Genomic DNA, 135,517 nt, shown 5'->3' on the forward strand with positions numbered 1-135,517 from the left:
CTACAAAACTACAACTAAATCTACAAAACTACAACTAAAGCTACAAAACTACAACTAAAGCTACAAAACTTCAACTAAAGCTACAAAACTACAACTAAAGCTACAAAACTACAACTAAAGCTACAAAACTATTACTAAAATCTACAAAACTACAACTAAATCTACAAAACTACAACTAAATCTACAAAACTACAACTAAAGCTACAAAACTACAACTAAAGCTACAAAACTACAACTAAAGCTACAAAACTATTACTAAATCTACAAAACTACAACTAAAGCTACAAAACTAAAACTAAAGCTACAAAACTACAACTAAATCTAATAAACTACAACTAAAGCTACAAAACTACAACGAAATCTACAAAACTACTACTAAATCTACAAAACTACAACTAAAGCTACAAAACTACAACTAAAGCTACAATACTACAACTAAATCTACAAAACTACAACTAAATCTACAAAACTACAACTAAAGCTACAAAACTACAACTAAAGCTACAAAACTACAACTAAAGCTACAAAACTACAACTAAAGCTACAAAACTACAACTAAAGCTACAAAACTATTACTAAAATCTACAAAACTACAACTAAAGCTACAAAACTACAACTAAAGCTACAAAACTACAACTAAAGCTACAAAACTACAACTAAAGCTACAAAACTACAACTAAAGCTACAAAACTACAACTAAATCTACAAAACTACAACTAAAGCTACAAAACTACTACTAAATCTACAAAACTACAACTAAAGCTACAAAACTACAACTAAATCTACAAAACTACAACTAAAGCTACAAAACTACAACTAAAGCTACAATACTACAACTAAATCTACAAAACTACAACTAAATCTACAAAACTACAACTAAAGCTACAAAACTACAACTAAAGCTACAAAACTACAACTAAAGCTACAAAACTACAACTAAAGCTACAAAACTACAACTAAAGCTACAAAACTACAACTAAAGCTACAAAACTATTACTAAAATCTACAAAACTACAACTAAAGCTACAAAACTACAACTAAAGCTACAATACTACAACTAAATCTACAAAACTACAACTAAATCTACAAAACTACAACTAAAGCTACAAAACTACAACTAAAGCTACAATACTACAACTAAATCTACAAAACTACAACTAAATCTACAAAACTACCACTAAATCTACAAAACTACCACTATAACTAAATCTACAAAACTTTAACTAAATCTACAAAACTACCACTAAATCTACAAAACTACCACTATAACTAAATCTACAAAACTTTAACTAAATCTACAAAACTACAACTAAAGCTACAAAACTATAACTAAATCTAATCTAAAATTTAAACTAAAACTATATCTACAACTAAAGCTACAAAACTACAACTAAAGCTATAAAACTACAACTAAAGCTAAAACTAGAACTAAGAAACTACAACTAAATCTAAAACTACAGCTACACAACTAAAGCTACATCTAAAACTACAACTAAATGGTGCGATGTCTGTTTTTTCCTAGTGTCGTGTTTGTGGATGTTTGTTATGCAAGCATGCAGTGTCTGTGGCAGGATTCTGTTCAGCTTATTGTTGGGCAAGATAATTGTAATAGTTTTTATGTGGTGCATGTAAAATATTCCCCTTTCCCCCCTATCAAATTAGCGTTTTGACTTGTCTAAATTTAATCCGCGCGAACGTATTGGAAATCATATTTAACTAAGGTTTTAAATACAATTTAAAAATAAATTTTATTAGCCAGATACCCATTTTAAAACTATTTATAGAGCGATTGTATTTTACTTTTATAATTGAACAAGTTACACATTTAAAATACTTTTTTCTAAACGACAATACAGCCGTCTAAATAACTAATACATGTTAAAATAAAAAGCAAAGGTCTTAAGTACTGCTCCTTTTTTTGAAAGGCAATGGATGCGCCAAGATGAGTTACTGGTTTCTGCTTCGTCTTGAAATTGGGCAAAATCTAGTGTGCCAAATAAAGCCAATTCTAGAGCGGCAGACTGTTTTTTAGCGGCCCCCGTAAGGGGAAAAAGCCGCTATTAGGTTTGTGCAAAATGTCCGTCTGTCCGTCTGTCCGTCTGTCCGTCTGTCCGTCTTTCCGTCTGTCACACTCAGATCTCGAAAACTAGAAGAGATATGAAAAATATTATTTCATCATTAAATCCGGCTTGAAAAGTTTAGGTGCAACGGCTACTTTTGGTTTTCTAAAAGCAAACCGTTTAATTTATAAAATTAATTATGCAAGCGATTTTTTCATAAAAATACACCAATTCTAAAACAATTACGTAAATGTAAGGGAGGCAATGTTACAATATGCTAACAAAGATGGACAATTTTTGTGTATTTTCAGTATCACTAAGTCAAATATATTTTTAAAATGTACAGGAAATGTTTACAACAAATACAAATAATAGTTAAAGACGTTTTTTCTGGTCAACTAGCTGCTAAAATTAAAAGAAAACATTTCTGTTTGTTTATAAAGGCTAATAATGCACTTTGTATGTAAATATCACGCACATTTTTTTAAATGGACTTTTTATGCAGCGATTTTCGTGCAGTAGCGTAACGTCGCAACATGATCAGGTGCTAAACCAATTCCTTAAACTTTTTTTAAAAATCAGATTTTATTTATTTTTTGTTTAGTGCCCCCATCCGAATAAAAGAAGCTTATTTTTGTGCGTTTTGTCTGTTGGTCGGTCTGTCCGTCATGATTAGATTTAAAAAACTAGAACTCTAAAAGCTATTGAAAATCTGATTTACCCTTTAATGTTCCTCCCATAACATCTCAATAGTTTTAAGTATCTAAAATTGATTGTTCCGGATTTTTTTGTGCAAAACTAATCAACGCCAACAAATGTTTGTTTGCTCTTCTAACTTATATTACATTCCATTTCCATGTTTAAACGTTGCAAAAACACATTATCAATAATATGTTGTTCCGTTTTTTATGTAAATAGCATATTAATGCTAAATCATAATCTCTATACTGACTTATATTTCATTAAGTGTAAAAATGTTCCGGATATTGTTTTATAAAACATGAATTATGCCTAATGATTGTTTGAAATCGCTTAAGGCTTTTAAAAAAAGTAATTTACTAGAATTGATTACTGAAAATTACTTTTTTAGACATTTAATTTTCTTGTAAAACATAACATAGAAGTTTTGTAATCGATAAAGAAAGTTCCGGATTTTGTTTCTTACAAATCGTCGCCAGAAATTTCCGAATTTATTTAAAAATCTACTAACGCCAAATAATTGTTTGAACTCCCTCTTCTAATTAATAAACAAATAATCTTCTCATTTACCAAAAAATTTTTTTTTACGGATTTTTATGAAAAATATTTTAACTCACTACTCTCTTACAGTACATTTAACTTTCTACCTAAAACATTAAAAAATCTAATTATCGTTAATATTATGTTCCGATTTTTAAGGAAAACAGAATCCAAACACCAAAGTAAGGTATGAAAATCTCTCCACGTGGCTGTAGTACATCTAATTTTTATACGAGACAATCCAAAAAATGTAATTAACGGTATTACATTTATCTGAAATTCTCTTTTTCTTTTACTATTTATACAAACATCCGGAACAATCTATTATATAAACTTTTCAATTGTGTTCATACCTAAAAATTATTGCGATGTTTTGAAACGTAAAATAAAGGTTAATCAATTTTTAATAACTTTTAGTTGTTTTTTTTATATCAAGATAACGGACAGACCGACTGACAGACAAAACGCAAAAACAATGTGGCTTTGATCCTTTTTAAATAAAATCTATTAGAACTCAGTGCACCAATGTCTATGAACCCTCGTTAAATATCTCGTGTAAATAAAGACATTTTTTTTTTATGGTACCGGTACTAGCCTATTGTGAGGTAATGGAATTTTTTTTCTTTGACGTCATATGAATGGACTCTTTAAATGTAATGTTAAAAGAACGCACTCGGTGCACCAATGTCTATTAACCCTCGAAAAAATTGCTTGTATTAATGAAAACATATTTTAGTCTAACTAAGCCGTGTGACGTAGTGTTTTTTTTTCCTTTGACGTCACATGGAATGAATTCTTTAAATGAAATGCTAAAAGAACGCACTCGGTGCACCAATGTCTATGAACACTCGAGAAATGGCTCGTGTTGATAAAGGTGATTTTTAGTCTAGCTAGGCCTTGTGACGTAGTGTTTTTTTTTCCTTTGACGTCATATGGAATGAATTCTTTAAATAAAATGCTAAAAGAACGCACTCGGTGCACCAATGTCTATGAACACTCGATAAAACGCTCGTAATGATGAAGGCGATTTTTATTCTAGCTAGGCCGTGTGACGTAGTGTTTTTTTTTCCCTCTGACGTCATATGGAATGAATTCTTTAAATGAAATGCTTAAAGAACGCACTCGGTGCACCAAAGTCTATGAACACTCGATAAATGGCTCTTATAGATGAAGGCGATTTTTATTCTAGCTAGGCCGTGTGACGTAGTGTTTTTTTTTCCCTCTGACGTTATATGGAATTAATTCTTCAAATGAAATGAAAAAAGAACTCGGTATAGTAATGTTTATTAAGCCTCGTTATGTGACTCGCGTTTAAAAAAGGAATGATATCTTGATTTAGATCTAATCTAGATTTTTTAAACTAGATCTAGATTTTTATTACAGTATATCTAGATCTGGATTTATATTCTAATTAAAATTATTTTAGAGTCTAGATCTAGAATTTCTAGATCTAGTTTAGACTAAAAAAGACTAGATTAAGATGTAGAATTTCAATTTCTAAACTTAAAGTGTAAAAAAAAAGTGTAGATTTTCATTTCCAAACGTTTTGATCAATATTGTAATGTTTTAATATACTAAAACTAATCTACTATTTTTTTATTAAATTTAATTTTAAATTTACGGCAAATGAATCTTTGAAACATTATTACTTTTGACCATCGGATGGCTGCCTGGTCGTGCGGTTTGCGCGCTGGACTGTCGTTAAGATTTATGGATGGCCCAGGGTTCAAACCCTGCCCGCTCCCATCCCCCGTCGTCCTGCGGGAGGTTTGGACTAGGAAGTAATTATCTTCAACTCTGAAGGAACATCCGAAACGTGTAAAACATTTTACATCAAAATTAAATCACCTCTTGAATATTATTTGCGAATATGCAGATCCGACAGGGATCCGACTTCGACGAGGGCCGCCTCTGAGTTTGTGTAACACAAACTCTCTTTGTAATCTTGTTTTTTTTTATTTAATGAAAATCTCAAAATTTGCGCCATTCAATTTTAGCTGTATCATCATAAGAATCCTTGGGCCTTAGGCCTTTTTTCTTTGCCTCTTTTATAAGTTTGCTTTTTTTTTTTAAATTTTATTTGTAAGTTCTTATAATTCACAAGTATTAAATCATAAACAATTGAAAAATGATTAACCTATACTTAATTAATTACCTTACCCATAATTCGTGCTCTTTTTTGGGCGCATCCATTTCCTTCCGAGACATAAGGTGCCTAAGTCAATCCTTTGGGTTTTTTAATCTAACGTAAAAGTGGACTATTGCGTTCAGAAAATACCAATTTTTTTAATTTTTTTTTTAGTTTTGAGCCAGCTATAGAAATATGAAGTTCTACCTAAACCTCTGAGAGAACCAGTTATTCCATGTGTTAAGTATGCTGAAACAAAAATCGAAATATACTTTAGGAACTATTATCATGATTAAAAACAAATGCGCACCAATCACAACAGTGAAGAGACCACTGAAATAATGTTATAGCCTTGCCATGCACACCACCATCCAAGATAGTGCAGAAAGAAGGTGTGCACTATCTGTGACTAGAGACTGGAAGGATGTTGACATGAGAGAGAGAACGATTTCCGCCCAAGTCTAGAGCTAATGAAGATGTTGTACTCAAGACATGTTGTTCTACATGTATTTGTGATGTCCTTTTAAAAAAGATCTATGTCTCGTTGAGTTTGCCTCCCTTCAGTTATTACATTGGTGTCAGAAGTGGGATTTGGGTAGCTCAACGACAGGAAAGAATGACAACGCTTAGGAAGCTGCCTCGCTTCTTGCCATGAGACTGCCCTCGGTGGTGAATAAGAGAAAGGCCAGACAACGAAAACGACGTCCTCTTAACCAAAGGCAGATCAATTGGAGCAGAAGGACAAAGCGGCACCTGCAGAGAGCAGTGTGGATTGCTTTGTGGGGAGCACGATCCATGCAATCTGTGATTCCCACCGACAGACCACCACCTGCACTGATCAACCGTGAACATGTTTCTTTTCAGGACGAATAGACTAAGGTGGGGGTAGTGTTGAAACCCTGCCTTGCACCAGTGCTTGAGGTGCGCACTAGTGAACGAAAACAGGAATTCACTAGAATGGATAGAATAACAGTGAATCAGGGTTGTGAAGAGTCTGAATGTGTCTGAAACTAAGAAGCCAGCTTTTGGACAATTTTCAGTATTGTTGTTGGAACAACGTACCCTGGACCTAGCTGGGGAAGCTCAAGGCGCTCCACCAGTGGTATACACTAACTTTCCACTAATTCAAAGGAGAAACTAGTCTAGTTTAAAAAAAACGCTCGAAAGAATGAATGTATTCCAGAAATGGGGTTGGCGACATGGGCGTAGCCAGGGAGGAATGCTTTGAGTTTAAACCCCCTACCAGGGGGGTTTTAAGTTTTAACCCCCATACCAGGAGATTCGAGTTTAAAAAACCCCTACCAGGGGGGCTTGAGTTTAAAACCCCCCTACCATGGGGTTTTCGCAGTTAAAATCCCGAGAGGCCAAGTGCGCTTGAACTTGGCTTGGCTTGGCTACCTAGAAGGGGGCTCGAGGTTTGTCACCCGACCATTAATAAACTGCATTTACGTAATTGTTTTAGAATTGGTGTATTTTTATGAAAAAATCGCTTGCATAATTAATTTTATAAATTAAACCGTTTGCTTTTAGAAAACCAAAAGTAGCCGTTGCACCTAAACTTTTCAAGCCGCATTTAAGGATGAAATAATATTTTTCATATCTCTTCTAGTTTTCGAGATCTGAGTGTGACAGACGGACATTTTGCACAAACCTAATAGAGGCTTTTTCCCCTTACGGGTGCCGCTAAAAAACTAAAACTAAATCTACAAAACTAAAACTAAATCTACAAAACTAAAACTAAAGCTACAAAACTACAACTAAAGCTACAAAACTACAACTAAAGCTACAAAACTACCACTATAACTAAATCTACAAAACTATAACTAAATCTACAAAACTATAACTAAATCTACAAAACTACAACTAAAACGACAACTATAAGAGTACAACTACAAAAGTACTACTACAGCACTAGTGACGCCACTGTCTTTAGATGAGCCACAAGAAGAACTAAGTGTCATGGGATGCGTGCGCGTATTGAAAAGTATTACTACAACTACACTTACAACTAATACAATTAAAACTACAATGTTAACTACAACTAAGCTACAAAACTAAAACTAAAGTTACAAAACTACAACTAAAGTTACAAAACTACAACTAAAAAAACTACAACTAAATCTAAAACTACAACTAAATCTAAAACTACAACTAAATCTAAAACTAAAACTTAATCTGAAATTACAACTAAATTACAATCTAAGACTACAACTAAATCTAAAAGTACAACTAAAACTAAAGCTACAAAACTACCACTACAACTAAATCTACAAAACTACAACTAAATCTACAAAACTACAACTAAAGCTACAAAACTACCGCTATAACTAAAGCTACAAAACTACAACTAAAGCTACAAAACTAAAACTAAATCTACAAAACTACAACTAAAGCTACAAAACTACAACATAATCTACAAAACTACAACTAAATCTACAAAACTACAACTAAATCTACAAAACTACAACTAAAGCTACAAAACTACAACTAAAGCTACAAAACTACAACTAAAGCTACAAAACTATTACTAAATCTACAAAACTACAACTAAAGCTACAAAACTAAAACTAAAGCTACAAAACTACAACTAAATCTAATAAACTACAACTAAAGCTACAAAACTACAACGAAATCTACAAAACTACTACTAAATCTACAAAACTACAACTAAAGCTACAAAACTACAACTATAGCTACAAAACTACAACTAAATCTACAAAACTACTACTAAATCTACAAAACTACAAGTAAAGCTACAAAACTACAACTAAATCTACAAAACTACAACTAAAGCTACAAAACTACAACTAAAGCTACAATACTACAACTAAATCTACAAAACTACAACTAAATCTACAAAACTACAACTAAAGCTACAAAACTACAACTAAAGCTACAAAACTACAACTAAAGCTACAAAACTATTACTAAAATCTACAAAACTACAACTAAAGCTACAAAACTACAACTAAAGCTACAAAACTACAACTAAAGCTACAATACTACAACTAAATCTACAAAACTACAACTAAATCTACAAAACTACAACTAAAGCTACAAAACTACAACTAAAGCTACAATACTACAACTAAATCTACAAAACTACAACTAAATCTACAAAACTACCACTAAATCTACAAAACTACCACTATAACTAAATCTACAAAACTTTAACTAAATCTACAAAACTACCACTAAATCTACAAAACTACCACTATAACTAAATCTACAAAACTTTAACTAAATCTACAAAACTACAACTAAAGCTACAAAACTATAACTAAATCTAATCTAAAACTTAAACTAAAACTATATCTACAACTAAAGCTACAAAACTACAACTAAAGCTATAAAACTACAACTAAAGCTAAAACTAGAACTAAGAAACTACAACTAAATCTAAAACTACAGCTACACAACTAAAGCTACATCTAAAACTACAACTAAATGGTGCGATGTCTGTTTTTTCCTAGTGTCGTGTATGTGGATGTTTGTTTTGCAAGCATGCAGTGTCTGTGGCAGGATTCTGTTCAGCTTATTGTTGGGCAAGATAAGTGTAATAGTTTTTATGTGGTGCATGTAAAATATTCCCCTTTCCCCCCTATCAAATTAGCGTTTTGACTTGTCTAAATTTAATCCGCGCGAACGTATTGGAAATCATATTTAACTAAGGTTTTAAATACAATTTAAAAAATAAATTTTATTAGCCAGATACCCATTTTAAAACTATTTATAGAGCGATTGTATTTTACTTTTATAATTGAACAAGTTAAAACATTTAAAATACTTTTTTCTAAACGACAATACAGCCGTCTAAATAACTAATACATGTTAAAATAAAAAGCAAAGGTCTTAAGTACTGCTCCTTTTTTTGAAAGGCAATGGATGCGCCAAGATGAGTTACTGGTTTCTGCTTCGTCTTGAAATTGGGCAAAATCTAGTGTGCCAAATAAAGCCAATTCTAGAGCGGCAGACTGTTTTTTTTTTTTATTTAATGAAAATCTCAAAATTTGCGCCATTCAATTTTAGCTGTATCATCATAAGAATCCTTGGGCCTTAGGCCTTTTTTCTTTGCCTCTTTTATAAGTTTGCTTTTTTTTTTTAAATTTTATTTGTAAGTTCTTATAATTCACAAGTATTAAATCATAAACAATTGAAAAATGATTAACCTATACTTAATTAATTACCTTACCCATAATTCGTGCTCTTTTTTGGGCGCATCCATTGCCTTCCGAGACATAAGGTGCCTAAGTCAATCCTTTGGGTTTTTTAATCTAACGTAAAAGTGGACTATTGCGTTCAGAAAATACCAATTTTTTTAATTTTTTTTTTAGTTTTGAGCCAGCTATAGAAATATGAAGTTCTACCTAAACCTCTGAGAGAACCAGTTATTCCATGTGTTAAGTATGCTGAAACAAAAATCGAAATATACTTTAGGAACTATTATCATGATTAAAAACAAATGCGCACCAATCACAACAGTGAAGAGACCACTGAAATAATGTTATAGCCTTGCCATGCACACCACCATCCAAGATAGTGCAGAAAGAAGGTGTGCACTATCTGTGACTAGAGACTGGAAGGATGTTGACATGAGAGAGAGAACGATTTCCGCCCAAGTCTAGAGCTAATGAAGATGTTGTACTCAAGACATGTTGTTCTACATGTATTTGTGATGTCCTTTTAAAAAAGATCTATGTCTCGTTGAGTTTGCCTCCCTTCAGTTATTACATTGGTGTCAGAAGTGGGATTTGGGTAGCTCAACGACAGGAAAGAATGACAACGCTTAGGAAGCTGCCTCGCTTCTTGCCATGAGACTGCCCTCGGTGGTGAATAAGAGAAAGGCCAGACAACGAAAACGACGTCCTCTTAACTAAAGGCAGATCAATTGGAGCAGAAGGACAAAGCGGCACCTGCAGAGAGCAGTGTGGATTGCTTTGTGGGGAGCACGATCCATGCAATCTGTGATTCCCACCGACAGACCACCACATGCACTGATCAACCGTGAACATGTTTCTTTTCAGGACGAATAGACTAAGGTGGGGGTAGTGTTGAAACCCTGCCTTGCACCAGTGCTTGAGGTGCGCACTAGTGAACGAAAACAGGAATTCACTAGAATGGATAGAATAACAGTGAATCAGGGTTGTGAAGAGTCTGAATGTGTCTGAAACTAAGAAGCCAGCTTTTGGACAATTTTCAGTATTGTTGTTGGAACAACGTACCCTGGACCTAGCTGGGGAAGCTCAAGGCGCTCCACCAGTGGTATACACTAACTTTCCACTAATTCAAAGGAGAAACTAGTCTAGTTTTAAAAAAACGCTCGAAAGAATGAATGTATTCCAGAAATGGGGTTGGCGACATGGGCGTAGCCAGGGAGGAATGCTTTGAGTTTAAACCCCCTACCAGGGGGGTTTTAAGTTTTAACCCCCATACCAGGAGATTCGAGTTTAAAAAACCCCTACCAGGGGGGCTTGAGTTTAAAACCCCCCTACCATGGGGTTTTCGCAGTTAAAATCCCGAGAGGCCAAGTGCGCTTGAACTTGGCTTGGCTACCTAGAAGGGGGCTCGAGGTTTGTCACCCGACCATTAATAAACTGCAGTGAATAGTCATCTACCGAAATCGAAAAACACTAAATGTAGCTCAACAAAGATGGCTAAGACAGATTTTAGGAGTCAGTTATAGAGATCGGGTAAAAAAATTCGACCCCCAAACCATCTCCCGAAAAAAAATCCTGGCTACGCCCATGCTATTAGAGCATGGAATGGGTTGCCTAAGCTAGCCAGGAAAACCAGTGACTTGGCAGAATTTAAGTCATTGGTTTATATGCACGACTAAATGCATGACGCGTAGCACGTAATCATCTTCTTTTTTGAAGTAACGTCTGTATTTTATAAGATAAGATATAAGAACTACAACCACAACTACAAAACTACCACTACAACTAAATAACTACAATTACAAAACTACAACTAAATCTAAAACTACAAAACTACAACTAAAACTACAAAACTACAACTAAAACTACCACTACAACTAAATAACTACAACTACAAAACTACAACTAAAGCTAAAACTACAAAACTACAACTAAATCTACAAAACTACAACTAAAACTACGACTATGAGAGTACAACTACAAAGGTACTACTACAGCACTAGTGACTAGTGTCTTTAGATGAGCCACGAGAAGAACTTAGTGTCATGGGATGCGTGCGCGTATTGAAAAGTATTACTACAACTACACTTACAACTAATACAACTAAAACTACAATGTTAACTACAACTAAGCTACAAAACTAAAACTAAAGTTACAAAACTACAATTAAAAAAAGTACAACTAATTCTAAAACTACAACTAAATCTAAAACTACAACTAAATCTGAAATTACAACTAAATTACAATCTAAGACTACAACTAAATCTAAAAGTACAACTACAACTAAAGCTACAAAACTACCACTTCAATTAAAGCTACAAAACTACAACTAAATCTACAAAACTACCACTTCAATTAAAGCTACAAAACTACAACTAAATCTACAAAACTACCACTATAACTAAATCTACAAAACTACAACTAAAGCTACAAAACTACAACTAAACCTACAAAACTACAACTATAGCTACAAAACTACAACGAAATTCTACAAAACTACAACGAAAGCTTCAAAATTACAACTAAATCTACAAAACTAAAACTAAAGCTATAAAACTACAACTAAAGCTACAAAACTACAACTACAGTTACAAATCTACAACTAAAGCTACAAAACTACAACTAAAGCTACAAAACTACAACTAAAGCTACAAAGCTAAAACTTAAGCTACAAAACTACAACGAAATGTACAAAACTACAACGAAATGTACAAAACTACAACTAAGGCTATAAAACTTCCACTATAACTAAATCTACAAAACTACAACTAAAGCTACAAAACTACAACTAAAGCTACAAAACTATAACTAAATCTACAAAACTACAACTAAATCTAATAAACTACAACTAAAGCTACAAAACTACAACTAAGGCTATAAAACTACCACTATAACTAAATCTACAAAACTACAACTAAAGCTACAAAACTACAATAAATCTACAAAACTACAACTAAAGCTACAAAACTAACACTATAACTAAATCTACAAAACTACAACTAAAACTAAAAAAACTAAAACTAAATCTAACAAGATTACAAAGAGAGTTTGTGTTACACAAACTCAGAGGTGGCCCCCGTCGAAGTCGGATCCCTGTCGGATCTGCATATTCGCAAATAATATTCAAGAGGTGATTTAATTTTGATGGTCAAAAGTAATAATGTTTCAAAGATTCATTTGCCGTAAATTTAAATTTAAATTAAATAAAAAATAGTAGATTAGTTTTAGTATATTAAAACATTTCAATATTGATTAAAACGTTTGGAAATGAAAATCTACACTTTTTTTTTACACTTTAAGTTTAGAAATTGAAATTCTACATCTTAATCTAGTCTATTTTAGTCTAAACTAGATTTAGAAATTCTAGATCTAGAATCTAGAATAATTTTAATTAGAATATAAATCCAGATCTAGATATACTGTACTAAAAATCTAGATCTAGTTTAAAAAATCTAGATTAGATCTAAATCAAGATATCATTCCTTTTTTAAACGCGAGTCCCATAACGAGGCTTAATAAACATTAGGCCTACTATACCGAGTTCTTTTTTCATTTCATTTGAAGAATTAATTCCATATAACGTCAGAGGGAAAAAAAACACTACGTCACACGGCCTAGCTAGACTAAAAATCGCCTTCATCTATAAGAGCCATTTATCGAGTGATCATAGACTTTGGTGCACCGAGTGCGTTCTTTAAGCATTTCATTTAAAGAATTTATTCCATATGACGTCAAAGGAAAAAAAAAACACTACGTCACACGGCCTAGCTAGACTAAAAATCGCCTTCATCATTACGAGCCATTTATCGAGTGTTCATATACATTGGTGCACCAAGTGCGTTCTTTTAGCATTTCTTTTAAAGAATTCATTCCATATGACGTCAAAAGAAAAAAAAAACACTACGTCACACGGCCTTACTAGACTAAAAATCGCCTTTATCATTACGAGCCATTTATAGAGTGTTCATAGACATTGGTGCACCGAGTGCTTTCTTTTAACATTACATTTAAAGAGTCCATTCATATGACGTCAAAGAAAAAAAAGTCCATTACCTCACAATAGGCTATTACCGGTACCATAAAAAATGTCTTTATTTACACGAGATATTTAACGAGGGTTCATAGACATTGGTGCACTGAGTTCTAATAGAATTTATTTAAAAAGGATCAAAGCCGCATTGTTTTTGCGTTTTGTCTGTCAGTCGGTCTGTCCGTCATCCTGATATAAAAAAAAAACAACAACTAAAAGATATTAAAAATTGATTAACCTTTATTTTACGTTTCAAAACATCGCAATAATTTTTAGGTATGAACACAATTGAAAAGTTTATATAATAGATTGTTCCGGATGTTTGTATAAATAGTAAAAGAAAAAGAGAATTTCAGTTAAATGTAATACCGTTAATTAAATTTTTTGGATGGCCTCGTATAAAAATTAGATGTACTACAGCCATGTGGAGAGATTTTCATACCTTACTTTGGTGTTTGGATTCTGTTTTCCTTAAAAATCGGAACATAATATTAACGATAATTAGATTTTATAATGTTTTAGGTAGAAAGTTAAATGTACTGTAAGAGAGTAGTGAGTTAAAATATTTTTCATAAAAATCCGTAAAAACATTATTTCGTAAATGAGAAGATTATTTGTTAATTAATTAGAAGAGGGAGTTCAAACAATTATTTGGCGTTAGTAGATTTTTAAATAAATTCTGAAATTTCTGGCGACGATTTGTAAGAAACAAAATCCGGAACTTTCTTTATCGATTACAAAACTTCTATGTTATGTTTTAGCAAGAAAAAAAAATGTCTTAAAAGTAATTTTCAGTAATCAATTCTAGTAAATTACTTTTTTTTAAAGCCCTGAACAACCTATTGTCGATATTTTTAAAATTTGTTTAAAGATGAAAATACGGAACAATTTGATATTGATAACCAAATTATAGTGACGCATTGTCAAATAATATAATTGTAATATTAGTAAATTATGCGATTTCAAACAATCATTAGGCATAATTCATGCTTTATAAAACAATATCCGGAACATTTTTACACTTAATGAAATATAAGTCAGTATAGAGATTTTGATTTAGCATTAATATGCAATTTACATAAAAAACGGAACAACATATTATTGATAATGTGTTTTTGCAACGTTTAAGCATGGAAATTGAATGTAATATAAATTAGAAGAGCAAACAAACATTTGTTGGGGTTGATTAATTTTGCACACAAAAAAAAATCCGGAACAATCAATTTTTAGATACTTAAAACTATTGAGATGTTACGGGAGGAACATTAAAGTGTAAACAGGTTTTCAATAGCTTTTAGAGGTCTAGTTTTTTTAATCTAATCGTGACGGACAGACCGACCAACAGACAAAACGCACAAAAATAATCTTCTTTTATTTGGATGGGGGCACTAAACAAAAAATAAATAAAATCTGATTTTTTTAAAAAGTTTAAGGAATTGGTTTGGCACCTGGCCATGTAGCGACGTTACGCTACTGCACGAAAATCGCTGCATAAAAATCCATTAAAAAAATGTGCGTGATATTTACATACAAAATGCATTATTAGCCTTTATAAACAAACAGAAATGTTTTCTTTTAATTTTAGCAGCTAGTTGACCAGAAAAAACATCTTTAACTATTATTTATATTTGTTGTAAACATTTCGTGTACATTTTTAAGATATATTTGACTTAGTGAAACTAAAAATACACAAAAATTGTCCATCTTTGTTAGCATATTGTAACATTGCCTCCCTTACATTTACGTAATTGTTTTAGAATTGGTGTATTTTTATGAAAAAATCGCTTGCATAATTAATTTTATAAATTAAACCGTTTGCTTTTAGAAAACCAAAAGTAGCCGTTGCACCTAAACTTTTCAAGCCGCATTTAAGGATGAAATAATATTTTTCATATCTCTTCTAGTTTTCGAGATCTGAGTGTGACAGACGGACATTTTGCACAAACCTAATAGCGGCTTTTTCCCCTTACGGGGGCCGCTAAAAATGATAATAATACCGTGCTGATTAGCAGGACCCTATATAAACTAACCTCGAACGCGAAAGCAAGTATCGCTGGTTATTTAATAAACAATGGAAGAAAACTAGTGCTAAGCAAAATGAGTACGACCGAGGAGTAACAAAGAAAAAAGAAAAACAAGATTACAAAGAGAGTTTGTGTTACACAAACTCAGAGGCGGCCCCCTTCGAAGTCGGATCCCTGTCGGATCTGCATATTCGCAAATAATATTCAAGAGGTGATTTAATTTTGATGTAAAATGTTTTACACGTTTTGGATATTCCTTCAGAGTTAAAGATAATTACTTCCTAGTCCAAACCTCCCGCAGGACGACGGGGGATGGGAGCGGGCAGGGTTTGAACCCTGGGCCATCAATAAATCTGAACGACAGTCCAGCGCGAAAACCGCACGACCAGGCAGCCATCCGATGGTCAAAAGTAATAATGTTTCAAAGATTCATTTGCCGTAAATTTAAATTTAAATTTAATAAAAAAATAGTAGATTAGTTTTAGTATATTAAAACATTACAATATTGATCAAAACGTTTGGAAATGAAAATCTACACTTTTTTTTTACACTTTAAGTTTAGTAATTGAAATTCTACATCTTAATCTAGTCTATTTTAGTCTAAACTAGATCTAGAAATTCTAGATCTAGACTCTAAAATAATTTTTATTAGAATATAAATCCAGATCTAGATATACTGTAATAAAAATCTAGATCTAGTTTTAAAAATCTAGATTAGATCTAAATCAAGATATCATTCCTTTTTTAAACGCGAGTCACATAACGAGGCGTAATAAACATTACTATACCGAGTTCTTTTTTCATTTCATTTGAAGAATTAATTCCATATAACGTCAGAGGAAAAAAAAACACTACGTCACACGGCCTAGCTAGACTAAAAATCGCCTTCATCTATAAGAGCCATTTATCGAGTGTTCATAGACATTGGTGCACCGAGTGCGTTCTTTTAGCATTTCATGTAAAGAATTCATTCCATATGACGTCAAAGGAAAAAAAAACACTACGTCACAAGGCCTAGCTAGACTAAAAATCACCTTTATCAACACGAGCCATTTCTCGAGTGTTCATAGACATTGGTGCACCGAGTGCGTTCTTTTAGCATTTCATTTAAAGAATTCATTCCATATGACGTCAAAGGGAAAAAAAAAACACTACGTCACACGGCTTAGTTAGACTAAAATATGTTTTCATTAATACAAGCAATTTTTTCGAGGGTTAATAGACATTGGTGCACCGAGTGCGTTCTTTTAACATTACATTTAAAGAGTCCATTCATATGACGTCAAAGAAAAAAAATTCCATTACCTCACAATAGGCTAGTACCGGTACCATAAAAAAAAATGTCTTTATTTACACGAGATATTTAACGAGGGTTCATAGACATTGGTGCACTGAGTTCTAATAGATATTATTTAAAAAGGATCAAAGCCACATTGTTTTTGCGTTTTGTCTGTCAGTCGGTCTGTCCGTTATCTTGATATAAAAAAAAACAACTAAAAGTTATTAAAAATTGATTAACCTTTATTTTACGTTTCAAAACATCGCAATAATTTTTAGGTATGAACACAATTGAAAAGTTTATATAATAGATTGTTCCGGATGTTTGTATAAATAGTAAAAGAAAAAGAGAATTTCAGATAAATGTAATACCGTTAATTAAATTTTTTGGATGGTCTCGTATAAAAATTAGATGTACTACAGCCACGTGGAGAGATTTTCATACCTTACTTTGGTGTTTGGATTCTGTTTTCCTTAAAAATCGGAACATAATATTAACGATAATTAGATTTTTTAATGTTTTAGGTAGAAAGTTAAATGTACTGTAAGAGAGTAGTGAGTTAAAATATTTTTCATAAAAATCCGTAAAAACATTATTTCGTAAATGAGAAGATTATTTGTTTATTAATTAGAAGAGGGAGTTCAAACAATTATTTGGCGTTAGTAGATTTTTAAATAAATTCGGAAATTTCTGGCGACGATTTGTAAGAAACAAAATCCGGAACTTTCTTTATCGATTACAAAACTTCTATGGTATGTTTTACAAGAAAATTAAATGTCCAAAAAGTAATTTTTAGTAATCAATTCTAGTAAATTACCTTTTTTAAAAGCCTTATGCGATTTCAAACAATCATTAGGCATAATTCATGTTTTATAAAACAATATCCGGAACATTTTTACACTTAATGAAATATAAGTCAGTATAGAGATAATGATTTAGCATTAATATGCTATTTACATAAAAAACGGAACAACATATTATTGATAATGTGTTTTTGCAACGTTTAAGCATGGAAATTGAATGTAATATAAGTTAGAGGAGCAAACAAACATTTTTTGGCGTTGATTAGTTTTGCACACAAAAATCCGGAACAATCAATTTTAGATACTTAAAACTATTGAGATGTTATGGGAGGAACATTAAAGGGTAAATCAGATTTTCAATAGCTTTTAGAGTTCTAGTTTTTTAAATCTAATCGTGACGGACAGACCGACCAACAGACAAAACGCACAAAAATAAGCTTCTTTTATTCGGATGGGGGCACTAAACAAAAAATAAATAAAATCTGATTTTTAAAAAAAGTTTAAGGAATTGGTTTAGCACCTGATCATGTAGCGACGTTACGCTACTGCACGAAAATCGCTGCATAAAAAGTCCATTTAAAAAAATGTGCGTGATATTTACATACAAAGTGCATTATTAGCCTTTATAAACAAACAGAAATGTTTTCTTTTAATTTTAGCAGCTAGTTGACCAGAAAAAACGTCTTTAACTATTATTTGTATTTGTTGTAAACATTTCCTGTACATTTTAAAAATATATTTGACTTAGTGATACTGAAAATACACAAAAATTGTCCATCTTTGTTAGCATATTGTAACATTGCCTCCCTTACATTTACGTAATTGTTTTAGAATTGGTGTATTTTATGAAAAAATCGCTTGCATAATTAATTTTATAAATTAAACGGTTTGCTTTTAGAAAACCAAAAGTAGCCGTTGCACCTAAACTTTTCAAGCTGGATTTAATGATGAAATAATATTTTTCATATCTCTTCTAGTTTTCGAGATCTGAGTGTGACAGACGGACAGACGGACAGACGGACAGACGGATATTTTGCACAAACCTAATAGCGGCTTTTTCCCCTTACGGGGGCCGCTAAAAAACCAAGACGATCGCTTATCACCAAAGAGCTGCAGTGTATATAAAAAAGTAAAGTTCCTCTTTCAGACCTAGTGGTCTATAGGGCAGATTATGTAAAGGTCATCTATTTCTGAGGCATACGATTAACGAGGGTGTCATGTGGCCAGCACAACGACTTTACTTTTCCCCAACTGACGGCAGGTGGACTCAGAGGCGCCCGAAGAATCTGAAATTAAAAATCCCAGTCTTCAGCAGTATTTGATAAGTATATAATAAAAAAAAGGATATAAAACTCATAGAAAGTTTAATAAACAAGACATATAACTATATATAATCAAAAATTTTAAAGTCTAACATCTGTTTAATAAAAAATGCATATAAATGTATTATCAAAAATAAAAAAGGATATACAATGTTAAAGAGAGTTTAATTAAAAAAAAAGGCAATGGTCAGAAAACAATCCAAGGTTAAATATTTTAGAAACTCTATTAAAAAAGAAACCTATAATCTTAAATAAGAGAAGAACACACATTTACTGCACCATTTCTCTCAATATTTCATGATTTATGATCCTATTTAACTATTAAACAAAATTTATTAATAAAGACTAATTGGTTTATTTTGTGATAGATTCATGTGTTTAACATCGAAAGAAAGAAAAATAAAAACAAAGACATAACTATTAACACCATAAAAAAAAACTTACTAGTTTTTGAAATCTAAACGTGACAGACGGTCAGACAAACAAAGCAGACAACACAAAACTAATGCTTTTTCTTCCACCCCCTTACTCGAGCCATTTAGCATAAGGGCGGAGAGAGGAAGGACACCTTTTTAGGAGTAGTGTGAACTTCATTTTATCTGAATTAATTCTCTCAGTTATTTTGTTTGCCTTTACTCCTTCTCAAAACGTTTCTTGTTTTTCTACCTTCGTTTCCACCCGTGGCGCCACTTTGAGGCAGGGTAGCAAGCCTGGGTTTCTTTTGCCTGAACAACTCTCCAGGCCAGGGACCTCATTGTTGTCTCAAGTCTGGGCAAGACGTTATTTCTAGCATTTTCTTAAAAATCAGAACAAGTACAATAATCAGGACAAAGTTATTTTTATTTTTTATGTCACTTTAGGCATTTTTCTTACACCGAATAGAAAACAAGGGGTGTTAATTAAAATGTCCCTTTTTTTTATAAATAGTCGTTCCGTCATAAAAATTGAAAAAAAAATGTATCAAAATCACATGTAAAGTAATATCTAATGTTATTTGAAAAAGGAGATTTATGGGAGATGTTTCTATATTTTAGTCAAACAGATTCGTTTTACGCAGTATATGTCACTAGACCTATATCGAGAACCACTGATTTTCGAGAATCAGACTCGATACCCCATAGTTTAATAGCCAATCGGTCTAGACCACTTAGGAACACATACTGTTTGACACGTTAATCGGCTTAGAGAGAGAGAGAAAGAGAGAGAGACAGACAGACAGACAGAGAGATATAAAGAGAAAAGAGAGAAAAGAAAAGAGATTAGAACGAAATAGAACTAGCAAGGAAACTTTGAACGAATTTAAATATAATTAGGCATGGTTTGAGAATCACTGATGTAGATTTGTAGAAATGTCCGCTACGGCACACTACTGAATGATACACGTCCTTCTTCAGCTAGTTAACACATCGCTATACTATGTGGCATATTTAATTTTCCGTTGTCAATCTGTAAACTAGAGTAAAACGGAGTAAAACCAAAATTGCGGGAGTCATGAAAAGTTTATACGAGGATCATTTACCTTCCATTGGGATATCATTAAAATTACAACTAAGCTCATTTTTAATTTTAGTAGTTAACATAGACATTTTGATTCACCGTCCTGACATAACAAGAAAGATAAAGCTACCACTTTAAGCCATAGGTGGCAACTTGCACCCCCCTCCCTGCAAAAAATATTTTAGGCGCTCCTGATATCTATATATTGTTATAAACCTGGTGGTGGCACAGATAGGGGTAGTGGTATGTGTGTAGTCAGCCGACGCAAATCGCCCCAGGCCAGCGCTAGACGAGCGGTCAACCGTGACGAGTTACGACGGTCAGCCGAGACGAGTGTCAACAAGACTGTTCGGGAAGGATCGACGTCGTGAACAGAGCTCAGGAGCGTCACGAGGGATGTAGTCATGTGACGAAACTAGAAACGTTCCGTCCGGTTCTAGAAGGCCAGTAGGGACCTTATATAAAGAGCGGAGGTGTCGCAGTCAAGATGGTTCACGGCAGGGGTTCAGAACACGGTCGACTACAGCACAGTTCAACGGTGGAGTCCTGTACGGAGCATTATGACGGTTCAGTGAGGAGTACTGTCAAGTACAGTTGAGACGATGGCGTCTTGATCTTGGTCTGCGATCGAGTCCGACACAACGAGCCTAGTGTGGGAAGTCAGTCCTGAACTGTTGAACCCAGTGCAAGCCCGGAACGAGACGGAGAGGCCAGTGCAAAGTTGATACGGCGGTACGGTGTTACCGGAGAGATATTTGAACTGTGTACATTTTGCCAATTGTACAGTATTGACTGTTATTTATCGGACATTAAACTGTTACGTTACTTTGGAGACCTGAGTTATCAAGTTCTTTAAGTTGGGGGTGTATGGTTTGGAGAGAGCCTGGATAGTAAGAATTGTAACAATATGTATGTATGCATCTATCTATCTATCTATCTATCTATCTATCTATCTATCTATCTATCTATCTATCTATCTATCTATCTATCTATCTATCTATCTATCTATCTATCTATCTATCTCTATCTGTCTGTCTGTCTGTCAAGACCAAGTCATTTTGTCAATTCGTCATTCTACAAGTCTCTTGCAGTCGGTTCAAACACTGTTACTGTTCTATTTGTTTAGGGCTGTTGTTGTTTTTTTTTATTAAAATTACAACTAAGCTCTTTTTTTAATTTAGTGGGTAACATCGACGTTTGATTCACCGTCCTTTGCATTGTTTATCTCCAAATGACTCCAAACTAAAAAAAAATACATTTGTTGGATTGGAAATATATTTTTTTAAAAATTGTTTTTTGTTAAGCTAATTGTTTCGTGCTTTTAGCATATTTAGTACACTAAGGCCCAATGGATTTTATGGTCCAGTTGGGAGAGGACGGGACGTCTGGGATTCTATTTTCAAAGTTTTTTTATTAAAAAAATTTCATGAGTCTCAATTTGAACTCGAGATCTTCAGCCTCTAGGTCAGTGATGCTCAATCTAATTTCACCTGCGGGCCATTTTAACTTTCGACACGTGTGTTGCGGGCCACATCAACAAATTGGTAAAATATGAAATCGAAATTCACCTGAAACCATTTGAAACTATGGATCTAGTTCTTACATTAATTAATGGGATAGTTAAAGTCTATCATTTTTTACGCGTCTAAAAATATTGCTTCATTTCTACGTTAAATGAGAGCAGCATTGTAGCTACCATTACCACCAACTATTTTCTTGTCCCTTTTTTTTAGTCAAATCTCTAGGCGTAGTTTTTATACGCGGCTCAAACCAAGAAGGCTCAAACCAAGAAGGCCTTCCTATTTGTTTTATAATGCCACTGTATATGTTTGTTTTTTTAAACATCCAGACTTTCTTTAGAAACAAAATATGTTGGCTTATTATCATGTTCCACAAAAAAGAGCCATTCACTTTTCCGGGTAGATTCTACATGCAGAGTTCCATTTCACAAACTCACACTCGTTAAAGGTCATGGTACCAATACATCAGAGAAAAAGTGAGGGCCCTAACAATGGTAAAGATATATATTTTCACTTTCTTTTGAAGGGGGGAGAAATTATTACTTTTTGTGCCGACTTTTCGGTGGGCCAGATGCAACCACGTCACGGGCCGGTTGTGGCCCGCGGGCCGTACTTTGGGCATCACTGCTCTAGGTTGTTTGGAAGACACAAAAACGCTGTTCAAGTATAAGCACAAGACTTACTCTCCTGTTTGTTTCCTATTTCTAGCGAACAATTTTTCTCTGCATTAGGCTTATCTCCCCTTAGCACATGTACTATATAAAGTAATTGATTGTAAATAATTCATTAATTAATTGGTCAATTTGTTTTAATTTTGATCAACGTAATTATTAGTGCACGGACCAAAGGTATGGAAACTCAATCCCAATTGATTTCACGCAGACAACATGCTACACTACGTTCAAGGACATTAAATCTATCTGTTTAAAAGTTGTTTTTTTAAGAGTTAGTCATTTTAGCTCTAGTGTATATGTTTGTAATTTTATCACAGCTCCTTCATCCCAAATTATGTTTGTTAACAACGCTCTATAAGCTAAATTATTATTATTATTTTTGCAGGATTCCTCCCAGACAGACCGAGTGAATTGTTACAATTTTTAAATTATTGAAATAGCTTTTTTTTTTTTTTGAAAATATAAGTTCATAGTTTAAATAATTAATTGTGTAAAGTTTCAACTTCATTCGAGATTGGGTGTGGGAGAAATAATATGTTCAAACTTTTTTACCCGACAGACAGACACAAAGAGTTGAAATCAGCTTTGCAATAAAAAACGGCATCCGTCTCGTGTTTTGGATAAAGAATCATGTGTGGAATGTTAGGCTCTGATGTCAAGGCATCCAGAGTTGGCCTAAGGCTTAGCGGTAGAAAGTTTGCTGCTAAGGTAAATCTCGTTTCCATCTCTGTGGGCACAGATCGCCAAATAGTGTTGAAATAGTGCAATTTTTCCAACAAAAGAAACTGCCAAATCTGTGATAAACAGAGGAATATCTCTTCTCTGGGAAACTCCTCACACGCGTTGACATGATCTTTGCAGCAAGGCGGCTCCTGGGAAAATGCCAAGAACAAAATGCTGACCTCTTCTCAATAAATGTTGACTTAACAAAATAATTCGACATTGTTAGCAGAGAAGGAATCATGGAATCATGTCAAAGTAAGGATGTCCACAAAACTTCATATCCCAGGTGAGATTATTTTATGATTGCATGTAGGCTCGGGTTCAGGAAAATGGAGAACCATCAGAACCCTTCGAATTATCAAACGGGATAAAACAAGGTTAATTCCTTGTACCCACACTGTCCAGTATCATATTCTCTGCTATACTGAAAGATGCATTCATAAATAGAGATAAAAAACGGAATTAATTATACAGAAATTTCATGGTAACCTATTCAACTCAAAGTGGCTAAAAGCAAAATGATCCGCAGAGCATTGTCAGTGACTTTTCAAGAGTACGTTCAGACTAGGCTTACACGGGAATAATAATAATAATAAAATAATAATAATTATTATTATTATTATTATAGGAATAAACCAGAATGCAAAGATGTAAATCAGCTGTTGGGTTGCATGTAGTTATAGTATTGATAGACATGTCTTAGTGTTTTTTTTCTTTCAACGCGAATGTCTCTCAGAGCTTGTTACTTACACAACGAACACAATGCACTAAATACACTGAACAAAATATATTGAACACAAAAATACTTAGTAGAAGGCAAAAAGTTTAATAAATAAATATAATTTGGCTAATCCAGCCCCAAAGGCACAAGTATTAACATCATAAAATACTAATCCATGTTCAGAATAGACTAAAGTTCACGAAATATGAAATGCAGCTGAGAAATAGATATGAGTCCTTTTTCTACAGTCTCAGATGAGGCAGTGACATACGCCACTTCCTCCAAATAAAAAAAGATTCAACAAAATCTTTTCATATATTAAGACTTAATTTAGATTATCAAATATTATATAGCAAATCATATAATCAAAATCCAAAAGGAACGGCAGTGCGAATAAAGTTTGGGGTCAATGGCGTCGCAGGTTCTGCCAGACCCGGGAACGCTGTTCTGCCTCACCGTGGCACCCGGGTGGAAACGGCGACTTGAGGGGGTAGCTAGGCTAAATGAATGGCGAAACGTATCTCCCGTGGGGATGCCCACGGGTAGACGATAGTCCACCCATTGCACCGGCGGGGTTCTAAAAAAGTCCCCACAAACCTAACACACACCCATGCGCTGTTCCTCTAGGGACCGTTATAAAATGGCGAGTCCCCCACGGTTAGCTTGGTATAACGAAGGAAAATGGCGGAGGCTCCTGGTGCAGCCAAGCATGCGCCGGGGGCCAAAGGCATTGGAAACAGCAATGCTTTACATAAGCAAGTTCTTACAGGTCACATTATTCTAATTATAAAATACTCAAGAGATAAAACATCAATAATAAGTCAATGTTGATGAAATAAAAATATTCTGTTTCCAGAAATCACATGGTTTCAGCTGAACATTTTTCTCAGTTGCCATTTACCATAACATCCTTTTACATTAGTGATAATAGCTTTAGAGAAAATGATATATGTTCGAAAACATTACATTATCAATGTGTAATGTAGAAAAAATGTTAATCATCATATGATACAATGAGTGAATTTAATCAGATATAGTTCAAGGACAAACAAGAATTAATTATTAACAAGTGTAGCATATGTACAATTAACACATGAATAATCTAAGTGTAATCATCACCATAAATTATAGTGACATGTCAATAAAAAATATAATGTCAAAGTTGACATTACATATGACCAAATTATTAATATCATACAAATTATTAAGCATTTTACAATACATCAGTATGAGGGGAAAAAATCTCATGTTTGTAAACATGAAAATATTCAAGGTTAAATGTAGTACTATCTGAAGAATAGAAACGAATATGTCAATGTTGACATTGGTGATAAACAACTGTTAAATAGAAATCACCAGAGTCAACAAACTCCATAGAAGAATAAAGATCGTCAACAACAAACATTAAGGCTTTGCCTTAATCTTAAAATTAATTGCAATGACAATGTCTACAATTTCAATGATCATCTTAAGATTAACATAAACATTAAAAGATGAGCAGTTTTATCAAATGCTATATTTATCGAGACATAATGTAAATGAAACATAGCGTTCTGTGACACACAACACGACATTCGGCCTATGTTATCATTCAATCATTGTATAGTGTGGTGTGGTGGCTAAGTTGGAATTCTGGCGAAGACTGGGATTTTTTTAACTTTGGGATTTATAAAACGTCTTTATTCTACCCAACTCTAATGAGTGCCTGACATACGCTATGGAAGTAAAGACCATTGTTGTGCTGGCCACATGAAACCCTCGTTAACTATTAACCATAAAACAGACGAGCTTTGCATCAATTGCCCCCTAGACTGAGAGTTCTGAAAGGGTTAACTTTTTCTTAATCTTGTAAACATAATTAGTATACTTTTAATAATCCCAAGTCAACGATTTGGTAATAAACGCTCGCTGTGAAAAAGTTTCTGTTTCAATATTGTTTCTAGAGCCTGCAAATCTAATACCGCCATCTTGTATGTATTAACCCATGTCAACAATACTCAAAGGTATAGGCCACATGAAATGTTTAGCAATGATAAATATGCTTTTAAAAATGTAAAATAGTAACTAAACAAGTTCAATATACTTAAACATAGATAGCGTATTTTTGCACATATAAACCACAGGTTATACTTTTTTAATATATTTGTTTTACAAATTTGAAAATGTGCAAGGTTTACATACTTTATTTTACTCATAAACATAGCGAAACGTAAACTATTGATTTACCAGTGGGTCTTTTTACATTCTATAGTTTGCTGTTTGGTTGTGAAATAAGCGTCTTATTACAAACCTCAAGAACATAAAAAGTACCAATGATAGTACCAAATGTACCGGTAGTTTACGTTAAGTAACGTTTTGCACATGTAGGGTATTTAATGGTGCGAGTTATACGATTCTGTTCATATTGTTACAAATGAACAGTGATAGGTAGAGGTCAACGTATGACCCCGGCGAGATGACACAGCAGCTAGTGTTCCCTGGAATCTACATGTACAAACAAAGACAGGATGTGACGTGTCCACACGTGTTGTTCCAGGGGACGAACAGATCTAAGTAGGGGGACAGTTACTAATGAACAGTGACAGATAAAGGTCACTACGTGTGACCCCGACTTGATGACACTGCAGCGAGTGTTTTCTGGAATCTACGTGTATAAATAAAGACAGGATGTGACGTTTCCTGACATGTTATTCCAGAGGATACTAGGAGTGTTTGTGCAACTTTGGAGAAGCGATTAGGGACTCTATATAAGCCTGAAAGTTAATGTGAAAGTCAGTCGTATGGAGTCGTGAGTGAGCCGTTACAGTCGATACAGACGATGTAAGACGTGTGCGGCTCTGTGGAAGAGAAATGTGTACGACTCGATGCAAGTTAACTAGGGTAGAGTTAACTGGAGTGGACTACTGTCGTTAAAGTCTATACAGCGAACTACAGTGGACTTGAGCCGTTACAGTCGATACAGTCGATGTAAGACGTGTGCGGCTCTGATGTGGTAGACTAGAGTACGACTTGGTTCAGCTTTGGGAGACCTGGAGCGACACTGGGAAGTGTGTCGTTGGTCTGTTACGACTTGGTTCAGCTTTAGGAGACCTGGAGCGACACTGGGAAGTGTGTCGTTGGTCTGTTCTGTGGAATACGGCTCGATGCAAGTTGAGAAGAGATGAATTGCAACGAAGTGAAGAGATGAATTGCAACGAAGTATAGCTAACTGTAAACTGACAGATATTGTACAGTCTTCTACGCTACATGTTACAGTAACGAATTGTTAGAGTTAATAGTCATTAAAGTTATATGAAACTGAAAGTTTAGTCGTCAAGTTCTTTGCTGTGTTTTTATTTGTGTGCCTACTAATACTTCTAGCCAGAAGATTCAGAAATACGTAACAATTGGTGTCAGAAGTGGGATCTTTCTGGCTAGAATGTGTTCCATCAAACTTCTTATTGAACTTGACATGAAAGAACTTAGACAAGAGCTTCGAGAAAGAGGTCTACAGCTTAACAGAGGTTTTAGAAGAACGCTAATTAAGTCAGAAGCAAGAAGGACAGAAAAGAAGTAGTTTAAGATGTCAGAACTGTAGTGAGTAACCATCTGTGACAGAACTGTACAAGAAGATCAACCCAACATCGTACAAACCCAAGTCAGTTGCTGTTGTTTAAAAGAAGAGCATGTGAATATTGCTGTACTGTGATGAACTTGGTCATCTCTGAAGAAGCTCTGTAAAAAGATACTTGAAAATGTAAAACTCAGCGAGTGAAGCACGAACTCTTTAGAATGCTGCCCAATGTCGTCATCTGAAGGTCGATGTTTCCATACCAAGATTGATGAAAACATTTATGAGGACCTGCTGAAAAATGAGGATTTGGCTCCCATTCTTCTATGGAAAGAAGATGGACAACGGCCAGATTGAAAGAACATCTCTGAGAAGGGGGCAACCACCAAAGCTTCCTACTTGATCGTCGATCGATTTCATCAGTATCGTGATGAAGTAAAATCTGTTCGGGACGAACAGATCTAAGAAGGGGGCAGTGTTACAAATGAACAGTGATAGGTAGAGGTCAACGTATGACCCCGGCGAGATGACACAGCAGCTAGTGTTCCCTGGAATCTACATGTACAAACAAAGACAGGATGTGACGTGTCCACACGTGTTGTTCCAGGGGACGAACAGATCTAAGTAGGGGGACAGTTACTAATGAACAGTGACAGATAAAGGTCACTACGTGTGACCCAGACTTGATGACACTGCAGCGAGTGTTTTCTGGAATCTACGTGTATAAATAAAGACAGGATGTGACGTTTCCTGACATGTTATTCCAGAGGATACTAGGAGTGTCATCAAGTCGGGGTCACACGTAGTGACCTTTATCTGTCACTGTTCATTAGTAACTGTCCCCCTACTTAGATCTGTTCGTCCCCTGGAACAACACGTGTGGACACGTCACATCCTGTCTTTGTTTGTACATGTAGATTCCAGGGAACACTAGCTGCTGTGTCATCTCGCCGGGGTCATACGTTGACCTCTACCTATCACTGTTCATTTGTAACAATATTAATACTTAAATCGTATACATGTGTGCGGGGGGAGGGGCAATGAGGCTAGACGTCCTTACTAGAGAAGCCGCGCCAGCAGCTACGAATCTACATGGTTTTTGGCAGTTTAGACGTCACCCAGAACGCGACGATCCGTGGTGGTGGTCTAGGTGGTTTAATAGTATATTATTGCGCAGTGTAGGACGGATCAATGTCCTAATGGAGCATACTTTGCCCGGTTCCGTCTGAACTGTGTCGCATTTCTTGTACGAGTGTCCTTAGCTTCGAGAACACAGGGGGCTGTGTCTGAGCAATCAGTGGACTTGTATGGGGGCTACAAGGCATTTCACCGGTAGGCCCCGTTTCCTGTAAGATCACTAAGTAGGACTAGTTCTTCCTATTCTGTTCCTAATCGAAGTTCTTTGCAGGTGCCAATGATTTATTGGTTTGACAAACTAGTCCAACAAACTTGCTACGTCGTCAGACAGGATGTGTGAACGTTCGTTGATGGATCTAGCGCGTGGTTAGTGACCTAACCCAGTCAACTTCATCCATGTCAATTGCGGCATTTTAGAATCAAAACGATCTTCGGCTAAAGTGTTCCTTTGAAATGTCAATGAGCTGGTTTGTCCTGTAGTTCTGTGTCTTTCTACCAACTGTAATGTTGATACTGAAAGACATAAAATGTTAGGGATGATGAAATTTTGATGAAATTTACAAAGACCAATATATCATTACGATTAAATTTTTTTAAACTTACATGTAATCAATTTGAATAACTCAAAATGTATACAATTATATGGAATGTCAGATATATTTGTTGAGGCGCTTTGGGGGGGGGGGGGGAAGAACATCCTTTAATTGCTGCCATATTTATCCATATTACAAGGCTGATCTGCCGTTACCTTAGTGCATATTACAATTTATTAATTACGACTAAAATATTAAATTATTTGTTAGTCTTTCGATTGATTTATTTGTTGTCATCGACAATAAATAATTGTGCAAATATTTAACTTGATTCGAGAATGGGAATTTTGAAAAAAATTAACGTATTAAGGCTAGTGTTGTTTTTTTTAATAATTATATAACTTTTAATATCGATATTTACAAAAGGCATTACTATCCAGGTTTTTTTTCCCCAAATATATATACTGTTGATATTTCATTTTTATATTCGAATTTCTATATATATTGCAATTGACATTATCACGTGGTAATTATAATTGAATTTTGAATATAACTCGTAGCAATGACTTTTTCATTTTACTTAATTGATTCACGTTTGCAAATAAAATTCCATACCGACTTTTGGATATGATATTAATTATGGACATGTGACTATGACATTTACAATATACGTGCAACATCCTATTATTTTCATTGGAAAGATTATTATAACTTTTAAAATAAAGAAACCAAGTAAATGATAACCAGACATGCGTAATTTATAAATGACACTTGTTCAGTCTAGATTACGTTATCTTTGGTTTCAGTTAATTGAATTATCTTATGAGGTACAGTGTAGAGAGCAATGCGCATTAACTCTGCAAATGCCCTAAACAATAAGATTTAATGTAACACAATATGAAGTAAACCTAAAGACAAAACAAGGTTACAAAGACAAAGACTCAAAATCGGCTCCGAAGTCTTCCACCCAGAGTCTTCAGCAGGATTGGAACACGGGACTTCTGGTTCCAAGTGCTTTACCCCCCCCCCCCCCAGCCATAGCATCTCCATATATTCATTTAGCGTACACTTATATTTTTTAAAATAATAATTATTAACCTTATCCACACATTCAAAATTAATAACATGTTACATGCAATAAAGAGAAACTAAAAAAAAAGATTTATTCTTCTTACAAAAAAGGTAAGTCGGCAACACGACAAGAATAATTCTGTACCTTAACAAGACTTTTCCCTCGCAAATAAAAATTAATATCTCCATTGTTTATTGTCATACAAACTAGACATACATCTAGCTAGATATAGATCTAGTTCTAGATCTGAATCTAGATTCAAGATCGAATTCTAGGTCTAGAACTAGATCTAAGTCTAGATCTAGAAAGATATCTAAGTCTAGATCTTATCTAGAATTCGGTCATGTAATTAAATTTGTAATAGCTCTATTCCAGTGGTTCCCAAACTGTATTTGTCTCGTAGACCTTTTGACAAGTTTTTTCAAATTTCGATAAACCCACTGCTTTTTCTTCAATTTTCAAAATTTATTAGCTTTTATTTTTTTTATTTACACAGATTCCAAAGTTTTTTTGTTTAAGAAAATTAAAAATTAAAATGAAGCTAAATAAAATTTAATATTAAAAAAGAAATACGCCTATTTTTCGGCTTTGTGGTCATACATTTCGGACAGTGGTTACACGTGCCAAATCGCCGCGATATATCGTAGAGTTTAATGAAATTGAGCCACTGCAGACTTGTATGCATTGTGGGACAGGGGTTTGTAAATGTTACATCCGTCATTTCTTTTTCATCGTCATGTGTATGGAAGACCAATAGAAGTATTATAATATTCAGAATATTCTCAAAACTTAGCTGAAAATTGGAATAGAGCAGGGGTGGGCAAATTACGGACGGCGGGCCACATGCGGCCCGCCGAGGTGTTTTATGCGGCCCGCCGACACCTACAGAAATCAGATGTTCCCACAGTATATAGATATAAAAATGCAAAATTAAAAAAAAAAATCAATATAAATTATTGAAACTGTCTCATTATAAAAAGTTTTAAGTTAACGAAGATTATGTCTTTTGGCTATACATCAATACACTTAATTTAAGACACAATGTCTGAGTGTGGGTAGGCTAGGAACAAGATGGCAAATGTAACAACTGATGAAGCTCGAGCTTTCACTGAGAACCATAAACTTGAAACAGGAAACTTTGCACAAAGCTGCATTTAATTCTTATACATAATATAACAATATTGAACTTATAAAACTTACTAGAGCTAGGGAAGTTAATCAGGGTAGTTCTGATTTATGAATAAATAATCTAATGTATCTGCTAGCTTAGCATGGGCAAGGTAAAGGAGAAAAATATAAAATCTCAAGGATGAAATTGTTATGTTACTTGAAGGACATTGACAATATTTCTAATGAAGAGTGGAAGACAATATCATGTTTTTTATAATTGCTATTGCAATTGATTGTTTGCATATGAAATGTATATGCATGTTAAATCTTTTCAAACAAGGCTTTCACATTTCTACAGGCAAGCAAAAAAAAAATAGTTTTTGTCATTTTTCTTAGCTGAAAGGTGAAACTATCTTTAGTGAAATGATTAAAAGTACAACACTTATTAAGAGAAGCCGATTCAGCTCCAGAGGACATAACTCAAAGCAATGAGGTTCCAGTCATCACTACCACGGGAGCCTTATGGGTGCCAGAAGCTGTACTTCCACACTTAAACAAACTTTGCTGTTGTTCACACTATTTGGGTAACATACATCAGTTCCTCTTCTTCGTTCTCATTTTACATGTTGGAGGGTTCAGATCAGTAATCCCATATCTGGGATGAACCGCGTAGTGGTTTCCAGATCAGGCAGTCTTGTTCGGGTCCCCTGATTTAGTATGCACCATTAAAGGACATGGTCAGCATTCTTTGGTGATGCTCCACAAGAGAAGGCTTCGCTCGTCCGGAAATTTTAATTTCCGGAACATAAATTGTCTCATTCAGTGAGCAAGCATTTTTTTGTGGAAACTAAACAAATATAATCACTGGTCAATGTTGACTGACAGTAATTTGACAGCTGTCATTGGGGTAACAACTAGTAAGATAGTTTCACAGTTAAGAAACATTACGCATGAGTGTAAGAAGTAAAATACTGCACATTAAGTACAACTGTATATTTGTGGGGATATTGTGATAAAAAAAGACAACAGCAATTTAAAAAAAAATCGTAATACAGTGTATATATATGAATTAAAAGACATTCTACACAGCTAGCTTATCTTTCTAAGATATATATATATATGCGGCCCGCCATCACCAAACTTTTTTTTAATGCGGCCCTTGATACAAAAATGTTGCCCACCCCTGGAATAGAGGGTATTTAAATATTCGACATAATTAACAACTACGGATTTGAACTGTATTGTTGCTTGCATTCATTTTTGTTATGATACCAGATGCTGGTTCTTAATACATCTTCTATATTTAGTTTGCTGTAGAGACATTGTACGATGTTCACACATCTCTTTTCTTTGTGAGAATGAAACTCATTCTGTTTACTGTGTGTCTATTCTGAACTTTAACTTTGAGTGTTACAGTGATTCAAGTCTTTATTATATTTTAGAAGCGTTTTGAGACCCAATAAAAAAGCCCTTCCAAAGACAGACGCAGAGACGAAAAAAAGAAAAAAAAGAATTAAATAAACCGCCGGCTGACAACGGCACTGTCCTCACTAGCGCGGGAAAATATGCAGGTCACAACTGGGTTTGCGTGGTCATTTGAAACACTGCACTCATTTTTAATCTTCGGAATTAGTATTATCCTCTCAAATGATCCTGCAGCTTAGTTGGTTTCATAGCATTGTTGCATAGTAGACACATAGGCAATGTAGACAACAATAAAGAGTTTCAAATGATGTACACTGTGCTGTCTACATTCCTTTTTATATAATATTAGTTTCTCATAGACACATTTATGATATTTATACACGTAGTTAACATTTACAGATTATATATATATATTATTTAAATATCAGGGTTGAAATTCAAAAGATTAACTAAGGTACAAATCATATTTATGTATGAGTTACTTCCTTTAAAGAAAACAAAATTTAAGACATGACCTGCTTAGATGATCCTCTATTTACAACTCATATACCCCCAATTCATTTTTTCACTCTCGTAGACCCCTTAGAAGTCGTCGTAGACACATGGGGGGTCTATATAGACCACTTTGGGAATCACTGATCTAGATCATAACTTATATTCATATCATTAAACAATTACATTGTTAACAGTGAGTTACTTATTTATTTGTAAGCACCAAGGTGCCTGTTGAATGTCAGGGGCCCGGGCAAACGAGCTAAGGCCTTAACACAACCCTGACATACCACCACTACAGTCAAGTACATATTCTTTCCCTTGTTTGAGATACTAAAGTAATTTAATTCCTATAGTCAATTAACTAATTGTTTTTTTTTAATTAGATTCTTGAGTTGTTAGATAAATGAAATAATTGTGCGAAATTTCAGCTTGATCCGAGATTGGATGTCGTAGAAATATCGTGTACGAACTTTTTGCCGGACAGACGGACAAAGTGAGTTTATATAAGCTTAGTAAAAAGCAACTTACCAAGATTTCCCTTCATCGACATCGTCTGGAGTCTGTGGCAGAGGTTTCACGCAGGTTCTGGTAACAGAAATGCCAAGGATCCTGCTACAACAGACAGCCAACCAAAAACGATGAAGGTTATAGGTTTGGATATAACCTGAAGGTCCAAGAAAATGGGGTTAATGTACCGCCGATCCTAGCTTTAATTAGGATTTCATAAACATATATATATTTTTTTTCTAACAATGATAAGGGAGACAATCTTTGTTGATACGCTAATACAGTCTAACATTTTTTGAATCCCTTAAGATTGTCAACGATCACTAACTATACTTCTTATAAAAAGAACTTTAAAAAAAAATATTTAAACAAAAATCAATATAAAGGAAAAAGAACCTCAAAATCACTGCCATATAAGTTGCACTTTTAAAGCAAAATGCATAATTAAAGCATTACCACTAATTGATTTTTTAATGGATTCATGTATGTCACGTTTGGGAGTACCCAGAATGCATATATGGAATTACTAAAGAAAAGGTCTAATCACAGTTTAGATCAGGGGTCTCAAACTCATTTCAGCATGTGGGCCACAGTGGAAAGTAACAACCATTCAGCGGGCCGCACCACAAAAAGAGAATGTTTTTTCATTAAATTTTACGAACACAACTGTCACTGCAGTTAAATACTAAAATAAAGTTTTTATAATTATTAATTACATTTAGTGTAGTTTATTACATGCACAGGCAGTTTAGTTTACTAAAATAAGTTGACGTTGTCTCTGTCACTTATTAAAAAGCAGAAACTGTAATTACCCAAAAAACTACAACTATAATTTCTAGGCCTACTGCAGATGGCTCGTCACTCATGTTTCTGTCCACTCAGCTGAGAGCGTTTGGCAGAGACCAGACCATCGACGTTAAGCCTGAAGTCGCGTGTAGTGGCAAGCCGCAAGGTTGCTCTCAGGTTCTCTCAGATGCTTATCAGTCAGTCTTGATCGTAATGCTGTTTTCTTGATCATTCTAAAAAAAAAAACTGTTCGCCAACGTACGTACTCCCAAACATCGCTAGAATTCTAGCAGCTGCGCAGAATAAGTTTGGAAACTTCTCTCTGGGAAGAAATCTGGAACGCCAACATCAGTATATTTTTTGCTTCAGAACAGTGTCACACTGCAGGTCCAGTAGTTCCATCTGGACTTCCTCTGGAACGTTTTTCACGTCAACTGCGAACGGAGTGGCAAAAAGGAAAAACTGTGATTCGAGAGCTGTGAATTGCTGAAAGCGGAGTTCAAAATCTTCCAGTAGTCTGGAGAGAATGTCTCCGTAGTCTTTCAGGCGCTGTGGTTCAACCGTAATGCTCTGTAGAAAAGACAAATGAGCCAGGTTTCCATCTTCCAGCTGAGTGGCCCACAAAGTCAGCTTGCATCTGAATGATTTGATGCGGTCAAACATCACGGTAAACAGCTGCTTTGTGCCCTGTAGTTGTGAATTGAGTGCATTGAGATGTTGCGTGATTTCAGTAAGAAAAGCAAGATCCGACAAAACAATTGGGTCACTGAGCTGAGGTATGTCTCCGTCTTTTATTGCCACGAACAATGCTATTTCCCGTCTCAGTTCAAAGAATCTCTGCAGCACTTTTCCACGACTCAACCATCTGACTTCCGTATGATAAAGCAACTCTCCGTATTCAGTTTCTAAATCAGCTAGAAATGATACAAACTGTCTGTGGTTGAGACTCCGTGCACGTATGAGGTTTACCGTCTTCACGACAACATCCATCACGTTCTTCATTTGTAGACTTTTGTAATAGTAGGCTAGTAGAGACTAACAAACACTTTCTTGTCTGTTTAAATGCTCTTTATTCAAGTTAGATCGTCCATATATATAGGCCTAAAATGAATTCAATTGTCCCCCCTATCTGTTAATTAGCACATTCTTTCGACATGCCAGTAATGTGGGTTACTGGGTTACAATAACAGGACGGGGCTGACAAGACAATAACATTTACTATCACATCTCCCTTCTTACAAACATTCAATGATAAAACATCTATAAAACTATTTCTACATTTTGGTACAAAATATTGACATCTAACATAGATAATCAATAGACATTTCCATGTAACTATTCAAAGTTAAAACATTTTCATTATAAAATTCTAACATTGCTATTATGTTTACAAGTTGCAGGTAACGATTTACAGTTGTGTTTAAATATTTATATAATATAACATTATAATATATAGTGTAAGAAAACATCAAAAGCCTTTTACACAATAGGCTGTATTTGAAATAATGAATGTCTAAATATCTACATTAGGAAAACGTTTTGGTGGTCTTACTGGTCTGCCATACCGTGTAACCACTGGGGCTGGGCCGTAATGTGTTACAACAGGCGCTGTACTAGCAATTGCAGTCTAGGGTTCTGTAACTTGCGTTTCGTAGGATGTATCAGAATTGTCCCATTTAAATACATCTGGAGTTTCTTTCTTTTAAGTTGATTAAAAATCCTATAAGGAAGAATGTTGACTTGTGCTCCTGTATCCAATGTAAATGTTACATGTTTGTTTTCTAGAGTGATAACTGCATTCCACTCATTACATTGGTTTTGTAAACCTATACTGCCAATTATAGACGTTTCAGACTTGGTATCATCTGTAGCTTCAGTCTTGTAATTGATGAATTGGATGTTATTTGATCTGCATACATTAGAAAAATGGTTTATTTTGTGGCATTTGTAACATATTTTACCGTAAGCTAGACACTGCTTTGGTAAATGTTGTCTGCCACAATTGCCGCAGTTCAAGGTTAAATTTCGTTCTACGAAAGTTCTTTGTAGCTGAAGACACCGCTTGAATGTCATATTCTTCTTTCATGACTTTGAGTTGCCATTCAGTTGATTCCGCTGCTCGACAAAATGTTTCCAGCTTTGACAATGTTTAGATCAGGTTCTCTTAAAAGTCTTGATCTTGTGCTGTCATTTTTTTTATACCGCCTACTATTTGGTCTTTTATTAGTGAATCTTTTAGTGACTCAAATTCACAAGACCTTGCCTTGAGTTTGAGGTCGGTCAAAAAGCTGTCAAAGATTTCTCCTTCATTTTGACTTCTCTTGAAAAAAATATGCCTTTCAATCGTTACATTCTTCCTGGGAAGGCAGTATTGTTCAAACTTGTTTCAAATGCAATTCAGTGTATGAAAAGACTTGCTGATATCACAGTCTTCACACTCATCGTCTGTCCACTGGAATGTATTGTAGACTTGGACTGCTTTGTGGCCAATAACATGTAGTAACGTCATGGACTGGACTTCTTTACTTTAGTATCAAGTCCACATGCTGATATCACAGTCTTCACACTCATCGTCTGTCCACTGGAATGTATTGTAGACTTGGACTGCTTTGTGGCCAATAACATGTAGTAACGTCATGGACTGGACTTCTTTACTTTAGTATCAAGTCCACATGCTGATATCACAGTCTTCACACTCATCGTCTGTCCACTGGAATGTATTGTAGACTTGGACTGCTTTGTGGCCAATAACATGTAGTAACGTCATGGACTGGACTTCTTTACTTTAGTATCAAGTCCACATGCTGATATCACAGTCTTCACACTCATCGTCTGTCCACTGGAATGTATTGTAGACTTGGACTGCTTTGTGGCCAATAACATGTAGTAACGTCATGGACTGGACTTCTTTACTTTAGTATCAAGTCCACATGCTGATATCACAGTCTTCACACTCATCGTCTGTCCACTGGAATGTATTCAACAATGTTCAAGTTTTCGTCGACCCCACGAATGAATACGGCACAGTGTGCGGTGTCTGTTACACCAGTAGACTCGTCCAGTGCAATGGAATATGCTACAAAGTCTTTTGCAGCGGCAATCAGTTGCTGTTGAACATTTGTCGCTGACTCGGTGATCCTGCTTGCAACTGTGTTCGCAGACAAACTTATGCCTTCGAAGAGTTTCTTATTCTTGGGGCAGATAATTTCACACACCTTAAGCATACACTCTTTTACAAACTGGCCTTCAGTGAATGGTCGTGATGCCTTTGCTATCATCTCGCTAACAACAAAGCTTGCCTTCACAGAATCTTTGCTTGCAGTGGGCGGACACCTCATTTACTGATTTGAGCAGTTGTAAATCATTTCAAGGCTTATATGTGGTCATTGTAAATTTTATCTAATTTTTTTGAATTTGCGGAGGTGGCCGCGGGCCACGTGTTTGAGACCCCTGGTTTAGATAATAAAATTAATAAAAATGTATTAATTTAATAAATATATTTTTTTTTAATTTCATGAAGCATATATTTACAGTGCGCTTAATATCGCATATGGATTGGGGGAGGGGCACCAGTGGCATAGCAAGGTACCAGTGGGCCCGGGTTCAAGACTATTAGGTCCATATGCTGGTGCCTCCCCCTCGCCCTTCAATAAGATAAATTAAGAATGTGGCATAAAACAATCAAGTAGTCGGTATATTTACCAAAAGCAGTTTTAACAGGCTTTTATACTAGTACAAAGTGTCATTCCCATAGCTCGTGTGGACACCTATTGGCAAAGAGCCATGAGCCAGAGCGAAATGAAATCTTTATTAGTCATGATTGCAACGTCACATGCTGAAAGCCCCTAATGTCCCTGGGCCAGGGTTAATTGAACTCCAACGCGTAATGGATGCTACGCCACGCCACTGTAGGCACCAGTTCCTTTCTTTAATATTCTCCATAACAAGCAAGTTAAAACTACTAATTTATGCCATATGTGGCAACTTGCACCCCCTGCAAAAAATTCTTCGGGCGCTCCTGCTATGTATGTATGTATGTATCTATCTATCTATCTTTCTATCTATGTATCTATCTATGTATGTATCTATCTATGTATCTATGTATCTATCTATGTATCTATGTATCTATCTATGTATCTATGTATCTATCTATGTATCTATGTATCTATCTATGTATCTATGTATCTATCTATGTATCTATCTATTTATCTGTCTGTTTATCTATCTATCTTTCTATCAAGACCAAGCCATTTTGTCAATTCGTCATTCTACAAGTCTCGTTCAGTCGGTTCGAAAACTATTGTATTTGTTTAGCTGTTTTTTTTTCTTACCTTTAGCGTAGGCCACAGGAAACGTCCCTAACCCTAACCGTATATTTAGCATTGAAAGAGCTTATCGCAAGCCTCTTTTATTATATATTATAATTTACTCATTACTATTTAAATTATCTTATCATCTTATCTTATATAATAAAGACGTTACTTCAAAAAAGAAGATGATTACGTCCTACGCGTCATGCATTTAGTCATGCATATTATTAACCAATGACTTAAATTCTGCCAAGTCACTGGTTTTCCTGTCTAGCTCAGGCAACCCATTCCATGCTCTAATAACACTAGGGAAAAAGGAGTATTTGTACAAATTTGTCCTAGCATATGGGACGAGGAATGTGCCTTTATCTTTGTGTCTTTCAGAGTATTTTATTAAATTTTGTTTTTGTATTTGAAGATTATAGTTCAGTGTTTTATGTATAATTGCTACTTTACTTTTGAGTCTTCTGTCTTGAAGGCTTTCCGAATTTAGTGATTCTACTAAAGGTTTTACTCTAGTCAAATGTGAATATTCGTTTGTTATAAATCTCACTGCTCTATTTCGTGTCTGTTCCAGTTTCTTAATGTTTTCTTGAGTTGAGGGGTCCCAAACGGAGGATGCATATTCTATTATTGGCCTAACCAAGGTTAAATAACATTTTAGTTTTATGTTCTTATTTGATTTATAGAAATTTCTTTTAATTATAATTCCATGGAACCCGAATGGCCTCAAAAAACCTTAAAAAATGCATCTATATACTTTTCTAGAAATTTGACAGTTGCTGTATATAGTTCGATAAACAGTTAGTAGCTCGTTGGCCACACTAAGTAAAAATCTAGCTTAACTGTCGTAATTTTCAAATTAAAAAAATAATAATTAATTTGGCTAGAGAACTAGGAGTATTTCCACAAGTATCTATTATTTAATCAAGAGTTAAATAAATAAATGTATAAGAAAATTTTGCACATATTATAAGTCTAGATCTAAAGGACCATTATTGTAATTTTATAAAGTATAGCGCAGTATTTCCCAAACTCTATCACTAACGTAACACTTCCTATTAGCGGAGAATTTAGGAACCCACCTCTAATTTTAGGTCGGATTATTTCCCTCATGTCTAAAAAATAATTTTAGTTAAACCATATTCTAAATTTCAATTTATTTATTTGTATTATTTATTTATATATTTCAAGTAGAAAAATCAAATAAAATATACAGACACACAGGAGTAGCCAGCCATTACAGAGTGTTTAGGGCCGGAGGAGGCTTCAAATGAGCAGCATCAAACTGAAGACTAATACTAAAAGCTCTTCTGAAATACTGTTGGCCATTTAAGTTTACTAGTCAAATACCACTGGTAACGTATACCAGTGCAGAACTAAGAGTTACTGAAGTTGAGCAGTACAGTACTACTAAGAGCACTTGCCTCTCTTGGTTGTCTTAATCCATGGGCGTTTCAGATTTACGATTCTTGATATGTAGGTCGCAGGCTTGTCGTAATAAGCGTAGGACAATACGCTCCACTTTGCTTTCACCGACAATGACGTACACTGCCTGGTTCTCCTGTTTTCCGGAAGTCTTCTAGCGCCGCTCCATATGATGAAGACGATAATGACAAGCAAAAGAAGAAAGATGGAACAGCCAAGACCAATGGCAAGTCCACATATACCACATGTTCCCTATGGAAAAAATATTCATTACTCAACATACACGAATCCCATACAGTCATGTATTGTAAATTAACGGAAAACTTTTACATTTTTCTTCAGAAGTAATGATTACTGCATCTTAGCCTAAGCTTCATTCGGCAAAGCATGAGATGACGTAGGGAAGGTCTCAAACAAGACAGTGACGATATCAACATTTTATTATTTAGAGATTAGGGTAGTTATTTCCCCTTCCCCAAGTAGCTCTAAAGCAACTTAGCTTGCATTGACAATAGCAGAGATGCCCAACCTAATTCGACATGCGGGCCATTTTAATTTCCAACACTCATCTCGCGGGCCACATGATCGAAAAGTTACAAAAACTAAATGATATTGTTCTGAAACTATTTTAGAACCCTTTTGATGTAGTGCTACATTCATGTGATATTTGACGATTTCATTTCTTACGCGTCAGAAAATAACTTCATTTGTCTACTTAAAATGTTAGCAACAGTGTAGGTCTTTTTTGGTTAATATTCACATCGATCCTCAAATCTCTAGTTGTAGTGAAACAATCTTTTAGTCGTGGTTGAAACCCATTATGCCTCCATAATTATTTTATAATGCCGATATATGTTTTTTTTTTTTAAACAATTGCACTTTCTTTATAAAACAAAGATGTAGGCTTATTATCATGTTCCGCAAACTAGTAAAGATCCACCCACTTTTCCTGGTAGATTCTACATTCAGAGTCTCTGTTCATAAACGCACAGAGGTTAAAGGTCATGGTATCAATCCATCAGAAAAAAGTCCTAAGTAGGTAAAGATACATTTTTCTACCTTTTTTTTTTTGAGGGGTTTTGTGTCGACGTTTCGGTGGGCCGGATGTAACCACGTCGCGGGCCGCATCTGGCCCGCGGGCCGTATTTTGGGCATCACTGGACAAGTGCATGTAGTTGACCTTTCAACTTTGTATACATGGGTACATACTCTTCCAAGGTAGAAGTCAAGTCTCTGTTGTATAGAAGCTCCTTCTAATTTTCAATAGGTCTGTGTCCACAATTGTATTCAGTAGGGACAAATTTGAAATGCTATTCAATATTATATTATGGACTTGGCTTGGAGGTCGTATAATAATATTTAATGCATTTATCACTATAACTATGAACGCTTCTAACAATTTACATATTAAAGCCGATTTGGTTTGTAAAATTATCTACAAACCTACCTTCAGTGAAGTCCAGTAGGGCGTCGGGGCGTAGGCGCCATTATCCCCTTGGTGGCTAGAAAGGCTTTGATCCAACTACCAGGCCTGGACATGGGGTTCTTCACCCCTGTCCTGTCTGAGGGCTCCCAGCGGTAGACGGCCATATCGGTTGACTGAGCCAGACCGGGCCGTGCCGCGTACACAGCACACCGTTCCCGCTCTCCTACCACTCGCCATAAGTGGTCGAGTACAGTGCTAACTGCGGGGAACTTGTCTCATATTCCTATTCTGTTACCGCCACAATTCCGTGTGAGGGTCACCACTCCAGGCTCCTGGAGTTTTAGCATTAGGAACGTACGTGTTTTCTCCTCTTTGAGTAGCTTTGACATCGTAATGTGAAAGCTTTCATGCTTCTCTTCAAACTTTTTTCTAATTCCATAGAAGAAAAGTTTCATTGCTGTTGTCTTAAGGTTTACAAGTTCTGTCCTGAGTTGCAATAAATAGGAAGTATCAAAGTTTTTCAGCTTTAGAGGACTGTTTTGGCATCGGTCTGTAAGAAAATTTGGCTGTTTGGTGTACTGTCACAGTCTCAGTTGACATTGCATGATTTAAATGTTCACGTCATGTTAAGAGTTTAAAAGACACGTGGAATTCCTGATGTAGAAAACAGGAAGTAGAATGAATAAAGTTGACTTGGAGTTCAGTCAAGTCAGTCAAGTGGTATCATTTGTTGGTCCGCAATGGTCAGTAGCGACTTAGAAAAGTCGAGTAGTAATTTCAGTTAGATAGTAGCTTGTGGGCAGTTGTTGCCAGTGGTCTTTTGAGACATGTTTTTTTATTAGTTATTATGTACAGTGTTACCCGCTGAGATGCGGACGTAATTTGTAAGATACTCTGAAGAGTTTGACGTATTGAATATATTTGATACCGCTGTTATGCGGATAGGATTGTTTATTATTTCTTGACTTCATCATCATTGGCCTCCTTCAGTCGTAGAACGACTATGGTGTGGTGAAATAGTTACTATTTGTTTATGTTTGTGTAACGTCGTGAGAATGTGTTCATAACATTGATCTAGTGTGCTACTGTCCAAGTCTCTTTCCTCAGTTCATGTGTCGTTCTAGTTTAATAAAGCCTTGTTTTAGGTTACTCTTCAGTGTTCCTTTATTTCTTATTACAATTTATTAAACTAGAAATTTTCAATTCCATGGATCTATGTGCCTCACGTATCTTTTTTGGATTTTCGTTCAACACTATTCTCAGTCTGTAAGTAAAAGTAGTAATACAAATGGAACGTCTATTTAGGCCAAAAGAGCTGGACATAGAGCCTAGCTCGCCATCGGCTGCCGAGAAGTGGCTGCACTGGCTCAGAACATTTGAGAATTTCATCTCCTCAGTCTCTCATTGCGACATTGACTAAAAGAAATTACTGGAAAACTACGTTTCTTCGAGCGTATTTCAGTACATAAGTGAGTGTACCACGTTCGAAGAATCAATCAAAGTTCTACAAAATGTCTACGTGAAGCCTAAAAGCGAAATTTTTGCACGGCACATGATAACTCTTTGTCGACAAGAGAACGGACAAACCGTTGACTCCTTCCTACTTAAGCTTAAAAGTATGGCCAAAGACTGTGACTTCAAAGCTGTCACCGCTGAAGAACACAGAGATATCTTCGTAAGAGACGCCTTCATTACTGGACTGGCTTCAAACAGCATAAGGCTGCGACTCTTAGAGAAATCTACTCTAACTCTACAGTGCGCCTATGAAGAGGCAAGACAACATGAATATGCCCATAACCATGCCATGGCGTATAACATCCACTCTGAAACTCCCTGTGGAGCTAGCGCCGACGAGGAGAGCCTTTCTCCAACGACAAAAGTAGAACACGAGGTGAGTGCGGCGACTAGTAAAAGATGTTTCTTTTGTGGAAACAGCCCACATCAATGCTTTAGATGTCCGGCCCGTGACGCTACATGCAACCTGTGCGGTAAGAGGGGCCATTTCCAGAAAGTCTGTAGATCGACCAGACAGACACTCAAATCTATAACCTCAGCCATAGTGAAAGCAGATGATGAGACGTCTCGGACTACAACCGTTGGATCTTCCTGGGCATCGACACCAGCGTCCGGTCTTACTAAATCTACTATTTCAATACTCGTCAATGGAGTACCATTGAAGGCTATCGTAGATACGGGGAGCAGTGAAAGCTATATATCTTCTTCAATTGCTAAAAGGTACAAATGGAAATTAGAAACGTCCAGAAACAGAATCTACATGGCCTCAGTATTGCACGTCAGTATTCTTACGCACCAGCAAATCTAGTGCGTGTGTGAAAGTATTTAATTAAGAGTCCAATTTGATTGGCGAAATACCTTCATAATGTCCTGAGAATGGACCTAAGCTCGTATATAAAACGTGTATAGGGATCTGATCTGTAAAATTTTCCCCGTATGAAACTATATTTTTTGATCTCTTGTCTACTACTTTTATACAACGTTTAATCACTTAAGCTGTGACTTTTATTTCAAACTCACCTATCATGAATGAGGTCCTAGCTACCGCTTCAAGTCTATCAAAAAGAGATTTAAATTGCATATTTTCTGGCATGTCGGCGGAAAGTGCCTCACCAACTAATTCTTTCTCAAAGTTTTCATAATTTTTTAAGCAGTGTCCAACGACCTCACTGCGTAGCGAGTCAGCTTTGCAAGTTTCTAAAAGCATGACTTTCTGATCTTTTAATGTTCCATCTTCTCTTTCCAGCTGTAGTTCAGGTAACAATCCAATAGAAATGCTTCGAAAAAAACATCTACCATCTCCTTTAGTACTGTACACCTTGAAGTTTGCTAAAGAACAATGATCAGTACTTGATAAAACTATTTTTTCTTGTTCAACCTTTAGGTTTTCCGTTTTGTGACTATAATTACTAATTGCTTCCATGTGCTCAAGTAAAGTCTTTGCCATCATGTTGGAAAGTTGGGATAATGTGATCCCGTTTCTGAAATCAATAAATAATACTGTATTTTTTACCCAACTAAAACTAGCTCTGTGTGGCTCTGTGTGTGCGTGTGGGTTTGTGTTCTGTAAAACTAATAAACAAAAACTACTGTACAAAGATATTCCAACACCTAATGAAATATAGAAAATAAGAATACTGTTAACATTTGAAAATAATATCGTAGTAAATAGTAATATAGTATTAGATTTAATTAATACTATAAGGTCTTATCTCTCTCTCCCTGTCTCTTTATATCTGTGGCATTTTACGTCTCGAGAGACGATCTTTTCCCTTTGCAACTTCTTGTGTGACTTAAGAGGCCAATCCTTGATACACAGCTGCAATCGCAGGTTGAGCATATATAATCACCAGGCGCCGTTGCATTTTTACCCTTCTCTCTGCTTCTGTTGTGTATGACATCTGCAATCTGTGACCCTTCCTTTATGCTCTCTCTCCATGTGGATCTGTCCAGTGCCACCTCTTCCCAGTTGCCAGTGTCGATTTTGAAGAGCTTCATGTCGCGTTTGCATACATCCGTATAACGTAAAAGTGGGCGACCAGCGGCTCTCCTGCTTTCTATTAGATCGCCATACAGGATGTCCTGTGGAAGTCGACCTACTGGCATTCTACGAACGTGGCCAAGCCAGCCAAGGCGTCTGCTGCTGATAACAGAGCGGATGTCCTGGCATCCTGCTCTATGTAGCACTTCCTCATTGGTTATCTTATCTTGCCACCTTATTTTAAAGATCCGCCTTAGACATCGGAGGAGCTTTTTTTCCTGCCATGAGTAGGTTGGCCATGTTTCACTTCCGTACAGCAAGGTGCTCAACACACAGGTCCGGTAGACTAGGGCTTTAGTACTGCTAGTCAGCAATATGTTGTCCCAGACTCTTTTCTGCAACCGTGACATGGTGGCCATTGCCTTGGCTATCCTGTTGTTTATGTCTTTATCCAGTAGAGTGTTGTTGGATATGATGGAGCCAAGGTAACAAAAGTGATCAACAATTTCTAGTGGTTGGCCATTAATGCTTACTTGAGGTGCAGTGTTTGTGTTTATATTTAAAATAATAATAAGGCTTGTCATCGAGTCCAAAGATTAGTGAGGAATGCAATATTTTCCGTGGCTGCGCAGCCCCAGCTGTGACCTACATATTTTGCCACATCTAGGGCAAGCATAACCATTGTCCGCAGGGAGAGAGAGAGGGTGAAAGTGAGAGAAGAGAGGGAATGTAATTATGGAAATATTTCTGTATTTATCTACATGTTCCTTATTGCTTATTAACAAAACTTTCTTTTGCCATACACATTTTTACGAAGCTTAAATCAACTGACTTAGTCTTGTAAAAAGTTTGAACATGTGATTTCTCCCACACCCATTCTCGGATCAAGTTTAAACTTTGCAAAATTATTCCTTGACGAAGACAATAGATAAATTGTAAATAAAATTAGTCAATTAAATAATACCTACTAATTATTTCATTTGATAACAATAAGAGAAATCAATTCCTCAGCATTCAGAGATATGGCCAAATATGTTGTAGGCTTTGTCTCTTTAGATAATTGTCCACTTTATTTCTTCCACACGCATTCTCCGATCAAGTTGAAACTTTAAACAATCATTTATTGTAAATAACTAAACATGATTCAATAAAAAAGTAACCAAATAGTCTATTGATTATTAATGATCGATTCATTTTTTTATATCTAAAAAAGGGAAATAACCTCTGCATTATTGTCAGGTATAGTTGTCAGGTATTTGTTATTGTTTTAAAAGAAAACTTCTTTTTCTATATAGTTTTAATATTTACTAATGGAATTCCTATGTATTATTTTCTTACTTGCTGTTTGTTTTCACAACATCTCTTTTCGACCTTCTAGACTTTGTCCGTGCGACACTTGCGGAAGTTGACCGTTTCCTTTTCTTTACCAATATAACGTTTACTGAGGTGGTTCTTCTCCTTCTTTTCCTTTTCTCCTGCTTCTTTATCTCGATTCCTTCTGGAGGGTGACAACAAATTTGTGGGATGTCTATAAAAAAAAAGAATTTCATTAAATTATGTTATTTAATTAATATGTAATGTGCATTTTTGTATTGATATGCCCAAATCATTGATGATGTCTGTGAATTATACTTTCAACTATTTTGTTGATTTAAATTTTATTTTATATGCGTACTGAATAGATTATATCTCTTTAAATAAATAGTTCCCCTTTAAGACCTTGCGGTTCATAGGGCAGATGATGTATAGGACATCTTTTTCTGTGACCCACTGTTGACGAGGGTGTCATATGACCAGCACAACGACCAACCACCTTTACTTTTCCCAAATTAATGTCAGGTACCCAGTAGAGCTGGTGGATTCAGAGCTGCCTAAAGATCCGTAAATTTAAAATCCCAATCTTCTCCAGGACTTGAACCCGGGACACCTGATTCGGAAGCCAAGCGCCTTACCACCTAGTTAACGCACCTCAGTTTCGTGAAAGTAAAAAATCATTATTTCATCTTTTTCACGCACTTATTAACACTTTTTTTTCTCGGTACGTATATTTCTTTCGTTTCAGTTTTTTAATTTTTTTTATGTACCTTTATTTCCACAAAGATCCATAATTACGGACGAATGAACGACTGCATTTTATAACATAAGATACGAATTAACATAGTTTCATGAGTTAAAGTGAAGGATTATTATTAGCTCAGTGTGTCTGTGATACGTCTCAAGATAGCTCTTTAATTTAAGTCCAGAACTTTGACAGTCAAATAAAAAAAAGCCCGCATTACAACACTACCCCACAGCTAAAGTCTCCTTTACTTTGATCTGTTGACCTGCAAACCCATATTATGAAATATACACAAAGTATCGCATTCTTCTTGTCTACCTACATTTATAATACCCACAAGCACACACACTATTTTTTATGAAACGTCCCTCCACTAACAATCTATCTATATATATATATATATATATATATATATATAATTCTCTTCATAGCTTAACAGTTTGGACACCAAGAAGAAAAGAAAAGATCACTGTTTTATTTCTGCAAGTCGGACTAAAGTTACCCCACGTAGCTTTAGCGGCGAAAAAAAAGAGGAGGAGAGGGAGAACAGGTAATCTACTCTGTATTCACCCTTCACTAAATAGCAGGACCTGACTTAACCATTTTGGGGTCCCTAGATTTTAGTATAAAACATGAAAAGATAACTTTTTTTTCGAGAGTTACCCCACTTAACTTTTGCGGCGAAAAAAAGACGGTGGAGAGAACAAGCAATCTTCTCTGTATTCCCCCGTCACTAAATAGCAGAGCCTGAAATAACCACAGTGGCGCCCTAAGCAAAACGGATTTGCGGGGCAAAGTTTGGGTAGGGATACGGATATAAGTGAAAAATAAGAGTTTGTATTAGTAGATAATTTGTCTTGGCATTTTATTCATTCTTTACTACATACAGAATTACTTTACGGGCCTTGCGTATAGCGAAGTCATACAGAAGCCTATATCATAAAAATTATGTTTCTAACATAGATCACGCTCAATAGCAAGATTTACCAAATGTTTCAATCTATCTTCGAAAATTGCCGACCTTAAGTAATTTTTCATAAGACGCGAGTAGCTTCTTTTACCAGATTCCACAATTACAGGTATTGCATAATGCCGTTTTTTTTTATCGCACATATGATTGACGTTTTCCATATTGATTGACACCCCAAAATGACAATTTTTATTTATATGTTTCAGGAGATTATATGAGTTTTTAAAAAAATGTAACAATGTCCGGAGATTTTAGGACTTTTTCGTATCTTTTCCAATTTCAGTAGATTTCCTGGAGGCCGAGGGACAGGACATTGTTATAAGTTATAAAATGGTTTTATTCAGTGCTTTTTTTTGTAAAAAAAAAAAAAAAGGTGACGGTACTCAGTGATTAAGTGCCGGTACTCAGTAGTTAATTGCCTAACTTTTAACTACAAAAAATTAATAATATACTTTAAAATACAAGAAAAGTAATTTTTTTTTTCAAAAAGGTGCCGGTACTTAGTACCGGTTCGTACCGTAAGAAAAAAATCCCTGGTCTTAATTAATAATTTATACCTAGAATTAGCGCGGATCCTATGAAAGTGTGGGACCCACTACGGTGGAGTATATACCAGAGGCCTTAGGCCGGCCATGCAAATTAGCGGTGTATGCTACGCCGCAGGTCGTCTAGTACACTTTATAGCCCTTGCTTATTGAGGGGAACAGTTAGTATTACTACAATATCTCTTTTTGGTCCAATCTTTACATATTTATTTTTATTTTGTCAGTCATAATATAGATATCGAGAGGCACCTTATTTAGAATAACCCATCTTTACGTACCGCATTATATTAAGAAAGTTACGTCCCCAAAAAGTGTACATAAGTTCTAAAGTTGAATTATAGTTTTGTACTTTTAACATAAAAACACATGGCTTGTTAAAATTGCGAATAAAAAAATGTATTTTGGTGAACTTAACCGCCGTGGTTTCGTTCTAGAAAATGGCTTTGTCGTCCTAGGCCCGTGGTCGGCAACCTGCGGCTCGCGAGCCACATGCGGCTCTTTGGATGTTTAATTGCGGCTCTTTAGTTCCATATGCAAATATTTTTTATTTCATCAAAAAAAATTTTAAAAATAGGGTTTAACAAGAATTAGGCACTGATTCAATCTGTCAGACACTTGTACTCGCTTTTCATCACACTCTTCCCCCATTTCACTCGTTGTCACTGTTGTCAGTCTGTCGGAAGCTCTCCGCCTATGTAGTTTTTTAATTTGCTATCGACCACGTGCTTTGGCTGTGACGTATAGTTTGTTGTTTCAAGTAAATGAGTTAAAACTAGTTAAAAGCGATTATCTTCTCAAAGTTAGAAGCAATCTACAAGTAATACTAATCTGGCAAGCTTTGCAGTACCACTATAAGTTGCACAAAAAGGCAAACCATTTACAGATGGTGATTATGTCAAAGACTGCTTCCTACGTGCATCTGAAGAACTGTTTCGTGATTTCAAAAACAAACCAGAAATCTTGAAACATCCGCTCAAATAGTACACGATAGAAGAGCTCAAATGTCTTCTAATGTAACGTATTTGCAGGTGGAAGATATTCAACTTTCTTCTGTCTTATCACTTGCTATAGATGAGTCTTGCGATATAAAGACACGGCACAAGTTGGCCTTTTTATCAGTTATATGCCTCAAAAGAAAATTTTTCTAGGACTGCTACCGCTCTCAGGACAAACTATAATGGAAGATATAGTGCATACCGTCCAAAAATACCTTGAAGACATTAAGCGCGATTTAAATAAAGTCGTTTAAATGGCAACTTATGGAGCCAGAAATATGACAGGAAAAAGTAAAGGAGCAACAACGATTCTTAGGAGCAGAATAAATCATATAATTTGTATGGTTGCCATGTAGTGCTTTGTGCCGAAAACGATTCCAACCGAAAGAGTTGAGGTAATAAATTTGGTAATCAAGATTGTTAACAGCATCTTGTCAAAAGCACCCCACCATCGTCAGTTTAAAGAATTGTTAAACGAAATGGAGACTAAGTATTCCAAGCTCCTTCTTCACAATAAAGTGTTATGGCAATCAAAAGGTTGAAACGTTTTGCTTTGTGCTTGAATGAAATAGATACATTACTAAATGATGAAGGCATTAATCCCCTTGAATTAGAGAATAAAAAATGGTGGCAAAAATGTTACTTTATGGTGGATATAACAGAGAAATGAAATGAGTTGAATCTAAAACTGCAAGGAAGGGGAAACCCAGTCAATGTTTTTGGTAGAATTTGTATGGAAAAAAAATTCTTTTAGCAGAAGATATTCAGAGCGGTAAGTTACTTCATTTTCAATGTCTAAAGCAGTATCGTGATAAAATCAGTGCAACTTTTGACACGAATTACTTCAGCACAGTTATAAAAAAAATCAAAGATGAATTTCTTGACAGATTTGAGCAGTTCAAAACCAATAAAACCATTCTAGCATTCGTAGTACACCATCTCAACACAAATAGTAACGAAATCCACATTGATCAAATTGGAATTGATACCGGATCTCTAGAAATGCAATTGCTCGATTTAAAAAGTAAAGATTTGTGGAGCAAGTTGGAATAGTTGAACGTCCAGAAATGTATGTAACGCAACAAAAGTGAACAGCTTTAAAAAAAAATTCCGCAAGTTGATTTGGCGCATAGAAAAATCTTCCAGATTGCTACATTGATGTGAAAATGTTGGACTTTAGAGTGCTGACTATCTTTGGATCGACCTCGACATATCCCTGCGAGCGTTCTCTTGCATGAATAGAATTAAAAGTAAAATAAGAAAACAGAGGAAGTCATGTTAGAAAATAAAACAAATGTATCCAAACTTGCTAAAACCTTGCAAAGCCATCGCTCCCATTGAATTTGTTTGCTCAATTGTTTATTATAGAAGTACATGTTAGTGTTGTAAGTCTATGATTAAATGCTTTAGTTGTCACCGAAATAATAAAAATAATTATCCAATATTGCTAATGTTTGTCATATATATACATATATATGTTATACAATTTGTTGTGGAAAAACAATACTTATATACAAATAAAAAATTTTTTTGCTTTCATTTAAAAATTGATTGTGTGAGTACTATTTCTAGTTGGCAAGAAAAAAACTTTTTAGCTCTTTAAAACTTTTAAATTTTGTAAATTGTAATTTTTGGCTCTTCCGACTCCAAAGGTTGCCGACCCCTGTCCTAGGCCTTATTGAAGAAAGAACAGGTTACATTTTCACATTTTATCATTGATAGCAAGTTGTATAATTAATGATTTTGAGTCAATAAAAGTATGGCCAGGACCATGTATTTCATATTGTAGATAATGATGAATGAAAGAAAGTAAGATATTATATGTATATATATATATATATACATATATGTATGTATATAACATTGTTAAAGAATGTGTTACATTTATTTTAAAATTGTCGCATTTAAAGACATTGAATAATTTGTATTTAAATTTAAAATAAAATGAATACAACACGAAATCGAAACAGAAAAAAAAAATTAATAGCAATAACAAAATTAGACTGATAATATATTTACCATCATTCGCGACTACCTCCAATGTGTCTTTCTTACATGCTGCTACAAGAAATTCCCTCAAATCCACAAGTTGAAGATCTGGTGATACTAGCTTCTTTTGAATCAAACCTTCTCTTATGTCTAATATGTAAACCCCAGTGCTGTTTACGTCCTTTTCGTCTAAAATGTCCTTTACATCATCAATATTTATGTAGATCTTAGATTTGTGTTCTAATTAGAATAGACCAAATAACACAAATTAGGGCTAAAATATCGTGTCTATCTATTATTGTTTGTGGATAATGTTTCGTGTGATATTTATTTAAGAAAAAATGATGAGATTTATATATATACTAGAATTATGTTACCCGCGACCCGCGGGTCTTTATTTTCGCATTACTGTCGATATAGTCACATTTAAACGAAATAATAATGTAATAAGTAAAGCGAATGTGTCAATGTAAAAATAGTGTGAATGAAGTTATCAAATAAAAATAGCTAATAGGCTTAAATCCATTTTTTGAAATTAAAACATTTGCTTGTAGGCCTACATATATTTGATTAAAATTTGAGATGAATAGACTTAATTTTGTATGTTCATGTGTTAAAGAATAAAGTAGATCTTTAGGTAGACATAGATCTAAATCTACACTAATTTAGAGTTAAAAATGGGCTTTTATAGAGTTCATTCTGAGTTGCGCATGCGTGACCTTTTTTCATGAATGAATATAGGCCTATCTCAACACGGCTTCGCAGCTTTATTTAGCGAACAGCGAACGAATGTATTAAAAATGCTTTAGAAAAACAAATTTGAATGTTAATTTGATTAAAATATGAAATGAATGGACAATAATTAGTATGTTTATGTGTTAAAGCATAAAAGAAGTTTTATCATCTTAGAGTTCAATAAGAGTTTTAGACCTAGGCCTAGGAATAGACTCAGTAGAGAGATGTGTTAATGTGTAACCATTTGGTAATAATGTCTAATGAAAGAATGTTCGCCAGGAAATCTGTAGTCACAGATATCAGGAACTAATTTATGTAAAAAATGCTTTTGAATAATCTAGTGGATTGGATTTAGATGTATGTTAAACGTAGCTAATGATCCTTTCACGTTATTTCTTTTTCGCTACGAAAATAAAATTAGTTTTGCGAAGATGGGTTTACCCGAAATCGATACACTCTTATCTATTAAAAACGAAAAGAGCGATAGCTTTGTTCAATGAATGGGATTATAAAGTGAACAATTAAACGAAATAATTTTTAGTACGCGATTCATGAATGAATATAGATCTAGGCCTATCTCAACTTGGCTTCGCAGCTCTCGTAGACGAATGTAGCTTTAGAAAACCAAATTTGAATGTTTATTTGATCAAAATATGAAATGAATGGACTTTAATTAATATGTTAAGTGTTAAAGTATAAAACTATCTGTGCGAAGAGAAGTTTTATCATCTTAGAGTTGAATTAGAGTTTTAGATCTAGGGATGGGATTATAAAGTAAACAATTAAACGAATTAATATTTAGTACGCGATTCATTACGGTATTGTCTAATGAATTAATGTTCGTCAGGAAATCTGTAGTCACAGATATAAGGAACTAATTTATGTAAAAAATGCTTTTGAAACACAAAATTGAAGGTTAATTTTATTATATAATGAAATCAATGGATCTTCTTTGTAGTTTCATGTGTCAAAGTAAAAAACTATCTGCGCAAAGTGTATTTCTTAAAATTAGATCTAGGTCTAAATCCTTTCGATCTTTTCTCATGTCAACATTGTAGACATGGCCTAGATCCATAAAATACTGTAGCTGTAATAGAGTAGGACAACTTTATTTTTTTTGAGGGTCTTACGTTTGTTTTAGGGCTACAATACACACACTACGGTCTAAGTTAGTACCCAAGGAACATTCCTGCCTAGTTTTATCAAGATTGGTCAAGCGGTTTTGATGTCTATAAGTAACATACATACATACATACATACACCTCACATTCTACTTTATAATATAGATATATATATAAATTAAAGGTTATGCCTTTTTACTTACCCATGGCATATGATAGCATCTCATACCAAAGCTATGATAAATTATGAACTGAACTTTTGTGTAAAAGCGAATCACAATCACGTAATCCGGTAAATGCTATGTTTCTATGAGGGTTTAGTGTGGCTAGCACAATGACCAATCGTCTTAACTTTTCTCAATGTCAAGTACTTATCAGAGGCACTCTTAAAATCCCTAAATTAAAAAAATCCCAGTCTTCACGAAGGCTCGAACCTTAATACCATAGCGCGACGTAGAGTTTTATTTTTGATTGACATAAAAGATGTCTCTCTGTAGGAACAAATGTCTATTATGTCTTATTAAAATTATCTGAATAAAGTTATTGATGGGTATCAAATAGGACATATATCGGCTACTATTATTAATTATTGAGGAGTACTAATCTACCATATTCCCAATCGAAGTGTCTAATGGCTACATTAAAATTATTGTTCAAACTATCAAACATTGCGGTAGCCTTGTTTAGGAGTTCCAGCAGAAATCTGTTTCTGAAAATTTTCCCCTCCACTCAAAACCCTCACAAGAAATAAAAACAAAAAATAACAAAAAATCCAGCTGCAAACCTTCAATACAAAAGAAAAGAAACTTAACAATACAGAATTATATCCCAGCTTTCCGGTTTCATTTAGCGTCAATGTTTAAATCCAAAATAATTAATTACCAATAATAAATTGACTAATTGAGTATTTGTGTTTATTGATTCATGTTTTATTATGTAAGTAAAAAAGAAAGTTCCCCTTTCAGACCTTGTGATCTATAGGGCAGACGATGTAAAGGTCATCTGTTTTTTGTAGCTCAACGACCAAACGCCTTTACTTTTGCCTCAACTAATGTCAGGTATCCATTAGAGCTGGGTGGACTCAGAGGCGCCCGAAGATCCCGAAATTAAAAATCCCAGTCTTCCCCAGAATTCGAACCCCGGTCCCCGGTTCGGAAACCAAGCGCTTTACAGTTCAACCACCATGCCTCCTGTTTTATTATGTACAACAAATAATTTTTTAAAGTATTGTTTTGATTAACCAATGCGTGAGGAAGAAATAGCGTTAACAATAATTTAAGGGGATTAAATACATCAAATTTAGACATATTTGTGAATTAGTTTGCCTTGTTGCTATTTAACAAGATAATTGATTACCAGTAATAAATTGTTGAATTGGTTACGTATTTTTTTAGTGATTCATGTCACGTCTTTGTCAATGAATAATTGAGCGTAGTTTCAATTTGATCCGAGAATGGATGTGGGAGAAATAAGGTGTACACACATTTTACCAGACAGAGAGTCAGAAATACTGACAGAACAAGTTATTTGATATAGATTTTTACATATAGGAAAAAAAATTAGCAAAATATTTAACTCTCTGCTTATTCCCCCTAAGGTTAGTACCTTTTCTATAAAAACATATTAACTAATTATGATTCATTAATGTGTTAATTTTGATTTTTACTAATTCGCGTACACGAAACATTGTGCAAAGATTTATCTTAATAGGAGAATGGAAACTGATAGGGTAGAGATTACGTGTACTAGATTCCACCCATATAGATAGACATTCAGATAGAGATGATATAAGCTTTGTCAGGAAGGGAGACACATATAGGTATCTATTGTATTGTTCTCATTTACTTATATTATTTTGTCTTGTTTTTTAATTAACATTCTTTTTAAGGGCCGAGGGTAATAAAAAGAGGTTTTATTCTATTTTATTATATTTATTTGAAAAGAAAACAACATATTACTGTACCTTTTTCTTTTTCCATGATCTTAAGTGCAAAGACTTCAGAAGCCAATACGTAGAACTTTAGGCAAGTAGAGCCGATAGCGCCAAGTAGTAGATCGCAGTGCTATATAGCACTAAGTACACAGGCAGTTGTGCAGTGCTGAATAGCACTAAGTACACAGGCAGTTGTGCAGTGCTGAATAGCACTAAGTACACAGGCAGTTGTGCAGTGCTGAATAGCACTAAGTACACAGGCAGTTGTGCAGTGCTGAATAGCACTAAGTACACAGGCAGTTGTGCAGTGCTGAATAGCACTAAGTACACAGGCAGTTGTGCAGTGCTGAATAGCACTAAGTACACAGGCAGTTGTGCAGTGCTGAATAGCACTAAGTACACAGGCAGTTGTGCAGTGCTGAATAGCACTAAGTACACAGGCAGTTGTGCAGTGCTGAATAGCACTAAGTACATAAACGATTGAGTGGCCGTCAAACAACGCCGAATAAATAGGCAGATGGTCCAAGCAAATAGTTGAGTAGATCAATGTAGGCAGTAGCAATAGCAAATAGGCAGTCAATGCCAATAGGCAATAGGCAGACACCTGAGGGAGGCTGCGGATAAATAAAGACAAGTTAGGACATGCCTCTCATGCATCTTATTGATGCCCTCGACTGAGGTGCATTCGTCAGATTGGAAAATTGCTTTTGAGCACAATGGGGAGATCATGACACATGGAATCGGGAAATAGATCGCTGATAGTAGCAATATAAAAATGTACATAAAAGGGGAAAAATAATCTCAAATAAACAACACAAGTTGGAAGAGAAAAAAAAAGGGGGGGGGAAGGAGAAATGGGCGGTGGTCAGCGACCATGACGCTATTGTTTACACATGGCCGTCGGCCATAAAGAAAGGAGCGAGCTTGAATGGGGCGCAACTCTCGTCAAAGTAGAATGAGAAAAGGGGAGATAATTCATCTCTTTTCTAAGCGCAGTATTAGTCCGCTAGTAAATATTATCAAGGCGGTCAGCCGAGATAAAGGAAATAAAATAAGATGTACAAATATATACATGGTTGCATCAACGATCAATTTAGCAACGTAGCATTAATAGATTAATGCAATACATAAATATATACATAGGACATGTTTATGTTTTCTACTTCCGACAGTGAGAAATACACAATGCACTAATTAAGTATAAATGAAATACTAAAATACACATGATTATATCCAGTGAGAAATATACACAAAGTAATTAAGTGGAACTGTGATTAAGTTCGGCTTACCACCAGGTATTCCTCTAAGAGTAAGAATAAATGAGATAATATTAATAATAATAATAATAATAATAATAATAATAATAAGCTTTATTTTCCGTATGAAAATTTGTCTTACAATTTGTGCATTACACCAAACAAAAAACATTATAACTATAAGAAACCAAAGTGTACATTCACACAAGACTCACTCATAATTTACTTGTGACAAAGTTTATACTAGATTGTTCTTATTTAATGATTTGATTGCCAGGGGAACAAAACAGTGTTTGTGTCTGTTTGTCTTTGCTATCGGTGTCTTGTAACTCTTTTGTGATGGTAAAATAAAAAATCCTGCCAAAAAGGGTGATTCTTTATTTCGAGGATCTTATTAGCTTTTTTATAGATGTTTGTCTCAAACAACTGCCAAAATAGGGTTTGTTTTTTGCCAATGATTTTGCCAGCAGCATTTAGGATTCTATAAAGTTTGATTTTATTTTTAATGCTCAGATTGCCATACCAGGCAGTGATATTGCCAACGAGAGAGAAATGAGCGGGTCTGGTTTGACTTAGTCTACCTTATAAAGGTCCGGGAGTGGTGGACGGAAACAGGAAATGTCCTAGGCTAAAGATTATCTCTCACGTGAGTGAAGTTGACTCGAGAAGGTAATCGCACATTGGAGTGCCGAGGGGCGTATTGATCCGCGTGATCTCCTAGATCAAAGAGAGTTGTGGGAGAAGGTGGGTAGCAGACATAGACTCTATATCTTGCATACTATTGTCAATATGCTCGATAACCTGTATGGACCGATGTCCGGGTAGCAGATATAGAACCGATATCCAGCATAATATTGTCAATGTGCCCGATAACCTGTATGGACCGATGTCCAGGTAGCAGATATAGACCCGATATCCAGCATAATATTGTAAATGTGCACGATAACCTGTATGGACCGATGTCTGGGCAGTAGATTGACCCGATATCTAGTTAAATATTGTCAATGTGCCCGATAACCTGTGTGGACCGATTTCCAGGTAGTAGATAGACCAGATATCCAGCATAATATTGTAAATGTGCCAGGTAACCTGTATGAACCATTGTCCGGGTAGCAGAAATATAGACCCTATATCCAGCATAATATTGTCAATGTGCTCGATAACCTGTGTGGACCGATGTCCGGGTAGCAGATATAACCCCTATATCCGGCGTAATATTGTCAATGTGCCAGATAACCTGTATAAACCCATGTCCGGGTAGAAGATATAGACCCTATATTCGGCATAATATTGTAAATGTGCCCGATAACCTTTATACACCGATGTCCGGGTAGCAGAAATAGACCCTATATCCAGCATAATATTGTCAATGTGCCCGATAACCTGTATAGACCGAAGTCCGGGTAGCAGAAATAGACCTTATATCCGGCATAATATTGTCAATGTCCCCAATAACCTACTTGATGGACCGATGTCCGGGTAGCAGATATAGACCCGATATCCGGCAAAATATTGTCAATATGCCCGATAATCTTTATGGACCGATGTCCGGGTAGCATATATAGACCCTATATTCGGCATAATATTTTAAATGTGCCCAATAACCTGTATGGACCGATGTCCAGGTAGCAGATATAGACCCTATATCCGGCATAATATTGTCAATGTGCCCGATAACCTGTATGGAACGATGTCTGGGTAGCAGATATAGACCAGATATTCAGCATAATATTGTCAATGTGCCCGATAACCTGTGTGGACCGATGTCCGGGTAGCAGATAAAGACCCTATATCCCACATAATATTGTCAATGTGCCTAATTACCTGTATGAACTGATGTCTGGGTAGCAGATATAGACCCTATATTTGGCATAATATTATCAATGTGCCCGATAACCTGTATGGAACGATGTCTGGGTAGCAGATATAGACCAGATATTCAGCATAATATTGTCAATGTGCCCGATAACCTGTGTGGACCGATGTCCGGGTAGCAGATAAAGACCCTATATCCGGCATAATATTGTCAATGTGCCTAATAAACTGTATGAACTAATGTCCGGGTAGCAGATATACCCGATATCCAGCATAATATTGTCAATGTGTCAGATAACCTGTATGGACCGATGTCCAGGTGGCAGATATACCCAATAACCAGTATGGACTGATGTCTGGGTAGCAGATATAGACCCTATATTCGGCATAATATTTTAAATGTGCCAAATAAGCTGTATGGACCGATGTCCAGGTAGCAGATATAGACCCGATATCCGGCATAATATTGTAAAAGTGCCCGATAAACTTATGGACCGATGTCCGGGTAGCAGATATAGACCCTATATCCAGCATAATATTGTCCATGTGCCCAATAACCTGTATGAACCAATGTCTGGGTATGAGATATAGACCCTATATCCCATATAATATTTTAAATGTGCCCGATAACATGTATGAACTGATGTCCAGGTAACAGATATAGACTCAATATCTAGCATACTATTGTCAATGTGCCCGATAACCTGTATGAACTGATGTCCGGGTAGCAGATATAGACCCTATATCCCACATAATATTTTCAATGTGCCCGATAACCTGTATGAACTGATGTCCGGGTAGCAGATATAGACCCTATATCCCACATAATATTTTCAATGTGCCCGATAACCTGTATGAACTGATGTCCGGGAAGCAGATATAGAACCTATATCCCACATAATATTTTCAATGTGCCCGATAACCTGTATGAGCTGATGTCCGGGTAGCAGATAAAGACCCGATATTCAGCATAATATTTTCAATGTGCCCGATAACCTTTATACACCGATGTGCGGGTAGCAAATATAGACCCGATATCCGGCAAAATATTGTCAATGTGCCCGATAACCTGTATAGACCGAAGTCCGGGTAGCAGAAATAGACCTTATATCCGGCATAATATTGTCAATGTCCCCAATAACCTACTTGATGGACCGATGTCCGGGTAGCAGATATAACCCCTATATCCGGCGTAATATTGTCAATGTGCCAGATAACCTGTATTGACCGATGTCCGGGTAGCAGATATAGACCCTATATCCGGCATAATATTGACAATGTGCCCGATAACCTGTATGAACTGATGTCCGGGTAGCAGATATAGACCCTATATCCAGCATAAAATTGTCAATGTGCCCGATAACCTGTATGAACTGATGTCCGGGTAGCAGATATAGACCCTATATCCCACATAATATTTTTAATGTGCCCGATAACCTGTATGAACTGATGTCCGGGTAGAAGATATAGACCCTATATCCAGCATAATATTGTCAATGTGTCAGATAATCTCTACGGACCGATGTCTGGGTAGCAGATATACCCGATATCCAGCATAATATTGTCAATTTGCCCGATAACCTGTATGAACTGATGTCCGGGTAGCAGATATAGACCCTATATCCAGCATAATATTGTCAATGTGCCCGATAACCTGTATAGACCGATGTCCCAGTAGCAGATATAGACCCGATATCCGGCATAATATTGTAAATGTGCCCAATAGCCTTTATGGACCGATTTCAGGGTAGCAGATATAGACCCTATATCCAGCATAATATTGTCAATGTGCCCGATAACCTGTATAGACTGATGTCCGGGTAGCAGATATAGACCCTATATCCAGCATATAATTGTCAATGTGCCCGATAACCTGTATAGACTGATGTCCGGGTAGCAGATATAGACCCTATATCCGGCATAATATTGTCAATGTGCCCGATAAACTGTATGAACAAATGTCCGGGTAGCAGATATAGACCCTATATCCGGCATAATATTGTTAATTTGCCGGATAACAGGGGCGGACTGGCTATATGGGCAAACGGGCAAATGCCCGGTGGGGCGGTAACAAATCGGCCGGTCTGGTCGCGACCAAAGAAAAAAAAAATTAAATGCAGACAACTTTAAAAAAAAAGTGACAGCAGCAAGACACAAAGGCCCGAACACTATTTCTTGTTTTTTTTTTAAATTATTGTTACAATTGATTTTGTTTGAAATTTAACAAGAACAAAATTTAAGAATTACACTATACACTGTACGTGTTATCATTTGTAAAACGTTAGACCGTACTTTCTGCTATGCACGAGCGGAATGGCCTTTAACACTACTTTGATGTCTTTAAGACTGTGTTTGGCCTGATCATTTTGCTGGTCGGCATGGACCTTTGATGGCACTCCTATTTTCGTTTTGCTCCTTCCCTCACCCGTCTTTTAATGGTTCCATTGAATGTTAACGAAAAAGAGGGATGGGAGAGGAAAACATTGATATAACGCGGCAAAAGGGGAGACAATTAGCTCTTTAACAAAACTTAATAGAAGTTAACTTAAACACATACACGCAGCCGTGAAATTCCAAACCACTCAACTTATTCATAGCTTAATATGGGTATAACCGTATAAAGTTCTAGTTTCTGCGATATGAAAAGTAAAAAAGTAAGTTTCTTGTTGTTTATTTGTAATAATACATTTATACAGTTATGATTAATGACAAACTTATGCTTAGTATGAAATCATTAATAATGAAAATTATTACAATAATTACAATAATTTATATAGCGCTGTCACATCCGATATTTAATGAAAGGAGATTTAGAATCATTTATATTTTAAATAATATATTCATATACAAATCGCGTTTTTTGAGAATGTACTAGGACGAAGCAAGAGCTTTTCAAATCTAGAAGTACCTCTCTAACCGTTCTGCTTTCTCTTATCTGGTAAAGGAATATATATATATATATATATATATATATATTTCGTCCATCGTAGTTCGATTATGACCACTTTGTCATCCAGGGTGCTGAGGGCTTTGCACTGGGGATTTATGTCTCCTCGTGTGACTGGTGAGACCTATGTGAGCCCGGAATGTTCGGCCGCACACTAGGCAGGTTATTCCAGCTAGAGCCAGTGTCATTGGCCTTGCTTCTCTGGCGTTTTTCTTCTGCCAGCTTGGTTCTCTTTTCCTCAGCAACCTGTGCGCCAGTTTTCACAGCGCGACGCCATGATGCTCTGTCATGTGCCTCTGTCTCCCAGGTGGCTAAATCTATCAGAGAAGCTTTGAGGGTGTCCCTAAAGCGCTTTCTTCGACCACCTTGTGAGCACTTTCCTTCGCTTAGTTGGCCATACAAGAGTCGTTTAGGGATGCGGTGGTCTTCCATTCTGCATACGTGTCCTGCCCATCTCAGCTGGGACTGCATCAGGATTGTGTGGATGCTTTGCAGACCCGCTCTTTGAAGGACTTCAGTATCTGGTATCTTGTCTTGCCATTTGACATTCCGTATTTTTCACAGACAAGTCGTGGTAGTGATTCAGTTTCTTTGCATGTTAACTGTACACTATCCATGTTTCTGAGTCATAGAGCAATGTAGGGAGTTTTGTATTTGTGGTGATACCACTTTAAAGGAATGGGTTGCCTGAGTCAGCCAGGAAAACCAATGACTTAGCATATTTTAAGTCACACATCAACATGCATGACTAGATTAACACGTGAAATGCAATGCGTAGGACCTAATTATTTTTATTTTTTTGAAGAAACGTCTGTAATCTATAAGTACTACCAACAAGTTTGAAACTCATTAAGGCTGCTATTGTAGTGTTTATAGTTTTCAGACTACATACATGTATAAATAGAATACATTATGTAAGCCTAAGAAAGCATACATCCAGTTTTCGATGCGTTATCAAACTTTATATATTTTGAATAAAATTATGATTACATCTATGATAAATCACATTGGCGTAGCCGAGAAGGGTGGAGTTCAAACCATCACTGGCCTCAGATCCCATTGTCTGAAAGGGAAACTTTACTTTACTCCCCAGTGCAGCCAACTTAAGCAAACTACAGTCACCAAATTTCATGAGCGTAGCCAAACGGGGTTTTGTGGTTTCCCTCCCTCCCACCTCCAATACAAAAACTAAAGTATTTTACCTTTTTCTACCAGTCGCTGGACTCTACTGAATAGAAGATTTAGTTTTTGATTTTTTAGCGGAAGAGTAGCAGGCTAATTGCACTGTAGATACCTCAAAATATGCATTTTTTAAAGCTTAAAATAACGAAAAAAATGCTTGGATCCGGGCCTTCGCCCCGGACCCCACTGGGGGAGCTTACAGACTCCCCCAGACTCCCTAGCTGTCCCTTGGGTGTGTATACTGCCTTTCACTAATTATAGGAAGAGAGTATTCTAGGGTAGAAAAAACGTTTGAAAGAATGAAAGATAAGAATGTAATGAAGATTAATTACATATAGACACACACTGGGGCATGTCCATTAACACAAAAAAGACAACATATACCATATTCTCACTGTCAACAAAACAACAAACAATAAAATTAACATTACATAAGGAAGCTTTAGAATGATAGCCCTACATATCTTGGAGTAACCTATGACCCGAGACTAACCTGGAAAAACCAAATAGATAAAACATAGAGTAAAGGCATCCAGAGACTATCCCTCTTGAAAAAATTAGCTGGCACAGATTGGGGAGCTAATCACAACATCCTGAAAAAGACCTATACCAGTTATGTAAGACCTGTACTAGAATATGGTGCCTCAGCATGGGGCTCAGCAGCCCAAACCAACCTAAGAAAAATAGGCAAGGTTCAAAATATTGGTTTAAGGATAATGGCAGGGGCAATCAAAACAACACCCTTAAGAGCTTTGGAGGAAACCGCTGCCCTGAACTCTCTGGATGAAAGAAGAGAAATAAAAATCCTTTCCCAATTCACTAACTTGGAAATCATGGAGAGGCACCCACTCAGAACAAAAATCCACAAAACTGGCACAAAAAAACGTCTCAAAAGAACCAATTTCATATAGGAGTCTTTAAACCTAAAAAAGAAACACCATCTTGAAAAAATTACTCTGGAATCCTCGATACACTATAACGAATCACCACCCTGGGACGAAAGCCCTCTTCCTACTATAAGGGACCATATTGAAAACACAAAAAGAAAATCTGATTACAGACCAACAGAGCTCAAGGAAATAGTAAACTGTTTTCTGCATACAAATTTCCCTAGCAACCAGTGGATCAGAGTTTACACGGATGGCTCATCCCATAAAGCCACCACAAATGGAGGAGCTGAAATACTTATCGAATAGCCAGATGGAGGAAAACTCAAAAAATCCATTGCAACTGGAGAGCTCTCTGACAGTCACAGAGCAGAAAGGGAAGCACTAGCACTAGCTGCTACTATGCTAGCAAATCATCCAAGTTCCCCTCACAGTCAGATTGTCTTGCTAACCGATGCAAAAAAACAACCCTCCAAAGCTTGCAAAACTCTGATTCCCCTTATATTAAAAACCTCAGAACAGCACTTACAAAGCTCAACAACAACAGCAAAAAAACTGTTATTCAATGAATGAATACCAGCCCACATACAACTAGAAGGAAATGAGAAGGCTGACACACTCGCCAAGAGTGGGAGAACTAATTCTCAAATAAACTCTGAACTCTATCCAGAAGAAATAAAAAAATTAATTGTAAACAAAAACAAGATTACAAAGAGAGTTTGTGTTACACAAACTCAGAGGCGGCCCCCGTCGAAGTCGGATCCCTGTCGGATCTGCATATTCGCAAATAATATTCAAGAGGTGATTTAATTTTGATGGTCAAAAGTAATAATGTTTCAAAGATTCATTTGCCGTAAATTAAAATTTAATAAAAAATAGTAGATTAGTTTTAGTATATTAAAACATTGCAATATTGATCAAAACGTTTGGAAATGAAAATCTACACTTTTTTTTTTACACTTTAAGTTTAGAAATTGAAATTCTACATCTTAATCTAATCTATTTTAGTCTAAACTAGATCTAGAATTTCTAGACTCTAAAATAATTTTAATTAGAATATAAATCCAGATCTAGATGTACTGTAATAAAAATCTAGATCTAGTTTAAAAAATCTAGATTAGATCTAAATCAAGATATCATTCCTTTTTTAAACGCTAGTCACATAACGAGGCTTAATAAACATTACTATACCGAGTTCTTTTTTCATTTCATTTCAAGAATTAATTCCATATAACGTCAGAGGGAAAAAAAAACACTACGTCACACGGTCTAGCTAGACTAAAAATCGCCTTCATCATTACGAGCCATTTATCGAGTGTTCATAGACTTTGGTGCACCGAGTGCGTTCTTTTAGCATTTCATTTAAAGAATTCATTCCATATGACGTCAAAAGAAAAAAAAACACTACGTCACACGGCCTAGCTAGAATAAAAATCGCCTTCATCATTACGAGCCATTTATCGAGTGTTCATAGACTTTGGTGCACCGAGTGCGTTCTTTTAGCATTTCATTTAAAGAATTCATTCCATATGACGTCAAAGGAAAAAAACAAAACTACGTCACACGGCTTAGTTAGACTAAAATATGTTTTCATTAATACGTGCAATTTTTCGAGGGTTAATATAAATTGGTGCACCGAGTGCGTTCTTTTAACATTGCATTTAAAGAGTCCATTCATATGACGTCAAAGAAAAAAGATTCCATTACCTCACAATAGGCTATTACCGGTACCATAAAAAAATGTCTTTATTTACACGAGATATTTAACGAGGCTTTATAGACATTGGTGCACTGAGTTCTAATAGAATTTATTTAAAGAGGATCAAAGCCGCATTGTTTTTGCATTTTGTCTGTCAGTCGGTCTGTCCGTCATCTTGATATTAAAAAAAAACAACTAAAAGTTATTAAAAATTGATTAACCTTTATTTTACGTTTCAAAACATCGCAATAATTTTTAGGTATGAACACAATTGAAAAGTTTATATAATAGATTGTTCCGGATGTTTGTATAAATAGTAAAAGAAAAAGTGAATTTCAGATAAATGTAATACCGTTAATTAAATTTTTTGGATGGTCTCGTATAAAAATTAGATGTACTACAGCCATGTGGAGAGATTTTCATACCTTACTTTGGTGTTTGGATTCTGTTTTCCTTAAAAATCGGAACATAATATTAACGATAATTAGATTTTTTAATGTTTTAGGTAGAAAGTTAAATGTACTGTAAGAGAGTAGTGAGTTAAAATATTTTGCATAAAAATCCGTCAAAAACATTATTTCGTAAATGAGAAGATTATTTGTTTATTAATTAGAAGAGGGAGTTCAAACAATTATTTGGCGTTAGTAGATTTTTAAATAAATTCGGAAATTTCTAGCGACGATTTGTAAGAAACAAAATCCGGAACTTTCTTTATCGATTACAAAACTTCTATGTTATGTTTCAGCAAGAAAATTAAATTTCTAAAAAATAATTTTCAGTAATCAATTCTAGTAAATTACTTTTTTTTTTAAAGCCCTGAACAACCTATTGTCGATATTTTTAAAATTTGTTTAAAGATGAAAATACGGAACAATTATAGATAACCAAATTATAGTGACGCATTGTCAAATAATATAAGTGTAATATTAGTAAATTATACGATTTCAAACAATCATTAGCATAATTCATGTTTTATAAAACAATATCTGGAACATTTTTACACTTAATGAAATATGAGTCAGTATAGAGATTTTGATTTAGCATTAATATGCTATTTACATAAAAAACGGAACAACATATTATTGATAATGTGTATTTGTAACTTTTAAGCATGGAAATGGAATGGAATATAAATTAGAAGAGCAAACAAACATTTGTTTGGGTTGATTAATTTTGCACAAAAAAATCCGGAACAATTAATTTTTAGATACTTAAAACTATTAAGATGTTACGGCAGGAACATTAAAGGGTAAATCAGATTTTCAATAGCTTTTAGAGTTCTAGTTTTTTTAATCTAATCGTGACGGACAGACCGACTAACAGACAAAACGCACAAAAATAATCTTCTTTTATTCGGATGGGGGCACTAAACAAAAAATAAATAAAATCTGATTTTTTAAAAAAGTTTAAGGAATTGGTTTTGCATTATTGTACATTGAGACGTTACGCTACTACACGAAAATCGCTGCATAAAAAGTCCATTTAAAAAATGTGCGTGATATTTACATACAAAGTGCATTATTAGCCTTTATAAACAAACAGAAATGTTTTCTTTTAATTTTAGAAGCTAGTTGACCAGAAAAAACATCTTTAACTATTATTTATATTTGTTGTAAACATTTCCTGTAAATTTTAAAAATATATTTGACTTAGTGATACTGAAAATACACAAAAGTTATACATCTTTGTTAGCATATTGTAACATTGCCTCCCTTACATTTAAGTAATTGTTTTAGAATTGGTGTATTTTTATGAAAACATCGCTTGCATAATAATTTTATAAATTAAACGGTTTGCTTTTAGAAAACCAAAAGTATCCGTTGCACCTAAACTTTTCAAGCCGCATTTAATGATGAAATAATATTTTTCATATCTCTTCTAGTTTTCGAGATCTAAGTGTGACAGACGGACAGACGGACAGACGGACAGACAGAAAGACGGACAGACGGACATTTTGCACAAACCTAATAGCGGATTTTTCCCCTTACGGAGGCCGCTAAAAATGAGAAATGGACGAGCTCTCATCCAAATCACAAGAAAGATGACGCTTACTATTAGCTATCCCGACAAGACCAAGGACTAATCATTCTACTCAGGACCGGACACAACAGAATGCGACAACACATGCACTGGAAGCTCAAAATTGGAACCAGTGAAATCTGCCCATGTGGAGTATCACCAGAGAATGCCGACCACGTCCTCCAAAACTGCTCTCTTTACCAAGAGGCCCATAAAAGACATTGACCCCAAATCAACCCAATAGAAAGAAAACTATATGGAGAGCTCCCTGATTTGGAAACCACTGCGCAGTTCATCTCATGTATTGGTCTAGTCATCTGAACACTCCAACATAACAATGAGAACGATGAATAAGAAGAAGAGACACACAATGTCTAGGAAGTAGATAGTCCCGATATCCAGCTTAATATTATCAATGTGCCCAATAATCTTTGTGGACCGATGTCCGGGTAGTAGATAGAACCGGTATTCGGCATAATATTGTAAATGTGCCCGATAACCTGTATGAACCAATGTCCGGGTAGCAGATATAGACCCGATATCCGGAAAAATATTGTAAATGTGCCCAATAGCCTTTATGGACTGATTTCATAATAGCAGATATAGACCCTATATCCGGCATAATATTGTAAATGTGCCAGATAACCTGTATGAACCAATGTCCTGGCAGCAGATATAGACCCGATATCCAGCATAATATTTTCAATGTGCCCGATAACCTGTATGAACTGATGTCTGGGTAGCAGATATAGACCCTATATCCAGCATAATATTGTCAATGTGCCCGATAACCTGTATGAACCAATGTCCGTGTAGCAGATATAGACCCTATATCCCACATAATATTGTTAATGTGCCCGATAACCTGTATGGACTGATGTCCGGGTAGCAGATATAGACCCTATATCCCACATAATATTTTCAATGTGCCCGAAAACCTGTATGAACTGTTGTCTGGGTAGCAGATATAGACCCTATATCCAGCATAATATTGTCAATGTGCCCGAAAACCTTTATGGACCGATGTCCGGGTAGCAGATATAGACCAGATATCCGGCATAATATTATCAATGTGCCGGATAACCTGTATGCACCGATGTCCGGGTAGTAAATAGAACCGAGATCCAGCATAATATTGTAAATGTGCCCGATAACCTGTATGAACCAATGTCCGGGTAGCAGATATAGACCCTATATCCGGCATAATATTGTAAATGTGCCCGATAACCTGTATGGACTGATGTCCGGGTAGCAGATATTGACCCGATATCTAGCATAATATTGTCAATGTGCCAGATAACCTGTATGGATCGATGTCCGGGTAGCAGATATAGACCGGATATCCAGCATAATATTGTCAATGTGCCCGATAACCTGTATGAAACAATGTCCGGGTAGCAGACATAGACCCTAAATCCCACATAATATTTTCAATGTGCCCGATAACCTGTATGAACTGATGTCCGGGTAGCAGATATAGATCCTATATCCAGCATAATATTGTCAATGTGCTCGATAAACAGTATGAACCTATGTCCGGGTAGCAAGTATAGACCCTATATCCAGCATAATATTGTCAATGTGCCCGTAAAACTGTATTAACGAATGTCCGGGTAGCAAATATAGACCCTATATCCAGCATAATATTGTCAATGTGCCAGATAACCTGTGTGAACCAATGTCCAGGTAGCAGATATAGACCCGATATCCAGCATAATATTGTAAATGTGCCCGATAACCTTTATGGACCAATGTCCGGGTAGCAGATATAGACCCTATATTCGGCATAATATTGTAAATGTGCCCGATAACCTGTTTGAACTAATGTCCGGGTAACAGATATAGACCCTATATCCCACATAATATTGTAAATGTTCCCGATAACCTGTATGAACCAATGTCCGTGTAGCAGATATAGACACTATATCCCACATAATATTGTCAATGTGCCCGATAACCTGTATGATCCAATGTCCGGGTAGCAGATATAGACCCTATATCCCACATAATATTTTCAATGTGCCCGATAACCTGTATGAACTGATGTCTGGGTAGCAGATATAGACCCTATATCCAGCATAATATTGTCAATGTGCCCGATAACCTGTATGAACCAATGTCCGGGTAGCAGATATAGACCCTATATCCCACATAATATTGTCAATGTGCCCGATCACATGTATGAACCAATGTCCGTGTATCAGATATAGACCCTATATCCCACATTATATTGTCAATGTGCCCGATAACCTGTATGGATTGATGTCCGGGTAGCAGATATTGACCCGATATCCAGCATAATATTGTCAATGCCAGATAACCTGTATGGACCGATGTCCGGGTAGCAGATATAGACCCGATATCCGGCATTACATTGTCAATGTGCCAGATAACCTGTATGGACCGATGTCCGGGTAGCAGATATAGACCCGATATCCGGCATAATATTGTAAATGTGCCCGATAACCTTTATAAACCGATGTTCAGGAAGCAGATATAGACCCCATATCCAGCATAATATTGTTAATTTGCCCGTTAACCTGTATGGACCGATGTCCGGGTAGCAGATATAGACTCGATATCCAGCATAATATTGTAAATGTGCCCGATAACCTACTTGATGGACCGATGTCCGGGTAGCAGATATAGACCAGATATCCGCATAATATTGTTAATGTGCCCGATAACCTGTATGAACCAATGTCCTGGTAGCAGATATAGACCCTATATCAAGCATAATATTGTCAATGTGCCCGATAACCTGTATGGACTGATGTCCGGGTAGCAGATATAGACCCGATATCCAGCATAATATTGTAAATTGTAAATGTGCCCGATAACCTGTATGAACCAATGTCCGGGTAGCAGAAATATAGACCCTATATCCGGCATAATATTGTCAATGTGCCCGATAACCTGTATGGACCGATGTTTGGGTAGCAGATATAGACCCTATATCCGGCATAATATTGTCAATGTGCCTTATAACCTGTATTGACCGATGTCCGGGTAGCAGATAAAGACCTGATATCCAGCACAATATTGTCAATGTGCCTGATAACCTGTATGAACCGATGTCCGGGTAGCAGATATAGACATAATAACCGGCATAATATTGTCAATGTGCCCGATAACCTTTATGAACCGATGTCCGGGTAGCAGATAATGTGTCAGATAATCTCTACGGACCGATGTCTGGGTAGCAGATATACCCGATATCCAGCATAGTATTGTCAATGTGCCCGATAACCTGTATGAACCATTGTCCGGGTTGCAGATATAGACCCTATATCCAGCATAATATTGTCAATGTGCCCGATAACCTTTATGGACCAATGTCCGGGTAGCAGATATGTACCCTATATCCGGCATAATATTGTAAATGTGCCCGACAACCTGCATGGACCGATGTCCGGGTTGCAGATAAAGACCCTATATCCAGCATAATATTGTCAATGTGCCCGATAACCTGTATGAACCATTGTCCGGGTAGCATATATAGACCCTATATCCGGCATAATATTGTAAATATTCCCTAAAACCTGCAAGGACTGGTGTCCGGGTAGCAGATAAAGACCGTATATCCAGAATAATATTGTCAATGTGCCCGATAAACTGTATGAACAAATGTCCTGTTAGCAGATATAGACCCTATATCCGGCATAATATTGTCAATGTGCCGGATAACTTGTATGGACCGATGTCCGGGTAGCAGATATAGACCCGATATCCAGCCAATTATTGTCAATGTGCACGATAACCTTTATAAACCGATGTTCAGGTAGCAGATATAGACCCGATATCCAGCAAATTATTGTCAATGTGCACGATAACCTTTATAAACCGATGTCCGGGTAGCAGATATAGACCCGATATCCAGCAAATTATTGTCAATGTGCACGATAACCTTTATAAACCGATGTTCAGGTAGCAGATATAGACCCCATATCCAGCATAATATTGTTAATTTGCCCGTTAACCTGTATGGACCGATGTCCGGGTAGCAGATATAGACTCGATATCCAGCATAATATTGTAAATGTGCCCGATAACCTACTTGATGGACCGATGTCCGGGTAGCAGATATAGACCAGATATCCGCATAATATTGTTAATGTGCCCGATAACCTGTATGAACCAATGTCCTGGTAGCAGATATAGACCCTATATCAAGCATAATATTGTCAATGTGCCCGATAACCTGTATGGACTGATGTCCGGGTAGCAGATATAGACCCGATATCCAGCATAATATTGTAAATTGTAAATGTGCCCCATAACCTGTATGAACCAATGTCCGGGTAGCAGAAATATAGACCCTATATCCGGCATAATATTGTCAATGTGCCCGATAACCTGTATGGACCGATGTTTGGGTAGCAGATATAGACCCTATATCCGGCATAATATTGTCAATGTGCCTGATAACCTGTATTGACCGATGTCCGGGTAGCAGATAAAGACCTGATATCCAGCATAATATTGTCAATGTGCCTGATAACCTGTATGAACCGATGTCCGGGTAGCAGATATAGACATAATAAGCGGCATAATATTGTAAATACCCGATAACCTTTGTGGACCGATGTCCGGGTAGTAGATAGAACCGATATCCAACATAATATTGTAAATGTTCCCGATAACCTGTATGAACCAATGTCCGGGTAGCAGATATATACCCTATATCCGGCATAATATTGTAAATATTCCCTAAAACCTGCAAGGACCAATGTCCGGGTTGCAGATAAAGACCCTATATCCAGCATAATATTGTCAATGTGCCCGATAACCTGTATGAACCATTGTCCGGGTAGCATATATAGACCCTATATCCGGCATAATATTGTAAATGTGCACGTTAACCTGTATGAACCATTGTCCGGGTAGCATATATAGACCCTATATCCGGCATAATATTGTAAATATTCCCTAAAACCTGCAAGGACTGATGTCCGGGTAGCAGATAAAGACCCTATATCCAGAATAATATTGTCAATGTGCCCGATAAACTGTATGAACAAATGTCCTGGTAGCAGATATAGACCCTATATCCTGCATAATATTGTCAATGTGCCGGATAACTTGTATGGACCGATGTCCGGGTAGCAGATATAGACCCGATATCCAGCAAATTATTGTCAATGTGTCGGATAACCTGTATTTACCGATGTCCGGGTAGCAGATATAGACCCTATATCCAGCATAATATTGTCAATGTGCTGGATAACCTGTATGGACCGATGTCCAGGTAGCAGATATAGACCCGATATCCAGCATAATATTGTAAATGTGCACGATAACCTGTATGGACCGATGTCTGGGCAGTAGATAGACCCCATATCTAGTTAAATATTGTCATTGTGCCCGATAACCTGTGTGGACCGATTTCCAGGTAGTAGATAGACCCGATATCCAGCATAATATTGTAAATGTGCCCGGTAACCTGTATGAACCACTGTCCGGGTAGCATAAATATAGACCCTATATCCAGTATAATATTGTCAATGTGCTCGATAACCTGTGTGGGTCGATGTCTGGGTAGCAGATATAGACCCTATATCCAGCATAATATTGTTAATGTGCCCGATAACCTGTATGGACTGATGTCCGGGTAGCAGATATAGACCCTATGTCCAGCATAATATTGTCAATGTGCCCGATAACCTGTATGGACCGATCTCTGGGTAGCATAAAATCATAATATTGAACCGAATCCGTATACGAACTTTAGACCTGACCGAATTTAACTCGAACTATACTCGTCATCAAACCCAACCCGAACTTAAATTTGACCGAACCGAACCGAACCCGAACTTTAATTTGACCGAATCGAACCAATCCCGAACTTTAAGAGTTGGGCTCTATTACCATCTCTATTGCAAAGTTATTTTAAATATTAAAATTTTAGCTATCATTGAAGAAAAAAAGTAGCCGTTGCATCAGAACTTTGAAAGGTCTAAAATATCATGATGTCGGATTTGTAATATCTTGTCTAGTTTACGAGTTCTTAAGTGGACGGATGGACGGACGGAAGGATGGAGGGACAGACAGACCTCACAAAACTTATAGCGTCTATACATTTTTGGCATTATGAACAGCTATCTCTAGCCTTTTTCTTCCAACATATTGGTTTTTCGGTCATCTTTTACATATTAAATTATGGAACGACTTGCTAGCATTCTGTGTGCCACCATGTAAACACTTTTGCAACCGAGCAACTGATGTTAACTCTTCAAATATTGGTTTCATAGCATCAGTGATATTTTGGGGAGTTTTTTTTTGTTTGCCACTGATATGATTTGTTCTTTCGGACACCAATGGCCGCAATCACTGTGGTCGCCACACCTGTGTTTCAAAATAGCCCAAATTGCCATTTTCATCTGTAGAAAGTTGTTGGTATTATTTCTAATGGCACCACCATAATGGCCCTGGGTTCTTAGAATTGTTGCTTGAGTAAGTCTTTTTACTCCTCCCATCCCTTTGTAGTGTTTGCCATCTTCTTCAAAAACTTTTCCTTTGTTAGAATTCTTGAGGTCCATAAGTCGACGTCCCATTCTTTTCTGTACGTGACCGCAGCATTCCAACTTTTTAATCGTCTTACCCCGGGGGTATATTGGTGGATCTGCATCTGCAACAGTTTTATAGCTTTTTGAGTCACCATCTCCCAAATAGCCTGTATAGTTTAAGCCATGCATCTTCTGTGAACGTCGGAAAGTCTGTAGGATCCCTTGTGATTCCATCGCACCAGAAGAGCCTGTGCGATTAGCGTCACATTCAGCTGCGTGGTTTGCTTTCCAAGCTACAAACTGTTCAGGAGTAAGTTTCTTTTTGCTTTTGCAATATTTATCACAATAGTTACTGCTGGTAAATGTGCCTATTACTTTAGGAGCACCTCCAGGATTAACGGAAAGTACAGTTGCAACTCCATTTTTTGACACGAAACCACGCCTCTGCCATGTTCCATCACACGACACAGTGACATCAGATGATGGCTGAGAAGCTTTGAATTCTTCCGCAGCTGCTTCTTTGTATTTTGTAGCAACTGTCTTAGTGGCTTCAAATATTTTATTTCTAAAATAATTGCTTCTTGTAATGCTTACCGGTGGTGGCATGTTCATATTTGCTAGAAATTGGTTACCTTGTTCATAATGGCATCCAATGGAAAAGATAGACAGATGAAACCTTAAATTTTTATTTTCCTTAGAACCTTGAAGCATAAAAACATGTTTGCAATCCAGGCACACAAAGGATATAGTACAGTTAAGTCCAGTGTTTCTTTCAGTAGCTTGAAAACCACAATGCTTTTCACAATTAGAGCAAGGAAATAGATTCCCAAAATACAATACAATTTAAACATCAAACATGCGGTATCCAGTCATATCATCTAAATAAATGTTGTCCTGTTGAACACTATCATTTAATTTAATAAATGAACTACTTTTAGGAACATTTGCAGTGTTAGTAGCATCAGGAATTACTGGATCTAGCTCTAATATTCCTCAGAAACAGTGTTTACAGGTTGAATTTCACTGACTTCAGTCTCGCTAGATCTAGATCTAGACTCAGACTCAATTTCAGTATCATCTAGAACAGGGGTGGGCAAATTACGACCCGCGGGCCACATGCGGCCCGTCGGAGTGTTTTATGCGGCCCGCGGATACCTACAGAAATCAGGTGTGGCCACAGATTTTACATATTAAAAATGAAAATATATTTAGTAAAATAATTGTAAATATCTACAGAAATTACTGAAACTTCTAATTCTTATCACTTATGATGATGAGGCTAAAAAAAAACATTGTCTCTAAACGTCATTCTAAACAATTTTAAATAAATGAAGATTACTCTTATTTGGCAATATTTCGAAACATTCAGTGGAAGACACAAACACAAACCAGTATTTATTCAATGCTATGAAGAACTGTGTTGAAAGTGTTGAGTTGGCTTATAAGAAGATGGCAAGTATAACAACTGATGGAACCCTTGTTTTGACAGAGAAAAAGTTTCTTTTTTTCTTTTTATAAATTAATGAACAATATCCCAACCATAAACTCGAAACAGAAACGTTTGCACTAACCTAATCAAACATATTACTGATACTATATCGCAACTGCTAATGTCATAACTACAGGTAGTACCGAGAAGTATTTGTTTTTTTGGAAACAAAACATTCCGATGTTCAGTACCACAGTAGTATCCACTGCCTTAGCATGGGAAAGGTATTGAGAATATATGGAAGCTCAAGGAAGAAAATGGTATGACCCATGAAGGACATTAACTGTGACTTTGTAAGTAATACTTCTAATGAAGAGTGGAAGACAGACTTCATGTTGTACAATACATGAAATATATGTGCATGTTAAATCTTTCTAGTTCTCCAGGCAAGCGAGTGAAGACAGCCTTTATCATTTTTCTTTGCTGGTAGGTGAAACTATTTCTAGTGAAATGGTTGAAAAGTAGAAAACCTATTTCGATTCCTCCATTGAGGAAATTGAAAGCAAATTTTAAGACGTCGAGAACCTGGAACCAGTTTTCAATACACTAAGTTCACCATCTAACGAAGACGCTGATTCAGCTCCAAAGCGACATAACTCCAAGCAAATTACGATCTAAAAGAGACGTTCAAGTCAATTTTTTTCCTATAGAATTTTGCGGGTGCCAGAAGTTACATTTCCAAACTTTGAAAAACTTTGTTTCTAAATGTTTACATTATTTGGGTCCACATAGATCTGTGAACATGTTATTTTTGTCTTGAAAATAACATGTGTAATCACAGGTCAATGCAGACTGACTGTAATCTGTAGTCACAACAATAACAGCTAGTTCAGCAGTTCCGAAACATTTTGTTTGAGCGTAAAAAGTTAAATATTTCAGATTACGTACAACTTTACATTTGTATGTAAATGTGATATAAAAGGACAATGATAAAATTGTAAAAACTATACTTCAAATCACTTTCAGAAATCGCTTACTCTTGTTATTCCTCAATTGGGAGTGTAACAGAAATGAAAAGTTGATGTAAAATACAGTACCAGTGTAAATGTGAATTTAATGACATTATACACATTTATCTAGTGTATTTTTCTTAAGTTGTGAGTATACATATTTATATATATGTATGTATGTATATATATATATATATATATTATTTATTATTATTATTATAGCTTTTATATAGCGCTACTTTCATGCTTTCAAGCTCAGAGCGCTTTTGGTCCAATCTCATTTGTGGACCGGTTGGGGGGGGGGGGGGGTTACAAGGAGTTGGTTTTCCGTGCTGCCTTTAGGCGCTCAGTAAACACAACTCTGCCCGAGTCGGGTGTCGAACCTCGAGCCCTCTATAGGTAGCCAAGCCAAGTTCAAGCGCACTTGGCCTCTCGACCACGCTTCCCACTATATATATATATATGGCCCTCCATTCCAAAAATTTGTTTTAATGTGACCCTCAATGGAAAAAGGTTGCCCACCCCTGATCTAGATCTAGATCTAGCCCAAGTTTTTTAAAAAACCTATTACCATGGAATTTCCTCTTCTTAGGAAGATCTTTGTATGAATTTGGCATTGTTTATTTAAATAATATTAAATACAATAAACTAAAACACACTTGAATGAATAGTAGAGTAATATTATGTAGAGAAATGAACAGTGTCACAAAGCAACAACAAAACGTGGATACAAATTGTAAACAAAATGGCTGCTAAAGAGGCTTTGTAAGAAACGTTCTGATTTGTTGGATAGAGAGAATATCTATTAGACTATTTAATTTCAACCAATGAAATTGAAGCTTTCAAATAAAATAAGTCTTTAAAAAAATGTATTTTGTTAAAAAAAAAAAAAAGAACTGTAACAGTGAAAACAAATCTAAAATCGGATAATTAGAAAAAAAGTTATAGTGTTTTGAAAATTAGACACTTTATGTATCTTCAATGAGGCAAAAGTAGCCATAGTCATGTTTTATTTTAAATATTTAAAATATTTTTTAATATTTTTTCTAAAAACAAATGACAGATTATTATTTAGAATTAAATACAGTTTCTAATTATCGTAAAAGCTCAATTGACATAATTTTTTAAATAAACTTGGATTATATCCTACTATCATTATATTCTAAAAGTGTGGTACGCGTACCCCAGGCTTGACGGGAAGAGTTTAAAAGGGCACGCGCTGCACCTCATTTTCTTCTTCTTCTTCGTTCTCATTGTTATGTTGGAGTGTTCAGATGACTAGACCAATACATGAGATGAACTGCGCAGTGGTTTCCAAATCAGGGAGCTCTCCATATAGTTTTTTTTCTCGTGGGGTGTTATGGGGCCAGTGTTTTATACTAGCCTCTTGGTAAAGAGATCAGTTTTGGAGAATGTGGTCGGCATTCTCTGGTGACACTCCACATGGGCAGATTTCACTGGTTCCAATTTTGAGCTTCCGGTACATATGTTGTCGCATTCTGTTGAGTCCGGTCCTGAGTGGAAAGATTAGACGTTGGTCTTGTCGGGATAGCTTATAGTAAGCGTCATCTTTCTTGTGATTTGGATGAGAGCTCGTCCATTTCTCATTTATTTTATTTACAATTTATTTCTTCAATTCTTCTGAATAGAGTGCAGAGTTTATTAGTGTGTTAGTTCTCCCACTCTTGGCGAGTGTGTCAGCCTTCTCATTTTCTGCTAGTTGTATGTGAGCTGGTATCCATTGAATAACAGTTTTTTTTGCTGTTGTTGTTGAGCTTTGTAAGTGCTGTTCTGAGGTTTTTAATATAAGAGGAATCAGAGTTTTGCAAGCTTTGGAGGGTTGTTTTCGCATCGGTTAGAAAGACAACCTGACTGTGTGGGGAACTTGGATGATTTGCTAGCATGGTAGCAGCTAGTGCTAGTGCTTCCCTTTCTGCTCTGTGACTGTCAGAGAGCTCTCCAGTTGCAATCGATTTTTCTATTTTTCTTCCTTCTGGCCATTCGATAAGTATTCCAGCATCTCCATTTGTGGTGGCTTTATGGGATGAGCCATCCGTGTAAACTCTGATCCACTGATTGCTAGGATAATTGGTATGTAGAAAACAGTTCACTATTTCCTTAAGCTCTGTTGGTCTGCACCTCATTAACTATGCTGATTTTATGATTTTTATGTTCTGCTAATAAATTAAAGTGTTATGGCAGGAGGGGGGGGAGGGAGGGGCGAGGGGTACTCAGCAATACAAAAATTATAAAAGGGGTACACATAGGTAAAAAGTTTGGGAAACATTGATCTAGATCAACAACATAAATCTTTGCGATTAGAAATAGTTTTACCAATTGTTTTTGTTTAGCGTTGTTTCATGCTATTAGTTTTCTCAATACGCTATGATTCTGTCATCTGGAAGAGTTGGGAAACTTGGAGAAAGAGGAAAGACGAAGAAAGGTTTTTTTTGTATGGTGCTAACCAACTCTGCTAGTGGGGGGTACTTTAACTACAGAAGATTTGATAGTTATATATTGTTTGTTTCAATCTAGAGCGGCGCCTATAAAGGGGACTAATTCAGCTTATACCACCACTTCATTCAAGTACAATATTTTCCCTTGTTCGAGATACCAAAAAAAAAATTAATTACCAAAATTTAATTTACTTATTTGCTTTTTTTTTTTTTTAAATTGATTCTTGTGTTGTCAGGTTAAATAAATAATTGTGCAAAAATTCATCTAGATCCGAGATTGGGTGTGGGAGAAACAGCATGTTCAAAGTTTTTACGAGACAGACAGACAGACTGACAGAGTTAGTTGTTATGATCTTTATAATAAAAAAAAAGGATTTAGCGCGAAGAAAGTGAAGAAATCTAAAGAAACTTACCTAGTTACTACAGCCTTCCTGTGTCCAAGATGCCCTCACTTTGCTCTTGGAACACTAGTCTTGTCAGCATATTAACATCGCTCTGTCTTGTAGAGGTCCAAGTCAATGTCCATAGTTAGAACATCTATTTACAGTCAGTTACTCTGAACTTACGGACTAGATCCAAGACCGAGCACAAGGGGAACCCCCAACGTTTACCTATAGTTTACCAAGCTAACCGTGCAGGGCTAATAATTGATAATTGGATAATCGACAATATCGTGGAAGCTCCTAAACAAACATGTAAAGCTTTCACACTCCCTTAGCGGAGTCTTGTTTGAATACTTTTTTAACCTAATCGCTCCCTCTTGCGTTGAGGCAGAGTAGCGTAACCAGATTCTGTGATGTCAGTGATCCAAAACTGTATCAGCACCAGTGGCGAATCTTGGGGTTGGGGAGGTGGGGTGGAGAAGAGGTGATTGCATTAACACCCTAACCCCCGACATTTATACTTTGAGTGATAGGGGCGGTCCAATCTTAATGTGTGCAGAAATCAGTTTGTGAACCAAAATAGTTAAATAACTGTATTTTAATAGCTACTTTACTTACTCAACATATTAATAATAGATTTGTATAGGCTATGCTATTACGTCACATCACACTCTATAATCATTAATAAATATACATACAAGTGTTTTTATAATGACACTCTATTCACAATGAAATTATTACATAAAGATACTAGACATAATCAAGACAATTATATGTCTATTGACTAATAAATAATAAATCGCGTTTCAGATAATCTTAAATTACAATAAAATGTACGATAATATTACTTTGAGAAGTCTCTTGATAATAGATTTTAGGCGAGACAGTTTCAGCTGTGACTAGTGCTCCAGTTCAATTAAAGTATATACAGATCTAAATTTAGACCTACACAGCACAGAAATAAATTTTTGGTGCGCCTCCAGATTAGAGCAATGTTTTTCCACGCTTTATATTACAGTTCATAAAACTGTGTGTAAAACTGTGATAATAATAATGTTATACTTTGTGCAGTTCCTTTTTACCTTTATAAATACAATGATAGCTAACCAAATTTACGTTCATACCAATAGTTCACTCAAATAGTATGATCCTCCCGCACCGTTCGACCAATAGGACGGCATGCTGTCTCCTTAGATTCTAGATCGGCCTTATGTGATGTATGAGGCCTCTTATCAATCAGTGTTCGCCATGAATGTATGCAGCCAAGTTTTACGAGGCCGGTCCTAGACTTGGGCGGAAATCGTCCTTTCTTCTCTAGTGTCACTTGGGGTGTAATAATATGCCCAAACTATAGATAATTTAAAATGTACAAGTATTATAGGTATGATCATGGGCGTAGCCAAGTTTTTGTTTTTCGCAATATATATATATATATATATATATATATATATATATATATATATATATATATATGTTTGTATGTATGTATGTATGTATGTATGTATGTATGTATGTATGTATGTATGTATGTATGTATATGTGTGTGTGTATGACACTTCATTCTTTCGGATAACGTTTATTGTGCCTTAGAATATGTTCTTCCAGGAGTTAGTGGAAAAATTGTAGCGCCGCCGCCAAGCACTATTTCCGGTATTGAAAGCCAACTAAATGCATAATTTGAGGTATCTACAGTGCATTTTTCTGCTATTAAAAAAGTTTTATTTCAAAAACCTAATGTGCTGTTCTTATTGACGTAGACCCTCACGCGCCGTTCGGTGCATTTCGCGCAAGCTGTTTCCACAAAAAGCTGTAACTTCGAATGTCTGAAGCCTCTTCCCACCTGCTCTAAGGACCTCCATGAAAGTGTGGCGCCAAGTTGTACTAGGATGTCATCGCAACTCTTATTATGCGTAATTCATTTTGTCGGAGAACATGTCCCGCAAACCTCATGCGACGCTTCTTCACAACCTAACTAAGGGGTCGACTCCCAGTTCGGCATAGGATTTCCTTGATTTACACCCGATCTCTATAACTGACTCCTAAAATCTGTCTTAGCCATCTTTGTTGAGCCACATTAAGCGATTTTCAATAGCGGCAGATGACTAGTCACAGTACTTTATTAATGGAGCCCAGCAACTGGTAGAAATCCGTAACCTCTCTTGACTACGCTCTTGGAATTAGTTTATAGTAATTTGTAACGAAGCTATAAAAAAAAGCTTATCGACCTAAATCCAATGTTTCAATCAAAACGTTTTCTTATATATATATATATATATATATATATATATATATATATATATATATATATATATATATATCAGTGGCGTAGCATCAATGGCGCGAAGTGGTTCGATGAACCCTCGGCCCACGACCATTAAGGGCCCATAGCCACAATGGCGCAAAAGGGGGTTCATTGCACCTGGGCCTATTACTCATGCCAGTTTGGGCGCTCGTGAGAACTTGGGGAGGACATCTATGTGGTTGGCTAGTTCTAATCAATCATTTGTGGTGACAATTGTTTTTTTTCCCAGTATGTTCATAAAACTATTGATAGTATATCAGGAATCGGAAAGAGAGAGAGAGAGAGAGAGAGAGAGAGAGAGAGAGAGAGAGAAAGAGTAAAGAGGGTTGGTTAAGAAAGTTGAATTGGTTTGTGCTATTGCAATAAATAGCAAAACCAATAGATAGATACAGAGATGACTGAATTAATTGTGGAGTAGTGTCATTCACTGACTAGCCATACATATCATATTGAAGCTAGGTTCATAGTTCCTAAAGAAAGTTAACAGCATTATATTTATACAAAAACCCAGACCAGGCTTTATTTTAAATTGCTATGATTCTTGAAATTTAACAGTTAAGCAAGGCCCTAGAGATTCAAAACAAGATTCAAAACAAGATAATAGACATGTTGGACAATGCAATTCTATCAAAATACTGGCGATTTTCTCTTTCAATTGTGAGAGTACACAAGATATATATATTTATAGGTTTTATATAGCGCTACTTTCATGCTTATAGCAGGGCTCAGAGCGCTTTGGTCCAATCTCACTTGTGGACCGGTGGGGGGGGGGGAGGGGGTATCTAGGAGTTGGTTTTCCGTGCTGCCTTTAGGCGCTCAGTATAGATATAGGCATCAAATTGTTTTTCAAATTTACTTTATTTTTCGACACTTGATCTTCGATGACAGAATACTCTGAATAATTGCAATTGGAGAGTCATGTCTAGGTTTTTATATTTGTGAGACCCAGTTCTTCCCAGTCCTTCAAAAGCTTTCCATAAAAACTTTTCAAGTCTGTGTCAACACGTGATTTAGCTTTTTCATTCAGTTTTCCAAACATTATCCCAGCATCTATATATATAATTCTCTTCTTCTCTCAACAGTTTAAACGAGAAGAAGATCTAAAAACAACATAAACTCGAGAATGAAGTAATTATTATAAGCCCTGCCATGCACACCACCATCTAGGCTGGTCCAGAAGGTGCGCGCTGTTAGTGACTAGACTGAGATGGATGTTAACATTACAGAAGGGGCTATGCCATAGGCATATATAATATATGTCTATGGGCTATGCTCAAGGCAGAAATTGTTATTATGTGTTTATAAAGTCCTGTGACTAAACATCTGCATCAACGAGAGGAGGTAGGATTTTCCGAAGTTAATATACAAGTACTTAATTTACGAGCTTGGTTTTAAAGATTTAAAACGGCTGAACTCAAATGGAGGTATGCATGGCATAATCATAACAATCACATGTCTAGAATAGAACTCATATTACTTATAAACGAGATAGTGCTTCAATTTCGCTGCTAGTTTCAATAATTTCCAAACTTCTACGCACTCAACTTGCAGCATTCTCTACCCACGAAGAAAGTATAGTTAGAAACTAATGCTAGAAATTTAAAAAAATATGTTGTATTTTTCTACACTACCTCAAGTCAGGACTTCAGCAAAGGTGGGCGGAAGGGTGGGGGGAAGGTGAGCCCTGATATCAAAAAACAGCTCTAACGATTTTCTATAATATCAATGTTAAAAGAATTACTAGCTCGTTGGTCACATGACCAGTAGCGTAACTAGGGTCAGTGTTATCCGGTGCGGTTAGCTCAGGTTGTCAACCGCGCCCCTCCAAAAAAAATCAGTATCATTTTTCTTTACAAACATTGATTTAACTTTATTTGTAAGATGATTGTTGATGCTTTTTACACATTTTTTTTCTTTTTGTAATTTTAAACGTCGCAATCATTAAAATTTTGAAACAGATAATGCATGTTTTCTTTTGTTAGGCTTTAAAGACTTTAAAATGTTCAAGTAAAGAAACTAAAGGGTTCCTTTTACCCCCCTCCCTTCCACAACCCCATATTAAGCGTAAGGGGAGGGGGCGCCTTTTGCTCACTCAGGGAGGTCCGCTTTATTCCTGCACATTTTATCTTCAGAAACTCAATTTCCTGGCCATTACAATTGAAGCACATAGGTGAAGCGAATATGGAGGCACTGGGCAAAGTGAATAGGGCGGCTCCAAATGAAATAGTAATACAAAAATTAGGTTCAATTCATATAGTGCCGATAGCACTATGCTTCATGGACGATTCATGATCACCAGACTAGAAATAACGTTTCCACATTTCACCAAAAGGAAGAAACATTGGTTTTCTAACACATGTAGTCTAGCAAGTAGATCTACACATTCGTGAATAAACTTTGTATCAAAGTAGAGACTTTGAACTAGGCTAGTAGACATAAAACCATAGAGTTCTTCTATGTTTAAGATTTGATCCAAGTTTATTATCCTTTAATACAGCGGTTCTCAACATTTTTAGTGCCGCGACCCCCTAATACGATTCCCCACTAGGCATCGACCCCCCAACAGTATTTTTGTTTTTGGATAATAGGTAAATGGAAATTGCTAATATAGTAAAGTCGTTATCGTAATGTTTATATCTGAATTATGAGACATGCATTTTCATTGTTTGAATTTGAAAATATCAAAAGCTTTATGCAATTATAATTAGTGTAAAAATAAATGTGTTTTTTTAATAATTAGCTAACAAAAAGTTTTATCTTTATGACTTGCATTTATTAAGTTTTCAATTGCGTATTCACCATATTCCTGTGCACAGACTTGTGTAACTATTTGAATATATGGCGAAAGATGAAAGATGCTAGAATATAGTCACTGCATTGCTACACATTTGTAAATACGCCAACGTTAGTGGGGAGATTGGATTCGTGTGGGAGTATAGGTAAGAGAAAAATAAATGTCATCTTCAGCATCAAGTCACTTCTTTATTTAGACTAAATAACAGGCTGGAAAACATTGCTTCGCAAAGATATAAATCTGCTGGACGAAGAATGCGCAACACAATCTCAAAATGAGACAAACACGTGATCCAGAATTGTGTCACTGCCATTGAAAACCAATCATTTTTAGCTGCATCGCTTTTGATGACCTCAATAAACTCCTTTTGAGATGTCTTCAACTTTGACTTTTAAAAAATGTTAACACGATGTCATGTAGATTTGTAACTGTACTAGCTTTTGCAAATGTTCTTTACCATAAATTACCATTGTAGTCGGTCTGTCAGACCTCATAGAAAGCAGATAAAGTTGGCAAGGTGTGTTTTAATTTCATCCAGTTTTATTGAAGTTTCAATTGGACGAATGCATATTTTCAAACAAATCGAGGCACAATGTAGTTGATACTGACATTGAAACATTTATTGTTCAAGGTGACAGAGATGGCTACCAGGTCGTCAATTTTCTGTATTTTTGCTTTATGGATAAAAAAAAACTTCTCGAAGACAAAAAATTACAAAAAAACAAGGTTACAAAGACAGTTTGTGTGGAAACACAAACTTAAAATCGGCCCCCTATGTGGTCCTCCCAGGCAGGCTTCAATATTTTCAGAAAGAACATCCGAATGAAATTATATCAAAGACAAATGAGAGATAAGAATGGAGAAAGAAGGTTGACAGATCTTGTGTAGTGCCCCAACGGATAGGTGCAAGTGAATACAAAGTTAGATGTGAACCTGGCCTAACTAGTTCCCCTTTCAGACCTTGTGGTCTATAGGGCAGATGATGTAAAGTTCATCTGTTTTTTTGTGGCCTACGGTTAACGAGGGTGTCATGTAGCCAGCACAACGACCAACCGCCTTTACTTTTCCCCAACTAATGTCAGGTACCCATTAGAGCTGGGTAGACTCAGAGGCGCCCAAGGATTCCGAAGTTAAATATCCCAGTCTTCACCAGGATTCGAACCCGGGACCCTCGGTTCTGAAGACAAGTGCTTTACCACTCAGCTACCGCTACTATCCAGGCCTAACTGAATTCTTATAAGTAAATTAATTGTTTTGAAAAGGCTCAATCTCTTATTCTTTTTTTTTTTTTTTTTTTTTTTTTTTTTTTTAGTGGTCAACAAATTACAATTCATTTAATTTCTACTAATTTGTAGTCATTTTCAAAAATTAAAATAAAATAATAGTGGTCAAGAAATTACAATTCATTTAATTTCTACTAATTTGTAGTCATTTTCAAAAAAGTAAAAATAAAACAATAGTGGTCAAGAAATTACAATTCATTTAATTTCTACTAATTTGTAGTCATTTTCAAAAAAAAAAAAAAAAATAAAACAATAGTGGTCAAGAAATTACACTTCATTTAATATCTACTAATTTGTAGTCATTTTCAAAAAAATAAAAATAAAACATGAGTGGTCAAGAAATTACAATTCATTTAATATCCACTAGTTGACAACGCCTTCAATTGTAGTCAAACTGAATTTAAGTTATCTTATCTTGTAGACATTTTCCAAAAAAAATTAAACGAAACAAAGGGAAATCTGTAGTGTGATTGTATCCAATTAGTTTATGTTTCCTTTTAAGCACTTGGCATTGTCATTGTCACTTTATGGTTAAAGGGGACATAATGTATTGCTCTTGGTGGTAGTACGAAGAGGAAAAAGTGACTGATTTCATCCTAAGCCTCCATTCTGTCTCGTCAAATAGTATTTTAGACATATAATAATATTTAATTTTACACAACAGAACAATATCTTTTCTATAAAGTAATACAGAGAGAAAGGACTTCCTTGATAAGTGGCCTCAGTATTTTTGCTTTAACAGTAACAATCTTCTACATAAATGAGTTCATTAACAAAGCTGCACAGCAACATTAACAATCTTTCCGGAAATTGACTTTGTAGCAATGCTATGTTCCCAGGTAGTAGCAAGTAATTAGGCAAGGCAAGCTAATATAGGTTTTATACAGCTGCCTTGTATATTTAAAAAGACTGATCAGGGAACAGGTTAATCCCTCTCACGACAATTTTTAAAGGTCTCCTTGAGATGTAAGAGGGCTACTCTAGCATCATCAAGGTGGCCCTTGGGTCTGTTAGAATCGTTCTGGGATAGTTAACCAAGCAAAGGTGCTGCTGTATCACAATTGTTCAGGGTTCTGTTAGGGTCATGTGTAAATTATTTCAGGATAGGGGTGTCGATTAAGGATTCTTTTTTCTCTCATTACGAGGGGTTTAAAAAAAAAAAAAAAAAAATTGATAAATAAATAAAAAATAGTTAATTTGTCTTAAACTATTACATTATTCATAAAAGATTCTTGACTTTCAATTGTCTGCCCTTGTCTATATTCTTTAGGATTATTGGTTTTGGTTATTTTTGTTTCTAGTCTCTTCGCAGGCTCCATTCAGTTGCGTCTTGTTTTCTTGTTCCTTTGTTTCCCAGTATGTCTAGGATGAGGCTGCCGCTAAGATATAGACATTGTCATAGAGTTCTTGTTACGTGTCCACGGGCTTGCCGTGTTCTGTGAGTGTTGTACAGACACACTTGATGTTGACTTGTGACATGCTCTCCGATCATGTGATCAAAGAGGACGTAACCGCGAGGGAGAAATAATTCTTCAAAAGTGTTGACTTCCCTTTAAAAGACAGTTTCTTTGTAGTTTTCCATAGATAAATAAAGTTCAATTTGATTCCTATCCCGCATCTCTTAGCCCAAACTCTCTTTAACCCAGGTACATACACACTCTCACACACTCGCATAACCACTTAAACTAACTGACATAATACAAATAGAGTAACTTTACAGATTGATTACAGTTTACAGTATTTAGATTTTTATCTCTGAGGTCTGACAATTTAGTCAAGGGCAATAAATTATACAATAATTACAATTTCTATCTAACCAGTATAATTATCAATTCTATGTTCAATTATTTTTCTAAATATTAACTCTAGATTATAAGGATTTAAAGATACATTGTTATTAACAACTTTAATTCTACTGTGCCACACAAGACTTCTGTATTCACTCACTATTATTAGATTAAATTTATGAATCATCTTACTTTTGATTTTAGGCAATTTATTTAAAACAATAGCTAGGTTAAGGTTAACATTGGTGTTACAGTTTGCCTCTAGTAGGACTTTCATAGTGCATCTAACATTATCAAATATTTTACATTTTAAAAACATATGGCTTTCATTGTTACCATTATCTGTGTGACATAAAACACATGTGTGTACATTTCTTTTCTTACTTCCTACAGGGGTCATCCCGAAGATTAGTCTGTATGTTATTTCTCTGGCTTTGGGTGTAATGTGTTTGCTGTGTAGATTTATAAAAGTGTCTCTGAAATCTATTACACCTAACTCTCTACTCCATTTGATCCTATTGAATAATCTTTCTTGTAACTGTTTCTTAAGTGTTGTATATGTGTCTTTTAATTGACTGTGTATTAGATGTTCATTGCCGGGGAGTATTCTTGATATGGATCTGTAAAATGGATGTGTGTTTGTACCAAAGTGGTGTGGGGTGTCATTTTTTATTGGAATTATTTTATTTAACCTTAAGCCGTAGTAGTATATTGTTAATGGAAAATTGTTTGGGTTCTTGGCTACTTGTCCTATGTATTTTAATCTTAGTGCTTGTATTTTGGTTCTGATGTCCTGTAAGTTTATCCCCCCATCCTCTTTGTTTTGTATAAGTGTTGTGTGTTTAATGTTCCTGATAGTGCTTTTAAATATAAAATTCCTAATGATTGTGTTTATGCTTGGTATAAAAGTTGGTGGAGGTTCTGTGATGTTTGCTAAATAAACTATCTTCGGGATGACCAGGTTGTTTACTAGTATTGCTCTACCAAATATAGTAGTTGCTGTATAATGAAATCTTTTAAGTGTGTTTTTGGTTTTGTTTAAAATATTTTCCCACTGCTGTGTGTGGTAATATGTTGGGTTGCTTGTCCACGTGATGCCGCATATTTTAATTGCCTTCTCTATTTTAAGGTTAAAGGGGATGTTTAAGGGGATTTCCCACCTGCCCAATCCCATAATACAAGATTTATTTATGTTGATTTTTGACCCGCTTGCCCTCCCAAATTGAATAAACTTATCTATGATTGCGGCTATGTCTTTTTCTGAGGAGGGAAAAAGGGTGGTGTCATCAGCGTATGCTTTAACTTTAACTACGGGCGTGGGGCCTGGGATTTTTATCCCCGTGATTCCACTATCTAGCCTGATGGTTTCTAAAAGGGGTTCTAGACAAAGGGTGTATAAAAAGGGAGAAAGGGGACACCCTTGTCTAACAGATCTTCTAATAGGGATACTGCCACTAAGGGTTTGGTTTATTATGAGTTTGCTTGTGGCATCAGTGTAAACTAGCTTTATGTATTTCTTCATTCTTCCATCTATCTTCGTCTTGTCTAGTATTTTGAAAAGGTAATCATGGTCTATTCTGTCAAAGGCTTTTTCCTGGTCAATAGAAAAGAGGGCTGCTTTCAAGTCTTTGTCTTTACAGAAATATATAATGTCTCTTAAAAAATGGTTAAGTTCGTCGATGTTTTTGTCTGGGTTGCTACAGTATTGGTCCTGTCCTATTAAGTGTGGTATGAGGGGTTTTAGTCTTAAAAAAATCATTTTCGTCAGGAGTTTGTAGTCGGTGTTTAGAAGTGAGATCGGTCGAAAGTCGCTAGGTGAGGTGTTGTTTTCTTGTTTTTTTGGTAGAAGTGTGATGTATGCTAAGTTGAAATCTCTAGGTAACTGTTCTGTCACTAACATGTCGCTGTATAGATTTAATAGTAGGGGTCCTATTTGGGGAAAAAAGGCTTTGTAAAATTCAAACGTCAGACCGTCTGGGCCAGGGGATTTGTTGTTTTGTGTTGTATCTAAAGCAGCCCTCAGTTCGTCTAGCGTAAAGGGAGCGTCTGTCTCTATCTGTTCTGTAATTGGTATTTCTTTGCAGTTCTGTAAAAATAATTTTTGTGCGTTGTCGTCCGTCTGTTCCTTGTCATACAAATTAGTAAAGTGTTTCGTAAATGTGTCTGTTATTTTGTCCAGGTCGTGTATAATTTCTCCTTTACTATCAACAATGTTGTCAATAGTTCTGTCAATTTGAATGTTTTGTTCTGCTGATAAAAAAAGTTTGTTAGGCCCTTCGGTTATTTTTTTACTTTTGCACCTCAATTCCGCTCCTTTGTATTGATAGTTAAATAGTTCTTCTAGTTGTGTTAGTATATGTGTTTTGGCTGCTTCACCTTCTTCGTGTGTTAGTAAACTTTTAAGTCTTTCCTCTTCTTTTTTCCTTTTTGAGTTAACTAGTGTGGCCAGTATTTGGCTTTGCTGCTTAATGGAGCTTTTAATTAGCGTCCATATTTGTGTCACTTTGAAATGGGGTGTGTTTGAGTCATGTATTATATTTTTGAGGAGGTTTGCGATTGTTTTTAAATAGAGCGGGTCTTTTAGGAGGTCGTTGTTAAATTTCCAGATCGGTGTTTTTTGTTTTTTCTTTTTTAGTTTTGGGTTCAGCAGTTCCACTAAGACTCCTTTGTGGTCTGTATATTGTAACGTCTCTATGAGATGTGTTACACTTTTTGTTTCGCACGCCCTTGGCACATACACTCTATCTATCCGTGTTTCTATTTGGTGTGCCTTGTCCCTGAACGTGGTGACCCGGCCCGTGACCTCTACTTCTCTATAGGCATCTACTAACCGGAAAGCCTTGATGACTCCCCCCAAATAGTCATGCGTTTTAATTGTTACACGAGGAGCAGGACCCTCTGTGTTTGTGTTTTGCTTGTCTAATTGGGAATCAATGTAATTTAAATCACCCCCTACTATCAAATTTTCTCCTGCGTACTGAGTGTGTAGAATGTCACTTAGCATTCCAAAAAACTCGTGTTTCTCTTTTTTTTGAGCGGGTGCATAAATGTTGACTAACGTGTATGTGTGTTTTTGTGAGCTTGTCCTAATTATTACTATCCTTCCGCTATTGTCTTGATATGAGTGTGTGATTGAAAACCTATTGGATGTTTGTAAAATGGCTGTCCCTCGTGGCTTTCTACCTAAACTAAAATAACCCTCCCGGAGGCCCATAAGAGAGACTGCTTTTTTGGCCTTGTACTCTAACTGTGTGTTGGTTTCTTGCAGAAAGATAAAGTCTGGCTTGTATTTCCTTGTGAGGTGTGCTATGTATGTGTGTTTATTGTTAAGCCCTCTGATGTTGAGTGTCAAAATTTTGATGTCTGCCATGAGTGTGTGAGATTGGTTTGCGTGTTTGTTATTCTATTGTATGTGTATGCGTTTTATCTTTAAGAGTTGCTATGTTGTTTATGTGTTTGAATGTGTGTTAGGGTCCTCGCCCTCATCTATGACTAGCACTGACGGGGAGTCTGGAAAGTTCAGCTCGAGCTTGAACTGTTCTTCCTCTCTTTTCTCCTCCTCTACCCGGGGATCCTCGTTTAGATCCTCTGATGAGGAAGAGAGAGAGAGGGCCCTCTTTCTTGTTATTTTGGTTGGGGTGGTGGGTGCTGAACTTGCCCCTCCGGATGTTTTAATTTTTTTACTTTGCTTAGATTTGTTTTCAGGGCTGTTAGGTGGGGGGAGACCACTTGGAGTAGCTCCCATAGCTTCTATTTGTTTTTTTCCCCCTCCTTTGCTGCTTTCAACCATTGTGAAGCCATCTTTTTTTAGCTGTTGATCAATCTCGGATTGCTTTTTCTCTCCCTCCCCTTTAAGGGCCATGGCATAGGAGATTTTCCCTCCTACCTCCTTTGCACCTTCTGTGGGGTTTTGGTCCCGTCTGGGGTTCGCCCTATTTGGACACTGGTTTGACCAGTGCTGGTCCTGTCCGCAATGCCAGCACTGTTGTCTACGTCCCGGGATGGTCACGAGGACCTTGTAGGTCCTCGGATCGTCCTCATATCGTAACTGAATATAATGGGGGAGTTCAGTCTGTTTGCGGAGTTTGATCCAAGCCGCCCACTTATCTGAGTTGCCTAGCTTGATTGGCTCTATCTTGGAGCCTTCTTCTGCAAAGGCTCCAAAGATTTCTCCTATCTTTGATTTGTTTATGGTTGGTGCTACCCAGTGAAGGGTAACCCTGATTTTTTCGTCTTCTAAGGTACAGACATCTACCTTGAAGTCCTTATCATTCCCGAATGATTTCCCTAGTATACGGGTTCTCACTCGGGCGGATGTTGGGACCAGGAACCAGACAAAGGGGTTCTCGAAGCGATAGAGAGAACTCACTTCGTCCGGTGTTAGTTTCAGGCACTCTATTAGGCTCGCCATAGTGGCCTTAACAGCCCCTTGGCCTGACAGCTTTAGAAGCAAGGTACCTGGGGAGTGGACAAGTCCACCATCCAGGTCCTTTTTTTCAATAAAAAATGTCTTAACTGACATTTTTACAAGGGTTTATCACAAGTACAGAGACAGAAAAGAGACGATAACTACACTACAAACTACACAATACTTTACTACACAACCCTCGCGCCGTCCACTCTAAACAGTAACACACAAAAATCCACAGAATCACAAAATAAACCACAGAAACACAAATAATCCACAGAATTAATCCTCAAGTGTTAGCTACTTAATCAATTACATATTCGAATCCTCAAAAAAAAAATATTCAAGAATATGTACTTTTTAGATTACTGTTTGTTTTAAGTTAGGTCTATTTTATAATGCATACTAATTTGCTTTTTCTCGTTAAAAAACTGCTTGCATAATTGATTTTAAAAATTAGATTTTTCGCTTTCAGGAAAAAAAAAGTAGCGTTGCATCAGAACTTAAAATATTGTGATGTCGAATTTTCAATATCTTTTCTAGTTTACGAGATCTAAACGGGACAGACGGACAGACGGACAGACGGACAGATATTTCACACAAAACTAATAGCGTCTTTTCCCCTTTCGGGGGCCGCTAAAAATAGAACTTTGCGTCTGGAGAAGTACGTCAGATCAGTGTGAACCAGCAGAACACGTTAAACACATTAAACTCAGTTCAAAGTTGTAACTATCAATGGAAAAAAATTGTCTACCTTTAAACAATGATGTTACACTCAGTAACTCAAAGTTTATTTTTTAATCCTCTGGTAAAAAATCTCTCTTCTTCAATATGTCAGCCTCACTTTTTTTTTAATTAAAAAAAGGTCAACATCGTTTCATAATTTATAAGAATAAAACCTCAAGGAAAAGTCTTAGGTCCACTACAATATGCAATGTACATAAACGATTTACCAAATTGCATTAGTTCAGGAACAAAGGTCAGATAATTCGCAGATGATTGCATAATATATAGAACACAATATTGTAAATGAAGGTTAAATGGTGTAATGTTGCAGACTGCGAATGTCGTGAAATGCTGGGATCTTGCTTCCTGGAGTACTCTTGACACGTGACAAGACAAATACTATAAACTGACTGAAGTCCGTTTCAGCAGACAAATATAAAGTTTATTTTACTACAATAATAATAATACTGCACTCCTTGTTAGTGCTACAAGTTAAGAAATAATAAACAATCCTATCCGCATAACAGCGGCATCAAATGTATCCAATATATGTTAGTTACAAATCACGTCCGCATCTCAGCGGGTAACACTGTGCAGAAAAATAGATTAACTAATACATGTCTCAAAAGGAGCACTGGCAACAACTGCCCACAAGTTATTTTCTAACTGAATTCACTACAGACTTTTCTAAGTCGCTACTGTCCATTATGGACCAAAAATATACTAGACTGCCTCCTACAGAGGATAACACTTTACTTGACCACCCGGTCCAAAGTATCTCACTTGACTTCCCTGACTTGACTGACTTGACTGAACTCAAAGTCGGCTTTATTCATTCTACTTCCTGTTTTCTACATCAGGAATTTCACGTGTCTTTTAAACTCTTAACATGACGTGAATATTAACTCATACAATGTCAACTGAGACTGTGACAAAGATACAGAAATTTTACTAAGAGAATTAGATGAATTACAGAAAAAGGAATAAAAACGGAGTAAGTCTTTTCACCCAGAAAAATGTCAGTTATTAATAGTAACAAAAAAGCTAAAACAAATTGATTCCACTTATCGTATTCATGGTAAACCAGTAACACAGGTTAAAAACGCAAAATACCTAAGTGTTATAATAAATGTGGAGTAGACATGGAATCCACATATTGATGAAACTATAAAAAAAATCAAACAAAGCATTATAATTTATTAAAAGAAATTTCTATAAATCAAATAAGAACATAAAACTAAAATGTTATTTAACCTTGGTTAGACCAATAATAGAATATGCATCCTCTGTTTGGGACCCCTCATCTCAAGAAAACATTAAAAAACTGGAACAGACACAAAATAGAGTAGTGAGATTCATAACAAACGAATATTCACATTCGACTAGAGTAACACCTTTAGTAAAATCACTAAATTTAGAAAGCCTTCAGGACAGAAGACGCAAAAGTATAGAAGCAATTATACATGAAACACTTAACCATAATCTTCAAATACAAAAACAATATTTAATAAAATACTATGAAAGACACAAAATGGTACCATTGCATCAATCCCATATACTAGGACAAATTCGTACAAATACTCCTTCTTCTCTAGTGCTATTAAAGCATGGAATGGGTTGCCTGAGCTAGCCTGGAAAACCAGTGACTTGGCAGAATTTAAGTCATTGGTTAATATGCATGACTAAATGCCTGACGCGTAGGACGTAATCATCTTCTTTTTTGAAGTAACGTCTGTATTATATAAGATAAGAAGATAATATGAATAATGTCCCTTTGTTCTGTCATCACTAATGAAAATGTATACTAACTATGATACTTATATGCTTAATAGAAATGACAAAAAAAAGTTAATGATAAATAGACTAAAAACATGAATTTACAATGGTCCTAGGCGACCCCTGACGAATGCTTATTCGACCCCCGAAGGGGTCGCGACCCATGTTTTCAATATTACAATTATCTCTATTTTTTTAACCACCTCTCTCAAATATTAGCCACCTAGATCTCTCTCATTTTCACCACCTGGATCTCCCTTAAATCGTTTACACCACCTAGATCTCTCTTAAATCGTTTACACCACCTAGATCTCTCTCAAATCATTTTCATCACCTGGATCTCCCTTAAATTGTTTACACTACCTAGATCTCTCTCAAATCGTTTACACCACCTAGATCTCCCTCAAATCGTTTACACCACCTAGATCTCTCTCAAATCGTTTACACCACCTAGATCTCTATCAAATCGTTTTCACCACCTAGATCTCTCTCAAATCGTTTTCACCACCTAGATCTCTCTCAAATCGTTTTCAACAACTTGATCTCTCTCAAATTGTTTTCACCACCTAGATCTCTCTTAAATCGTTTTCACCACCTAGATCTCTCTCAAATCGTTTTCACCACCTAGATCTCTCTCAAATCGTTTTCACCACCTAGATCTCTCTCAAATCGTTTTCACCACCTATATCTCTCTCAAATCGTTTTCACCACCTAGATCTCTCTCAAATCGTTTTCAACAACTTGATCTCTCTCAAATCGTTTTCACCACCTCTCTCAAATCGTTTTCAACAACTTGATCTCTCTCAAATCGTTTTCACCACCTAGATCTCTCTCAAATCGTTTTCACCACCTAGATCTCCCTGAAATCGTTTACACCACCTAGATCTCTCTCAAATCGTTTTCACCACCTAGATCTCCCTCAAATCATTTTCACCACCTGGATCTCTCTTAAATCGTTTTCAACACCTAGATCTCTCTCAAATCGTTTTCACCACCTAGATCTCTCTCAAATCGTTTACACCACCTAGATCTCTCTCAAATCGTTTTCACCACCTAGATCTCTCTTAATTCGTTTTTACCACCTAGATCTCTCTCAAATCGTTTACACCACCTAGATCTCTCTCAAATCGTTTACACCACCTAGATCTCTCTCAAATCGTTTTCACCACCTAGATCTCTCTCAAATCGTTTTCAACAACTTGATCTCTCTCAAATTGTTTTCACCACCTAGATCTCTCTTAAATCGTTTTCACCACCTAGATCTCTCTCAAATCGTTTTCACCACCTAGATCTCTCTCAAATCGTTTTCACCACCTAGATCTCTCTCAAATCGTTTTCACCACCTAGATCTCTCTCAAATCGTTTTCACCACCTAGATCTCTCTCAAATCGTTTTCAACAACTTGATCTCTCTCAAATCGTTTTCACCACCTCTCTCAAATCGTTTTCAACAACTTGATCTCTCTCAAATCGTTTTCACCACCTAGATCTCTCTCAAATCGTTTTCACCACCTAGATCTCTCTCAAATCGTTTTCACCACCTAGATCTCCCTGAAATCGTTTACACCACCTAGATCTCTCTCAAATCGTTTTCACCACCTAGATCTCCCTCAAATCATTTTCACCACCTGGATCTCTCTTAAATCGTTTTCAACACCTAGATCTCTCTCAAATCGTTTTCACCACCTAGATCTCTCTCAAATCGTTTACACCACCTAGATCTCTCTCAAATCGTTTTCACCACCTAGATCTCTCTTAATTCGTTTTTACCACCTAGATCTCTCTCAAATCGTTTACACCACCTAGATCTCTCTCAAATCGTTTACACCACCTAGATCTCTCTCAAATCGTTTACACCACCTAGATCTCTCTCAAATCGTTAACACCACCTAGATCTCTCTCAAATCGTTTACACCACCTAGATCTCTCTCAAATCGTTTACACCACCTAGATCTCTCTCAAATCGTTTACACCACCTAGATCTCTCTCAAATCGTTTACACCACCTAGATCTCTCTCAAATCGTTTCCACCACCTAGATCTCTCTCAAATCGTTTTCACCACATAGATCTCTCTCAAATCGTTTACACCACCTAGATATCTCTCAAATCGTTTTCAACACCTAGATCTCTCTCAAATCGTTTTTACCACCTAGATCTCTAACAAATCGTTTTCAACACCTAGATCTCTCTCAAATCGTTTTCACCACCTAGATCTCTCTCAAATCGTTTTTACCACCTAGATCTCTCTCAAATCGTTTACACCACCTAGATATCTCTAAAATCGTTTACACCACCTAGATCTCTCTCAAATCGTTTTCAACACCTAGATCTCTCTCAAATCGTTTTTACCACCTAGATCTCTCTCAAATCGTTTTCACCACCTAGATCTCCCTGAAATCGTTTACACCACCTAGATCTCTCTCAAATCGTTTTTACTATCTAGATCTCCCTCAAATCGTTTTCACCGCCTAGATCTCTCTCAAATCGTTTTCACCACCTAGATCTCCCTCAAATCATTTTCACCACCTGGATCTCTCTTAAATCGTTTTCAACACCTAGATCTCTCTCAAATCGTTTTCACCACCTAGATCTCTCTCAAATCGTTTACACCACCTAGATCTCTCTCAAATCGTTTTCACCACCTAGATCTCTCTTAATTCGTTTTTACCACCTAGATCTCTCTCAAATCGTTTACACCACCTAGATCTCTCTCAAATCGTTTACACCAACTAGATCTCTCTCAAATCGTTTACACCACCTAGATCTCTCTCAAATCGTTAACACCACCTAGATCTCTCTCAAATCGTTTACACCACCTAGATCTCTCTCAAATCGTTTACACCACCTAGATCTCTCTCAAATCGTTTACACCACCTAGATCTCTCTCAAATCGTTTACACCACCTAGATCTCTCTCAAATCGTTTCCACCACCTAGATCTCTCTCAAATCGTTTTTACCACCTAGATCTCTAACAAATCGTTTTCACCACCTAGATCTCTCTCAAATCGTTTTCACCACCTAGATCTCTCTCAAATCGTTTTTACTATCTAGATCTCCCTCAAATCGTTTTCACCACCTGGATCTCTCTTAAATTGTTTTCACCACCTAGATCTCTCTCAAATCGTTTACACCACCTAGATCTCTCTCAAATCGTTAACACCACCTAAATCTCTCTCAAATCGTTTTCACCACCTAGATCACTCTCAAATCGTTTTCAACACCTAGATCTCTCTCAAATCGTTTACACCACCTAGATCTCTCTCAAATCGTTAACACCACCTAGATCTCTCTCAAATCGTTTTCACCACCTAGATCTCTCTCAAATCGTTTTCACCACCTAGATCTCTCTCAAATCGTTAACACCACCTAGATCTCTCTCAAATCGTTTTCACCACCTAGATCTCCCTCAAGTCGTTTTCACCACCTAGATCTCTCTCAAATCGTTTTTACTATCTAGATCTCCCTCAAATCGTTTACACAACCTAGATTTCTATCAAATCGTTTACACCACCTAGATCTTCCTCAAATCATTTTTACCACCTAGATCTCCCTTGTATCGTTTACACCACCTAGATCTCTCTTAAATCGTTTACACCACCTAGATCTCTCTCAAATCGTTTACACCACCTAGATATCTATCAAATCGTTTACACCACCTAGATCTCTCTCAAATCGTTTACACCACCTAGATATCTATCAAATCGTTTTCACCACCTAGATCTCTCTCAAATCGTTTTCACCACCTAGATCTCTCTCAAATCGTTTTCAACAACTTGATCTCTTAAATTGTTTTCACCACCTAGAACTTTCTTAAATCGTTTTCACCACATAGATCTCTCTCAAATCGTTTTCACCACCTAGATCTCTCTCAAATCGTTTTCACCACCTAGATCTCTCTCAAATCGTTTTTACTATCTAGATCTCCCTCAAATCGTTTTCACCGCCTAGATCTCTCTCAAATCGTTTTCACCACCTAGATCTCCCTCAAATCATTTTCACCACCTGAATCTCTCTTAAATCGTTAACACCACCTAGATCTCTCTTAAATCGTTTTCACCACCTGGATCTCTCTCAAATCGTTTTCACCACCTAGATCACTCTCAAATCGTTTTCACCACCTAGATCTCCCTCAAGTTGTTTTCACCACCTAGATCTCTCTCAAATCGTTTACACCACCTAGATCTCTCTCAAATCGTTTACACCACCTAGATCTCTCTCAAATCGTTTACACCACCTAGATCTCTCTCAAATCGTTTACACCACCTAGATCTCTCTCAAATCGTTTACACCACCTAGATCTCTCTCAAATCGTTTACACCACCTTGATCTCTCTCAAATCGTTTTCACCACCTAGATCTCTCTCAAATCGTTTTTACCACCTAGATCTCTCTCAAATCGTTTACACCACCTAGATCTCTCTCAAATCGTTTACACCACCTAGATCTCTCTCAAATCGTTTACACCACCTAGATCTCTCTCAAATCGTTTTCACCACCTAGATCTCTCTCAAATCGTTTTCACCACCTAGATCTGTCTCAAATCATTTTCACCACCTAGATCTCTCTCAAATCGTTTACACCACCTAGATCTCTCTCAAATCGTTTTCAACACCTAGATCTCTCTCAAATCGTTTTTACCACCTAGATCTCTCTCAAATCGTTTTCACCACCTAGATCTCTCTCAAATCGTTTTCACCACCTAGATCTGTCTCAAATCATTTTCACCACCCAGATCTCTCTCAAATCGTTTACACCACCTAGATCTCTCTCAAATCGTTTACACCTCCTAGATCTCTCTCAAATCGTTTACACCACCTAGATCTCTCTCAAATCGTTTTCACCACCTAGATCTCTCTCAAATCGTTTACACCACCTAGATTTCTCTCAAATCGTTTACACCACCTAGATCTCTCTCAAATCGTTTACACCACCTAGATCTCTCTCAAATCGTTTACACCACCTAGATCTCTCTCAAATCGTTTTCACCACCTAGATCTCTCTCAAATGGTTTTTACCACCTAGATCTCTCTCATATCGTTTACACCAACTAGATCTCTCTCAAATCGTTTACACCACCTAGATCTCTCTCAAATCGTTTTCACCACCTAGATCTCTCTCAAATCGTTTTACTACCTAGATCTCTCTCAAATCGTTTACACCACCTAGATCTCTCTCAAATCGTTTACACCACCTAGATCTCTCTCAAATCGTTTACACCACCTAGATCTCTCTCAAATCGTTTACACCACCTAGATCTCTCTCAAATCGTTTTTACCACCTAGATCTCTCTCAAATCGTTTTCACCACCTAGATCTCTCTCAAATCGTTTTCAACACCTAGATCTCTCTCAAATCGTTTTCACCACCTAGATCTCTCTCAAATCATTTTCACCACCTAGATCTCTCTCAAATCGTTTTCACCACGTAGATCTCTCTCAAATCGTTTTTACCACCTAGATCTCTCTGAAATCGTTTTCACCACCTAGATCTCTCTCAAATCGTTTTCACCACCTAGATCTCTCTCAAATCATTTTCACCACCTAGATCTCTCTCAAATCGTTTACACCACCTAGATCTCTCTCAAATCGTTTTTACAACCTAGATCTCTTTCAAATCGTTTACACCACCTAGATCTCTCTCAAATCGTTTTCACCACCTAGATCTCTCTCAAATCGTTTTTACCACCTAGATCTCTCTCAAATCGTTTTCAACACCTAGATCTCTCTCAAATCGTTTTCAACACCTAGATCTCTCTCAAATCGTTTTCACCACCTAGATCTCTCTCAAATCGTTTTTACCACCTAGATCTCTCTCAAATCGTTTTCACCACCTAGATCTCTCTCAAATCGTTTTCAACAACTTGATCTCTCTCAAATCGTTTTCACCACCTAGATCTCTCTCAAATCGTTTTTACCACCTAGATCTCTCTCAAATCGTTTTCACCACCTAGATCTCCCTCAAATCGTTTTTACCACCTAGATCTCTCTCAAATCGTTTTTACCACCTAGATCTCTCTCAAATCGTTTTCACCACCTAGATCTCTTTCAAATCGTTTTCACCACCTAGATCTCTCTCAAATCGTTTTCAACACCTAGATCTCTCTCAAATCGTTTTCAACACCTAGATCTCTCTCAAATCGTTTTCACCGCCTAGATCTCTCTCAAATCGTTTACACCACCTAGATCTCTCTCAAATCGTTTACACCACCTAGATCTCTCTCAAATCGTTTACACCACCTAGATCTCTCTCAAATCGTTTACACCACCTAGATCTCTCTCAAATCGTTTTCACCACCTAGATCTCTCTCAAATCGTTTTTACCACCTAGATCTCTCTCAAATCGTTTTTACCACCTAGATCTCTCTCAAATCGTTTTCAACACCTAGATCTCTCTCAAATCGTTTTTACCACCTAGATCTCTCTCAAATCGTTTTCACCACCTAGATCTCTCTCAAATCGTTTTTACCACCTAGATCTCTCTCAAATCGTTTTTACCACCTAGATCTCTCTCAAATCGTTTTCAACAAACTTGATCTCCCTCAAATCATTTTCACCACCTAGATCTCTCTCAAATCTTTTTCACCACCTAGATCTATTTCAAATCGTTTTCACCACCTAGATCTCTCTCAAATAGTTTTCACCACCTAGATCTCTCTTAAATCGTTTTCACCACCTAGATCTCTCTCAAATCGTTTTCACCACCTAGATCTCTCTGAAATCGTTTTCACCACCTAGATCTCTCTCAAATCGTTTTCACCGCCTAGATCTCTCTCAAATCGTTTACACCACCTAGATCTCTCTCAAATCGTTTACACCACCTAGATCTCTCTCAAATCGTTTACACCACCTAGATCTCTCTCAAATCGTTTACACCACCTAGATCTCTCTCAAATCGTTTTCACCACCTAGATCTCTCTCAAATCGTTTTTACCACCTAGATCTCTCTCAAATCGTTTTCAACACCTAGATCTCTCTCAAATCGTTTTTACCACCTAGATCTCTCTCAAATCATTTTCACCACCTAGATCTCTCTCAAATCGTTTTCACCACCTAGATCTCTCTCAAATCATTTTCACCACCTAGATCTCTCTCAAATCGTTTTCACCACCTAGATCTCTCTCAAATCGTTTTAACCACCTAGATCTCTCTCAAATCGTTTACACCACCTAGATCTCTCTCAAATCGTTTTTACCACCTAGATCTCTCTCAAATCGTTTTCACCACCTAGATCTCTCTCAAATCGTTTTCAACACCTAGATCTCTCTCAAATCGTTTTCACCACCTAGATATCTCTCAAATCGTTTTCACCACCTAGATCTCTCTCAAATCGTTTTCACCACCTAGATCTCTATCAAATCGTTTTCACCACCAAGATCTCTCTCAAATCGTTTTCAACAACTTGATCTCCCTCAAATCATTTTCACCACCTAGATCTCTCTCAAATCTTTTTCACCACCTAGATCTCTCTCAAATCGTTTTCACCACCTAGATCTCTCTCAAATAGTTTTCACCACCTAGATCTCTCTTAAATCGTTTTCACCACCTAGATCTCTCTCAAATCGTTTTCACCACCTAGATCTCTCTGAAATCGTTTTCACCACCTAGATCTCTCTTAAAGCGTTTACACCACCTAGAATGTATTTATTTGAGTATTAAAAATCAAAGTCTTAAACAGTAAAAATACTTGTTTTAATCATAATTATAGCTTAAATATAGTGCTAATTTCATGCTTATAGCATGCTCAGAGTGCTATGGTCCAATCTCATTTGTGGACCAGTGGCAGGTAAATATAACAGTAGTTTTTTCGTGCTGCCTTTAGACGCTCAGTAAACATAACTCTGCTCAAGTCAGGTGTCGAACCTCAAGACCCCTTCACAGGTAGCCAAGCGTCTCAGTTTTTTTATATGATTTTTAAAAGTAAATATATCAAAAACAGACTAAACTCTTATTTATGCTTTTGTGTTTTGTTTTTCTGCAGAAGTCAATCAATTTAATAATTCTATCTTCATAGATCAGCTCCAATGATCTGCTCCAATGATCTGCTCATCTGGCTGCGGCATTACATGCTGCATTCAAGTATATCACTTTACAAGCAACTTTCAAACATTTATGAAACTGACATAATCTGTCAATAGTATTTCACTACACTACATCTGTTTGTCTCATTACTAAAGCTAATAAGGGCAATAAAATGCACTTCGACGAACTGATGAAAATGTTAGGGGAATTCGGGCGTTACCAGAAGATCAGGTTTTTCATGGTCTGCATGTTCTCTGTTGTATCCGCCTGGCACGCTCTGAACATGGTCTTCATCGGGGCCGCCCCTGCTTTCCACTGTAAAACGTCCGAGTTAAACCTCACAGGCACGCCGCTGGAAAACTTAACGGCGGAAGACAAGCTGAAGATGTTTCTTCCAGAAGGCTCTTCCTGCTACCAGTATGATGTGGAGGTGGTGCTGTCGGGCTACAGAAGCGGCTACAAAGGAAACCTGAGTGAGCATTCGATGGCTAACAACTCAAAGGGAGTCGTGTCCTGCCAGGATGGATACGAATTCTCTAAAGCGGATTACGCGGAGACAATAACATCTGAGGTAATTAGTATTCATCTCTCTCTCTCTCCCCCTCTCTCACTTTCTCTCTTTTTCAGAAACTAAAATAGCGCCTTCCCCAACCCCCATGAGGCTTCAACTGGGAATGAAGTTGAAAAATGTATTAGCAAATAGAAATTTAGAAAATCATTAAGAACTAACGGATTATTTATAAAAATTGAAGACCGTGCTTCTGATCTTGAAAACGTCTATGCCCGACTTGGATGATAAGAGAGAGAAAGAGAGAGAGAGAGAGAGAGACCGGGGCGGACTGGGTTTCAAAATTGGCCCGAGCATTACCATATAAACAGGCCTACAAATGGCATGTCATACATTTTCGGGGGGTGGGGGGATTTTTACCCCACTCCGCAATTTAAATATATTTATATATATATATGTAGTTAATCTTCATTACATTCTGATCTTTCATTCTTTCAAACGTTTTTTCTACCCTAAAATACTCTCTTCCTATAATTAGTGGAAAGACAGTACACACCACCAAGGGACAGGTAGGGAGTCCAGGGGAGCGATGTACCCCCCCCCCCGGGCCAGTGGGGTCAGGGGCGAAGCCCCGGAACCAAGCATCATTTCCGTTATTTTAAGCTTTAAAATACATATTCTGATGTATATACAGTGCAATTAGCCTGCTACTTTTCCGCTAAAAAAATTCAAAAACTAAATTTGTTATTCACTGGAGTTCAGCGACTGGTAGAAAATGGTAAAATGCTTTAGATTTTGTATTAGAGGGGGGAGGGTAACCACAAAACCCTTTTTGGCTACGCTCATGAAATTTGGTGACTGTAGATTGCTTCAGTTGGCTGCACTGGGGCAGTAAGTAAAGTTTCCCTTTCAGACATTGAGGTCTGATGCAAGTGATGGTTTGAACCCCTCCCTCCCGACTACGCCCATGTGTTATATTATTGGTGTAAGCCTAATTCTCTACAAAATATATAAAGTTTGATAACGCATCGAAAACTGGATGGATGCATTCGTATGATTACATAATGTACTCTATTTATACATGTATGTAGTCTGGAAACTATAAACAATACAATAGCAGACTCATGAGTTTGAAGCTTTTGGTATTATTTATAGATTACAGACGTTTCTTAAAAAATAAGATTGTTACGTCCTACGCATTTCATGTGTCAATCTAGTCATGCATGTTGATCTGTGACTTAAAATATGCTAAATCATTTGTTTCCTGGCATACCATTTCATTAAAAGATAACAGAAAGCAGAACGGTTAAAGAGGTACTTACTTAATTTGAAAAGCTCTTGCTTCGTCCTAGTACATTCTGAAAAACGCATTTGTATATATATGAATATACCATGACCCATTATTTAAAATATAAATTAAGGCTTAGAAAAATAGTATTTAATTTAAAAAAAACTATATCTAAATAAATTTTTATATATAAGGCTTGTCTTCGAGTCCGAAGATTAGTGAGGAATACAGTATTTCCCGTGGCTGCGCAGCCCCAGCTGTGACCTACATATTTTGCCAAGCATAACCATTGTCCGCAGGTGGTTGATTTTGATTTTGTTTTCGTCGTCTGCGTTTGTCATCGGCAGCAGATTTTCTTTTTGTCTCAAATTTGTATACTATTATAATTAATGGCAAACTTATGCTTAGTATGAAGTCATTAATGATGAAAACTATTAAAATAATTTCGCGGCTGTGTGTATGTGTTCAAGTTTATTTCTATTAAGTATTGTTAATGTAGCGCCTATTTTTTTTATTTAATTTCTTTTGCTGCGTTATATCAATGTTTCCTAACTTAACCTCTCTCATCCCTCTTTTTCGTTAACTGACAATGGAACCATCAGAATACGGGGGAGGGAAGGAGCAAAAAAAATTGGGAGCGCCCTCAAAGGTCCATGCCGACCAGCAAAATGATTAGGCCAAACACAGCCTCGAAGACATCAAAGCAGTCTATGCTGCTCGTGCATAGCAGAAAGTACAGTCTAACGTTTTGCAAATGACAATACGTACAGATAGTGTATTATTCTTGATATTCTTGTTGAATTTCAAAACAAAATTAATTGTAATAATAATTAAAAAAAAGAAAACGTGTTCGGGCTTTTGTGTCTTGCTGCTGTCACTTTTTTTTTAAGTTGTCTGCATTGAAATGTTTTTTTTCTTTGGTCGCGACCAGACCGGCCCATTTGGTACCGGCCCACCGGGCATTTGCCCGTTTGCCCATATAGCCAGTCCGCCCCTGGAGAGAGACATGTTAAAAGTGCCATCTTCAACCACTTGTAATGGAAGCCTAGATGCATGGTCTTAACACTATTTGTTCGTAAGACTTAAAAAATAATCCATTACGCTCTGATTCTAAAAGTTAATATATAACATTAACTTCTAGTGGCCATCTTCTGTAGTCAAAAAAAAAAATTAACCATGTGTAGACCTTGAGAGTTGTGTAAGATGATGTAAATATCATCTGTTTCTCTGGCTGATGGTTAACGAGAATATCATGTGGCCAGCAGAAAGACCAACCGCCCTTACTTCCCAAACGTCAGTTACCCCATTAGAGTTGGGTGGATTCGAACTCTGTCGCCCACGATTCGGCAGCCAAGAGCTTTATCATTCAGCCACAAGGACCCGTAATATAAAAACAACAACTAATGGAACAGTTGGAGCTGGGAATATATGGTTCATGTAAATTTTTATATGAATTCAATATTTACTTAACTAAATGATTGAACCAAACATTTGATAATTAAATAATACAATTTAATATTAGAACTCTTGTTCTTGTTCACATTAGATGTACTGAGAAGTACTGATATGTACTGAGATAAATGAGATGTACTGATATATATACTGAGACAAATGAGATGTACTGATATGTACTGAGATAAATGAGATGTACTGATATATACTAAGATAAATGAGAAATATTGATATATACTGAGATACATGAGATGTACTGATATACACTGAGATAAATGAGATGTACTCATACGTACTGAGATAAATGAGATGTACTGATATATATACTGAGACAAATGAGATGTACTGATATGTACTGAGATAAATGAGATGTACTGATATATACTAAGATAAATGAGAAATATTGATATATACTGAGATACATGAGATGTACTGATATATACTGAGATAAATGAGATGTACTGATAAATACTGAAATAAATGAGATATACTGATATATACTGAGATAAATGAGATGCACTGATATATACTGAGATAAATGAGATGTACTGATAAATACTGAAATAAATGAGATATACTGATATATACTGACATAAATGAGATGCACTGATACATACTGACATAAATGAGATGCACTGATATATACTGAGATAAATGAGATGTACTGATATATATATATATATATATATATATATATATATATATATATATATATATATATATATATATATACTGAGATAAATGAGATGTACTGATATGTACTGGGGTGTTGATGCAAGCCTTACTTAGTTTGAAAAAGAGGCTCGTTTTAAGCTCATTTAATTGTTAAAACTGCAGATTGTAAAAAAAAATTAAAAAATCAGATCATATTAAATAATATAATTTTGTTTTCAATATTAGTTTTCATTGGTGTGTGGAGAAAAATTCTGGATTCGAACCTCGAAGTCTATCTTCTTTGCGGGAAGATTGTCCGGCGCTGTTATATTTGGCCAGCTTTCGGACAGGTCAGTTATACCAACTCACTAGCTTTTAATACGTGCCTGTAAACCTAGAACTTCTATAATGTAGCTATTTGTGTTTAAGAATGTATTTAACAATGTGGGTCTGGGTAAATATGTACTACATTATGTAAATACAATACCTTTCCGTAACAGTCTGCCTTAAGAGCCAAAGAAAGACCCATTTCACTAGAGTTAAGTAAATCGTATAAACGGAACTTATCCAAGATAGCTTATATAGTTACGATTTTTAAGAAGAGCAAAATATGTGAATTTGTTTCATCTGTAGATAGCATTATTGATCTAAATAACAAATTTGCAATTACATTTGAAATACTGAATAGCTAGTTTGATAGATAGGACTTAATTATCTAGTCATTATAAATAACGTTGGTTGTGTGAAATCTATTGCTGAGAAATTTGTTTTGTTATAGAAAATGTGACTTCAATCTTTCAGATTTGGTCGGAGGCCTATGTTCTTTATAGGCTGCTTGCTGCTTCTTATAGCTGGAACAGTGGCTTCCTTCGCCCCTAATATGTACGTATTCTTGCCGATGTACTTCTGCCAGGGCGCCGCTCATACTGGGGCGTTTCTTGTGACTTACACTTTATGTAAGAAAAAAAACCCAGACACAAGCAAATAGAACAGTGATTGGACAGACTGCAAGAGATATGTAGAATGACGAATTGACAAAATGCCTAGATAGATAGATAGATAGATAGATAGATAGATAGACAGATAGACAGATAGATAGATAGATAGATAGATAGATAGATAGATAGATAGATAGATAGATAGATAGATAGATAGACAAAAATACAGACAGAAAAACATAGATATATAGACAGACAGACAGACAATCAGACAGATAGATAGATAGATAGATAGATAGATAGATAGATAGATAGATAAATAGATAACTGTGTTACCTAAAATCAAAAGAAAATTACTTACATATGATGGTCTATATATATGAAGGAGTGTAAATAAAGGTTTTGATTAGTAGCCTATAAGTTTGTGGATGCGTGCGAAGGGAAGAAGTGCATTACATTCATCTGAGTATTAAGCAACGTTACCATGCCTATGGATACAATATTCAGCATAAATCATATTTAAAAAGTAAATGAAAACTCAGTCAGTCTGTCTGTCTGTCTGGGTAAAATCTTTTTTCACATTTTTTCTCCAATTTCCTATTCTCGGATCCAAGTTGAAACTGTGATAGTAAATGTTATTGTTTTGTCAGGCCCGTCTCGTTATTGTAACCCAGTAACCCACATTGCTGACATGTAGAAAGAATGTGCTAATTAACAGATGGGGGGGGGGATAATTAAATTCCTTTTAGGCCTATATATATATAGACGATCTAACATGAATAAAGAGAGCAAGAAAGTGTTTGTTAGTGTCTACTAGCCTACTATTACAGTCACATAGTATAATTTTTCATTTTCGAAGATAACCCATGAATCAATTAAAAACAATGTAAAAATTATTTCATCAACCATGAGTTAGTCGAAAATAGTTTTGTTTTAAATAGAAAATATGCTAAGCTATAGGAAGATGTGCTTTATATATTTCGTCTAAATTATTACGGGATACAGGGTGCATACTTATACCTCTTTCCAGTAGCGGTAATTATACTTCAACTCGACTAAATATTAGGGCCAAAACAAAAATCGTCAAAGTTAAGCCAAAAGATGTATTTGCATGTTTTATGTTTGCAGCCACAGAACTGGTTGGCCCGATGTACAGGGTCTTTGTGGGTTTCGTCATTCAGGGCTTCTACAGTATCGGTTTCATGACCCTTGCAGGCATGGCTTACTTGATTCGAGAGTGGCGATACCTGGAAATGGCCATCACATTCCCTGTAGTTCTTTTTAGTCTGTATTGGTGGTAAGAATCGATTATGTAGTTTTATTTGCTAATGTGACTCGATACTATAGTTTTACTATCTAGTGTACTTTGGTGTTATGACTTGATTGATTGGTGGTAGGACTTACATTTATAATATATGTATCTGTGTCATGTCCTAGTTTACTTTGTATTGGAGGTTAGTATTAATCTCACTTCTGACACCATTCATCATCATCATCATCATCACTCCTTTGAGTTCCTCATGGAACATTGGGCCTTGACCAAAAAACGCCACTCTCCACGGTCTAGTTTGTTTTTTTTTGGTTTCCCAGCTCTTCCCGATGTTCTCTGCTTCTTCAAGTACACTGCGTCGCCATGTTCTTTTTGGTCTTCCTCTGCGTCTTGTTCCCTGGGGGGTTCCACTCTAAGGCCTATCTAGCTCTGTTGTTGGTATCTTTTCTAAGGGTGTGACCAATCATCTCCACTTCCTCTCTAAGTTCTGCACTTCTCTATTTTTCTGTCCACTTGAAACCTTCCTGTAGGACTATTGGCTGCATTGTTAATCTTTATCTTTAACTTGTATCTCCTTTAAATTGTAAAATATTTATAACAAAGTTTAAGTACCAGATTTTTTTTTTGTTTTGTTTTGAATTTGTTTCTGGGTAGGTTTTTACCTGAGTCCATACGATGGCTTCTCTCACATGGTAAGGATATTGAAGCAGAGAAGGTCATTACCCGAGCCGCCAAAGAAAACGGCGTTGAGATAGACAAGAACATCTTCAAGTCGCTAAAAGAAGATTCAGCAGTAGCCTCCACGCGGAACTATTACTTTATTGATTGTGTCAACACGTGGAAAATGGCCAAGCTCTCTTTTAATATTTGGTTTAACAGGTACGTACACACTCAACATATTGTAGGATTTGTAGCCCTTTTTCCTTATTTGGTCATGGTGTCGGAGTGGTAGAACACTTGGTTTCTTATACCATCAGCCTCAAGAAGACTTGAATTTTAAGCTTAATGTTTTTAGGACGCCCCTGAATCCACCCAACTTTAATGGGGAAGTAAAGGTTCCTGGTAGTTGTGCTGGCCACATGAGGTCCTCGTAGACCTCGTCAGTCATAGAAACAGATTCCCTCATTGATCGTAAGACTTGGAAGGTGAAACTAATGCTCTTGCTGTTATTTATGTCTCTACCATGATAATACTAATGTAGGTTATATGCTCATATAACATATATGTTATGTTATGCCCACACCATAGCTACGCCACTGATAATAGAGTTTATCCAAAGCGTCTTATATCAGATTGACCTAACGTAAATAGGTCCACGCTTAGGACTACTTTATGTTTTCCATCATGAGAGATTTTTGCAATACAAAAAGACAATCCATTTCTGCCTTCTTCTTGTCGTAAACATTGTGGAAACAAAACTCAAATTATGCCTCCGAAGTGGTCCACCCAAGCAGGTAAAAAGGCAGGTTTCAGTATGTTTAGAAAGAACATCAGAATGAAATTCTATCAAAGCAAATGAAAGACAAGAATGGAGAAAGAAGGTTGACAGATCTTGTGTGGTGCCCCAGCATACCAGAGGATAGCTGAAAGCGAATGTGCAGTGAAATGTGAACCTTATAATGATTATCTAATTGTTTTGAAGAGGGTCAAGAGAAAAGACTAAAAAGAGGAAACGCTTCACTGTTTGATTCCCGACTGTTTCAGTGCATATGGCTCTAGTTAATGCGATATGAAAAGCTACTCATTCATTGTTGTTTTAAATTATATCTAGCTTATTGCTCTAGTGTATTTTTTATGAAAAAAACTGCCTGCATAAGTGATTTAAAAAATTAGATTTTTCGCTTTCAGAAAAAAAAAAAGGCAGCCGTTGCATCAGAACTTTGAATGGTCTAAAATATTGTGATGTCTGATTTTCATTATCTTTTCTAGTTTACGAGATCTAAACGGGACGGACTGGCAGACAGACAATCAGCACAAAACTAATAGCGTGTCTTCCCCTTTCGGGGGCCTCTAAAAACATTATCATGTCTTTGTCTTCCAGACTTATCAACTCTCTAGTCTACTATGGACTGTCACTTAACACCGAGAATCTGGCAGGTACTTATAAACTATACTAAATATATAATAACAACATATTAAATTACTCAACCCAATAATACAAACTAATACTTATAGCTTTTATATATAGCACTACTTTTATGCTTATGGCATGCTCAGAGCGCTATGGTCCAAATCTCATTTGTGGACCAGTGGGAGGTATCTAAGAGAAGGCTTTCCGTGCTGTCTCTGGGCGTTCAGCAAACACAACTCGAGTCGGATGCAGTCAAGCCAGTTTAAAGCGTACTTAGCCTCTTGACCACACTTCCCACAAGACACAATGCACATTTCTTATTCCAGATGCCCAAAAAAAAAATATACTTGTTCTTTCCTCCCTTTATCAACTCCTGTGTCATTAGAGCATTGAACATGTTGGCTGACATCAACACATAACACATGAATGTATATATCTTATGCCTTGAAAGTACGTCTGGAGTACATAGGATAAGTGCAACAAACACTTTGTATGTTCAGCAATATTATTACAAAACTTATATAAGCTTTGCAAAATTATCTATTGTTCCTGACAAACATAAATATATAACAAAAATTAACCAAATGATTAATTAATTAGTGGTCATTAACTGTTGTTTGATATAGAAAAGAAAAAAAAAACATTTTAAAGAATTGTAAATGTGCAGTTCTTTCCCTTATTTAAGCTTTATTTTTATTTTAAGTATTATTTTTAAAAAAATATCTTGCTTGCTGAAACTGGAAATATCAAGGAGTGTGTATTTTCTAATCAGTAGGGGAAGGGGGGTAATATTTGTGCTTTAATGAAAGACAACTGAGGCTTACAAACCTACAATATCCAACTTCTGTTCTCTCCCTTTAATGAATGTCTGTAAGGGGCTTTACAAGATTGAAAAATGTATGCAATACAGCCTTCGCTACTTTTCAATACAATGGCCACCATTCATCATAAGATAGATAGATATCGTTAAAACATATATAAACTTTCTTAACAGTTTGATTCGTATTTGAATCCAAAAATTTTCAATTCGGGATTTTGTGAGACTCTAAAAGTACCCCTATCTCTAAATACCATCTGACATTAAACATCTCTAAATACCATCTGAATTTAAACATCTATAAAGACTATCTGACATTAAACATATCTAAAGACCATCTGACATTAAACATCCCTAAAAATACCATCTGACATTAAAAATCTCTAAAATAGATCTCTAATGACCATCTAACATTGAACATCTCTAAAGACCATCTTACATTAACATCACTAAAGACCATCTTACATTAAACATCTCTAAATACCATCTTACATTAAACATCTCTAAAGAACAACTGCCATTAAACATCCTTAAATACCATTTGACATTAAACATCTCTAAAGAACATCTGACATTAAACATCTCCAAAGAACATCTGACATTAAACATCTATAACGAAAATCTGAAATTAAACATCTATAAAGAAAATCTGACATTAAACATTTCTAAAGAAAATCTGAAATTAAACATCTCTAAAGAAAATCTGACATTAAACATTTCTAAAGAAAATCTGAAATTAAATATCTCTAAAGAAAATCTGACATTAAACAGGGATCTAAAGGAAATGTATCTATGTCTTGACCACACTTAAATAAAAGGTCAGTAAAACACCTTGGTTTACAACTTTGACCGAACAGATCAATTAGGGCTCATATGAAAACTTTAGTCTAATCTTCTTGCTAAGTAAAAGCTATCAAGGGAAATGCCATTATTATTATCTCTCTATTCTATGTAATCTCTATATTCATTGTAATCTCTATATTCCATATAATCTATCTATGCCATATAATATTTCATTTCCATAAAATAGTAAAGTTCCCCTTTCGGGCAATGCGATCTATGGGGCAGAAGATGTCAAGGTCATTTATTTCTGTGTCCCAAGGCTAGCGAGGGTGTTATGTGCCCAGCACAACGACTAACCGCCTTTATTTTTGCCCAACTAATGTCAGGTACCATTAGAGCTAGATGGGCTCAGAGGCTTGAAAATCGGAGGGACCCCTCTGTTCGGAAACCAAGTCAGTCACTGCGCCTCTTTTTCATATAATCTATTTATATTCAATGTAATCTTACTTTTTCATATAATCTATCTATTCAATGTAATCTTACTTTTTCATATAATCTATGTATTCAATGTAATCTTACTTTTCCATATAATCTATCTATTCGATGTAATCTTACTTTTCCATATAATCTATGTATTCAATGTAATCTTACTTTTCCATATAATCTATGTATTCAATGTAATCTTACTTTTCCATATAATCTATCTATTCGATGTAATCTTACTTTTCCATATAATCTATGTATTCAATGTAATCTTACTTTTCCATATAATCTATGTATTCAATGTAATCTTACTTTTCCATATAATCTATCTATTCGATGTAATCTTACTTTTCCATACAATCTATCTATTCAATGTAATCTTACTTTTCCATATAATCTATCTATTCAATGTAATCTTACTTTTCCATATAATCTATCTATTCAATGTAATCTTACTTTTCAAATGGTTTTTCTCTTCTATATAACCTTTCTATTTCATATAGGCAGCCCTTACCTGAATTTTTTTATTGCTGGAGCTGTTGAGATACCCGCCTATGCTCTTTGCATACTTCTGCTGAACAGAGTTGGGCGCAGGTGGCCACTAATTCTCTCTATGTACGTGGGAGGCATCGCTTGCATTCTATCCGAATGTATACCCAGCAACAGAGGTAAGTTTCAGAAACTAGTTCTTCTGTTTCTCCTATTATCGAATCAATCTATGCTATACTATGGTGGGAAGTGTGGTAGAGAGGCCAAGTGCGCTTAAACTTGGCTTGGCTTGGCTCGAGGTTCGACACCCGACTCGGGCAGAGTTGTGTTTACTGAGCGCCTAATGGCAGCAGGGAAAACCAACTCCTAGATACCCCCTTCCCCATCACTGGTCCACAAATGAGATTGGACCAAAAGCGCTCTGAGCATGCTATAAGCATGAAAGTAGCGCTATTAAAAGCTATAATAATGTACTAAACATTTCAAGCCTTTTTACTGCCTCAAACAATGACATAAAAAGGGAAACACATGATACAAACATGAAATTTGTTTCTATTGTAAAAAAATAATTATATTTAGTATTGCTCACGAAAAGGGGGAGGGGGTGCGTGGTGGTCAAACGGTTAAGCGCTTGGCTTCCAAACCTGAGGTCCTGGGTTCGAATCCCGATGAAGACTGGGATTTTGAATTTCTGGATTTTTAGGGCACCCCTGAGTCCACCCAACTCTAATGGGTACCTGACTTTAGTTGGGGAAAGTAAAGGCGGTTGGTCGTTGTACTGGCCACATAACACCCTGCTCGTTAACCGTTGACCAAAGAAACAGATGACCTTAACATCATCTGCCCCATAGATCGTAAGGTCTGAAAGGGGGAACTTTTTACTTTATTGCTCACGAAAGAGTCATGTAAAAAAGTCTTTGACGTCTCAAGGCCTTGAGCAATTTAATGTATGCTACACATTTGCTAAGCGCTGTTCTTCTTGTCTGCTAGCCAGAAGGCAGGAAACCGATGGGTTCGGATCTGGCTTGTAAAGGGAAGGGGGGAGGGTGCATACGCAGTACCTAAGTACTCTCCAGATTCTTTTGCTACAAAGGCGGGACTTTATGTTCTTTATGTAACTAATCGCTCATGATCTTAATATTCCGAAGTGGGTATCTGCAAGGCTAATAGAGGCATAGCAAGGAATTTTTCATAGTTTGGGGGCACGGGGGGCTTGACCTCTTTGGGGGTGCCCTTGCATTCTGAGTAATATTTAATTTTTAATGTAAACAAACACTCATTTGGGCCCCACCCCCTCAAGTAGGGGGCCCGGGGGTATTTTCTAATTCTCCCCCTCCCCACCCACCCTAGCTACGCCACTGAAGGCTAATATATTTTACATGTTAAAAGAGCTTAAACTATGCATTATATGTGCTTGTCAACATATTAGGGCAGATTTTAGTGTCTAACCTATCCATGTCATTTTTGCACATTCTACATTGTTATGTTTTAGATCCCGCCACTGTAAACATTATCCTGGCTATGGTTGGGAAGTTTTGCATCACAGCGTCGTATGCCATTATTTATTTAATGGCAGCTGAACTGTTTCCTACTGTTGTTAGGTTAGTTTAATAAATCCGCGTTGTTAGAATAGCCAAATAGCCAGTTATTCGAACAATAGTTTGAAATCTTAGAAAAATTCCAGGGACACAACCGATGTTTCACTGTAAGAACGCATTAAGAAAGATTATCTCCCTTAATCCTTGTTGTGTGTAGATTGTCTAAATTTGTGAAATTTAATTTAAAATATTAAGACATTAGTTATTAACTTATTTGAAATGAATCTTGTAATTGAAACTACACGATTGAATGTGATATATATATATATATATATATATATATATATATATATATATTTATATATTTAAAAGAAGTTAACCCTCCATTGTCTTATAATCTACAGGAGTATTGGCATGGGCGTAGCTTCAATGTCAACCAGTATCGGAGGTATATTGGCCACCATTTTCTTGGACCTTCAGGTTATATCCAAATCTCTACCCTTGATCGTCTTTGGTTCGCTGTCTGTTGTAGCAGGCTCCTTGGCGTTTCTGTTACCAGAACCTGCGGGGAAACCTCTGCCCCAGACTCCAGACGATGTCGACGGAGGGAAGGCATGGTAAGTTGCTCATCTGGTCAAACATCCGGTTGTATTTCATTGAATCTAATTGGCGAAGGAAGGCATGGCAAGTTGTTCATCTGGTCAAACATCCGGTTGTATTTCATTGAATCTAATTGGCGAAGGAAGGCATGGCAAGTTGTTCATCTGGTCAAACATCCGGTTGTATTTCATTGAATCTAATTGGCGAAGGAAGGCATGGCAAGTTGTTCATCTGGTCAAACATCCGGTTGTATTTCATTGAATCTAATTGGCGAAGGAAGGCATGGTAAGTTGTTCATCTGGTCAAACATCCGGTTGTATTTCATTGAATCTAATTGGCGAAGGAAGGCATGGTAAGTTGTTCATCTGGTCAAACATCTGATTGTAGTACATTGAATCTAATTGGCGAAGGAAGGCATTAGCAGTCTTTAATGAGCTTCACTAATAATCTAAAAATGTTAAATAGAAATAAAATATTTCACGTGGATACGTAGCCCCAGCTGCGACCTACATATTTTGCCTCTTCCATCGCAGACATAACTATTGCCCGCAGGTGGTGGATTTTGATTTTCATTGCACCTCTAAACACATAAGTTAATTAAATGACACCACAGAATACGAAATCTAAATAGAACAAGTTTCATTTATAAGTTACAAATGTGTAATTATCATTCCTAAACTTTATAAAAACACGTGAGTCCTTCATTTTGAAAGTTATAATGAACGCCCCTATTTAAAAAAAATTGTCTAGGCCAGTGATGCCCAAACTACGGCCCGCGACATGGTTTCATCCGGCCCGCCGAACATCGGAACAAAGTGTTGAAAATAAAAATAAAAAGGGTGAAAATGCATTTTCCCTACGTTAGAGATGAATGGATTTCATTCTAATCTAATATAGTCGAATAGTCATATAGTAGTCATATTACTTTTCTAAAGAACACAACATTTATTTTTTGGCGACAATAGTTGACAGTTATTTTTTTTTCTTGGACAATGCAGCTACTGCCAAGCTGGCCATGTCCTTGACATCTTGGGTGTATAACACTGGGCATCATTAATGCATTCTTTTGGTTCATGTTCCTTTGGTGTCAATGCGAGTAGACTCTAAATGTAGGAGCTTCAAGACAAAGTGGACAGATCTTGGCTTTTTTTTAATAATAATCCAACATTGATTAGATTTGTTCAGAAAATGTGACTGCTTTTAATTTTCTGGCTGCTTTTTAAGATCACAACATAAAAATACACTGTAAACCAAAACATTAAAAAATATGCAGACATTGTTGGCTAATGACGCTGAGAATAAGTTAATTGACGCCTAGTTGAGTCATTTGAGCCATTGGCGAAAATATTTACCAAAAAGAGACAAGAAAATGAGTTTTGATGGTAAGGGCGAACTACAGAGCTGCTTGCATCCGAGTTCAGAAATGAAGTGTTAAAAAAGTGGTTGCTAGCAGTGATGAAAGGAATTAATGTTAAAAAAAATGCAGTTAAAGCCATCAGTCTTTCTCGCATGACAATAGCAAAACGAGTGGAAGATATGGTACAAATCGCCATTTAAAACTAAATAAGACAACGCTTGTTCCGGCAGAGAAGCAGATTTCGAAATGTTTTTTTTTACTGACTCTGAGGAGTGCACCGACAGATCTGCAACTGAAACTGATTGACTTACAAAGCCAGACACCCCTGCTCGAGACCATTGTTTTCTATGTTGAGTTACCTACTAGAGGCACGGGTTTGTAATAAGCTATTTAAAATAGTTTATTTCATTTTTTTCAACTTTTCATTGATGTGGCCCGCGACACGAGTGTCGGACATTAAAATGGCCCGCAGAACGTACAAGGTTGGGCATCACTGGTCTAGGCGAACGTACATTGTAGATTCCATAGTCACATTTTAATAATAAATGCCATATCCAAATGTTAACAAGGAATTATAATTACCAGTAAATTTGAAATATGAATTTCAGCATAAAATATCAACAGTAAACATAACCAAAAAAAAAAAAAAAAAAACAACGACAGTAAATATAAATAAGAAAAAAACAGTAAATATATAAAAAAAAAAACAACAACTCTGAAATATACATGTCAATTGTCGTATGTAAATGTCAATAGTAATCGTCATATAAAACCATATACATCGGACATAACCCTCTTCACTTAGAGTAGATCAACTCACGTCATCTGTCTGTCTGGTTCAAATCTTTTACACGTTAGATATGCTACTTCCCATTCACGGACCAAGATAAAACTTTGCGCAATTATTCATCGTAGGATGACAACAAAGGAATAAAAAAAAATGGAACCAATTATTAAATCATCTAATTATCTAGTTGTAATAAAGAAATTTTATTTAATGTGAAAAATTTGCTAAGCTGACGAGAGTCTTTGAATAATGAGAGATAATAGATATGGTAGCGATAAATGGTGTTCTCTTCACCCCCTCCCCCACAAAAATCGCGACGAATAATCTACATGACCTTCCATGTTTTTGGTCAAATTTGAAGTCATAAAAAAATTAATTACACGGTTGGTTTAAAACAATCAATTTACAATCACTATAATTAAATCCTTGTCTCATGTCCAAAAAAAAAAATCTTAAAATGTTTGTTTTTCAGTATCAATATTGTGACTTGTAGAAAAAGGAGGAGTCTCAAAATGGACACAGAACTACAGGACAAACCAGCTTTTTGAAATCTCAAAGGAACACTTCAACCGAAGATTGTTTTGATTCTCGAATGGTGCTATTGACATGGATGAAGTTGACTGCGTTAAGTGTCACTAACTGGACCCCTCAATGAACGGCCACACTTCCTATCTGTTAGGATAGTCATTGGATTATATTCGTAACAAAAAGCCTATTGGACTAGCTTGTCAAATCTACCGTCATTGATGTTACAAAAGCCGTCTGCGTCTTCGTGGAAATATATCTGTCACGTGGTCTAGGTCACTGCTTAAAAAAAGTGTTTATAACCAACCCAAAGATTTAATATATATGCATTTGCGTGTATACAATTATGTAAGTAGAGTATGAGTATGTGTGTATTTATTATTAGCGTGATTGAGGACACATTGGCGCTTGTATGTATCATGTACACATCTGCAAGGCGGGGTCGGGTTTAATGCAATACACATTAAGCTGGTGGTCAGGTTTAATGCAATGTACATTAAGCTGGTGGTCAGGTTTAATGCAATGCACATTAAGCTGGTGGTCAGGTTTAATGCAATGTACATTCAGCTGGTGGTCAAGGGTCTTGACAAGCCCATTCGTTAGAGAAGGCCTGAACATTGATCTTCGAACTCACAGCCTGTGGGCAGTCTAAACCAATAGCTCGTTGCCATGTCGTAAAGACCTGTGACAGGCCTTCTATGACGTCTGGTCTCGTTCTTACCCTTAATGCATTGCAATTATATAAAAAACATGGATATCGAGCTATAAACTAGAATTTCATTTTGATTTCTTTCTTCACAAATATGGCATTGTTTATATGTATTTGTAATATAACTAAATGTATTTTATTTCCAAAGAGAATAACAACCTATGCACAGAAAAAACAAAAACAAAACATAAACGCACTAATTCTGCCCAGGGTCTCTCCCTACTTAAATCCGGCCCTAAATGATATGTATTTTATTCACAAATGTATACTTTTAAAATAACATTTCTCAGCTACTACAAAGTGTTTAGTGTCTAGTATTACTTGTGAAACGTTTGTTTAATCCGTTCATTTCAATGTAGTCTCTTTTTTGTTTTCGTATTGCGACACACTGTAAAGATCATGTTTGTCTCAGCTCCTCCAAAGCTTATATTATCTCACTCTCTGTCTGTCTGTCTGTCTCTCTGTCTGTCTCTCTGTCAGCCCAGCCCAGCGTGAATACCGCATACATTTGATATTTTTGTGTGTGTTAAATTTGATTATAATAATGAAGTATTATTTCTTCTTTTTATAGGCCTACTATTGACATATAATATAATCACGAGACAGCTTATCTTTGTCATGGACACATTTGAAAAGAATTAATATTACAAAGATAATATTCGTTTAGCTTGACAATTCTCTTCCATCGACATAAAAATTGAGGTCTATTCTTAATTGTTCCTCATAAACTTCTAATTAATAAATGATTGGATTCCTCAAACCCCCAGACAGATACACACGCCAACACAAAGTGGATCTCTGTTACGCATTACTAGTTAAATGTAACTACTCAAGGGAGAGAACAATGATTATTTTAGCGGGTATACAGGAAGAAGCCATCCGTGGTATAAAGCTGGTCCTCTTTTAAATAAAATTTATTATTGAATAGACCATTATGACAATAATGTAGGGTTTTCAATCATTCTTATCATTCTATGGCGCTAATTTGTAAAAAAATTTAATAGCTAAGAATTTCCTATTCAGGCTGTAGGGTCGGATTACACCTCAAGAAGTAGAGCAAGGAGATTAAATTCATACAGAATTCGACCAAAATAAAAATCAACAACCAAGCATATTTCAAAACTGGTGAAACATATCAGTAAAGTGTCGCTGATGGAACCATCAAATGTGTGAGTGAAGTTTCTCTGACAAAAAAAAAATATTTCACAGCATTTAATTATTCAAGCAAAAAAAAGGGCTAGGAATTACTTCTTTCTTTTCTTAGGATTTATTGTTTATAAGAAGAGCAGCTCACACCGGGCCAATGGCCAGTCTATTTCTCCGTTGTTCGCTGACCAGCGAAAATGATCCTTAAAAAAAAAGATCTTGAGTTATTTTGAGTACTGGAGATGTTCAAGTTCAACTCAACAATGTTAAGGACTCACACTAGAACAGGATTCTTTTTCCGTATCAACTCTTTGCTTTATTCGCTTGGCTTCCGAACCGGGATTCCGGGTTCGAATCCTGGTGAAGACTGGGATTTTTTATTTCGGGAACTTTGGGCGCCTCAGAGTCCACCCAGCTCTAATTGTTGCCTGACATTAGTTGGTGAAAAGTAAAGGCGGTTGGTTGTTGTGTTGGCCACATGACACCCTAGTTAACCGTAGGCCACAGAAACATATGACCCTTACATCATCTGCCTTATTGACCACAAGGTCTGAAAGGGGAACTTTACTTTGCTGTATTGCCGCTAGTTAGTTGGCCATTTGTTTTCTAAAAAAGCTTCAAGTTGTGCCACTGCCATAGAGTGAAAGTCTAGAGCTTTCACCATGGTGAGTTTATATTGTGCAACAAACAGAAGAGATTAGAAAAGTTGTTTTCAGTGTTGATAAAAAATACACAAAATGTATCGGATACCTTATCAACACTTCCTATAGTGTGTGTACCGGATGCACCAAATAGCTTACTATGTAGAGTTTTTCCGTCATATATGAAAATCACCAATAGATTAAAAACGAAACGGAGGAAATAAAACGAAACAAAAAAAAATGTTTTCTTGTCTTCCATACTCTCAAACACAGAACACGCACGAAAGTTTATCGGTACGAAACAGCCGCATCATTGTTTTGGAAAATCGATGGTCAACTCCAGAAGAAATGGCTGCTATTCAGAAATCTGAAAGCTGACCGTAACTTATCTCCCATACCTGGGCCCACGAAGCGTGACCCATATTTCACTTGCGATCAATGTATTGATCCCCTCCCCCAGAGTTCGATTATCGATTCCTATAAGTAATAGCGCAGCATTTCTTCGTGTGGAAATGACAAAGAAAGTTTTGAAGAAGTTCGGACGCATTGAAGCATTAAGGGAGATAAAAAACAAAACAAAAGTTACAATGGGTTGTTGCCCTTGGTGCTACGGACGTGACGAAACTACTCAACAGTCTTTGGACACATCTGATGTCGGGTTTTATTAACACAATTTAATTACAGGCTATTATGTACAAACAGCTTAGTCGCCTAATTCTCTACACAAGACCTACATCCTATTAGCTTGGTACATTCTCTATATCATAACAAAATAATAATTTGTTTTATTTTTATTATACACTAATGGGTTGTTAACAAACAAGAGTTTATAGGCAAAGTTTGATGACGATTGGGTGAGTAGAAGTGGTCGAGAACTCAATAGCGAAAATTCGAACACACAAAAAAGATACAGAGTGAGATAATATGTAAAAAAGGATTTTTTAAAATAGGCACATGTAGGTTACCTCTAATTGATGACATTTACAACCCATTCAATTCACTAATTCTAGTTCTTTATGTTCTAAAAATTAAAATTTGTTTTTCTAAATTAAAAAAAAACTTTTAAACATTGTCTTAATTGACAAACCAATAAAAGGCCGTGTCTTGGATCTACAATTATTAGCTAAAATGTGTCAGAAGAACTAAACTCACATTTTTAGTCAGAAGTGTCAAGTTAAAATGTGTTGCTTTAAAATTTACCTTTAAACAACTAGAAAAATCTTTTTTTTTTTTGCTGATGTAGAGGTTGTCTGCTCTTATGATCGAGAGTTGACGAGACTGAGCTGAGGCCAGCACAGCGACCAACTTTATGTTAAAAGTTCATCTTAATATATTTTGTTTTGGAACTTTCGACCCTGCGATAGTTTGCATCAGCAAAGTTCAGTTTTCTTAGCGATCGTCAGTTCGATTACCCCAATTACCGCGATTAAGTCGATTCATTTATTTATAAAGATTACATCGAATAAATATTTGAGCTCGATTAATATACTATCCATAACCCCGACAACATCGATTACTGTGATGACCTTGATTGATATGACATCGATTACCCCAATAGCATCGATTACGTGGGTTTCCTCAATTTCATCGATTATCTTTGCACTAAAGATATCTGAACGAATACACTTCCACATATTTACATACACACATCGACATTGAATTCCGATATGTGAAGTGTGACAGAAGAACATATAGAACTGGTCTTATGTATATAATTCCGCTAGTTTTTATTTCAAGTCCTACGCTCTATACCCGGGACAAAAAATCATTCATGAATAAAAGGTAGCCTGGATTGTATAGGTAACCTTAGGGTTAAGCGTCGTTCTTTCTTAAATGAAATATAGACTTCATTATTATACAACTTTTGATTGACATTTAGTGCTCATAAACGAAACACTGAAAAAGAGAATATAAGAGAGAGAGAGAGAGAGAAATGAAAGGGTGCAGAAACAGAAAGAAAGAGCAAGAGAGAAAGATGAATGAAATGAAGCAAAATAAAAAACAAATCCTTTAAAAAAACAACAACAAGCTTATCTAAGGATAAGAACTCCTCCCTTCCAACTATCTATAAATGATGTACAAGTTATTTCCCTGATGCGATATCAAACGAAATAATTATTTTATCAATAATTAATTAAATGATTGGTAAGTTTGTTTATTCATTCATGTTTTGTTAGGTACACTAAAGAATGGTTTAAAATATCAACTTGATCGGAGAATGCGTGAAGGAGAAATAGAGTTAACAATTATTTAAGGGGACTAAACCCTACTGATGTAGCCAGATCTGTGAATAAAGTAAAGTTCCCCTTTCAGACCTAGTTGTCTATATGGCAGATGGCGTAAAGGTCATCTGATTCTGTGGCCTACGGTTAACGAGGGTGTCATGTGGCCAGCACAACGACCAACCGCCTTTACTTTTCACCAACTAATGTCAGGTACCCATTAGAGCTGGGTGGACTCAGAGGCGCCCGAAGATCTCGAAGTTAAAAATCCCAGTCTTCACCAGGATTCGAACCCAGGACCCCGATCTGTTAATACTGAAGGATTAATCTCCATTGTATTGTTAATATGGATTATTAGTAATTGATTGACCAATAGGTTTATGTTTTATATTGATTCCTGTCTTGTCTACGCCAATGAACCATTGTGCAAAGTTTCAATTTGATCTGATAATGGGCGTGAGAGAAACAATGTGTACATCTTTTTTACCAGACAGACAGACAAACAGAGTAAAAAATAAAAGAGAAAAAGAAAGAGAAATACACAGAAAGAGACAAAAATATCTTATTTAATCTATCTATCTATCTATCTATCTATCTATCTATCTATCTATCTATCTATCTATCTATCTATCTATCGAGCTAACTAGCTATTTAGCTAATTTATTAGAAAAATATCAATTTAATCGATATTTCTCGACAATCACCCCATTCTCTCTCTCTCTCTCTCTCTCTCTCTCTCTCTCTCCTGATTATAATACATTTCTTATAGCTATATTTGAAATCATCAGATGCATGGTGGGACACTGAGAATGACAACACTCTATTCACCTTTAAGCTATGGATGTTGTCATTAGTTACGCTCAAGTGTTTTTCTGCTTTTGTGTGACACACTGCTTCATAACAGTGACTCTGTCTTATTCCAGACATCAACTTTAGCTACCCTTAGCAACGGGGTCACGTTAGTGCTAAAAAGTATAACAAAATGAATATATTATGTCTCAGGTTTATAAACTGTATTATTGAGATTTTATATACATGCATCGAAGCGTACAGTTTTTTTTTTTTTTTTTTTGTGTGTTTTTTTTTTAACCTTAGCTCGAGCGCTTTCTTTAAAATAAACTTAAACTTTAGAACTTGATCTCTATTAGCTAAAACTTCCACATGCGGAAGTAGGTCAAAGTTCGTTGCACAAATTGCTAATCAAATTCACGTTTAGGTCTGACAAGAGTGGGTTCAATTCACGCACATTGAGTTTTTGAAAATTGTGTTTAGTGAATTGATTGGCGCGCGTGCCTCGGCCCCGAAATCGTCTGCAAGAGTAAATAGAAGATTTATTGCATCACATTTCTTTTAGGAAAATCCAGTGGCGTCACTAGTATCGCTATCACCAGGTGCGGCCCGCTCCACTTGCATCCACCCTAGTGACGCCACTGGTAATATCTAAATATTTTACTAATAGGATGAAGGGGAGGTACTTCTAACTTTACATTTGGTTATCGTGAAATAATTGTAGAATGTAATTGATTTATATTTAATCGAATGATTTTAACAATTACTTGGCACGGAACATTAGTTAAGGCTAAAACAGGCTGTCTGTGTTGAGTGTCCCAGGGCGGAACGATGCTTTCAAATTCAATGCTTATAGAGAAACGTTAGATTTTTGTAATCTCTTTCTCCAAATTTCTCTTTTTTTCTCTCTCTCCATCTCTTGAATTCTTTACCTCCATGTCTCTTCTCTTCTTTCTATCTCCGCTTACTTTTCCCTCTCTCCCTCACCAAATCTCTCTCTCCCTCCCCACCCCCCGCTCTCTCTCTCTCTCTCTCTCTCTCTCTCTCTCTCTCTCTCTCTATATATATATATATATATATATATATATATATATATATATATATATATATATATATATATATATATATATATATATCTGTGGCATTTTACGTCTCGAGAGACGATCTTTTCCCTTTGCAACTTCTTGTGTGACTAAAGAGGCCAATCCTTGATACACAGCTGCGATCGCAGGTTGGGCATATATAATCACCAGGCGCCGTTGCATTTTCACCCTTCTTTCTGCTTCTGTTGTGTATGACATCTGCAATCTGTGACCCTTCCTTTATGCTCTCTCTCTCCATGTGGATCTGTCCAGTGCCACCTCTTCCCAGTTGCCAGTGTCAATATATATATTGATATAAATAACATTCTTTCCTTTATTTTGCTTACAAAATATATATAGGCAATACCTCCTGCCGAAAAGAAATTGCCTTCACGCAATGGTTCTGGATCCACCCTTGTAACATGACAATATCAACTTTGACCCAGACTGTTAAAAACAATTATTATAATTATAATGTCTTGTACTAGGTTCGGTTGTTCTAGTTCTTTGTTTTTCTATCGAAATGTTTTTACACTTTTCGTTTTAAATCTATTAAGCCTGTTTACATTTCTGTCTTACATTAAAAAAAAAAGATAACCAGGCCAATATCCTTTACCATTTATTAAAATTAGTTTTGTTTTTATGTATAACAGATTCCATACTCCTAAAGATATGCGGTGATTTAAACAAAAGAATGTTGTCGATTCGATTCCGAAAATTAAGGATGAGTTCAGTGCTTTTTGTGGTTACGAAAATCCTGACCTACATTTTTTTCCACATTTAATACAGACAAAGCCGTTGTCGATTTAAGTTTTCTCTGCGTCTTCTGCTACTGTCCTCTACGATTGCTTTCCTCTTGGACCCAAATGTCTGTGCGACGACCTACGTGAGAGATCTTCTTCTCTTTCAGGGGCCATCTGCTGCCGGCTACTTTCTTCTATGCCAGTAAGGGCAAAATGGCGCATGAGTTGATCTTTATAGCGTTTACCGGGGGGGGGGGGGACGCCCACTTCTGCTAGATGAACACTAAATAGCGTCATTATTGTGCTCCTTTATAACCTCTATTGCAACATTTGGCGTGGGTGCGGGGCTACCTCAGAGAAGTTTTAGTTCAGTAAGTACACAACTTATCAGAAGTCAAATTTCAAATTCAACATTCTTAGTCTACATCAGGATTCGAACTCGAGCCTTCTCGGGCACACGGTGTCTGAGCCGATCTTAGGTCACTGCAACCTATGCGGTCGCAGTGGGCCCCGCGCTTTCATAGGCCCCGCGCTAATTATAGGTGTTATTATTAAATTGCAAAATATATACGAAAAATTCCTGGAAATCTCCTGAATTTATTAAAATCTCCTGAAAACTCACAAAAATCTCCTGAAAAATAGACAAAATTGTCATTTGTGGGCGTCATTTATTGCGGAAAACGCCAATGCTAACGCGCGATAAAAGAAAAAAAGGCATTGTCAGCTTTCATGTATTAAAATGTAATATTCGGGCGAATTTTCATCTTAATCGGAAGCTACAATACTTTTTTTACTTTTATAGTTACTGGCATATAAATATGCCATAGGTTGCAAGGTTCGTAAAGTAAAGTTAATTTGATCGCAATTTTGTACTAAGTATAAGTCGAATTTTTTTTTTCTAATACAAAATCTTAATTTTCACTTATTATCTTTATTCAAACCCAGACTAGGCCCCGCCCAATTAGTTTCGCATAGGGCCCTGCAATTGTTAGGACCGGCCCTGCACGGTGTTATGCCACTCAAGCAGACATCGCAACGTAAATATTTACTTATAAACCACACATCCTAGGAACATCAAGATGTCAGAAGTCCTAACTCTCGCTGATCGACTATCATTGATTCGCTGTGACGCAATCGACAAGGGAGGCCATCGGGAGTGAACAAGATCGAAATTTTTAAGTTATCGATTTCATGCATGAATTCTTTTACGGTTGTCTGCTCTTGGCTTCTATTCAACGTTTCTTTTTGGATACGCCCACTAATAACACACACACATACATACAAACACGCCAACACACATACACACACACACACATATTAACTAAAGAGCATTTCCTATGGCCATTGACCCGTTTCACTTATCCGTAAGTTACCTGCAACACACTCACTCCATCGAGATCCAGATCTCCTGCATATGTCACGTGGGCGAAATGGTGGTCTGATGACCAGGCAAACATCAGAACTCAGTATTTTGTTTTTAAATTGTTTGTCCAGCGTTCCTCTGGACATCGTGAAACATAACCCGGTTATCGATCTTCCATATACACAATAGAACGTAATATGAACAACAGTTTTATAAACATATTACAATGTATATTGTTATCTGAATGTCTTCAGTTACTGGACAGTAGGTGCCACAAACTGGATATTAGTCGTGCGTGTTCATGGATAAGTTGCCCCATTCTTTTCTTAGAGCGAGAATAACAAAGGTCATCAATTCAAGGAAGATAATTCTATCGAGAAAGTCATCTATGTAAGTAGATTAATATATTTGTGTATGTTAATACTAAGCTGTCAAGCCGAAGGTTCTTGGTTCCAGTCCTGATGGGTGCAAAGAGATTTTTTACGCATGATAAGATGACGTAATTAACTCCACCACGATCCTTGGAGTGTCCTCAAACTTTTGAAGAAAAAAAGAGGCTGATAGTTTTGTCCTCACGGCTACCTGGTAAGAACGCTGCATAAAGAACAAAAACTCTTTTTAAGGTGCTCCACAATTTAGACTGTACATGGTGTACCAGATTTTCGACTGTCTAAAATACTTGATCTCAAACTTTTTCGCGTTTGCTCAAGGGAAACGCTGTAAGTTACAATAGCGGCGCTCAATCGCCACTAAAGACCAAGGCCGATACTGATAGTAGATAGGGTTAGTAGAAGTCTATATATATTTATATATATATATATCTCGCTACCTCGTGTTAAGCAATGCGACTTGTAGCGGGCCTTGTTGCGCCTTGTAGCGGGCCTTGTTGCGCCTTGTAGCGGGCCTTGTTGCGACTTGTAGCGGGCCTTGTTCTTGCCATTAATAAGTCTTTAAAATAAGGCAAAATATCAACCGTGCCAATTTGAGAATGTTTAGTAAAATCATGATAGCATAGATTTACTGATATTTCTTCATAAAAACATGTGAGTTTTGTTTGTTGTTGATGCTGATTGCTAAAAAATTATGGATTTAAAAGATTCCACTTAGAAGATGAAACGACGTCTTTTAATTGAATTATTTCAATTGTAAAATATCTTATATATAATACAAATATATCCACTTGTTTTTTTTTGTCTCCTTAAAAAGAATTAGTGGAAGTCTTTGCCCCTCCCCCTTTGTCAAGAAATTACACCCCATTAACGACCTCCCTCCCCGTTTTTACGAATGTGATTTAGAGCATAGGCGGGCAAGTTTTCTATCGAGGGCCACGTTTTAACAAAATATGCCACGATTTTTAAAAAAATGAATGGGGGGTCGCACATATAGTTAGCGATTTCTGAAAGAGATTTTACAAAATACTTATTTTTCATTTCGTTATCGACTTTTTACATCACAACATTTCACCACCAATGTACAATGTGAAATTTTAAACTATTTACACTCGTGCATAATGTTCCAGAACTATGGAACTAGCTGACTGATTGTTATCCTTGTGACTGATGTTAAATTACAATCATCAGCATCGACCTGTTCTTACATTTCTTTTTTTTTTCTAAAAAAATAGAAACAAACTTGTACGTAGATGTATTGGGACCCCAAAAAATGTAAAAATATAGCAGCAAAGTTCTTAAGATTGGAAATGTATTTTCTAGCACCCATAAAACTTCCGCGGAAAAGCTGACTTGAACTTCTGTTTCAGGTTATAATTTTCTTGGAGTTCTGCCATCTGTAACTGAATCAGCTTCTGCACTAAATGGTTAACTGAGGGTATTGAAAGCTGGTTCTAAGTTCCTGTAGTCTTAAAAGTATTGTTCTTTTCAACCATTTCACTAGAAGTAGTTACCTGGAATAATAGAAAGCTTTGTTTAAAAGGATTTAACATGCACGTGCATTTCATGCTTCAACAACCCTTTGCAGCATTTCGAGTAGGAAGCATTGAAGTTTGTGTTCCACTCTTCATTAGAAACATTAGTAAGAAGGTCACAGTCTTCAAGGATCGTAATAAAGTCTTCCTTGCGATTCCATATTCTTCTCTATACATTGCCAATTCTAAACCAGCCATGCACTGGCGTAGCAACATACCCGTGGGCCCGGGTTCAAGAATATGTTAATGGGCCCCTCTCCCCCCCCCCCCCATCCGTTTGACAAATATTCTGTGTGACAAAGAAATCCAGTATCTTATCTTAGTAGTTTGTGTGTATCTGTACATTTACTAAAAAGACATTCCAATGCCAGTTCATGAGCACAGCTGACAGAATCATTGTAAACCATGTTGAAATACTGTCTAGCACAATGAACATAATGCGCAAGCGGCTGCTTTTGTTGGAAAAATACCTGAAGGCTATATTGTACTGTCCGCTTACATTGGCTGTGACATCGCCATTGTGGCTCATTTTGTACACCAATGATTTTCAATCTGATAGTCCTTTTTGCTCCTTCACAAATTTCGCTAATGACGCGGCTCTTCTTGCCCTGCTTTCAGAGAGCTCAGACGTGAATGAGTATTTAGGGGAAATAGAACACATTGAAAAATACTGTAAAGATAATTTTTTATTATTAAATGTTAAATAAACAACAAAGAAATGATAATCGATTTTGATAAGGAAAAGAAGGAAAATGATATTGTTTCTGTAGCTGGAGAGACTATTGAAATAGTGCAAACTTTTTAATACAATAGACAGTAAACAATAAACTAAATTTTACTGCAAATACTGATTATATCACACAAAAATCTCACAAATATCCCTTTCTCCCCCCCCCCCACCAATTTATATCAACTAAGTGATAGGATCATAGCGTGTTGAGAAAGGTATAAACATGAAATAACGCTTAACAAAAATAATTGCTAAAAATATTTATATTCGGACAAATTTATTATTGTTGTTCTAGATATATTACAAATTTTTTGCTTTTTTTTTTTTAAATTATTGTTTATTTATATGCATTATCAGTGGACACTCCCAATTCTCACATTTATAAAAATTTCACCTTAAAATATTTTTAAAAAAAATTTAGCACGAGTGGGGTTCGAACCCACGCGGAAATAATTCCATTGGATCTTAAGTCCAACGCCTTAACCACTCGGCCATCGTGCCTATATAATTATCACATGTTCTCAATTTTTTATTAGACTTACGAGTTTACTGGTTGGTCAGCAGTCAAGAGTTTAATTAAAATAGCAAATATAAAATATGATTAATAGGTAACAATGACTAACAGAGTGATCCTCTATATTTCCTGACTTTATTGAATGGTCCTCTATATAACCTGACTTTAGTGAATGGTTGTCTATATAACCTGACTTTATTGAATGGTCCTCTATATAACCTGAATTTATTGAAATTGGTTGTCTATATTTCCTGACTTTATTGAATGGTCCTCTATATAACCTGACTTTAGTGAATGGTTGTCTATATAACCTGACTTTATTGAATGGTCCTCTATATAACCTGAATTTATTGAATGGTCCTCTATATAACCTGACTTTATTGAATGGTCCTCTATATTTTCTGACTTTATTGAAATTGGTTGTCTATATTTCCTGACTTTATTGAATGGTCCTCTATATTTTCTGACTTTATTGAATGGTCCTCTATATTTTCTGACTTTATTGAATGGTCCTCTATATTTTCTGACTTTATTGAAATTGGTTGTCTATATTTCCTGACTTTATTGAATGGTCCTCTATATTTTCTGACTTTATTGAATGGTCCTCTATATTTTCTGACTTTATTGAAATTGGTTGACTATATTTCCTGACTTTATTGAATGGTCCTCTATATTTTCTGACTTTATTGAAATTGGTTGTCTATATTTCCTGACTTTATTGAATGGTCCTCTATATAACCTGACTTTATTGAAATTGGTTGTCTATATTTCCTGACTTTATTGAATGGTCCTCTATATAACCTGACTTTAGTGAATGGTTGTCTATATAACCTGACTTTATTGAATGGTCCTCTATATAACATGACTTTATTGAATGGTCCTCTATATAACCTGAATTTATTGAATGGTCCTCTATATAACCTGACTTTATTGAATGGTCCTCTATATTTTCTGACTTTATTGAAATTGGTTGTCTATATTTCCTGACTTTATTGAATGGTCCTCTATATTTTCTGACTTTATTGAATGGTCCTCTATATTTTCTGACTTTATTGAATGGTCCTCTATATTTTCTGACTTTATTGAAATTGGTTGTCTATATTTCCTGACTTTATTAAATGGTCCTCTATATTTTCTGACTTTATTGAATGGTCCTCTATATTTTCTGACTTTATTGAAATTGGTTGACTATATTTCCTGACTTTATTGAATGGTCCTCTATATTTTCTGACTTTATTGAATGGTCCTCTATATTTTCTGACTTTATTGAAATTGGTTGTCTATATTTCCTGACTTTATTGAAATTGGTTGTCTATATTATAAAAAACACAAGATACAGAAATTGTACAAAGAGATATAGATGAATTACAAAAATGGGAATCAAATTGAAGCATGTCTTTCCACCCAGAAAAATGTCAGTTGTTAAGAGTAACAAAAAAGCTAAAACAAATTAATTCCACTTATTTTATTCATGGTAAATCAGTAACACAGACTAAAAACGCAAAATACCTAGGTGTTATAATAAATGAAAAACTGTCATGGAATCTCCATATTGATGAAACTATCAAAATATCAAAGCATTAGGGTTTATTAAAAGAAATTTGTATAAATCAAATAAGAACATAAAACTAAAATGTTATTTAACCTTGGTTAGGCCAGTAATAGAATTCTTGAGAAATAGCGTTAACAATTATTTAATGAGACTAAACCCAACAAAATTAGCCATATTTGTGAATACTGAAGTATTAGTTTCCCTTGTGGCTATTAAATAAAATAATGAATTACCAGTAATTAATTGTCTTATAGATTACTTCATATTTTGTCTATATCAATGAATAATTGTAAGGAATTTCAGCTTGATCTGAGAATGGGTGTGGGAGAAATTACGTGTAAACACTTTTACTAGACAGATAGAGTGAGTTGATAGAAGCTTTGTAAAAAAAAATAAATCAAAGCTTATTTTTCTTTTCAATTAATTTTGATCAGTCATGTAATGACTTAAATTTGTAATAGATCTAGATAAACAATAAAATAGCATTTATAAAAATAAAGAAGGGGGAATGAACTGAATTCAAATTCATGAATATATTATAGATTTTATATATCGCTAATTTCATGCTTAAAGCATGCTCGGAGCGCTATGGTCCAATCTCATTTGTGGACCAGTGGGGGTCGGTGGGGGAGGGCGTATCTGGGAGAAGGTTTTCCGTCCTGCCTTTGGGCGCTCAGTAAACACAACTCTGCCCTAGTCGGGTGTCGAACCTCGAGCCCTCATAGCCAAGCAAAGCCTAGCATAATTAGCCTCTCGACCACTTTTCCCATAGCTCAAGCCTTATCAGGCTTCTCAAGCCAACACATTAAATAGTCTACTAGTGGAGAGCTTTTGAACATTCTATTTTGTCTATAGTCTCATTCTATTTTTTCAGGTTTGTGTTCACTAAAACTCAGACGATGACCTATAAGGGGGGCTAATTCAGCTTATACCACCACCTCAGTCAAGTTTCTTTCCTTTGTTCGAGATACCAAACAAATTAATTTATTACCAATAGTTAATTGACTAATTGGTTAATTTTTTAATTGCTTTTTGTTTTGTCAGGTAAAGAAAAAAAATTGTTCAAAATTTCAGCTTGATCCGAGATTGGGTGTGGGAGAAATAACGTGTACAAACTTTTAACCAGACAGACAGATTGAAAGACCTACAGCCCTACAGACACATAGAGAAGGTTAATATAAGCTTTGTTGTAAAAAAAATGAGTTTCAGTTCTATTTTAAAATCCTTGTTTATGACATTTTATGAATAAATCTTGGAGCTCTAAATGCACACTTGTTGTTTATTTGACTATTGCCCTCCTTCACTTCTGATCGCGCCAAAACTTTGCACACGTATTGATTATCGATGGACATTACTTGAATCAATAAAATAAATTTACCAATTAGTTAATCATATCCTCATATTTAATTACTTTTTTAGCGGCCCCCGAAAAGGGATAAGAGGATATTAGTTTTGTGTGGCCTGTCTGTCCGTCAGTCCGTGTTGCCAGTTCATCTAATTTTGTTAGTTTCTTTTTATTACAATGTAACTTGTTATTAATTTTGAATGTATGGAGAAGGTTAATAATTATTATTTTAAAAAATATAAGTGTACGCTAAATGAATATATGGAGATGCTGTGGCTGAGGGGTAAAGCACTTGGAGCTGTAAGTCCCGTGTTCGAATCCTGGTGAAGACTCTAGGTGGACCACTTCGGGGGCCAATTTTGAGTTTGTGTTTGCACACAAACTGTCTTTGTAATCTTATTTAATCTAGGAAATGTACCAATCTAAGGGTAATGAACTATGTCGTCCACTTGAAATTTATGAACAAAAACAATTAATAAAAATATTTCCAATGACAAATTTCTTATTATTATTGTTAGTCTAGATCTTTTATTAATTATTTCGATGATTGATTCAAAATTACTGATTCATTTTCACTAATTATAAACGATTTTTTTTTAAAGTATTTTTTTTTCTATTTAACTTGTTTTTTTCAATTCGAAATTCTATATCAAGACCTATGTCACATAACTCAATATTTTACCACATCAGAAGGCAGCACATCGTTAACACCCTATATTTAACACTAGCCCAATATGACCCGCGGGCTGCGGGCCGGATTCACCCGATTTTTAATACAAATAAATTTAGATATTTTCTTTAATTTTACGCCCCCCCCCCCGGTTGTGAGAAGAAATTAAAGCTACACTACGGTCTCCGCCATGATCTAAGGAACATTTTATACCAAGTTTTATCAAGATTGGTCAAGCGATTTTTATTTTTATTTCGTACATACATTCATACATCCATACATATGCCTTACTTTGTACTTTATATATTAGATAACTTAATGTGACTCCGATTCCTATGTTAACGATTCGAAAGACGAATTAAATGAATTTAAAAAAAAAAGCTTTAAAAAATTGCACTGTTCTTTTGACTTGTGGATGCGAAGATGTTTTCTTTTCAGTTGTACTGTCCAAAAAAAAACTTATAATAACCTACATCGATACAATATGTTAACATAAGAAAAAAAAATGTCCCAAAATGTTCACAGCAGAGTATAATTATCACACCTGATATCCTTCATAAATATTTATAACCGTTGGAGTGCTGAGACAGAAGCAGTGACCTCACGCATCACGTCGAAAAGAACTGACCATTAAATTAGTGTTAAAAGCGCTAAAACATGTTTCTCTTGTCGGCCTGTCACCAGTTTTGTTTTAAACGTTTCACTACACATCTAGATGTTGTGTACTTTCTCCCAGGTAAGCGTAGAGGTCACTAAATGATACTCATTTATTTCAGACTATTTGTCTTCTGCTATTTCTTTCAAACTGTTATTAAAAAAAAGAGTTTAACTCGTTCATCTATCGTTATAATTAAAGATAGATAAGATCATTTTTATTGATCCAATCAAATGGAAATTCAGTTTAACTACAATTGACAACCTCAGAGTAACTACTGTAACAATAACATTATAGATGCAAATACGAACAACATTCACACACATACACACTCACAACCAGCGCTTTATGAATTAGACTTCTATGAACTTCTCGATGATGACAGATGATCTTGTAACACTCTGACCGACAGTGGGATGAAGGAGTCTATAAATCTTTCTGTTTTAGTTCTAATGGAAAAGAGATCTTATGTAATAGTTGTTTAATGGGTGCAGGTTATCTTTAAGAATCGTGAATTGTAAAAGTTGTTTGTTTTAGATGTTTTGAATGTTACGTCAGTATTGATGATTGTTACATCCAAAACCTGAACCTCCCGTAGCACTGATGCGATGGGAACGGGCAGGGTTGGTACCTGGGACCATTGGGACGACAGTCCAGAGCGCATATCCTTTTGCCAAGGCAGCCATCCTAGTTTAGGACCAAGAGCAAGGTCTGAAAAGGGAATTATACTATACCTGTTCACTGGTAAATACTATTCGTAAACAGTAAAAGAAAAACCTACTGAATATAGGCAACAGCGCTTGGCTTGAGTTAGTATAGTGAAACTTTTTATATAGACAAGTGATTGCTCAAACTATCGTGGATGGGACATATTCATTTACATTGGAGAGAAAGATAATATCTCCGAATCATAAGATGCGGATACCTGCATTAAACTAAAAAAAAGTAAAAAAAAAATGTATATTCCGTATGTATGGATCTTAAGTTATGTTTTCAATTAAAGCTAGCATTACATCATTACATTTAAGGATAAATACACTCCTAAATGCATAATGAATTATAACAAAATGATTACTTGTTAATTTCAGGATTCTATTCTAATTTATACAAAGAGGGACAACTCTATTCCATTCTAGACTCCTAAGGCAAACCTCTAAGTTAATCGCGTTCAATAATGAAATACAAAAGAGGCGTCTGTGTGTTCACTCATAACACAATAATTTTTTAAAAATCCATTTTTAAATAAACAAATCTAATTTTTGGTTCAGAACTCCGCCCTTACAACTATATATATATATCAATAATGTAGAAGTTATTTTCCTTATTAGACACTAATCAGTTACCAATAATTCATTGACTAATTGGTTAATTTACTTAATGACCCATGTTTT

At 36.0% G+C, this 135,517-nt stretch overlaps 2 protein-coding genes and 1 non-coding gene across 7 annotated transcripts; 1 reads left to right on the forward strand and 2 right to left on the reverse strand.

The window, feature by feature from the left end:
* Positions 1-28,730: 28,730 nt before the first annotated feature.
* LOC129926988 (uncharacterized) lies at positions 28,731-80,099 on the reverse strand. 2 transcript variants are annotated; one of them, XM_056033985.1, is made up of 6 exons: positions 79,419-80,099; positions 55,830-56,413; positions 52,041-52,250; positions 46,791-46,980; positions 41,978-44,952; positions 40,452-40,782 (listed from the first exon to the last, which is right to left on the reverse strand). In XM_056033985.1, the coding sequence occupies exons 2-5, from the start codon at positions 55,843-55,845 to the stop codon at positions 44,463-44,465; spliced, it is 906 nt and encodes a 301-aa protein (XP_055889960.1). In that variant the 5' UTR covers positions 55,846-56,413; positions 79,419-80,099; the 3' UTR covers positions 40,452-40,782; positions 41,978-44,462. The 2 variants fall into 2 exon arrangements, with proteins under 2 accessions (XP_055889961.1, XP_055889960.1); XM_056033986.1 differs by lacking the exons at positions 40,452-40,782; positions 41,978-44,952 and adding an exon at positions 28,731-29,377.
* A 2,804-nt stretch (positions 80,100-82,903) lies between these two features.
* LOC106057488 (organic cation transporter protein-like) lies at positions 82,904-119,432 on the forward strand. 4 transcript variants are annotated; one of them, XM_056033247.1, is made up of 12 exons: positions 82,904-83,031; positions 84,507-84,629; positions 102,441-103,052; positions 106,630-106,733; positions 107,185-107,339; positions 108,450-108,618; positions 109,246-109,470; positions 110,633-110,688; positions 113,249-113,413; positions 114,727-114,835; positions 115,177-115,389; positions 117,989-119,432. In XM_056033247.1, exons 3-12 carry the CDS (start codon positions 102,654-102,656, stop codon positions 118,062-118,064), a joined length of 1,671 nt encoding a protein of 556 aa, XP_055889222.1. In that variant the 5' UTR covers positions 82,904-83,031; positions 84,507-84,629; positions 102,441-102,653; the 3' UTR covers positions 118,065-119,432. The 4 variants fall into 4 exon arrangements, with proteins under 4 accessions (XP_055889222.1, XP_055889225.1, XP_055889223.1 ...); XM_056033250.1 differs by having other exon boundaries at positions 102,479-103,052; XM_056033248.1 differs by lacking the exon at positions 84,507-84,629.
* Positions 119,433-129,808: 10,376 nt separating this feature from the next.
* On the reverse strand, positions 129,809-129,891 carry Trnal-uaa (transfer RNA leucine (anticodon UAA)). Its single transcript has one exon. It is a non-coding gene; the product is annotated as a tRNA-Leu (tRNA).
* Positions 129,892-135,517: the final 5,626 nt, after the last annotated feature.

The sequence above is a fragment of the Biomphalaria glabrata genome, chromosome 6 (genome assembly GCF_947242115.1).
Source record: "Biomphalaria glabrata chromosome 6, xgBioGlab47.1, whole genome shotgun sequence".
Lineage (NCBI taxonomy): Eukaryota > Metazoa > Mollusca > Gastropoda > Planorbidae > Biomphalaria > Biomphalaria glabrata.

Excerpts from the sequence above, each read along its gene's own strand:
- LOC129926988 (XM_056033985.1), bottom strand. Across the intron at positions 46,981-52,040 it reads GGAGGTAGTCGCGAATGATG|ACATCCCACAAATTTGTTGT; the intron begins GTAAATATATTA and ends TTTTTTTTATAG. Across the intron at positions 44,953-46,790 it reads GTTGTGAAAACAAACAGCAA|AAACGGGATCACATTATCCC; the intron begins GTAAGAAAATAA and ends TATTGATTTCAG.
- LOC106057488 (XM_056033247.1), top strand. The coding sequence starts at position 102,654 with ATGCACTTCGACGAACTGATGAAAATGTTAGGGGAATTCGGGCGTTAC. Across the intron at positions 107,340-108,449 it reads TCTTGTGACTTACACTTTAT|CCACAGAACTGGTTGGCCCG; the intron begins GTAAGAAAAAAA and ends TTATGTTTGCAG. Across the intron at positions 109,471-110,632 it reads TTTAATATTTGGTTTAACAG|ACTTATCAACTCTCTAGTCT; the intron begins GTACGTACACAC and ends TTTGTCTTCCAG.